The 141,471-nt window shown below is 46.8% G+C and overlaps 3 protein-coding genes, 1 long non-coding RNA gene and 3 other non-coding genes across 16 annotated transcripts; 5 read left to right on the plus strand and 2 right to left on the minus strand.

The window, feature by feature from the left end:
- Positions 1–18,012: 18,012 nt before the first annotated feature.
- DDX27 (DEAD-box helicase 27) lies at positions 18,013–44,140 on the plus strand. The gene is made up of 21 exons (XM_033186695.1): positions 18,013–18,260; positions 21,105–21,251; positions 22,666–22,725; positions 22,979–23,144; positions 24,944–24,990; positions 25,111–25,197; positions 26,111–26,216; positions 28,807–28,980; positions 30,273–30,423; positions 33,408–33,507; positions 33,676–33,817; positions 35,053–35,206; positions 35,890–36,034; positions 36,140–36,317; positions 39,049–39,155; positions 39,336–39,438; positions 42,266–42,360; positions 42,456–42,579; positions 42,969–43,056; positions 43,698–43,772; positions 43,895–44,140. The coding sequence occupies exons 1-21, from the start codon at positions 18,168–18,170 to the stop codon at positions 43,911–43,913; spliced, it is 2,361 nt and encodes a 786-aa protein (XP_033042586.1). The 5' UTR covers positions 18,013–18,167; the 3' UTR covers positions 43,914–44,140.
- A 1,800-nt stretch (positions 44,141–45,940) lies between these two features.
- Positions 45,941–82,038, minus strand: ZNFX1 (zinc finger NFX1-type containing 1). Of its 4 annotated transcripts, none has more exons than XM_033186693.1 (15): positions 81,853–82,038; positions 80,334–80,452; positions 79,641–79,741; positions 73,514–75,322; positions 68,804–68,935; positions 67,404–67,552; positions 65,796–65,945; positions 62,970–63,084; positions 59,498–59,745; positions 56,407–56,546; positions 55,102–55,256; positions 54,272–54,417; positions 53,315–53,425; positions 51,833–51,928; positions 47,291–49,735 (listed from the first exon to the last, which is right to left on the minus strand). In XM_033186693.1, exons 3-15 carry the CDS (start codon positions 79,699–79,701, stop codon positions 47,291–47,293), a joined length of 5,757 nt encoding a protein of 1,918 aa, XP_033042584.1. In that variant the 5' UTR covers positions 79,702–79,741; positions 80,334–80,452; positions 81,853–82,038. The 4 variants fall into 4 exon arrangements, with proteins under 4 accessions (XP_033042581.1, XP_033042584.1, XP_033042582.1 ...); XM_033186691.1 differs by having other exon boundaries at positions 79,641–79,749; XM_033186690.1 differs by lacking the exon at positions 80,334–80,452 and having other exon boundaries at positions 45,941–49,735; positions 79,641–79,749; positions 81,853–81,980.
- A 28-nt stretch (positions 82,039–82,066) lies between these two features.
- On the plus strand, positions 82,067–109,054 carry LOC117068896. 7 transcript variants are annotated; one of them, XR_004431282.1, is made up of 6 exons: positions 82,469–82,568; positions 82,935–83,039; positions 84,260–84,345; positions 84,677–84,725; positions 108,658–108,862; positions 108,952–109,054. It is a non-coding gene; the product is annotated as an uncharacterized LOC117068896 (long non-coding RNA). The 7 variants fall into 7 exon arrangements; XR_004431277.1 differs by lacking the exons at positions 82,469–82,568; positions 108,658–108,862; positions 108,952–109,054 and adding exons at positions 82,067–82,227; positions 92,034–92,244; XR_004431278.1 differs by lacking the exons at positions 108,658–108,862; positions 108,952–109,054 and adding an exon at positions 92,034–92,244.
- Positions 82,770–82,860, plus strand: LOC117069158. Its single transcript, XR_004431408.1, has one exon. It is a non-coding gene; the product is annotated as a small nucleolar SNORD12/SNORD106 (small nucleolar RNA).
- On the plus strand, positions 84,094–84,184 carry LOC117069156. The gene has a single exon (XR_004431406.1). It is a non-coding gene; the product is annotated as a small nucleolar SNORD12/SNORD106 (small nucleolar RNA).
- On the plus strand, positions 84,460–84,549 carry LOC117069157. Its single transcript, XR_004431407.1, has one exon. It is a non-coding gene; the product is annotated as a small nucleolar SNORD12/SNORD106 (small nucleolar RNA).
- On the minus strand, positions 107,267–109,226 carry LOC117068895 (heterogeneous nuclear ribonucleoprotein H-like). The gene is made up of 2 exons (XM_033186696.1): positions 107,863–109,226; positions 107,267–107,812 (listed from the first exon to the last, which is right to left on the minus strand). Exons 1-2 carry the CDS (start codon positions 109,159–109,161, stop codon positions 107,693–107,695), a joined length of 1,419 nt encoding a protein of 472 aa, XP_033042587.1. The 5' UTR covers positions 109,162–109,226; the 3' UTR covers positions 107,267–107,692.
- Between the last annotated feature and the right edge of the window lie 32,245 nt (positions 109,227–141,471).

Genomic DNA, 141,471 nt, shown 5'->3' on the forward strand with positions numbered 1-141,471 from the left:
CAAGTGATCCTCCTGCCTCAGCCTCCTAAGTAGCTAGAACTACAGGAACGCACCACCACCCCTGGCTAATTTTATATATATTTTTTGTAGCGGTGAGGTCTCTCTATGTTGTTCAGGATAGTGTTGAACTCTTGGCCTCAAATGATCCTCCCTGCTCGGCCTCCCAAAATGTGAGATTAGAGAAATGAGCTGCTGTGTCTGGCACAGAAAAAAAAAAAAAAAAAAATGACTAATGCAACACCTTCCAGGGAATGGCATTACTCTTTCACATATTCACATACTGACCTGATATTTTCCATCAAATATTAGAAGGATGGCTCATGCTTAGGGACCAGGCAGACAGACATTGCATGAAGCAAGCACATTACATCACAGCTACAGCAGTTGAATGCCTAGATCAAAGAGCAGGGATGGTATTACTTAGATTAAATATCCTTCATACTTAAAAGAATAGTACAATCCAAGGCAAACAGAATAGACCCATGAAGAAAAAGCTTTTGGATGGCGTAGGCATGAACTAGGCTTCTGAAAGGGAGCAGCTGACTTGACAAGTTTTTGTTTTATAAGCCTTAGGAGAACACAAAAGGAAGTAACTACTGGTAGGTGAGCAAAGGAACATCCCTTGGTTTTCATCAGCACTTAGGAGAAAAGAGGGAGAACCATGACTCAGTTACTGTTATGATAATGGGTTGCCATAATGAGGAGCTCAGGTTTTGGTTTCAGATGAACTTGGGTTCAAATCCTGCATTGACCACTCATTGTTTTCTTTGGACAATTCCAAATGCTAATACATAATATTTATGGAGCATTAAGTATGTGTCTGGCACTGTTTTTGCTTTGTTTTGTTCTGTTTTGTTTTGTTTGTTTGTTTTGTAACAGGCATCTCGCTCTGTCGCCCAGGCTGGAGTACAGTGGCTTGATCATGGTTTATTTGCAGCCTTAATCTCCTGGGCTCAAGCCATCCTCTCACCTCAGCCTCCTGAGTAGCTGGAACTACAGGCACGAGCCACCACACCTGACTAATTTTTGTATTTTTGGTAGACACAGGGTTTTGCCATGTAGGCCAGACTGGTCTCAAACTTCGGGTCTTAATCCATCTTCCTGCATCAGCCTCCAGAATAGCTGGGACTACAGACATAAGCCACTGCAACTGGCTTAACACGAACCTTCTACATGATATGGCCATCAAAATAAAAATTAATATGATACTTTACTATCATCTAGTCTTTAGACTTCTTTCTTCTTATTATTATTTTATTATTATTATTATTTTTGAGATAGAGTCTCACTCTGTTGCCTAGGCTGGAGTGCAGTGGCGTGATCTTGGCTCACTTTAACCTCTGCCTCCTGGGTTCAAGCCATTCTCGTGTCTCAGTCTCCTGAGTAGCTGGGATTGCAGGCGCATGCCACCACACCTGACTAATTTTTGTATTTTTAGTAGAGACAGGGTTTTGCCATGTTGGCCAGGCTGGTCTTGAGCTCCTGACCTCAGGTGATCCACCCACTTCGGCCTCCCAAAGTGGTAGGATTACAGGCATAAGCCACCAAGCTTAGCCCTTTTTTTTTTTTTTAGATAGAAGTTCACTCTATAGTCCAGGCTGAAGTGCAGTGGCACAATCCAGGCTCACTGAAGACTCAACTTCACAGACTCAAGTAATTCTCCTACCTCAGCTTCCAAAGTAGTTGGGACTACAGGCATGTGCCACCATGCCCAGCTCTTTTGGGGGGCTGGTCTCAAACTCCTGGGCTCAGGTGATCATCCTGCCTCGGCCTCCCAAAATGCTAGAATTATAGGTATGAGTCACCCTGCCCAGCCAGAACATTTTCATCACCCCAAATACAAACATCATGCCCATGAAGAGTCACTCTGCTTTCTTCTCTCTCCCAAGCCCTTGGCAACCACTAATCCACTTTCTGCTTCTATATATTTGCCTCCTGTACATTTCACATAAACAGAATCATACAGTATGTCACTGGCTTCTTTCACTTAGCACAATGTTTTCAAGGTTCATTTTGTATGTAGCATGTGGCAACAGTACTTAATTCCTTTTTATTGCTAAATAATATTTCATCGTATGGCTATATATCACATTTTCGTTATCCACTTATCAATTGACGACATTAGGGTTGTTTCCACTTCTTGCCTATTATGAATTATGCTGCCATGAATATTCATGTACAAGATTTTGTGTGGAGATATATATATATATTTTTGGGTTTTTTTTTTGAGACTGGGTTTTACTCTGTCACCCAGGCACCCGGGCCCGGCCGGATTTTCATATGAAGTAGAAAGTATGGGTAGAGGCCAGGTCTGGTGGCTCACACCTGTAATCCAGGCACTTTGGGAGGCCGAGGCGGGAGGATCACCTGAGGTCAAAAGTTCAAAACCAGCTTGGTCAATAAGGTGAAACCCCTTTTCTACTAAAAACAAAACAAAACAAAACACAAAAATCAGCTGGACATGAAGCCACAGGCATGTAGTCCCAACTACTCAGGAGGCTGAGGCAGGAGAATCATTTGAACCTAGGAGACAGAGATTGCAGTGAGCCAAGACTGAGCCACTTCACTCTAGCCTAGTGAACAGAGTGAGACTCTGTCTCAAAAATAAAATAAAATAGGCCAGGCATGGTGGTTCATGCCTGTAATCCCAGCACTTTGTAGGGGCTGAGACAGGCAGATCACGAGGTCAGGAGTTCAAGACCAGCCTGGCCAAGATGGTGAAATCTTGTCTTTACAAAAAATTCAAAAATTAGCCGAGCACAATGGTGGGCACCCGTAATTTCAGCTACTCGGGAGGCTGAGGCAGAGAATATCTTGAACCCAGGAGTCAGAGGTTGCAGTGAGCTGAGATCGAGCCACTGCACTCCAGCCTGGGCAACAGAGTGAGACTCTGTCTTAAAAAATAAAACACAAGGCCGGGCGCAGTGGCTCAAGCCTGTAATCCCAGCACTTTGGGAGGCCGAGACGGGTGGATCACAAGGTCAGGAGATCGAGACAATCCTGGCAAACACGGTGAAACCCCGTCTCTACTAAAAAATACAAAAAACTAGCCGGGCGAGGTGGCGGGCGCCTGTAGCCCCAGCTACTCGGGAGGCTGAGGCAGGAGAATGGCGGGAACCCAGGAGGCGGAGCTTGCAGTGAGCTGAGATCCGGCCACTGCACTCCAGCCTGGGCGACAGAGCCAGACTCCATCTCAAAAAAAAAATAAAAATAAAAAAAAAAAAAAAACACAAAATAAATAAAGTAGGTGTCCTATTTCAATTTTTTTTTTTTTTTTTTTTTTTTGCACATAGATTTCCAGTTTTCCCAACACCATTTGTTGAAAAGACTGCTCTTTCCCTGTTGAATGGCCTTGGAACCCTTGTTGAAAATCAGTTGACCATATATATATATGAAGGTTAATGTCGGTACTCTCTTTTCTGTTTCATGAGTCTATATGTCCCTTTTATGCCAGTACCACACTATTTTGATCATGATATCTTTGTGGTATGTTGTGAAATCAGGAAATATGAGACCTCCAATTTTGTTCCTTCTTTTTCAAGATTATTTTGTTTGTTTGGGGTTCCCTTGAATTTTAGCGTAAATTTTAGGATGGATTTTTTTTATTTCTAGAAAAAAGAAGTCATTGGAATTTTGAGAGAAATTGCATTGAATCTGTAGATCTCTTTGGTAGTATATATATATAGTATATATATATAGTGTGTATATATATATATATAGTGTGTATATATATATATATATATATAGTGTGTGTATATATATATATATATTTTTTTTTTTTTTTTCCCCAAATACCCAGACTTCCAGGAGAGGGTAATATAGACATCTTAACAATATTAATTGCTCCAACCCATGAACATGAGATGTTTTTCTGTTTATTTATGTCTTTTAAAATTTCTTTCAAAGGCAGGTGGGTGTGGTGGCTCACGCCATAATCCCAGCACTTTGGGAGGCTGAGCTGGGGCGGATCACTTGAGGTCAGGAGTTCGAGACCAGCCTGGCCAACATGGTGAAACCCATCTCTACTAAAAATACAAAAATTAGCAGGACGTGCTCGCTTGATCCAGGAGGTGGAGGTTACAGTGAGCTGAGATCGTGCCACTGCACTCTAGCCTGGGCAAAAGAGAGACCCTGTCTTAAAAAAAAAGAAAAAAAGAAAAAATCATTTCATGAACATTTTGTAATTTTTATTATACAACTCTCTTTCTTTCTTGGTTACATTTAGTCCTAAGTATTTTATTCTTTTTCATGCTATTATAAATGGAATTCCCTTTTCAGGTTGTTCATTGTTAGTGTACAAAAATGCAGCTGATATATGTGTGTTCATTTGGTATCCTGCAACTTTACTAAATTCATTTATTAGTTCTAACAGGTAGGGGTTTTTTTGGTGGAATCTTAGGGTTTTCTACATATCTAATCATGTGATCTGTGAATAGAGATAATTTTATTTTCTCTTTTTTTTTTTTTTGAGACAGGTTCTCACTCTGTTGCTCAGGCTAGAGTGCAGTAGCACAATCATGACTCAATGCAGCCTCAACCTACTGGGTTCAAGTATCCTCCTGCCTCAGCCTCCTGAGTAGCTGGGAGTACAGGTGCTCATCACCACATCCAACTAATTTTTAATTTTTTGTGGAGATGGGGTCTCACTATGTTACTCAGGCTGGTCTCAAACTCCTGAGCTCAAGTGATCCTCCTGCCTAGGCCTCCAAAATTACTGGGATTGCAGGCATGAGCCACCATGCCTGGGCTAGTTTTACTTCTTTCTTTCCAATCTTAATGTCTTTTCTTTCTTATTTCTCTTTCTCTTTCCTTTCTTTCTTTTTTCTTTTCTTTTCTTTTTTTTTTTTTGGACGGAGTCTCTCTCTGTCACCACCCAGGCTAGAGTGCAAGAGTGCAGTGGTGCGATCTCGGCTCCCTGCAACCCCCGCCTCCCAGGTTCAAGCAATTCTCCTACCTCAGCCTCCCAAGTAGTTGGGACTACAGGCATGCGCCACCACACCCAGCTAATTTTTTGTATTTTTAGTACAGACGGGGTTTCACCGTGTTAGCCAGGATGGTCTCGATTTCCTGACCTCATGATCCACCTGTTTCGGCCTCCCAAAGTGCTGGGATTACAGGCATGAGCCACCACGCCCGGCTCTCTTTTCTTTTCTTTTTTTTGAGACAGAGTTTCTCTCTGTCACCCAGGCTGGAGTGCAGTGGCACGATCTCGGCTCACTGCAACCTCCACCTCCTGGGTTCAAGCAAGTCTTGTGCCTCAGCCTCCAGAGTAGCTGGGATTACAGATGTGCACCACCACGCACGGCTATTTTTCGTAAAGACCAGGTTTCACCATATTGGCCAGGCTGGTCTCGAACTCCTGGCCTCATGTGATCCACCCACCTTGGCCTCCCAAAGTGCTGAGATTACAGGAGTGAGCCACTGTGCCTGGCCTTAGTTCTCTTTCATGCCTAATTGCTCTGGCTACGACTTCCAGTACTGTATTGAAGAGCAGTAGCAAAAGCAAATATCTTTGTTTTGTTCCTGATCTTAGATTTCCTCTAAGGATTTCTTCGAAGGATCTTAGATTTAGAGGAAATCTAAGATCAGGAACAAGACACGGTTTTGGTTTTGTTTTATTTGTTTTGCATATCCCATCATACTTGGAGCACTTCCTTGCTTTCTGGCTCAACAAGATGTTCCAGAATAATCATGTACTTTTCCTGTCCCAACGCTGGAATTAGTCATTTCTCCAAGTGACTCTGGTTCCTGCTAGTGTAGAATGGTATTTTAAAAGGCAAGATCTAGATGCCAGACAGGTTCATTGCTACTGGGAGTCACTATTTCCAGATCCTCTAAGTAAACATGCCTTCAGTGATATGCTAGATAAGCTAGGCAGTGATGTGCTGATAAATGTAATTTATCAGGGAAATGGGCAGGGGGAATTTGTAGTGTTTGGTAATGTTTGCTGATTTCTATGGTATAAATACTTGCATCACGGTTAACTCAGACTACCAACATGGCGTCACTGAACATGACATTGGGGAGACACTCCGATGATGACTCTCTTAAGCAGTATGATCTGATTCCAGCACATCAGTGAATGTATTACACACACACACACGCACACAGACACATATTCACACATATGCATTTGCATCTACACTTATTTCCCGATATACTGAAAGCCATAAGTGAGCGGCAATACATCTGATCCCTACCTAACACCACAAAGTGCTTCCAGTTTTCTCCTTTTCATATCTTTTTTTTTTTTTTTTTTTTTTTTTGAGACGGAGTCTCGCTCTGCCGCCCAGGCTAGAGTGCAGTGGCCGGATCTCGGCTCACTGCAAGCTCCGCCTCCCGGGTTTACGCCATTCTCCTGCCTCAGTCTCCCAAGTAGCTGGGACTACAGGCGCCCGCCACCTCGCCCGGCTAGTTTTTTGTATTTTTTTAGTAGAGACGGGGTTTCACCTTGTTAGCCAGGATGGTCTTGATCTCCTGACCTCGTGATCCTCCCGTCTCGGCCTCCCAAAGTGCTGGGATTACAGGCTTGAGCCACCGCGCCCGGCCTTCATATCTTTTTTAAAAAAGTTTTATTTTATTTTATTTATTTATTTTTTTGAGACGGAGTCTCACTCTGTCTCCCGGGCTGGAGCGCAGTGGCCGGATCTCAGCTCACTGCAAGCTCCGCTTCCCGGGTTCACACCATTCTGCCTCAGCCTCCCGAGTAGCTGGGACTACAGGCGCCCGCCACCTCGCCCGGCTAGTTTTTTGTATTTTTAGTAGAGACGGGGTTTCACAGTGTTAGCCAGGATGGTCTCGATCTCCTGACCTCGTGATCCGCCCGTCTCGGCCTCCCAAAGTGCTGGATTACAGGCTTGAGCCACCGTGCCCGGCCAAAAAAAAAAAAGTTTTATTTTATTATCTTTATTTTAAATTTGATTTACTTATTTATTTATTATTTTCTGAGACGGAGTCTCACTCAGTCATCAGGTTACAGTGCAATGGTGTGATCTCAGCTCACTGCAACCTCCGCCTCCCAGTCAAGCGATTCTCCTGCCACTGCCCCAGCCTCCTGAGTAGCTGGCATTACAGGCGCGTACCATCATGCCCGGCTAATTTTTTGTATTTTTAGTAGAGACAGGGTTTCACCGTGTTAGCCAGGATAGTCTCGATCTCCTGACTCTGTGATTTACCCGCCTTAGCCTCCCAAAGTGCTGGGATTATAGGCACGAGCCACCGCGCCCGCCTCCTTTTAAATTTTTTAAAGAGACAGGCCGTTAGTTCAGTGGCTCAGTCATACCTGTTGCCCAGGCTGGAGTGCAGTGGCGTAATCATAGCTAACTGTAGCCTCAACTTGCTGGTCTCAAGTGATCCTCCTACCTCAGCCTCCTAAGTAGCTAGGACTACAGGCACATGCAACCACACCTGTCTAGCGTGTGTGTGTGTGTGTGTAGATGGGATCTCACTGTGTTGCCCAGGCTGGTCTCAAACTCCTGGTCTCAAGTGATCCTCCTGCTTTGGCCTCCCAAAGTGCTGGGATTAGAGGTATGAGCCACTGTGGTAGGCCTATAGTAAACTTTTCTTAATAAAAAGCCTCCTCCTTGTAGAAAAATTTGAAAATAAAGATAAATTTAATAGAGAAAACAAAATTTCCTTTTATTTAAAAACTTTTAGTACACAAATAATGAATGTTGATTAGAACAAAATTTTAAAATGTGGAATAGTTGGCTGGGCGCAGTGACTCACGCCTGTAATCCCAGCACTTTGGGAGGCCTAGCTGGGCAGATCAATTGAGGTCAGGAGTTGGAGACCAGCCTGGCCAACATGGTGAAATCCCGTCTCTACTAAAAATACAAAAATTAGCCAGCTTGTAATAACAGCTACTCAGGAGGCTGAGGCATAAGAATTGATTGAATTCAGGAGGCAGAGGTTGCAATAAGTCAAGATCACACCACTGCCCTCCAGCCTGGTGACAGAGTGAGACTCCATCTCAAAAAAAAAAAAAAAAAGAAAAGAAAAAAAGATATTACCTTGCCAGGTGCAGTGGCTCATGCCTGTAATCCCAGCACTTTGGGAGGCAGAGGCAGGCCGATCACCTGAGGTCAGGAGTTTAATACCAGCCTTGCCAACATGGTGAAACCCTGTTTCTACTAAAAATACAAAAAATTAGCTGGGCATGGTGGTGCACACCTGCAATCCCAGTTACTCGGGAGGCTGAGGCAGGTGAATAGCTTCAACCCAGGAGGTGGAGGTTGCAGTCAGCTGAGATTGTGCCACTGCATTCCAGCCTGGGCAACAGAGCTAGACTCCATCACAAAACAAAACCAAACAAAAAGAAGGGCTGGGCATGGTGGCTCACGCCTGTAATCCCAGCACTTTGGGAGGCCAAGGCGGATGGATTACCTGAGGGCAGGGACTGGAGACTATCCTGGCCAACATGTCAAAACCCCATCTCTGCTAAAAATACAAAAATTAGCTGGGCGTGGTGGCGGGTGCCTGTAATCCCAGCTACTAGGGAGGCTGAGGCAGGAGAATTGCTTGAACCCAGGGCGTGGAGGTTACAGTGAGCCCAGATCGAGCCACTGCACTCCAGTCTGGGTGACAGAGAAAAACTCTTTCTCAAAAAAAAAAAAAGAAAAGAAAAGAATAAGAAAATAAACCAAAGACAACAACAACAACAAAACAAAATATTACCTCTAATATCACAACCAGAGATAAGTTCTATTAACATTTTATGGTATATCCAAGCAGACTTTTATATGAATATTTCATTGCTGGAAAAATGGCATTATGCTGCACATATTGTTCTGTTACTTTATGTTTTCATCGAACAGTATGTTGCAAATATATTTACAAGTCAATAAATACACTTTTACAATACCACTGTCAGCCGCTGAGTGTATTTTATTGTATCTAGTCTTTCTTTTCTTTTTTTTTAAGTGAAGTCAAGTTTACTAAGAAAGTAAATGAACAGGCCGTGCGTGGTGGCTTACTCCTATACCCCAGGAGTGCAGTGGCACAATCTTGGCTCACTGCAACCTCTGCCTCCCAGGTTCAAGGGATTCTCCTGCCTCAGCCTCCCAAGTAGCTGGGATTACAGGGGCATGCCACCACGTCCATCTATTTGTTGTATTTTTAGTAGAGACAGGGTTTCACCATGTTGGTCAGGCTCATCTCGAACTCCTAATCTCGTGATCCACCCACCTCGACCTCCCAAAGTGCTGGGATTATAGACATGAGCCACCGCGCCTGGCCTGCTAATTTTTTTTATTTTTATTTTTTGTGGAGATGGGATCTGACTATGTTGTCTAGGCTGCTCTCAAACTCCTGGGCTCAAGTGATCCTCCTGCCTTGGCTTCCTGCAGTGCTGGGATGACATGTGTGAGACACTCCACAAGGTCAACAATGCCTTTTAAGGGTGAAGAATTGTTAATCAGGTGAATTTGCCCTGTTTATTTCTATAAAACAAATTATGTGAAGCTTAGTGGCTTCAAATAAACATTTTAATACTATTATCATGATTTTGAGACAGGGTCTCACTCTGTCACCCAGGCTGGAATGCAGTGGTGCTACCATAGCTCACTGTAGCCTTGACCTCCCGGGCTGAAGTGATCCTCACACTTCAACTCCCAAGTAGCTAGGACCATAGGCAGGTACCACCACACCTGGCTAATTTATCTGTTTATTTTGTGTAGAGATGGGGTCTCACCATCTTGCCTAGGCTGGTCTAGCACTCCTTGGCTCGAGCTATTTACCCACCTCAGCTTTCCAAAGTGTTGGGATTAGAGGCATGAGTCACCACACCGTAAAATAAACATTTTAAAATAAAACAAATACTTATCATCTGTTTCTGTGGGTGAGGAATTCAGAAACAGTGGAGCTGCGTGCAGGATTCTATTCAGTGTCTCTCATGAGGTTGTGGCTAAGATGGCGGCGGGGCTGCAGTCATCTGAAGGTGTGACTGGGGCTGAGGGATTCCCTTTCAAGGTGGCTTCCTCATGAGGCTGTTAACAGAGGCCTCAGTTTCCTGCTGGCTGTCAGCAGGGGGCCCCAATTCCTCATTACATAGGCCTCTCGTACGTTGTTTGAGTGTCCTCAAGACAAGGCAGCTAACTTCTCCCAGAGCATGTGATTCAAGAAAGAGAGCAAGGTAAAAGCCAGTTTTTTATGATCTACCCACAGAATTCAAACTCTGCCATATTCTTTAGAAGCAAGTCACTAAGTACAGCAAACACTCAAGAAAAGAATTAAGCTCTACCTGTTTTATTTTATTTTATATTTTATTTTGAGACAGTGTCTTGCTCAGTTGCCCAGGCTGAAGTACAGGGACATTATTATAGGTCACTGCAGCCTTGACCTCCTGGGATCAAGTGATCTTCACACATCCGCCTGCTGAGTAGCTGGGACCACAGGTGCAAGCCACCAAGCTCAGTTAATTTTCTTTTTTTTTTTTTTTTTTGAGATGGAGTCTTGCTCTGTCACCCAGGCTGGAGTGCAATGGCACAATCTCAGCTCACTGCAACCTCCGCTTCCCAGGTTCAAGAGATTCTCTTGTCTCGGCCTCCCAAGCAGCTGGGATTACAGATGTGCACCACCACACCTGGCTAATTTTGGTATTTTTAGTAGAGATGGGGTTTCACCATGTTGGCTAGCCTGGTCTCGAACTCCTGACCTCAGGTGATCCGCTCGCCTCGGCCTCCCAAAGTGCTGGGATTACAGGCCTGAGCCACCGTACCCGGCTTCAGCTATTTTTTTCTTTTGAGGTGGAGTCTCGCTCTGTCTCCCAGGCTGGAGTGCAGTGGCGCAATCTCAGCTCACTGCAAGCTCCGCTTCCCAGGTTCACGCCATTCTCCTGCCTCAGCCTCTCGAGTAGCTGGGACTACAGGTGCCCACCACAGCGCTTGGCTAATTTTTTGAAGTTTTTAGTAGAGACAGGGTTTCACCGTGTTAGCCAGGATGGATCAGCTAATTTTTTTGTATTTCTTGTAGAGACGGATTTTGCCATGTTTCCCAGGCTTGTCTCAAACTGCTGGGCTCAAGCGATTCTCCCTCTTTGGTCTCCGAAAGTGCTCAGATTACAAGCATGAGTCAACGTACCCGGGCTTAAGTTCCACCCCTTGAAGGGAGAATATCAAATAATCTGCAGACATATTATAATATGTCTTGCATAATATGTCTTACATAATATGTCTTGCATAATAGGGCCAGGTGCGGTGGCTCACACCTGTAATCCCAGCACTTTGAGAGGCTGAGACCGGAGGATCACCTGAGGTCAGGAGTTCGAGACCAGCCTGGCCAACGTGGCAAAACCACATTTCCACTAAAAATACAAAATTTAGCCGGGCGTAGTAGTGGGCGCCTGTAGTCCCAGCTACTTGGGAGACTGAAGCAGGAGAATTGCTTGAACCCAGGAGGCGGAGGTTGCAGTCAGCCAGGGTTGCACCACTGCACTCCAGCCTGGGCAACAGAGTAAGACTCTGTCTTAAAAAATTAAAAAGAAATAAAACTAAGTAGTTTAGAGAAAGGATCCTATGTGGAAGGAGCTCAGATCTCCAAAGAGATGGTGGTGGTATCTCAGCCCAGAGGTTCCCATGGGGCTGGGACCCAAACCTTGGAGAAGGAGGCGCTGCTCAGTTGTTGCTGGTGCTCTCCCTGGGTACAGAAAACCTGGTTCTGTGAGCGTTAAAAAGAAAAACAAACAAAATCCCCCCGCGCTGCCAACTGGAATGAATCGCTGCTTCCAGGGAGAAGTGCTGCTGGAGTGACACAGAAATGCGAAATAGAACAAGACCAAGTTTCTACTTCCTACTCCAGCGCTCTGTTGTCTCTCACACGCGCCCCCTGCTGGCAGATCCTAACAAGGAACTTGATGGCAAAGTACAAACATGGTTCCCGGAGTCTCGCCCCAGGCACATGAGCCAGGTATAGAAGGGTTAGTTTGCGTGGCTCCAGTGGCGCAATCGGTTAGCGCGCGGTACTTATAAGAAGGGTTAGTTTGAAGCTGACAGTACCTTAATAACGGGCACAGCTTATTAATTTGAAAACTGTTAGCTGAGGCCGGGAGCGGTGGCTCAAGCCTGTAATGCCAGCACTTTGGGAGGCCGAGACGGGCGGATCACGAGGTCAGGAGATCGAGACCATCCTGGCTAACACGGTGAAACCCCGTCTCTACTAAAAAATACAAAAAACTAGCCGGGCGAGGTGGCGGGCGCCTGTAGTCCCAGCTACTCGGGAGGCTGAGGCAGGAGAATGGCGTAAACCCGGGAGGCGGAGCTTGCAGTGAGCTGAGATCCGGCCACTGTACTCCAGCCCAGGCGATAGAGCGAGAGACTCCGTCTCAAAAAAAAAAAAAAAAAAAAAAAAAAGAAAACTATTAGATGAAACTACACAAAGAACAAAGAACAAAAACTTGTGTTCCCCAATACCATTTTGCATCCTTTGTATCCAGAGTTTTCTTTAGCTGTTGTATATCCTTCCCAACAGTGTCCTTATTTTATAAATAAGCAAACAGGAACAGAAAAACTAGGAAGTTACCCAAGGCCACACAGTAAGGAGCAGAAGCAGATTTGAATCAAGGCTGTGTGACTCCAAAGCCCATCTTTTTTTTTTTTCCTTTTAAAATATATATATATATTTTTAGCCCAGGAGTAGTGGCTCATGCCTGTAATCCCAGCTACTCAGGAGGCTGAGGCAGGAGAGTCAATTGAACCCCGGAGGTGGAGGCTGCAGTGAGCTGAGATTGTGCCACTGCACTCTCACCTTGGCGACAGAGTAAGACTCTGTCTCAAAAAAAATTAAATACATAAAATAAAATAATTTTTTTTTTTTTGAGACGGAGTTTCGTTCTTGTGCCCAGACTGGAGTGCAGTGGTGTGATCCGAGCTCACCACAACTTCTGCCTCCTGGGTTCAAGCGATTCTCCAGTCTCAGCCTCCCGAGTAGCTGGGATTACAGGCACACACCACCATGCCCAGCTAATTTTTTGTATTTTTAGTACAAACAGAGTTTCACCATGTTGGTCAGGCTGGTCTTAAACTCCTGACCTCAGGTGATCCACCTGCCTCGGCCTCCCAAAGTGCTGGGATTACAGGCGCGAGTCACCGTGCCCAGCTGGCAATATATTTTTTTAATTCACATTTTCCATGACTCTTACAAAGCCCAAGCTTTTAACCACTATGCTATAGTTCCTATGTACATAAATCATAGCTCCTATTTTATGGACATATCTTTCTGCAACTCCTTTTTCACTCATAATCATGTTTTTGAGATCTATCCATGTTGATATCTATATTTTTAGTTCTATCATGTAAACTGCTACTCACATTCTAATATTAACCACATTTTATTTATCTACTCTCCTATTAGTGGACATTAGATTTATTTATTTAGAAACATGGTCTCATTCTGTTGTCCAGGCTGGAGTGCAATGGTGCGATCATAGCTCACTGCAGTCTTGAACTTCTGGGCTCAAGCTTCATAGAATTCTCCTGTCTCAGCCTCCTGAGTAGCTGGGACTACGGACATGAGCCACCATGTCTGGCTGATTTTTTTTTTTTTTTTTTTTAAGTGATGAGGTCTGACTATGTTGCCTGGACTGTTTTCAAACTTCTGGCCTCAAGTGATCCTCCCACCTCAGGATGAAAATGTTTTTAAATTATACTGTGATGATGACTGCACAACTCTGAATACACTAAAATCATGAAACTGTCCACTTTAAATCACTGAACTGTATGATATATAATTATATCCCAATAAAGCTTTTGAAAAATCATTTGAGATGGAGTCTCTATCTGTTACCCAGGCTAGAGTACAGTGGCACAATCTCAGCTCATGGCAACCTCTGCCTCTCAGATTCTAGCGATTCTCCCACCTCAGCCTCCTGAGTAGCTGGGCACCTGCCACCACCAATTTTTGTATTTTTAGAAGAGATGGGGTTTTATCATGTTGGCCAGGCTGGTCTCAACCTCCTGACCTCAAGTGATCTGCCCCCCTTGGGCTCCCAAAGTGCTGGGGTAACAGGCGTGAGCCACTGTGCCCAGCCTAAAGCTTTTTTTTTTTTTTTTTTTTTTTTTTTTTAGTAAACCTTTTATTAGCATACAGTGAGGCTGATGCATTGGAATGGAGTAGGCGTAGCAAGCTGATAAGGACGGAATTGTTTCTCCCTAAAATTCACACATTGAAGTCCTAACTCCCAGCACCTCCGACTTTAACCATATGTGGAGATAGAGCTTTTAAAAAGGTAAGTAAATTAAAATGAGGTCATTAATGGAGTGCTAAGCCAATATGGCTGCTGTCTTGATAAGAAGAACTTAGGGGCCGGGCTCGGTGGCTCAAGCCTGTAATCCCAGCACTTTGGGAGGCCGAGATGGGTGGATCACGAGGTCAGGAGATCGAGACCATCCTGGCTAACACAGTGAAACTCCGTCTCTACTAAAAAATACAAAAAAAAAAAAAAAAAAAAAAACTAGCCGGGCGAGGTGGCAGGTGCCTGTAGTCCCAGCTACTCGGGAGGCTGAGGCAGGAGAATGGCGTAAACCCGGGAGGCGGAGCTTGCAGTGAGCCAAGATCCGGCCACTGCACTCCAGCCTGGGCGACAGAGCGAGACTCCGTCTCAAAAAAAAAAAAAAAAGAAGAACTTATGGTTTGGTGAGGTGGCTCACACCTGTAATCCTAGGACTTCAAGAGGCTGAGATGGGAGGACCTCTTGAGCCCCAGAGTTCGAGAGTAGCTTGGGCAACATAGCAAGACTCCTATCTCTACAAAAAACTTAAAAAAAATTAGCTAGGCATGATGTCGTGCACCGATAGTCCCAGCTGCTCAGGAGGATGAGATGGGAGGATTGCTTAAATCTCGGAGATTGAGGCTGCAGTGAGCTGTGATTGTGCCACTGCATTCCAGCCTGGGTGGCAGAGCAAGACCCTGTTACACACACACACACACACACACACACACACAAAATAAAATAAAATAAAAAAGAACTTAGGTCTTATGCACATAGAGAACACCAAGTGAAGACGTAGAGGGAAGATGGCCATCTCCAAGTGGAGGGGGAGCCCTAAGAAAACCAACCCTGCTGACACCTTGATCTCAGACTTCTAGACTATCGAACTGTGAGAAAATACATGTCTATTGTTTAAGCTACCCGAACAAACTAAAATGTTTCTAGGGCCCGCAGGAAGCATAAATGTGTGAAGAGTGTGGTGCTCCCAGGGTGCAGAGAGATCTAGCATGAGAGGATGAGCTGAGGGTGTGGATTCTACTTAAAGCAGCAGGTTCTCAACAGTGATAATCAGGAGACAATTTAGGTTATCACAATGGGTGAGAGGGGTGCCTCTGGCATTTAGTGGGTGCAGGCCAGGGATGCTGCCTACCATCCTACCATGCACAGGGCAGCCCCCACAGCCAAGATGGAGAAATTCCTGATTTAAAGGAATTAAAATTGTTTTGATGTCCCTGATTCTACATTGGTCTTTGATGTTGTGATCCTTAAACTAGGTTTTAAATAAAGGAGTGGTTGGATCTCATTTGCATTTTATTTTTTTTTGTATTTTGTATTTTAGCAGTTTTTTTTTTTTTTTTTTTTTTTTTTTGAGACGGAGTCTCGCTCTGTCGCCAAGCTGGAGTGCAGTGGCCGGATCTCAGCTCACTGCAAGCTCCGCCTCCCGGGTTCACGCCATTCTCCTGCCTCAGCCTCCCGAGTAGCTGGGACTACAGGCGCCCGCCACCTCGCCCAGCTAGTTTTTTGTACTTTTTAGTAGAGACAGGGTTTCACCATGTTAGTCAGGATGGTCTCGATCTCCTGACCTTGTGATCCGCCCACCTCGGCCTCCCAAAGTGCTGGGATTACAGGCTTGAGCCACCGCACCCGGCCAGCAGTTTTTTTTGTACTTAGTAGAGATGGGGTTTCACCATGTTGCCCAAGCTCATCTCAAACTCCTGAGCTCAGACAATTCTCCTACCTTCGCCTCCTTAAGTGCTAGGATTACAGGCATGAGCCACCACACTTTTTGCATTTTAAAGAATTTGTTCTGGCTGCTTCGAGAAGAAAGTGGAGGGGATAAGTCTAGAAGACCTGTGTGGTAGTTACTGGCCCATCGAGAAAGGAAGGATGGCAGTGAGGGTGGTGGGGAGGTCTCCATTTATTGAATACAACACATATTCATTTATTCTTTATTTTTTGAAATAAAGGGTCTCGCTCTGTCACCCAGGTTGGAGGGCAGTGGCGCAATCATAGCTCACTGCAGCCTTGACCTGGGCTCAGGGGATCCACCTGCTTCAGCCTCCTGAGGAGCTGGGACTACAGGTGTGTGCCACCATGCCGAACCATGCCCAACCATGCTCTGTCACCAGGCTGGAGTGCAGTGGCACAATCTTGGCTCACTGCAACTTCCAACTCCCTGGTTAAAGCGATTCTCCTGTCTCAGCCTCCCAGAAGCTGGGATTACAGGCACGTGCCACCATGCCCAGCTAGTTTTTGTATTTTTAGTACAGACGGGGTTTCACCATATTGGCCAGGATGGTCTTGATCTCTTGACCCTGTGATCCACCTGCCTTGGCCTCCCAAAGTGTTGGGATTACAGGCATGAGCCATCGAACCCAGCCAACATTTTTTTAATTAAAAAAAATAGGCCGGGCGCGGTGGCTCAAGCCTGTAATCCCAGCACTTTGGGAGGCCGAGATGGGCGGATCACGAGGTCAGGAGATCAAGACCATCCTGGCTAACACGGTGAAACCCCGTCTCTACTAAAAATACAAAAACTAGCCGGGCGAGGTGGCGGGCGCCTGTAGTCCCAGCTACTCGGGAGGCTGAGGCAGGAGAATGGCGTAAACCCGGAGGCGGAGCTTGCAGTGAGCTGAGATCTGGCCACTGCACTCCAGTCCGGGCGACAGAGCGAGACTCCGCCTCAAAAAAAAAAAAAAAAAAAAAAAAATATATATATATATATACACACACACACACACACACACACATATATATATATATATATGAGATGAGGTCTTGCCATGTTGCCCAGGGTTGTCTGGAACTCCTGAGCACAAGCCATGCAGCCACGTGGCCTCCTAAAGTGCTGTGACTAAAGGTGTGAGCCACCTTGCCTGGTCTTGATTTTTATTTTCTTCTGAGATTTTTTTTCCCCCTATAATAAACATTAATTTTCATTAAAAAGTTTCAGGCTGGGCGCAGTGGCTCATACCTGTAATCCCAGCAGTTTGGGAGGCTGAGGCAGGAGGATTGCTTGAGCCCAGGAGTTCGACATCAGCCTGGACAACATGGTGAAACTCCGCCAGGCATGGTGGTGGCGCCCGTACTTTCAGCTACTCAGAAGGCTGAGGCAGGAGGATCGCTTAAGCCCGGGAAGTCGGGGTTGCAGTGAGCCATGATCTCCACTGCACTCCAGCCTGGGCGACAGAGCCAAACCCTGTCTCAAAAAAAAAAAAAAGAAAAAAAAGGAAAAAAAATTACTTAGAACTTTACCACCCAGAAACAATCACAGCTAACTGCTTATTGTATTTTGTTCTGCTTTTTGTATTTTCTTCTACAGTTTTTTAATATAAATATCCACATCTAGAGTTTATAAATGCAACTTTTTTTTTTTTTTTGAGACGGAGTCTCGCTCTGTCGCCCAAGCTGGAGTGCAGTGGCCAGATCTCAGCTCACTGCAAGCTCCGCCTCCCGGGTTCACGCCATTCTCGTGCCTCAGCCTCCCGAGTAGCTGGGACTACAGGCGCCCGCCACCTCGCCCGGCTAGTTTTTTGTACTTTTTAGTACAGACGGGGTTTCACTGTGTTAGCCAGGATGGTCTCGATCTCCTGACCTCGTGATCCGCCCGTCTCGGCCTCCCAAAGTGCTGGGATTACAGGCTTGAGCCACCGCGCCCGGCCCATAAATGCAACTCTTTAGACTCTCTCACCCCTTGCACCCTCCTCAAACATTCCCACCATTTTGAGGCCGGAGACCGTGGAATTTGCTTACCTAAAAAAGCCCCGCCCCTTGATGTCGTCATACGAAACTGCGCCCCAGATTGCCGCATGCGCACTCTTAAGAGATAGAAACGGGGAGAGGGGCAGGGGCTCTCGAACGGAAGTGACGCATGGTACATGCGCAATGACGACGAGGAGGTTGCGAAAAGTCAAGTGCTGGTCCGCACGCTGTGCTCGCTTCCGGAAGTGGCTTCTGCGACAACATGCTTACGGACCTCGGCTTAATCGGGACCATAGGCGAGGATGACGAGGTGCCGGTGGAGCCGGAGTCTGACTCCGGTGACGAGGAAGAAGAGGTATGAGGACGGTTCTGGTCTTTGGGTTTCCTTGACTGCTTTTCCCCGCGATTCCTCAGGTCCCTGTCCCCGAATCCTCATCATCGCCTGCCAGCCCGGGAAGTTTCCCTAAAAGGATCTCGCCGGGACCCCAAGATCTTCCTCAGTTTTCCCGCGACTAGGTTTTCTCTACGTACGCCTGCTTCTTTGGCCGTGTCGTTCCCTGTCTCCTTGCTGAACTCAGTATCCATTCACTGAATTGATATTTAACCACGCCCTGTGTAAGAGACATGCAGGTCTCTTACACCTTTTAAGAGGTGAAGTCAGCCCTGGTTCCTGCTCAAGGAGCTGTGGTTAGCTGTCCATTCATATGTTCATCGAGCCAGTGTTTATTGCATACTTATGTGTGCTAGACCTAGTGTTAAGCGTTGGGGACGTAGCAATGAACAAGGTGAGTGCCACTCTCCTGAAGCGTATGGTGGTGTGGGGGCTTGCAGATATTAAGCAGTATGGCAATTAAAGAGGGATCGGTGTTCTGAAAAGGATGCTTGCCCTTCAAACATTCAGCCCAGATGTTGTCCCCTCTGCAGTCTCATCTGTCCGTTTGATACATTTATTCAGATGTCCCACGGCCTCTACAAATGCAACTCCTCCAGAGTTGAACTTGTGTTCGCTTTCATCCTGTTCGCTTCTCAAGCCAGCAACCTTAGAGTTATTCTTGACAGTTTTTTCTTCCTCAGAACCGCCAGTGCTCTGCAAGCTAGCTCATGAATCTCTCTTAAGCTTCTTCCGCCTCTCTCCATTCACACTGTACCCACCTTAGCTCCGGCCACTGCTGTCTCATGCCTGCACACCAGCACACCACCAGTCCAAACGTACTTCATCTTCATCTCTTTATCTTGAGCACTTCCAGTGTATTCTTCGCTTAGCAGCAGAAGGATCTCTTTGTGATACAGTCACTTTAGAGACCTCCCTTGCTTAAAACTCTCCAACCTGCTGGTAGTCTGAAGGTGAGTCAACCTGAAGGTGAGTCTGACAGTGATGGACAGTTCCAGACCTTGGACTATTAAGATTGGACTGTGGGTTTCAGAGCCCCAGGCCTGTCCACTCTGCGAAGACTCCTCAGGCAGCGTGTGGGTCCCGCACACTGCCCCCATTTCCCTGATGTCCCCTGTGGGCGCCGGTGGCCGCCCAGGCCTACTGGCTGCAGCCCCCTCTTGGCCAGGCCTGGGCTCAGCCTGCGGCGTGGGAGGTCATGGGCCAGTCCCCCAGGAGCCGGGCCCCTGCACAGGCACACAGTGCCTGATCACACCCATGATGCGGGGCTGGCCTCCAACCCTACGGGCTGCGCCGGGCACCAACTCAGTGTTTGGTGTTTGTCTGTGTTTGTTTTTCAAGAAGTGATTCAAGTTGCTTAAAAAAAACAAAACCAAAAAACACCTCTCCAGGCTGCTTTCACGTGGCTTTCAAGGTCCTTCACGGTCTTGTCCTTTCCACCTTGACTTTCATCTCTCACAGCTCTCCTCTTCACTTCATGACCAACACTCCAGTCTCATTCACTTCGTTTTTTTTTTTTTTTTTGAGACAGTTTTGCTCGATTGCCTAGGGTGGAGTGCAGTGGCGCTATCTCTGCTCACTGCAGCCTCCACCTCCCAGGTTCAGGCAATCCTCCTGCCTCAGCCTCCCTAGTAGCTGGGACTACAGGCATGCGCCATCACTCCCGGCTAATTTTTTGTATTTTTAGTAGAGACGGGGTTTCACCATGTAGGCCAAGCTGGTCTCAAACTCCTGACCTCAGCTGATCCTCCTGCGTTGGCCTCCCAAAGTGCTGGGATAACAGTTGTGAGCCACCTTGCCCGGCCCAATACATTGTTATTAACTGTAGTCACCATGCTGTGTATTGGATCCCCAGAACTTGTACGTTGCAGAACTGAAGAGTGTGTACCCTGTGACCAACATCTCTCCATTTCCACCACACCCGAGCCCTTGGCAACCGCCATTCTACTCTCTGTTTCTATGAATTTGACTTTTTTTGATTCCGTATGCATCTTGTAATGAGAAATGCAGTGTTTTGTATATGTTCATTGGGATGAAGCTTTTTAATTGTGCTGTTCAAATTTTCTATAGACTTGCTCGTTTTTGGTCTGCTTGATCTATCAGTTGCTGAGAGAGGTGTGACCCTCATTTCTTTCTTCCTTTCTATTTTTTTTTTTCTTGAGACTGTGTCTTGCTCTGTCATCCAGGCTGGAGTGCAGTGGTGCAATCTTGGCTCACCACAACCTCTGCCTCCTAGGCTCAAGCAATTCTCCTGCCTCAGCCTCCTGAGTAGCTGGGATTACTGGCATGCGCTACCACACCCAGCTAATTTTTCTGTATTATTATTTTTTTTTTTGAGATGGAGTCTTACTCTGTTGCTCAGGCAGGAGTGCAATGGTATAGTCTTGGCTCACTGCACCCTCTGCCTCCCGTGTTCAAGCAATTCTCCTGCCTCAGACTCCCGAGTAGCTGGGACTACCGGTGCGTGCCACCACACCCAGCTAATTTTTGTATTTTTAGTAGAGACGGGGTTTCACCATATTGGCCAGGCTGGTCTTGAGCTCCTGACCTCGTGATCCGTCCACCTCGGCCTCCCAAAGTGTTGGCATTACAGGCGTGAGCCACCATGCCTGTCTTTTTTGTATTTTTAGTAGAGACTGCGTTTCATCATGTTGGTCAGGCTGGTCTTGAACTCCTGACCTCAAATGATCCACATGCCTTGGCTTCTTAATGTGTTGGGATTACAGGTATGAGCCACTGTGCCTGTCCCCTTCTTCCTATTGTTTTTTATCTCAGCCCCAAAGTCACACTGTCTCTTACTCTTCCCAGGGGCCTATTGTGCTGGGCAGACGACAAAAAGCCTTGGGGAAGAACCGCAGTGCTGATTTCAATCCTGACTTCATTTTCACTGAGAAGGAAGGGACTTACGATGGCAGCTGGGCCCTGACTGATGTCATGAGCCAACTCAAGAAGAAGGTGAGTCTGACAGTGATGGACAGTTCCAGACCTTGGACTATTAAGATTGGACTGTGGGTTTCAGGGCCTAGTCCTGACCTGACTGACCATCAGTTTACATTCAGCAGATACTAGAACTCCTTTGAAAATAACTGGTTAAAAAAAAAAAAAGAAAGTATCTGGTATACTTTTGATGAGATCACAAATGACTCACTGTCTTTTTTTTTTTTTTTGAGTTTTTTGAGTTTTGTTTTTTTTTTGAGAGAGGTGTTACCCTCATTTCTTTCTTCCTTTCTATTTTTTTTTTTCTTGAGACTGTGTCTTGCTCTGTCATCCAGGCTGGAGTGCAGTGGTGCAATCTTGGCTAACCACAACCTCTGCCTCCTAGGCTCAAGCAATTCTCCTGCCTCAGCCTCCTGAGAAGCTGGGATTACTGGCATGCGCTACCACACCCAGCTAATTTTTCTGTATTATTATTATTTTTTTTGAGATGGAGTCTTACTCTGTTGCTTGACTAATACCAAACGAAGTATGAGCACTTGCCAGGTGTCTCCTGTGGTGTCACTGTGCAGTGTCCCTGCCTACACAGCACAGCCAAAGCTACCACAGATGTCATTGTCATCTGCTTGTTTGCCAAGATCCCATGCCTTTCCGTGAATCTGGTTAAACTAGAAGATGCATCCAAGTTATTTACCATTTCATGTGCACCAGAGAGAAAGATTGCCTGTCCAGAACAGTGTAATCCAGGCTTTGCTGGTCCTTATTCTGATTGAAATAAACCAGCATTGCCTTTTCTTTTTTTTGAGACAGAGTCTCTCTCCGTTTCCCAGGCTGGAGTGTAATATCTCGGCTCACTGCAACCTCTGCCTCCTGGGTTTAAGTGATTCTTGTGCCTTAGCCTCCTGAGTCACTGGGATTACAGGTGCCCACCACCGCGCCCAGCTAATTTTTTGTGTTTTCTTTTTTTTTTTGAGATGGAGTCTCACTCTGTCACCCAGGCTGGAGTGCAATGGTACGATCTTGGCTCACTGTAACCTCTGCTTCCTGGGTTCAAGCGATTCTCCTGCCTCAGCCTCCTAAGTAGCTGGGATTACAGGCATGCACCACCATGCCCAGCTAATTTTGTATTTTTAGTAGAGATGGGGTTTCTCCATGTTGGTCAGGCTCGTCTTGAACTCCCGACCTCAGGTGATCTGCCTGCCTCAGCCTCCCAAAGTGCTGGGATTACAGGCGTGAGCCACTGCGCTCAGCCTTACCAGCATTGCCTTTTCAAGATCATCTGGAGAGGATTTTAAAATTTTTGTATATACAATATGTATATATATTTTCAGAGAATGCCAACATTTTTTCTTTTTCAAATTAATTATGAGGAATTTGTTCTCTTATTTGATGTTTCTATGAAAATTTCTTTTCACCTCTTTATTTTTATCTGCAGAGGATAGCCACTACATTAGATGAGAAGATTGAGAAAGTTCGAAAGAAAAGGAAAACAGAGGTGAGAGGAAAAGTGGCTATTTCTCGTTGTTATGCCCCACACTTTACTCTCACCGCGACCGCAGCATCTCTCTGGAAGCCCTTACAGAGTGGGGCATGACGGGGGCAGGCGCGCTCTTCTGTGCATTTGCTGTGCATCTGTACTGAGAGTCCCCACAGCCATCTGTTCAGGCCGGAGAGCTTCCTGTTGCTCTTCTTAGGTTCTGGATTTGTAGAAGTTTGTCATCACCCTCGCTTTAATTTTTTTTTCCCAGGTTAAAGAAGCCAAGTCTGGGAATTTGGAGAAGGAGAAAGAAACAAAGGAGGGCTCTGAACCAAAAGAGCAGGAAGACCTTCAAGGGAATGACGAGGAAGGCTCAGAAGATGAAGCCTCAGAGACCGACTACTCATCAGCTGATGAGCACATCCTCACCAAAGCAGGTAGACGTTACGGCGGAGGTGTCAGCAACGGGGACAGGAGATCAGAAGACATCCTCCTTTACTTTGTAGGGTTTCCTCCACTCTTCTGCACAGTTTAAGATGTTCTGCCTACTACATTGAACTCTATTGAACTTCTTTCTGTTTTTTTTTTTTTTTTTGAGACGGAGTCTTGCTCTGTCGCCCAGGCTGGAATGCAGTGGCCGGATCTCAGCTCACTGCAAGTTCCACCTCCCAGGTTTATGCCATTCTCCTGCCTCAGCCTCCCAAGTAGCTGGGACTACAGGCGCCCGCCACCTCGCCCGGCTAGTTTTTTGTATTTTTAGTAGAGACGGGGTTTCACTGTGTTAGCCAGGATGGTCTCGATCTCCTGACCTCGTGATCCGCCTGTCTCGGCCTCCCAAAGTGCTGGGATTACAGGCTTGAGCCACCGCGCCCGGCCTTTTTTTTTTTTTTTTTTTTAAGAGATGTTGTCTGGGCACGGTGGCTTATGCCTGTAACCCCAGCACTTTGGGAGTCCGAGATGGGTGTATCGCTTGAAGCCAGGAGTTTGAGACCAGCCTGGGCAACATGGTAAAACCCCGTCTCTGCTAAAAATACAAAAATTAGCTTGGTGTGGTGGCATGGACCTGTAATCCCAGCCACTCAGGTGGCTGAGGCATGAGAATCACTTGAACCTGGGAGGTGGAGGTTTCAGTGAGCCGAGATTGTCCCATTGTACTTAAGTCTGGGCCACAGAAAGAGACCCTGTCTCAAAAAACAAAACAAAACAAAATGAAAGAGATGTGGTCTCACTCCATCCACAGGCTGGAGTGCAGTGGTGCCATCATACCTCACTGGAAGGCTTGAACTCACTGGCTCAAGTGATCCTCCTGCCTTAGCTTCCCAAGTAGTTGGGCCTACAGGTGCATGCCCCTGCGCCTGGCTAATTTTTTTTTCATACGAATGGGGTCTTGCTTTGTTGTTCAGGCTAGTCTCAAACTTCTAGGCTCAAGCAGTCCTCCCGCCTCGATCTCCAAAAGTGCTGGGATTACAGGTGTGACGAGCCACTGTGCCCGCTGAATCCTTTCTTTTAGGTTCTCTTTTCTGTTGGGATTTTGTTTGGGTTGTTGTGCTTTGTAGGTAGTTTACTCTTTTCCCAGTTAGCCCCGTGCGGCTGCTGGCTGCCTCTGTGATACAAACTCATTTGGGGTGACATACTCAGATGGGTCCAGCCACACAGTGGGTGCTCAGTATGTTTTTTTTTTTTTTTTTCTTTGAGATGGAATCTCACTCTGTCACCCAGGCTGGAGTGCAGTGGTATAATTTCGGCTCACTGCAACCTCTGCCTCCCGGGTGCAAGCAATTCTCCTGTCTTAGCCTCCCAAGTAGCTGGGACTACAGGCACCTGGCTAATTTTTAGTAGAGATGAGGTTTCACCATATTGGTCAGGCTGGTCCTGAACTCCTGACCTCAGGTGATCCATCTGCCTCGGCCTCTCAAAGTGCTGGGATTTTAGGCGTGAGCCACCGCTTCTGCCCTCAATAAGTATTTCTTGCAGAAATGTGTGCTAAAGCATCCTAATACAGTGTAGTGGTCGAGAGCCTGGTCTCTGGACCAGAGTCACTGGGTTAGCTTTCTCTCTGACCTTAGGCAAGTTACTTCACCATGCTGCCACAAAGTGTCCTCATCTGTGAAATGAAGTTGATGATGGTCACCCCTCAGAGGCTGATGTGTGGTATTGGCACTTAGGACAGTGTCCAGCAGAATGCAAGTGTTTTGTAAGTCTGAGCCATGGTCATCAGCTAAGTTTTTCTCCATAGATACACTCAAAGTAAAGGATCGGAAGAAGAAGAAGAAGAAAGGACAGGTGAGCTCGGGGCTGCAAGACAGTGTGCAGCTCGCTGGCAATCCGAAAGGAGTTTAAGGTCATTTGGGTTTCTTGGCCCTTTTGTTGAATTCTCATCTCTCTTTTGGTTTTCTGGCGTAGGAAGCAGGAGGATTTTTTGAAGATGCATCTCAGTACGATGAAAACCTCTCATTCCAGGACATGAACCTTTCCCGCCCTCTTCTAAAGGTAGCAGCTTCTTGTAAAAAATTTTCTTTGCAGAAGCAGGGTCTTGCTATGTTGCCCAGGCTGGTCTCAAATTCCTGGCATCAAGCAATCCTCTTGCCTCAACCTCCCAGAGTGCTGGGGTTTGAGCCACTGCGCCTGGCCAGTAGTGGCTTATTTGGCAACCATGGAATTATTGCAGCCACCCCTAACTGGACTTTCTGCGTATCTCTTTGCCTTCCTCAACTCTCTTGTCCACACAGTTGCCGGAGAACTCTCTTAAGCAATGAGTTCCATCATGTCCCTCTTCTTCTGTAAGTCCTTCAGTACTTCATAGTCTCACTTGGCTTAAAAGCCCAAGTCCTTATATTGACCTACAAGGCTCTGCCCCTTCTGGCCCTCTCTGATGACACCTCTGCATTCATTCTGCTCTGGCCACACTGGCCTCCTTGCTGGCCCTCAAACAGGTCAGGCCTCCTCTTCCTCAGGACCTTTGTACTTGCTCTTCCCTCTGCCTGGAAGCCTCTTCCAGAAATCTTTTGGGGTGCTCTCTAGCTTCCTTCAGGGTTCAACTCAGTATCCCTTGCTCAGTGACACCTTCCCTGGCAGCCCTACTGTGAATAGCACTCCCCGGCTGCCCCTCTGACCGCTGCATTGTTTTCCGCAGCGTATCTCCATATGACATGTGTTTGGTTTTGGTCTGTTTCTACCAGACTGTAAGTTTCCTGAGGGCAGGGTTTTTTATTTCTTTTATGTACTGCTGTGTCCTCAGTGTCTGGAACACCACCTCACACGTAGCAGGCGCTCAGTGAATGTTTATGGAATGAATGATTGGTGGGGATTGGTGTGGTCCCCACTTGTCTGGAAACCTGCCCTGTTTTCGTCGTGCTGAGACTTCCCCTGCTCAACCCTGTCTGACTCAGTCTTTTTTCCTCAGGCCATTACAGCCATGGGCTTCAAGCAGCCCACCCCGATCCAGAAGGCGTGCATACCTGTGGGTCTATTGGGGAAGGACATCTGTGCCTGTGCAGCCACTGGGACAGGTGAGAAGGATAGGGACCCGGGGTAGGCGGAAGGGTGTGACAGCCAGGGCTGGGCTCTAGGTTGACTTACCAAAAGGCTGGTTTGCTAAATAAATACTCTTGGTTTTTTGAACTATTTTGTTTTTATTTTTTATTTCGTAGAGATAGGGGTCTCACTTTGTTGTCCAGGCTGGTCTCGAATTCCTAGGTTCAGGTTCAAGTGATCGATCTTCCCATCTTGGCTTCCCAAAGTGCTGGGATTACAGGCATGAGCCACCGTGCCTGGCCATAAAATTTTTTTTAACACAAAAAAGATATACTGGTGCAATTGAGAGAGTAAAGGACTTTTAAATTTTTAAGGATTTTATTTTGAAGTATTTGTAGATCAATGGCAAGTTGCAAAAATAGTGTATAGGGTCTCTCGAATCCTTCATCAGTGGTGACATCCCACATAACTGTAGGACAAAATCAAAACCAGAAAATTGACACTGATACAACAGTGTTTCGTAGACTGCAGAGCTTATTCAGTTTACTGAAGGATTTTTTTTTTTTTTGAGACGGAGTCTCGCTCGGCCGCCCAGGCTGGAGTGCAGTGGCCGGATCTCAGCTCACTGCAAGCTCCGCCTCCTGGGTTTACGCCATTCTTCTGCCTCAGCCTCCCAAGTAGCTGGGGCTACAGGCGCCCGCCACGTCGCCCGGCTAGTTTTTTGTGTTTTTTAGTAGAGACGGGGTTTCACCGTGTTAGCCAGGATGGTCTCGATCTCCTGACCTCGTGATCCGCCTGTCTCGGCCTCCCAAAGTGCTGGGATTACAGGCTTGAGCCACCGCGCCCAGCCTACTGAAGGATTAAGTTTTTGTTTTGAAATGGAGTCTCACTCTGTCACCCAGGCTGGAGTGCAGTAGCACAATCTTGACTCACTGCAACCTCCACCTCCTGTGTTGAAGTGATTCTCCTGCCTCAGCCTCCCTAGTAGCTGGGTTTACAGGTGCCTGCCACCACACCTGGCTGATTTTTGTATTTTTAGTAGAGACAGGGTTTCACCGTGTTGGCCAGGCTGGTCTCGAATTCCTGACCTCAAGTGATATACCCGCCTCAGCCTCTCAGAGTGCTGGGATTACAGGTGTGAGCCACCGTGCCTGGCCTACTGAAGGATTAATTTTGTAAGATAAACAGTGCATGAGAGGATGTCCGGTCTAGTAATGGGCCACAAATTTCAAAGGGTCTGGGGAAGGTCATTTTCATTTAATCCTCTTGTGGTATCCTTGATCTCTGTGACCATGGTTTCCTGGCCCTGTCATGTCAGAGGAGTAAAGTTTTTTATTTTGAGACAGAGTCTTGCTCTGTCGCCCAGGCTGGAGTGCAGTGGTGCAGTCTCGGCTCACTGCAACTCTACCTCCCGGGTTCAAGCGATTCTTCTACCTCAGCCTCCTGAGGAGCTGGGATTACAGGTACACACCACCATGTCCAGCTAATTTTTGTATTCTTAGTAGAGATGGAGTTTTACTATCTTGGCCAGGCTGGTCTCGAATTCCTGACCTCAAGTGATATACCCGCCTCAGCCTCTCAGAGTGCTGGGATTACAGGCTCCTGCCAGCATGCCCGGCTAAGTTTTTTGTATTTTTAGTAGAGACAGGGTTTCACCGTGTTGGCCAGGCTGGTCTTGAACTCCTGACCTCGTGATCCACCTGCCTCGGCCTCCCAAAGTGCTGGGATTACAGGCGCCCACCACTACGCCTGGCTAATTATTATGTATTAGTAGAGATGGGATTTCACCATACTGGCCAGGCTGTTCTCGAACTCCTGACCTCAGGTATTCCGCCTGCCTCGGCGTCCCAAAGTGCTGGGATTACAGGCGCCCACCACTACGCCTGGCTAATTATTATGTATTTAGTAGAGATGGGATTTCACCATACTGGCCAGGCTGTTCTCGAACTCCTGACCTCAGGTGATTTGCCTGCCTCGGCCTCACAAAGTGCTGGGATTACAGGCTCCTGCCAGCATGCCCGGCTAAGTTTTTTGTATTTTTAGTAGAATTGGGGCTTCACCATGTTGGCAGGCTGGTCTTGAACTCCTGACCTCAGGTATTCCGCCTGCCTCGGCGTCCCAAAGTGCTGGGATTACGTATGTGAGCCTGACCATGTGATTTGAAAGCAGAAAAAGTATTCTGTGAAAAATAAGTTCCTGGCCGGGCGCGGTGGCTCAAGCCTGTAATCCCAGCACTTTGGGAGGCCGAGACGGGCGGATCACGAGGTCAGGAGATCGAGACCATCCTGGCTAACATGGTGAAACCCCGTCTCTACTAAAAAATACAAAAAACTAGCCGGGCGACATGGCGGGCGCCTGTAGTCCCAGCTGCTTGGGAGGCTGAGGCAGGAGAATGGCGTAAACCCAGGAGGCGGAGCTTGCAGTGAGCTGAGATCCGGCCACTGCACTCCAGCCTGGGCGGCAGAGCGAGACTCCGTCTCAAAAAAAAAAAAAAAAAAAAAAAAAGAAAAATAAGTTCCTTTATTTCCCCCGACCAGACGTAGTTTTTCTGTGCTCTGGTGAAAACCTAACGCTGGAGGGAACTGAACGTCTTCTCATTTGCTTCCTTGCTGCCCTTCCCTCCAGGTAAAACTGCCGCCTTTGCCCTGCCTGTCTTGGAGCGTCTAATTTACAAACCCCGCCAGGCTCCAGTCACCCGCGTGCTGGTGCTGGTGCCCACCCGAGAGCTGGGCATCCAGGTGCACTCTGTCACCAGACAGCTGGCCCAGTTCTGCAACATCACCACCTGCCTGGCTGTGGGTGAGTTTCTGGCCAAGGGCTGCCAGCCCCTGAGAGACTGTGGTGGGGTGGAGGATGGATGTGCCCTGCCATCTGTTGGTGTTGGTGCCAGGTGCCAGGATAGGCCTTTGTGTTGATTGAATTCACTTAAAAATATGTTTTTTTTCTTTTTTTTTTGACACTGAGTCTTGCTCTGTTGCCCAGGCTGGAGTGCAGTGGCGCGATCTGGGCTCACTGCAAGCTCCTCTTCCCAGTTGACACCATTCTCCTGCCCCAGCCTCCCAAGTAGCTGGGACTATAGGCGCCCGCCACCATGCCCAGCTAATGTTTTGTATTTTTAATAGAGATGGGGTTTCACCGTGTTAGCCAGGATGGTCTCGATCTCCTGACCTCGTGATCCGCCTGCCTTTGTCTCCCAAAGTACTGGGATTACAGGCGTGAGCCGCTGTGCCCAGTCGACGTGTTTTCATAGTGCTTTAGGCAGGTGGGATTTGATTGAGACTTAACCAACCTTGACAAATGAAACCTGACAACTATGAACATTTTTTTGTTGGTACTGACCAAATTTGGGATATAATTTCTGCTTTGTGAGAATAATAAATCAAATATTTTGGACAGCGTTTTTCCAATGAAGTTATATGATAGTGTTATCTAGCTTGCATTTTGTCCTCCTTGTGCAATTGGAAGTCAGAAGTGATCTTTGTCTTCCTGTAACAGACACTTCATCACTTTCCACAGCTGCTTCTCTTAGTCCTTGCATGTTTCAGCATTCTCTCTTTTTTTTTTTTTTGTGAGGAAGTCTCACTCTGTTGCCCAGGCAGGAATGCAACGGCGTGATCTCAGCTCACTGCAACCTCTGCCTCCTGGATTCAAGCGATTCTCCCACCGCTTTCAAGTAGCTGGGATTATACGTGTGCACCACCACGCCCAACTACTTTATGTATTTTTAATAGAGATGGGGTTTCGCCATGTTGGGTGGGCTGGTCTCGAATTCCTGACCCCAGGTGATCCACCTGCCTTGGCCTCCCAAAGTGCTGGGATTACAGGTGTGAGCCACCGTGCCCGGCCCATGCATTCTCTTCTGAAGTGCTTTTGTGTCATCATCATTGTTGATTTTGGCACTTAGCACAATTTTAATAACATGATCTGTCTTTCCCAGTGTGTTGGGAAACCTGTGTGCTTGGGCCTTTGTTAGTCTTACTCTCTCAGTGGTTTCCTCTGCATCTGGCCTGAGGCTTGGTGAGCGGCTGGGGCTCAGTCAACACCCATGAGCAGCTGACCCGGCCGCCTGATGGGGCTCTTCCTCTTTGCAGGCGGCTTGGACGTGAAGTCTCAGGAAGCAGCTCTTCGGGCAGCGCCTGACATCCTCATCGCCACCCCAGGCCGGCTCATCGATCACCTCCACAACTGCCCTTCCTTCCACCTGAGCAGCATCGAGGTGCTCATCCTGGACGAGGCTGACAGGTGCTCCTCCCAGCGTGGGCCCCAGGGCACTGTGGGGCTCCAAGGCCCACAACCAGGATGTGGACCTGCCACACTGCGTTGTTCTTTGCGGCTCTGGGCCATGGCCTTTGGTGTGCGATACCAGATCAGCCACTGATGCTGGGGCCTCTGTCCAGCCTTAGCCTGTGTTTTTAAAATCTTTCTCTCTCTATTATGGTGGTTAAGTGATAAGGCCAGTCAAATGTTGGCCCTGCCACTTCCTAAGGGAGATTTGGAAACATTTAGATTTTCAGAACAAAATCTTTTCTCGTTTGTAAATGGGAGATAAGGACATATGCTCATCACAGTGTTGAGGAGCTGAGGAGGGAGGAAGAGGAAGTGCCAGCGTGGCTCCCACAGGGCCTCTGTGACTGCAACGGGGACTCCCTCTCCCCGCACCCTGCCCCCAGTTCTCTGTTGCTCTCTTAGGTGTGCCGTGTGCTGTCTGCTCACCTCTTTGCTCTGGGACTGAACAGAAGGAACTCTTCCTGAACTCTGGACTGAGGCTGGAGGTGGGGCAGGGGAAGGAGTTCTCAAACAGCCCCAGGGCATGCTAAGGTTACAGGCCCTTAAACCGCTTCTGATTCTGACACCCCTCCCTGAATCTTCACCAGCTTGGGGAATGGCAGCTCCATCCTTCCAGCTGTTCTGAATTCTCTGCGTGTTCTCCTGGTTTCACACCCCACAGCCCACCTGTCGGCACAGACTGTCCACACGCCCCCACTTTGTGTCTTCTGTGTTTGCCGTTTCCTCAGCCTGGAGCCTTTCCTGCCCCTTCAGGTTTCTGTTCCAGTTGTCACCTTGTTAGTGGGGCCTTTGCTGGCCTCCCTGTGATGGTCCTGCCCTAACTTGCTCCTCCTATCCTGCCTGCATTGTCACTGAGGGTTCATGGAGTGCCATGTCTCCCCTGTCTCCCTAGGATACAGTATTCAGGAAGGGGCTACAGGCATAGGGGCGTGTCTAGTATATAGCAGGCACTCAGTAAATACTTGTTGAATAACCGATTGGCTGACTCCCCCAGAACAAAAGACCCATTCCTGAGGCCTAAAGGATGAAAAGGAGATCATTTTAAGTCAAGGGGACGTGATCTGGTTTAGGTTTTAAAGGGGGAGGGAAAATATTCAAGTATGTATCTCAAAAGACCAAAAAAAGCAGATGAGGTAGTTGAGATTTGGAAGATCAGAAGATAGCTCTGTGTGATACCTGGACCTAGACTGTAGCCTGCACTGGGAGAGAAGTGCTGTAAGGGGTTGGGCTTGCTGAAAATATGGAATCCAAGGAATCTCACAGATTACTATTATATATAAAGAGAAAAAGGATCCTTTACAGTGGAGCAATCTGGCAGACACTATAGGCAGTGACCAACCTCACATCCCCAGTTCTGGAACAAACTGGCCGTCAGTGTCTCGTGATGGAGCATGAATACAGGGCACAGCTGTACCCAGCAGTTCTGTCCTGAGAATTTCTCTGAATCCAGTTACTGGGAAATAATTAGATGAATCCAAAGTGCGAGAAGGATGAGGGGCCTTTTCGTTCTTTTTTTTTTTTTGAGTCAGGGTCTTGCTTTGTCACCCAGGCTGGAGTGCCATGGTGCGAACACTAGCTCAGTGCAGCCTCTACTTCCTAGACTCAGGTGATCCTCCCACCTCAGTCCCCGCACATAGCTGGGATTACAGGCACACGCCACCATGCCTGGCTTATTTTAAATTAAATAAATAGAGACGGGGTCTCGCTGTGTTGTCCAGGCTGGTCTTGAACTCCTGGGCTTAAGTGACCCTCCCGCCTCAGCCTCCCAAAGTTTTGGGATTATAGGCATGAGCCACCTTGCCTGGCCCCAGCTCATTTTTGTATATTTTGTGGAGACAGGGTTTTGCCATGCTGCCCAGGCGGAAGGGGCTTTTCTAGATGCAGGAAGACTAGAGACGTGGCAGCCAGTTGCAAGGCAGGAACTTTGGTTTTTGTACTAAAACAAAAGGTAACTATAAAATAACACTTGGCAGGCCGGACGCGGTGGCTCAAGCCTGTAATCCCAGCACTTTGGGAGGCCGAGACGGGCGGATCACAAGGTCAGGAGATCGAGACCATTCTGGCTCACCCGGTGAAACTCTGTCTCTACTAAAAAAAAAAAATACAAAAAACTAGCCGGGCGAGGTGGCAGGCGCCTGTAGTTCCAGCTACTCGGGAGGCTGAGGCAGGAGAATGGCGTAAACCCAAAAGGCAGAGCTTGCAGTGAGCTGAGATCCGGCCACTGCACTCCAGTTTGGGCGACAAAGCGAGACTCCGTCTCTAAAAAATAAAATAAAATAAAATAACACTTGGCCTGGCACGGTGGCTCATGCCTGTAACTTCAGCACTTTGGGAGGCTGAGGCAGGCGGATCACCTGAGGTTGGGAGTTTGAGACCAGCCTGACCAACATAGAGAAACCCCATCTCTACTAAAAATACAAAATTAGCTGGGCGTGGTGGTGCATACCTGTAACCCCTGCTATTCAGGAGGCTGAGGCAGGAGAATCGCTTGAACCTGGGAGGCGGAGGTTGCGGTGAGCCAAGATCGCGCCATTGCACTACAGCCTGGGCAACAAGAGTGAAACTCCGTCTCAAAAAAAAAAGACACTTGGAGGCAGCTGAAGGAATGTGAATGTGGCCTGTACTTTAGATATTCACCCACTTGAAAGTCTTGGGCGTGTTGATGAAGTTGTGTTTCTGTAAGAGAAGGCCCTAGTCCTTAGGAGTTGTGTGCTGAAATATTTGGGGTAAGGTGTTATGACATCTGTGACTGACTTGCCACAAAAAGACAAAGCAAATGTGGCAAAATGATAATTCTTGGTGAAAAGATAAAATAATAAAATAGATGAGTCCTAAATGTAACCAGTGACAACAAACAGCAGCCGGTATGCAATCCTGTGTCCCTCACTGTGACCGAAGAGCACTCTCCCCGGTTCTGACATGTCTTTCTCTGCTCCCAGGATGCTGGATGAGTACTTTGAGGAGCAGATGAAGGAGATCATCCGAATGTGTTCCCACCACCGCCAGACCATGCTCTTCTCAGCCACCATGACAGACAAGGTGGGCCGAGGGACTTGGACTTCTCTGTGGCGGGTGGCGGGTGTGCACAGAGGGGGCCGTGCAGAGGACCCTGACTGGAGTTGAGGGGGTTTGCCTGGGGTGAGCATTGCTGCCTCTTTCCCCACTACCCGGTTGCCAGCTGAGCAAACCCGGCTTTGTGCTTGGCAGGTGAAAGATCTGGCTTCTGTCTCTTTGAAGAATCCTGTCCGGATATTTGTGAACAGCAACACGGATGTGGCTCCCTTCCTGCGGCAGGAGTTCATCCGGATCCGGCCTAATCGGGAAGGAGACCGGGAAGCCATCGTGGCAGGTGGCAGCTGGCAGCTGAGGGCGAGCCTGGGCAGGGTGGGCTGGTCAGCTTCCTTGAGCTCGTGGTGTCCATGCCGAAGTGTTTGGTTTTTCCCCGGCGCCTCTGCCGTCCAGTCTTCCCCAGCGCAGAGGCTGCACTGCACTAACGATGATCCGCTGCCTCACTTCTCCACGGGTCCTTCCTCCCTTTGCCTTATCGCCTCACCAATCCTCTCTGTGTCCTGCTCAACTCCCAACCACTTGGCATCAGCTGTGGTTGTACCCATCAGTCCAGACCACTGTTCTCTGTCGCCTGGATCGTTGTACAGCCTCTTGCTCGAGCTCCCCGCTTCCACTTGGCCCTTTGTGACTGCATTGCAGAGCATTTATGATGATTGCTTGCAGAACACATTTGTACTTGTTACATCCTTATTTGAACACCCTGCGGTGGCTTCCATTGATTTTAGACTAAAATCCAAATGTCTTAGTGAGTCTTTTAGGACTCTTCGGGCCTGGCCCTGGCCTGCCCGGAGTCCCCAGCCATGTAGGCTTGCTTATGGCTCCAGCCACATTCGCCTGCTTGCACTTTCTTTTTTTCCTTTGAGGCAGAGTCTTGCTCTGTCGCCCAGGCTGGAGTACAACGGCACGATCTTGGCTCAATGCAGCCTTTGCCTCCTGGGTTCAAACGAGTCTCGTGCCTCAGCCTCCTGAGTAGCTGGGATTACAGGCACTCGCCACCACTTCTGGCTAATTTTTGTATTTTTAGTAGAGACAGGGTTTTACCATGTTTGCCAGGCTGGTCTTGCACTCCTGGCCTCAAGTGGTCTGTCCTCCTTGGTCTCCTAAAGTGCTGGGATTACAGGCGTGAGCCACTACATCCGGCCGCCTGCTTGCACTTCTCACTATAAGCTCGTTCCTGCCTCTGGGCCTTCATGTTTGCCATTTCCTCTGTCTAGAATCTTCCCCTGGATCTTCCCATGGATCATCTGCCTTATCATTCAACCTAATGTCACCTCTTTATAGAGGCCAGCCCTTAGCTGCTTCCCCTTCCTCCCTGCACTCTCTCTTACAACATTTTTCACCCCCCCCAGGGATTGGTTTCTCTGTATCCACCCTGGAATTTGAGTTCCACAGGACAGGGACAGTGCCTGTCTATCCAGTGCCAGGCACAGTGACCATACTTTGTGGATGAGGAGGGGGTACATGTTGAATAAAAGCCTAGAAACATCTGCCAGCTCAGTCCTCTCTTCCTGCCAGCCTTGTTGACGAGGACCTTCCCTGACCATGTGATGCTGTTCACGCAGACCAAGAAGCAGGCCCACCGCATGCACATCCTCCTGGGGCTCATGGGACTGCAGGTGGGCGAGCTCCATGGCAACTTGTCACAGACGCAGCGGCTGGAGGCCCTCCGGTAACATTTGGGGTGGGGACTCAGGCTCCCACCATCCTTCTGGGGCGGAGCAGATAGAGGGAAGAAGAGGACCCTGAGCATTCTGTCAGAGCATTAGCAGGGGACACATAGGATGATCTTGGCCTTGAACATTTTAACCTAACCACTGTGAGGTCATGTCTTAGATGCATGTAGAACATAGTCAGAGATGACCCTCATGCCCTTGGGTGCTTGTCCCTAGCATGGGAGCTGTTGTGTGGGGCGACAGAGGAAGCCAGCTTGGAAAGGCAGCACATGGTCTCTTCTCTGAAGCTTTCTGAGAGTGGTGAACATTCCTGGGTCTGATTGAACAAGATTTAGAGTCAAAGTCAGCAGCCATTACTTGAGCATCTACTTTGCCAGGCACTGTGCTGTGTGCTTTCCATGTGATTTCTTGGTTAATCCTCAGAGAATGGCATCAAGGTGGTTGGCAAGGAGGAACCCTTTAGAACTCTCCACCTAACGCTGTTCATCAGAGGGTGCTGAGAGGTGTTTGGGAAAGATAGGCTGATTTAAACTGAGACAATTGCCCATGCTGTTAGCAGACACAGAACTATGCTTGCTCTGTATGATGGGTTGTTGAAGGGTGGGTGTAAATATCCCATGTGCTCACATTTAGAATCTATCTCCATTTTAATGCCCTGCTCTGTCCTCTGCTGGCTCAGGCTCTTGTGGAGCATTATTAGGGGAGGGTGTCTGGATGAACAGCTGTTTGTGACTGTTTCTAGGCGTTTTAAGGATGAACAGATTGACATCCTCGTGGCCACTGATGTGGCAGCCCGTGGACTTGATATTGAGGGGGTCAAAACGGTGAGCAGACCCTATCTTCCTCGGACTTTTGGTGGAAGTCTTTTTGCCTCTTCGCACCCCCCTTCCCTTGCCAGGCCTGACTGATGTTCATTTTTGACCTTTTAGGTAATCAACTTCACTATGCCTAATACTATCAAACATTACGTCCACCGGGTGGGGCGAACAGCACGTGCTGGCAGGGCTGGGCGCTCAGTGTCTCTGGTGGGAGAAGATGAGCGGAAGATGCTGAAGGAGATTGTAAAAGCGGCCAAGGCGCCTGTGAAGGCCAGGATCCTTCCCCAAGGTGAGCAGGCAGCCCTGCGGCAGTGCGGAAGGGCTTGCGTGGGTGGGGCAAGGGCACAGTGCAAGGGCTTTGCAGTTCAGAGCCAGGTTTGAATTCCAGCCCTGCTGCTTCCTTGCTGAGTGACCATGTACAGGTTTTGCCTCACCTCTCTGAGCTTGCCTCCTGTGTGTAGAAGGCAATTATGACAGAAACACAGTGCCCCATTTAGGTGGAAAATTAGGAAGAGAAGGTCGCTTGGGGCAAAATTCTCACTAATCTCCTCTTTCTCTTACTATTGGTGGGGGGAAGAGAGAGATCAGTACTCATTCTGTTTAGGTCCTTTCATTGCTTTTGTTCCTCTGATCTGTAGGGGTCCTATAAAGCACAACCTCTTTAAAGTCTTTTTTAGTTTTGTTTTGTTCTTGAATTCCTAGGCTGAAGCAATCCACCCACCTTCTGCCTCCCAAAGTGCTGGGATTACAGTAATGAGCCACCATGCCCAGCCTTAAAAATGTTTAAAGTTATAAAAAAAATACATATTTAGTCTGAGCATGGTAGCTCTTGCCTTTGTAACCCAAAGTAACCCAGCACTTTGGGAGGCCAAGGCAGGAGGATTGCTAGAGGCCAGGAGTTCAAGACCAACCTAAGCAATGTAGTGAGATGCCTGTCCCAAAAAAAAAAAAAACATTAGCTGGGCGTGGTGGTGTGTGCCTGTAGTCCCAGCTATTCAGGAGGCTGAGGCAGGAGGATCGCTGAAATCCAGGAGGTTGAGGCTGCAGTGAGCTATGATTGCGCCACTGCACTACAGCCTGGGCAAAAGTGCAAGACCCTGTCTCTAAAAAATGAAATAAAAAGTACATATTGATTGTTGGAAATTAGTAAATAAAAAAACAAAAATGTAATTCTGTGTCAAAGAGCTCACCACTGGTAGCATTTAGGTGTATGTCCTTTCAAACCATTTTTCCTTTCTTAAATGTCCCTTTTCTTTTTTCTTTTTTTTTTTTTTTTTGAGACGGAGTCTTGCTCTGCCGCCCAGGCTGGAGTGCAGTGGCCGGCTCTCAGCTCACTGCAAGCTCCGCCTCCCGGGTTGACGCCATTCTCCTGTCTCAGCCTCCCGAGTAGCTGGGACTACAGGCGCCCGCCTCGTCACCCGGCTGGTTTTTTGTATTTTTTACTAGAGACGGGGTTTCACCGTATTAGCCAGAATGGTCTCGATCTCCTGACCTCGTGATCCGCCCGTCTCGGCCTCCCAAAGTGCTGGGATTACAGGCTTGAGCCACCGCGCCCGGCTATTTTTTTCATTTTCATTGTCTTCATTTAATCAGTGACTAGTTATTGAGTCCTGCTGTGGGCCTAGTGCTATTTATTATGTTCTAGGTGCTGGGGATACAGCAGGGAACAAAGCAGAGCTATTGTTCTGGTGGGAGAAAGAGACAATAAATAAGCTAACAGTAGATGTGATTGAGAACAACAGGAAGAGAGTGCCTCATTAAGCTGTTAAGGAAAGACCTCTGCACAGCTGGCATTGGAGCTGAGTCCTGGATGATCGGAATGAGGCAGCCAGGAGAGGTCTGAGGGCAAAGTGCTGAGCTGAGAGAACAAAGGGCAAAGGCTGTGAGGTAGGAACGAGCTTAATGTGTGAGAACAAGAGAAAGGTCAGGAGGCTCAGGCGTGGTGAGCAGGGACACACAGAAGATCAGAGCAGTAGGCAAGGGCCCCCCCGGGTAGTTTGGGGGATATGAAACAGAGAAGGCACACATTACCAACACCATTTCCTATGTCAGTAAATGCACAGCTAAATTATTTTCATTATATTAGTAGTCACCTAATACTATTATTTTTGAGATGGAGTCTTGCTCTATCACCAGGCTGGAGTGCAGTGGTACTATCTCGGCTCATTGCAACCTCCGCGTCTCGGGTTCAAGCAATTCTCCTGCCTCAGCCTCCCAAGTAGCTGGGACTACAGGAGTGTGCCACGATGCCCAGCTAATTTTATATTTTTAGTGGAGACGGGGTTTCACCATGTTGTCCAGGATGGTCTCAATCTCTTGACCTTGTGATCCACCTGCCTTGGCCTCCCAAAGTGCTGGGATTACAGGCTTGAGCCACCGCCTTATTTTTTTTTATTTTAAGATAAGGTCTTGCTTTGTTGCCCAGGTACAGTGGTGCGATCATAGCTTACTGTTGCCTGGAACTCCTGAGTTCAAGCAGTTCTTCTCCTCAGCCTTCTGAGTAGGTGGGACTACAGGTACGTGCCACCATGATGGCTAAGTTTTTCTTTTTAGATGGAGTCTTACTCTGTCGCCCAGGATGGAGTGTAGTGGTGTCGTCTTGGCTCACTGCCACCTCCGCCTCGTGGGTTCAAGCAGTTCTCCTGCCTCAGTCTTCTGAGTAGTAGCTGGGATTACAGGTGTGTGCCCCCACACCCAGCTGATTTTTGTATTTTTAATAGAGACCGGGTTTCACGGTGTTGGCCAAGCTGGTCTTGAACTCCTCACCTCAGATGATCCACCTGCCTTGGACTCCCAAAGCGTGCGATTACAGGCGGGAGCCACTGAGCCACTGTGCCTGGTGTTTTTTTTTTTTTTTTTTTTTTGGTAGAGAGACAGTCTGGCCATGTTGCCCGGGCTGGCCTCAACTTGGGCTCAAGCAGTCCTCCCACCTCAATCTCCCAGAGTGCCGGGTTACAGTTGTGAGCCACCATGCCAGGCCTACCCTTATTTTTAAATCCTTTTTATTTTCTCCTGTTGAGATGTCATCCTCAAATTCCGGGACAAGATTGAGAAAATGGAGAAAGATGTGTATGCAGTTCTGCAGCTAGAGGCGGAGGAGAAAGAGATGCAGCAGTCGGAAGCCCAGGTGAGGCTGTGAGGTGGGATCTTGTTCACGAGGCTGCTCAGTGAGCAAGCTGCTGCATCCCTGCCAGTGCTGCCCTTCTGAAATGTTTCTCCCATCAGAGCCACAGGCATTTGTAGGCCGTGGCTTCCTGTGTTAGTAGATACAGGTTTCACAGCAGGCATCCTTGTGTTATCTCTACAGATCAATACAGCAAAGCGGCTCCTGGAGAAGGGGAAGGAGGCAGTGGTCCAAGAGCCCGAGAGGAACTGGTTCCAGACCAAAGAAGAGAGGAAGAAGGAGAAAAGTAAGTCAGGGAGGTTCTGCAGCAATCTCAATACAGAATTACCCCACAGGACTCAGCAGTTCCTTTCCTAGTTCTATACTGTAAAGCAGCGGTCCCCAACTTTTTCGGCACCAAGGACCAGTATTGTGGAGGACAGTGTTTCCACATTTGGCATGTTGGGGGGTGCATTAGATTCTCATAAGGAGCACACACCCTAGATCCCTCGCATGCGCACTTCACAATAGCGTTCATGCTCCTATGAGAATCCAATGCTGCTGCTGATCTGACAGGAGGCTGAGTGCAGGTGGCAATGCTTGGTTGCCCAACGCTCACCTCCTGCTGTGCAGCCTGGTTCCTAATAGGCCATGGACTGGAACCGGTACGTCAGCCTGGGGATTGGAGACCACTGTCGTAAAGGACTGTAAACAGGGACTCAAACAGATACTTAGAGGCCAGTGTTCTTTGAAGTACTGTTCATAATAGCAAAAAGGTGGAAGCAAACTATGTCCATCAACAAGTGAATGGATAAACAAAATTTGGGATGTGTGTATATATACACACAATGGAATATTATTCAGCCATGAAGTTCTGATACATTCCATAAGGATGAACCTTGAAAATATTAAGCTGAATGAAATGATCCAGACACAAAGGGACAGATACTGTCTGATTCCACTTACCTGAGGTACCTAGCTGGGCAAATTCACAGAGATAGAAGTAGATTATAGATTACTTGGGGCTAGGGGAAGGAGGGTAATAGGAAATTATTAGTGGTTGTAGAGCTTCTGTTTTCGATGATGGCAGTGAGTAGCCTCCTGGTAGGAGTTTTGGAAACAGTTAGTGGTGATGGTTGTACAATGTTGTGAATTTAAGTAATGCCACTGAATTGTATACTTAAGATTGGGTAAAATGGCAACCTTTGTTTTATATATGTATATATAACCACAATAAAAATAATTTTTAAAATTTATTAAATTATTTTAAATATCAGGAGATATTTAATATAGATTTCCTCTCCATCTTCCTTTAAAAAAGACCCAAAACACTTATAAGCTCATATTGTTCTATGTCTTGCCTTTTCACTTAATTTTGAAGCTTAGAGATATGTTTTATATAGGCCCACACATGGCTGCCCTTTTTGTTTTTTGTTTTGAGACGGAGTCCTGCTCTATCACCCAGGCTGGAGTGCAGTGGCACAATCTCGGCTCACTGCAAGCTCCGCCTCCTGGGTTCACCCCATTCTCCTGCCTCAGCCTCCCAAGTAGGTGGGACTACAGGTGCCCGCCACCACACCCGGCTAATTTTTTGTATTTTTTTTTTTTTTTTTTGAGACGGAGTCGCTCGCAGTCGCCCAGGCTGGAGTGCAGTGGCCGGATCTCAGCTCACTGCAAGCTCCGCCTCCCGGGTTTACGCTATTCTCCTGCCTCAGCCTCCCGAGTAGCTGGGACTACAGGCGCCCGCCAACTCGCCCGGCTAGTTTTTTGTATTTTTTAGTAGAGACGGGGTTTCGCCGTGTTAGCCAGGATGGTCTCGATCTCCTGACCTCGCGATCCATCCGTCTCGGCCTCCCAAAGTGCTGGGCTTACAGGCTTGAGCCACTGCGCCTGGCCCCCTATTAGTTTTTTTGAGGCCTCCCAAAGTGCTGGGATTATAGGCGTGAGCCGCCATGCCGGGCTCCCTGTTGTTTTTTTTTTTAATGGCTTCACGTTCCTCCATCATATGAGTAGATTGTTGAGGGACACTGAGGTTGTTTACATCATTTGCCATCCAGCCTGGGCAACATGGCAAAACCCCATCTCTACTAAAAATAAAAAAATTAGCCAGACGTAGTGACACATGCCTGTAGTCCAACTACTTGAGAGGCTGAGGTAGGAGGATCATCTGAGCCTAGGCAGGTCAAAGTTGCAGTGAGCTAAAATTCTGCCACTGCACTGCAGCCTGGGCAGCTGAATGAGACCCCGTCTCAAAAGAAACCACCATCACCAACAACAGAAAACCCAAAAAACAATCATTTGTTATTATAAACAAGTGATGTAGTGAATAACCTTGTACATATGCCCTTTTACAATTAAGCAAGTATATATTTGCCTTGCAGGGTTCATTCCTAAAAGTGGAATAGTGGGTCAGAGGATATTTGTATTTCTAGTTATGTTAGAGGTTGCATAATTACCCTCCTAGAGGGTATACCAGCAATTTTAGAAATACTGTCTGTATTTGATGGGACAAAAAAGGGTGTTTATAAGTTAAATTTCTGATAAAAATAGTTATAACTGTATTGGTGGGTAAAGTAGTGTAAGTGACCTAAATCTTCATCTTTCATAGCAGGAGGTTTGTAATGAGTATCTTAAATGGATTGAGAAATAGTCAGAAAAGCATGTTATTAGCGAGATGGAGGTAGTCAGTGGAAGAAGTGCCTGTGGCTTTTTTTTTTTTTTTTTTTTTGAGGCAGGGTCTTGCTCTGTTGCTCAGGCTGGAGTGCAGTGGCGCGATCTCAGCTCCCTGCAGCTTCCTCCTCCCAGGTTCAAGCAATTCTGTCACCCCAGTCTCCTGAGTAGCTGGTATTACAGGTGTACCACCATGCCCGACTAATTTTTGTATTTTTAGTAGAGTCAGGGTTTCACTATGTTGACCAGGCTGGTCTCAAACTCCTGACCTCAGGTGATCCACCCACCTCAGCCTCCCAAAGTGTTGGGACTACAGGCATAAGCCACTGCACCCGGCCAAGAAGTGCTTGCCACTTTTCATTTTAATCTGCTAACTTACCAATTTAAAACATGTGCACTTCTTATCATAAGCTTAAAAAAAGATAAAATCATCCCTGAAATCTTATGCTTTCTTCTCATCCCAGTTGCCAAAGCTCTGCAGGAATTTGACTTGGCCTTAAGAGGAAAGAAGAAAAGGAAGAAGTTTATGAAGGATGCCAAAAAAAAGGGGGAGATGACAGTGAGTGGCCTCCCTTTTGGAGTTTGGACCCACTTGGTGGGGTGGGTCGGAGTGGCCTGGTGTGTTCCGCACTCACACCTCCCCCCTCCCCCTAGGCAGAGGAAAGGTCCCAGTTTGAAATCCTCAAGGCGCAGATGTTTGCTGAACGGCTAGCGAAGAGGAATCGCAGAGCCAAGCGGGCCCGAGCCATGCCCGAGGAGGAGCCAGTGAGAGGTCCTGGTAGGTGAATGGGGAGCCCCAAGGAGCTTGTAGGAAGGTTTTCCCTGAAACCTGTGCTTTGGGTCAGGGAGAAAATCTGAGGGATGACGACGATAGCCCACATTATTTGAGTAATTAGTATGTACCAACGTGTACAGCTATCCCGCCATTGGTGTAAGGGGTGCAGTGACCTTGTGGTTGGTGAGAACTAGGATTTGAAAGCCAGCTTTTCTGACTCTGGGGCCTAAGGCCTTACCAGCTGCTACTTGGAGGATCTGGTGAGGACAGAATGAAGATAGTCTTTGGATGCCAGAGCATCCACTGAACTTGGAATCATTACCTTGAACTTAAGGGGATTTAGGAGCTTGGGCCAAAGACAACCATATGTAACCCATTCTCTCTGTGCACAGCCAAGAAGCAAAAGCAGGGGAAGAAATCTGTATTTGATGAAGAACTCACCAACACAAGCAAGAAGGCCCTGAAACAGTATCGAGCTGGGTAGGATTTTAAGTCATCATGGAGCCCTTGGTATTCTAATGGAAGCTATGAGTCTTCTCCCTTCTTCCCCATTCCCAGTTTTTGCATACCTATACTATGCTTTATACTATGTAAATTCAAGGGTACCTGTCTGTTCTTCACCCCCCCACCCCTCTCAGGGCCATCTGAGGATCCCAAGATGAGACCAGGAGAGGGCTGTTCAGTTAGCACTGTTCCTGCCTTGGAGGAGAAATAGTACATTGTTGGGTTCAGAAATGGAGCTTTCTTTCAGGGGAGTGATAACTCTTTCATCTCAAGTTCCATCCTACAGAACCCCAAACAGAGTCCTGGCTTGCTCTTAGGCGTATGTTGTCGCACGTCACTTTCCCCAGCCCAAGGTTGGGATAGGGGCAGACTAAGCTTCCCGAGTAGTTGTATATACCTAAGAAGGGCCTCTTTCAACCTTGTTTTAAAGTTGGGCCCTGACTTCCAGAAACACATGTTATCAGGTGGAAACACATAAAGGCTTAGAACTTAGGGCCTGAAAATGATGCATCCCAGAGATGCTGCTGCTTCATGTAGGAGCTGGGTAGGTGGGGGTGAGACAACACCCATTTGTTCAACAGCTTGCTCATTTCAGCATCTCATCTTCTCTTTCACAGCCCTTCTTTTGAAGAAAGGAAACAGTTGGGCTTGCCCCACCAGAGACGAGGAGGAAACTTTAAATCTAAATCCAGGTGATACTGGCTGTTTTGGAGGGGCATAGGTTATGGCTGTTTGGGATTAGAGATAAAAACCTTTCATGGAAAAGGAGCTTCTCCATCCTCATTCTGGTCTTAACTCTCTGATTTTCTTACAGATACAAGAGGAGGAAGTAGCTGTTGTGGTCTGAAGAAATTCATGGGGGCAGCCCTTAAATCCCTTCCCTGTGGGAAGTCATCCTGGCTGGTCTTTTCTCCATTTGTTCAAAAAACAAAAAAAAAAGTTTGGTGTGGTGGTATGGTATGTAGCTATTTTCCTAAGCATGTCTGTCAATCTCCTTTCTTGCTAATTAGCTTTCACACAATGACTATATTAAATGGAAGTATTTTGGAAGAGAAACCAATCCAAGTGTATATCTTATTACTATCTCGTCCTCGATGGCAAAGTGGGCCCACAGTCTACTAGCTTGGTATCACCATATACCATTGGAATGCACAATCTTTATGCTTGTAGAGGAACTGGGTATGGAGTGAGGAAATTCTTGGTAGAAGTTCTCTTCTAGCCTGGGGAACATAGCGAGACCCTGTATCTTAAAAAAAAAAAAAAAGTTCTCTTCTGTTGATATTCTAGAACTAAGAGCTAAATGATAGCTGAAGATAGCTAAATGATAACTCTTAGTTCTAAAACATCAACAGAAGAGAACTTTAGCATGAATGCCAACCATGCACCACATATTCTGTGTGCTGAGTAGAATCCAATCAACTCGCTGCACTCCTATGAGGCAGGCAGTGATTATCTTCATTTTCCAATAAACAGAGGCTTGGAAATACTAACTTTCCAGAGTTGCACAGCTAGGAATTCAGGTTTTCAACCAACATCTACTTGAACCCACACCCTACCTCTTGCTGCTGTACTGTGGAAATGCTGCTGGAGAAATGGAAGCCCAAAAAGGACAGAAGCAGTCTTGACACTGTAAATTAGTTACTTGCTGCAAAAACCAGAGACTCTTGTCCCCTAGGCTGGAGTGCAATGACACAATCTTGGCTCATTGCAACCTCCACCTCCTGGGTTCAAGTGAGTCTCCTGCCTCAGCCTCCGAATACCTGTGATTACAGGCGTCTGCTACCACGCCTGGCTAATTTTTGTATTTTTAGGAGAGAGAGGGTTTCACCATGTTGGCCAGGCTGGTCTTGAACTTCTGACCTCAGGTGATTCACCCACCTCGGCCTCCCAAAGTGCTGGGATTACAGGCATGAGCCACCGTACCTGGTCAAAAACCAGTTTTGATCCTGTAAGAATGTCGGTTCTCATCCTTTTCTGACTCAGAATGAGATGAAAGCTGTAGGGCCCCACCTGGGAAAACTGTATAGCTTGTTATAATTTCAGGGAGTACTTAACCACCCTACCCCCAGCTTAAAAATTATAAGTTATCCAGTAGCACATACCCTAGATACTAAAGAGTGTGTTCAAAACTATTCATTCGGGCTGCACCTAAGTCACCAACAGAGGGTCCAATTCAGAAAATGATGGCACAACTGTGTGAGAGAGTACAGTTCAGACTACTGTCTTACTGGATTTTACAGAAAGTAGGTTATTAAGCTAAAAAAGCCAAGTGCAGAACTGTGTACTTTTTCTTTTCCTTTTTTTGAACCTTTTTTCTCACTCTTGCCCAGGCTGGAGTACAGTGGCTTCACTGCTCACTGCAACCTCGACCTCCCCAGGCTCAGGTGATCCTTCCACCTCAGCCTTTGGAGTAGCTAGGACCACAGGTGTGAGCAAGCACAACTGGCTTATTTTTGTATTTTTTTTTGTGGAGATGGTTTTGCCATGTTGCCCAGGCTGGTCTTGAACTCCTGGGCTCAGGCGATCTGCCCACTGTGGCCTCCCAAAGTGCTGAGATTACAGATGGGAGCCACCATGCCTGGCCTAAGGGATATGTATTACATGTGCATAAGCTCTCTCTGGGAGGACTCAGGAAGTGCAGGGTTTGCCTCTGGGGAAGGAAACTTCAAGTATAACCCTTTGTACAGGTTGAAAAATGTTCTTTTTACCATGGGTAAAAATGATTCATTGACCAGGTAAATAAAAATCCTGTATCACAAAAACAAAATCACAGCCTCATTGTGGACAGTGCCTGCCTTGTCCCTGTCTTCACTGTCTTTGGCTGAGTTGCTTCTGAAAATTGAGGATACACATGGACCACTGATTTTCTCAATCATCGTTTTTAATTGGCTTTATAAGCTAAAGTGCATAGTAAAGACAAAAAAAGGAAATGCATACATAGGAAAGGGACACTTAGAAAGGACCTGAGATACCTAAATGTCTGTTCTAAGGAACACTGGAAGGAGGGAATGCAGATGCAGGCAGCAGGCCTGGGTCTGGCTTCTGGCCTGGGTTTGGAGCCTGCAGAAGCTGCTGGCATGCTAGCCCTACCCAGGCAAAAGCTCCAAGAGGGAGTGTTGGGATGAAGGATCACACTTGGGATAGGTGCTGCTGGTACCAAATGTGACTTTAGCTCCTCAGGGCCCAGGGGTAACCAGCAGTGCCACCAAACCTGTCAGACAGCAGGTAAAGAAATTTCCACCATCCCAAAGTGCAGGTTACAGGAAAGGGGTCACTCCTTAATGACGACCTGGCCCATCTTATGCAGCATGTGGGCTGTCCCATCTTCCCCACTCTCGGTGACTATGTAACTGGGTCAGGGTGAGTTGGTGCAGTCTTTGTCTTATTACATGCCTCCATCTCCTGGAGGCAGGGTGCCCAAGGAGGGCAGGAGGGGTTCTTGTGCTCCTTTTAAGAGATAAGCAGTTCATAAACAACTCTGGGCCTCTGTTTATTATGAGAGTTAGTTTGCAAATTAGGGCCTGGCAATTAGAATCAGTCTGCATCAGTGAGCTCATACTCTGTTCCTGGGGAACACTATAGAATAAACATTTGACCAAGTAAAGACTCAGAGATACCACTAGGTGGCCCTAGGTGGAAGCCCCAAACATGTTCCAGGGGTCTGTCCACTAATTTGCAGGAGAGAAGAGGTGAGATTTGTTAACTTTGCTCTCAGTTCTGGAGATAAAGTGCTTACTCTAGCGCAGGGATAAATCTAGAAACAAATGTGGGCGAGCCCTAAAAGTGGATCCTTAAAATAGGTGCTAAGACTAAAAAGGATTTTTTTTTGTTTTGTTTTTGAGACAGAGTCTTGCTCTTGTCGCCCAGACTAGAGTGCAATGGCATGATCTCAGCTCACTGCAACCTCCGCCTCCCGGGGCTAAGCAATTCTCCTGCCTCATTCAACCTCCCAAGTAGCTGGGATTACAGGCGCCCGCCACAACGCCCAGCTAATTTTTGCATTTTTAGTAGAGACGGGGTTTCACCATGTTGGTCAGGCTGGTCTCGAACTCCTGACCTCGTGATCCGCCTGCCTCGGCCTCCCAAAGTGCTGGGATTACAGGCGTAAGCCACCGCGCCTGGCCTAAAAAAACAAACTTCAGTTCCTTCATAAGGGAGCTGGACCCAGTCATTCAGTGGCAAGGGCAAAAGGCAGTGGTATACCATCTTGCTACACCATTCTCTGGATCTCCTCAAAGTTCATCAGGTTGTTGGCCGTGTCAGACCAGGCAGCATGCTGGGCTCCATCCATTTCAGAAGCAAGCTGGTTGCTTCTTTCCAGAGTATGATTTGTGCCACCAATCACTTCCTTACAGTCAGGACACGTGCCCCTCTCCATGGCTCCCCCACAATCGCCAATCACATAGATATGGCCATTGCGGCACTTGAACCAGTGACCACGAGGATAACCTATGGCGCTGACAATCTGCACTCGCTCTTCCTCTGAGATGCCCAGGCCAGAGCAGGGAAGGGTGGCTTTCAGAGCTTCCATCTTTTCCTGCACAAGTTGTTCATCCTCTTGGGTGAACTTACATGTTTTCTCGAGGATATTCTGGACACTATAGACCTCTACTGCTATGCTATCTTTCACCTTCTTCTCTGCTATCCTGTAGCGGGTCAGAAGGTTCACCAGGTACGTGAGCCTCTGGATTTCACTTCGGAGGTCACTTAGTTCCTGGCTAGTGAAGCTCAAGCGCTTCTTGGCCAGCCACGCATGGACCTGGTCTAGTCGAGTCCTCACTCTTTTCTGTTCTAAGACATGCATCTTTTTCAGGGAATCCCACAGGCTGGCCAGGTGGTCATAGAAGCTGATGTAATTCTCAACCAGACCCAGGTCCTTCACTGACAGATTTTTCTGGGCCAGCTTCTCCTTTATCATCAGGAAGTCTTCAGGAAGCAGCTGGTGGAGGAGGCTCTTCCTCTCCAGCAGGGCCTTAAGCCGGTCCTGGCTGGTTGCTATTTCCCCTGCTGAACCCTGGATCTTTTCCTTGATGATTTCAATCTCTTCTAGCCGCTGTTTTATGCTAGTTCCATACCTCAGGTTTTTGCGGATGGGCACCTGGCAGACAGGGCAGACTTTCAACCTGATGGCGACTTCATCATCCTTCTGTTCATTCATGTAGCGGTCCAGGGCTTGCACCTCAAAGATATGGCTGCAGTCTTCTAGCTGCACAAAGCGGGCATCCGGCTCATCCTCAAAGCCAAAGAATATTTGAGTGACCTCATCCATGTGGCAGATACGGCATTTCTTGGGGCATGGCTCCCCACAGAGACCAATGCAGGGGTGGCCACAAACTAGCAGCTTAGTACAAGGCACATAGCATGGGGGTCGGTTGCAGGGCTCAGAGCAGAGTTTGGTGCACTGGTAGTGCTGGCAGCGCCAGACACAGGGTTCCACACAGGGGCTACACAGCTCCCCACATTTCTTCTTGCACTGGCTGTGGACACAGCGGTTCTGACAGGTCCGTTGGCAGGGTGGGCACTCACCAGTGCATGGTTCCTGGCACTTGTGTGAGCAGATAAGCAGGCGCTTGCAGGGCTGCTGACAGTGTTCATGGAAACGCCCTTCGAAGCAGCTGTGGCAGGAGCCTGGGCAAGGATGCCCACAGTCCAAGATAGTGCCACACTTTGTGGTACACTTGACTGGCAGACCACCATACATGAGGTCTTCCACATGACCACATTTTACCTGCTGACTGTGCCCACACTTGAGTTTTACGGTGACCATTTCTGAACACAACTGCACACAGTCCTCACCACATGGGTGGCTGCATCTGTGCCCACATCTCAGAGACTTGGAGCAAGGCTCCTGGCAGCAGAAATCTGACTCAGGCACGGAACAAGGGACCATTTGTTCATGGCCGCACCGAGGAATGGTTTTGGGCACCTTCACCTGACAAGGCTGACACTCCTGGAAGCAAACAAGGGGACACCGGTGCCCATCCTGACAGGTGACCTTCTGGCATGGCTTCATGCACTGGAACTCCGTGTGTGAAGAGTCATAAGGGTGGCAGGCACGGGTGCAGACATGCCCGCAGCCCAGGCGGAACTCACAGGGCAGGCTGCAGCCTCCTTCGGGTACTTTTTGGAAGTCAGAAGCTTTGGATACTAAGGTGTGGGTATCAGGGTGGTTCTGGCAGCAGAGCCGGAGCATGGGGCCTATTTGATGGTTCTCTCGAAGTGTATGAATGATCTTGCTCCATAGGGGCACCTTGGCCAGCATCTGCATGTTTCCGATGCAGTACATTCCCTTCTTGGCTCGGGACAAGGCCACACAGATGCGGTTGGATATCTGCAGAAAACCCACCTTGCCTTCTTGGTTGCTCCGCACTAGGGAGAGGAGGATGATGTCATTCTCTTCCCCTTGGTATTTGTCCACAACATGGACCCTGACACCAGCAAATGTCTTGGCAGGCATCAGTTTGCGCAGGCAGAAGAGCTGCCCAGTATAGGTAGTGAGGATGGTGATCTGGGAAGGCAGGTATTCCTGGCACAGGAAGTACTTGCACAGCTCTACCACAAAGTGAGCCTCGTGCTGGTTCTGATGGCTTTTGCCCTCTTGGATTTCCTGTTCAGGAAAGCTGTGTTCTACAAAGAAAAGGTTGGAAGACACCCCCTGACAGGGAAAAGAAGTGACATGTTAAAAGGTTCACTCATGGCACATGTTTTTTTCTTCCTCTCTTTACATGCACTGGCCACTGACTGCTCCAGAGAGAGATCTTGGAAGGCTTTTTGTACCCTCAACATCACTATCTTTAGTTAGTCACTGTGTGCTTTGGGGCCACAGCAAGTTATGAAAATAAAAGATTATGTCTCTTTCAGTTTTCAAGGTACTTGTTTGATGTTAATATTTAAAACAGCTGGCTGGGTACAGTGGCTCATGCCTATAATCCCAGCATTTTGAGAGGCCGAGGTGGGTGGACCACCTGAGGTCAGGAGTTTGAGACCAGCCTGGCCCACATGGCGAAACCCCGTCCCTACTAAAAATATAAAAATTAGCTGGGCGTGGCAGTGGGCGCCTATAATCCCAGGTATTCAGGAGGCTGAGACGAGAGAATAGTTTGAACCCAGGATGCAGAGACTGCAGTGAGCTGAGATCATGCCACTGCACTCCAGCCTGGGTGACAGAGTGAGACTCCATCTCAAAAAAAAAAAAAAAAAAAAACAGCCATCCACAACCCAACCATTATAGCTGAGAGAACAAGCAGTGCTGTGATGATGACAGAGCAGCTAACTTACTGAGCACTCCACTGTGCTGACTGCTTTATATACATTACCTCCTTCCATACAGTAATGGGATATGGCAGGAGCCATTATTCTTATTGTCCAGAAGAACCCGATACTCAGAATTTATTTATTTTTAATATAGAAACAGTCTTGCTATGTTCCCCAGCCTGGTTTTGAACTCTTGGCCTCAGCTGACAATTTTTTTTTTTTTTTGGAGACAGAGTTTCACTCTTGTTGCGTAGGCTGGAGTATAATGGCATGGTCTTGGCTCACCGCAACCTCCACCTCCCAGGTTCAAGCGATCCTCTTGCCTCAGCCTCCCAAGTAGTTGGGATTACAGGCACCCACCACCATGCCCAGTTAATTTTTGTATTTTTAGTAGAGACAGGGTTTCACCATGTTGGCCAGGCTAGTCTCAAACTCCTGACCTCAGGTGATCTGCCCATCTTGGCCTCCCAAAGTACTGGGATTATAGGCATGAGCCACCACACTCAGCCAGGCACACGCCACCACACCGAGCTAATTTTTATATTTTTAGTAGAGACGGGGTTTCACCATGTTGGCCAGGATGGTCTCGATCTCTTGACCTCATGATTCGCCCGCCTTGGCCTCACAAAGTTCTGGGATTACAGGCATTAGCCACCGCGCCTGGCCAGAATTCTTATATAACTTCCTTAAGGTTACATGGCTACTAACAGGCAGAGTTGGGATGAAAAAACCCTGGTCTGTATTTCAATTTCCTCCCAGTAACCAGCTTTTAAAAAGCTGGCTCTACTCCCTTCTGAAAGGCTTTCTTTTTGAGAGGGAGTCTCTCTCTGCTGCCCAGCCTGGAGTGCAGTGGTGTGGCACAATCTCAGCTCACTGCAACCTCCACTTTGCGGGTTCAAGCAATTCTCCTGCCTCAGTCTTCTGAGTAGCTGGGATTACAAGTGCTTGCCACCATGCCCGGCTAATTTTTGTATTTTAGTGGAGACAGGGTTTCACCACGTTAGTTAGGCTGGTCCTGAACTCCTGACCTCAAGTGATCTGCCCACCTCGGCCTCCCAAAGTGCTGGGATTACAGGTGTGAGCCACCACACCCAGCTGCTGAAAAGCTTTTTCATCTTGAGAAAATTATAGCCTTTTTAGGTTGCTGACACCATCTAAGAAAGATCTGGTAAGAGAGACTCACCTGGCCGGGCGCAGTGGCTCAAGCCTGTAATCTCAGCACTTTGGGAGGCCGAGACGGGTGGATCACGAGGTCAGGAGATCGAGACCATCCTGGCTAACACGGTGAAACCCCGTCTCTACTAAAAAATACAAAAAACTAGCCGGGCGAGGTGGCGGGTGCCTGTAGTCCCAGCTACTTGGGAGGCTGAGGCAGGAGAATGGCGGGAACCCGGGAGGCGGAGCTTGCAGTGAGCTGAGATCTGGCCACTGCACTCCAGCCTGGGCAACAGAGCGAGACTCCGTCTCAAAAAAAAAAAAAAAAAAAAGAGAGACTCACCTTAATCTTCTCATAGTTAAGAACAGACGGATGATTCTCCAGATCCTGGTAAATGTGGGGGGTCAAAAGGCGGGCAATTTCAGGGCACATACGGTGCTGAAAAAACACATGCATGTCATTAGAAACATGGGCAGAGCACACACGGACAATTTCTTTAAAGATGTGGTTGCTGTTAGAAAATTTAGGGAGGGCCAGTTGTGATGGCTCATATCTGTAATCCCATCACTTTGGGAGGCCAAGGCAGGAGGATCACTTGCACTCAGGAGTTCGAGACCAGCCTGGCAACACAGTGAGCCCTTATCTCTATTTTTCTTTTTTTTTTTGAGACGGAGTCTCACTCTGTCGTGGCCCAGGCTGAAGCGCAGTGGCCGGATCTCAGCTCACTGCAAGCTCCGCCTCCTGGGTTCACGCCATTCTCCTGCCTCAGCCTCCCGAGCAGCTGGGACTACAGGCGCCTGCCACCTCGCCCAGCTAGTTTTTTGTATTTTTTTTAGTAGAGACGGGGTTTCACCGTGTTAGCCAGGATGGTCTCGATCTCTTGACCTCGTGATCTGCCCGTCTTGGCCTCCCAAAGTGCTGGGATTACAGGTTTGAGCCACCATGCCCGGCCATATTTTTCTTTTTTGAGACGTGTCACCAAGGCTGGGGTGCAGTGGCACAATCTCAGCTCACTGCAACCTCTGCCTCCCAGGTTCTAGTGATTCTCCTGCCTCAGCCTTCCAAAAGTAGCTGGGACTACAGGCATGAGGCACAACGCCTGGCTAATTTTTTGTATTTTTAGCAGAGACAGTGTTTCGCCACGTTGGCCAGGCTGGTCACGAACTCCTGACCTCAGGTGATTCTGCCACCTTGGCCTCCCAAAGTGCTGGGATTACAGGCGTAAGCCACCACACCTGGCCTCTATTTTTCTTTTTTTTTGGAGACGGAATCTCACTCTATCACCAGGCTGCAGTGCAGTGGCATGATCTCGGCTCACTGCAACCTCTGCCTCCCGGGTTTAAGCGATTCTCCTGCCTCAGCCTCCCAAGTAGCTGGGATTACAGGCGCCCACCACCACGCCACGCTAATTTTTGTATTTTTAGTAGAGACAGGGTTTCATCATGTTGGCCAGGCTGATCTTGAATGCCTGACCTCATGATCGACCCGCCTCGGCCTCCCAAAGTGCTAGGATTACAGGTGTGAGCCACCGCACCTGGCCTCTATTTTTCTTAAAAAAAAAAAAAGAAAGAAAATCTAGAGATACAGAGATTATCATTTGAAAAAAATAGTAAGGAAAAGGCATAACATAAACAGATCCTTTGTCCAACAAAAACTCAACACAGGGTGATCTTGTGGTGTTTTAAAACAGAAAATGTGAGGTTGACAGAGTCATTTCAGTATTACATTATTTTTATTTATATGAGACCTCTTTTGCGGGCAACTGGCAGCTTCCCAGGAGCTTTCTCCCGAGCATTTGGTAATAACAGAGGCCCAGCTTCTCACCTGGTAGTTCAGACGGACAAAGGGAATGTTTACTTTCACTAGCCGTTCAAAAAGGGACACCTCAAGGTTGAAGTTCTTGGCCAGATCATACACGTTGGCACTGGGGCGCAGCTGAGAAGAGAAACATGGCTGAAGATTCTCTACTGATAAAGTCATTTAACCATCCATACTTCCATCCATCCAACCAACCATCAAATGTTTTTCAAGTGCTATGTGCCAGGCACTCTTCTAGATACTCCCAGTTTAAGGATTAATAATGACAAGGGTTAAAGATTAGTAGAACTAAAGGTGGTATGACAGAGTGCCCCATGGTGGGTTTTTTCTAGCTAGGCCTCTGAACAGTGACATCTGAGTAGACACTAGCATGGCAGAGGTTGCCAGTTCTTCATTCATTTGAAAAGCAAGATCCATAATGGGGAGCGGAAAGGACACAGTGGGACACCATGAGCAAATGGGATGAAGTCAGAGAAATAAGCTGAAACCTGATCATACAAGCCTTTGTGGGCCACTTTAAGAAGCCTGATTTTTATACAAGTGCAATGGGAAACCACTGGAGGGTTTTTAGCTGGAAAGTGATATTATCTATCTACCTTTTTTTTCTTTTTCTTTTTTTTTTTTTAAATTCACTTTGGCTCCTTTATGTAGAGTGCATTAGAGGGTAGCAAAAATGGAAGCAGGGAGACCGAGGAGCATGCTATTATAATACAGTCCACTCAAGAGACCATGGTGGACTAGGTAAATAGCAGAGGGAATGGATGAAATAAATGATGTTGCCACTAAAATATACCCCAAATCTAACAGCACCTGCTCTTAGATTGAATGTGGGAGGTGAAGGCAAGAGGAATCACAAAAAGCTAATAATACGCTTGAGGACTGTTGAAGCAGAGGCCAGGGTCTTCCTTTATGATCTCACCCCCACAGACAGCCAGCCCATCTCCTAGGGGGCTCCTGTTTTACCTGCTGGTGATCCCCAATCAGAATGAGGTGCTGGCAAGCTTTGCTCAATGTGGCAATGGTATGGGCCTCAAGGACTTCCGCAGCTTCTTCAACTATGACAATCCTCGGCTCCACCTTCTGTAGGATCTGGCGGTATTTGGCAGCACCTCAAGTGAGGAAAGAAGAGAAAGGCTCCTTTGGGCTGAGGCACAGGACCCACAGGGCCACTGAGCCTCTGGGAATCCGCTTTTGTATCTTCCCTGAACCTGGATCAGCGACAAGTAGTCCTTATAGCGTTCTGGGTGGTCTCCAGAACATTAAAGCCGTGTTGGTCACTGTTGGAGTTTCAAACCCAGCAGGAGAAAGTGAGTGAATTTCTTTTCTTTTCTTTTGTTTTTTGAGAGAAAGTCTCATTCTGTCACCCAGGCTGGAATGCACAGTGGTGCGATCTCAGCTCACTGCAACCTCCGCCTCCCAGGTTCAAGTGATTCTTGTGCCCCAGCCTCCCTAGTAGCTAAGATTACAGGTGCCCACCACTACGCCCGGCCAATTTTTGTATTTTTAGTAGAGATGAGATTTCACCATGATGACCAGGCTGATTGCAAACTCATGACCTCAGGTGATCCACCTGCCTTGGCCTCCCAAAGTGCTGGGATTACAGGCATGAGACACTGCGCCTGGCGAAAGTGAGTGAATTTCACCAAAAGTTCTCAAAATATGGGTGCTTTCAGTAGCTTTTCATGTTATTTTCCTCTAACTTACCAAAGAAGCTCCTCTTTACCTGTCCTTAGATAATCTGGCACCAGAAGTGAACTTAGATGCAACAGGTAAATTTCTCCACAGTTTCTCACCTGTGGTTGTCATTCCTACAACCTGGGCATCTTTAAGAATGTGCAGGTCTTCCTGGAGTCTCAGCTCAGCCATTCTCTCTGCTGATGTGCGGTACTGGCGTTCATAGCTGAGGATCTTCCGGCGGGTGTCAGCCTGGTACAACTGTAGCCAGAGCCTGGAGAATGGGAAGAACCAAGGAAAGAAAGCCACAAGCTCTCTGAGAAGGTGAAAGAACCCCCTTCAGTGTGCCCAGTGTATGAAGTGAACCTTGGACCTTTGGAGCATAGTGACAAACAGATATATTCAGGGACCCAAGAATCCAAAATGCCCAACAGAAAGATGTCCAGAGTGGTCAGGAGCTAAGGAAAGGGGTGAGATAAAGAACAAAGGCTAACTATGGGAAGAGAATAAGAGACTTTAAAAACTTTGGGAAGAGGCCGGGCGCGGTGGCTCAAGCCTGTAATTCCAGCACTTTGGGAGGCCGAGACGGGTGGATCACGAGGTCAGGAGATCGAGACCATCCTGGCTAACACGGTGAAACCCCGTCTCTACTAAAAAATACAAAAAACTAGCTGGGCGAGGTGGCGGGCGCCTGTAGTCCCAGCTACACGGGAGGCTGAGGCAGGAGAATGGTGTAAACCTGGGAGGCGGAGCTTGCTGTGAGCTGAGATCTGGCCACTGCACTCCAGCCCAGGCGACAGAGCAAGACTCCGTCTCAAACAAATAAACAAAAAACTTTGGGACGAATTTCTCATAAATTCTCCCAGCTGCGGCATCCCTGCCTAATTTTTCTCCCCTCCTCTAATTCACCATAGAGTGTTTATTTTATTAGTAAAAGTGATGATGTCACTAATTGCTGTAAAACTTTCCAATGGCTGTCTACTACTCTTTTTTTTTTTTTTTCCCCTGTAGAGATGAGGTCTCACTATGTTGCCCAGGCTGGTCTTGTACCCTGGGCCTCAAGTGATTCTCTAGCCTCAGCCTCCCAAAGTAATGAGATTACAGGTATGAGTCACTGTGCCTGTTACCTCTCTGTTCTTTTCTGAGTTTTTATACCCATTTGTAACTTTTTATTTATGGAATTATGTGATTAATTTGTTACTCTGGATAGACTCCATAGGCTCCGTGAAGGTAATAATTAATTTGTTACCCTGGATAGACTCCATAAGCTCCATGAAGGTAGAGCAAAGCGTCTATTCTATCCCATGGCTGTATCCCTATCACTCAGCTCAGTGGTTCGTTGAAGGTCTTGGAGGTGAAGAATGTTCCAGGAACAGAACTTCCTGGGGAAATTACATGGGTTGGCTGGATGTGGAACACAGTACCTATAAAGCTGCCAGCGAGAACTGAGGTCCAGCTGCCAAACATCCTCGATCTCATCGGCCTCGGCTGCAGTCATGGTGTTCAGTTTGCGAAGCTCATCCTTCACTCTTTTTTTCATTTTCTTTTTCTGGTTGCGCTGGGTCTGCAGACATCAATACCAGGCAGGGTACTGTCTGAGCAGAGGCAGGCTTGGTTTTAAGCCCAAGGCAGGGGCCACAGCACAAGAAAAAGGGCTGGCATCCCTGATTAATGTCAAGTGTCTTACATTCTCCCAACAGCTCTTCCACTGTAGAGTGGCTAAACAAGGACTCTGGAGCCAGTCTGCCTGACTTCAAAGCCCTACTCTACCTCTTACTAGGTTGTGGAACCTAAGGTAAATGACCTACCCTCTGTGTCCCTCAGTATCACCTTCTATAAAATGGGAATAATAATAGTATCTCTTTATAGGATTGTTGGCTTGTCAGGAGTAAATACATGGAAAGCATTTATACTACTGCTAGCACTAGTTATCATTAAACATCTTTGACCATAGCCTGTTTCTTGTTCCTAAAATGTATGCCATGAAAGTCATGGGGGTGGTCTTTTCTTGTTGAATGCTACACAACCAGTGCCCAGCAACTGGTGCTTCACACAGGACTTGGCACAGTGCCTGCTAAAATGGTCCTACTGCCATCGTATCAACACAGTACCTTTAACAAGTGGGTGGAAAGCAGTTTATGAGAAAGTGCTCTCTTCTGGCTGTCACTGAGTCTGAGGCTATGAGCCTTTAGAAGGACTCGTAAGTCAGACAGATGTCACTAAATAAAGATCTCCCTGCTGCTTCAAAACGAAACAAATCAACCTTTCCTGATGCCTCCTGGGAGAGATGCTGAATCCATGCTTTTAAGAATTGAGATCATGACTCTGCTCACCACATATAGTGATACTGAACTGAACTAGGAGATCAGGTGCAAACCCAGCACTCAGGTGAAAACAGCATCCAAAGTTGCCCTTGAAAGTTCTCAAATCATTGGTAAGGTTTACAAATTCTTTTTTTTTTTTTTTTTTTTTTTTTGAGACGGAGTCTCCCTCTGTCTCCCGGGCTGGAGTGCAGTGGCCGGATCTCACTGCAAGCTCCGCCTCCCGGGTTCCTGCCATTCTCCTGCCTCAGCCTCCGGAGTAGCTGGGACTACAGGCGCCACCACCTCACCCAGCTAGTTTTTTGTATTTTTTAGTAGAGTTGGGGTTTCACCGTGTTAGCCAGGATGGTCTCGATCTCCTGACCTCATGATCCGCCTGTCTCGGCCTCCCAAAGTGCTGGGATTAAAGGCTTGAGCCACCGCGCCTGGCCTAAGGTTTACAAATTCTTATTTTGAGTATCTAACCCTCGATCATCGTAGTTACGCATGGTAAATAGTGAGGACTACTAGGCTCCACCAAAAGGAGCAGAGGGAAAGCTACATGAAGACACCTGGGCATTCATACAATTCTGGCTTTAAGAGAAGTGTCAAATTCCAGGGTGAATGAAGGAGGAATATTCCATCCAGCCTGGAGGTCTCATTTCATTGCTTACTTTAATCCTCTAAAATCTTAGTTCATGTTTACAGACTCATTTGAAATGAGAAGACAACACTCCTGAAGGCATTAAGTGCTGAGACCGTGTTTGACCTGACTCATATGTGCTACATTCTTCCATAAGTTCTACAAAAGCACTTGGTTACCTGCTTCCTGTCTTTCTAAGCTGGCATTTCTTGCCAGAGGCCCTCTGAAGAACTGTAGTATTTATATCCATGGGAATTAGTACACCCATCTTATACCAGGGTAGGCTGTAATACGGGTACTTAGTTAATTGCAATGATGAAGTGAATATACTGTATCAGAAGTGGGGGAAAACAAATTGTCAGAACACTCTCAGGCCTGTTTCAACCCAAGGAAGTGAGTTTACCTGCCACTCTCCCATAGCTTGCTCCTGTCCAGCTGCTGTCCCAGGGCCACAATGGTCTAGCCTCATGGCCAGAAGCATTTTAGCCAACTCCTGGTCTGCTCCACTCTCTTCCTTCCTCCGTCGCTGGGGCCTCACCACCTCTTCCTCCTCAATCACCCGGTCTGCTTGAATCAGGTCAGCTTCCTCTGCGATCTCAATCAGCGAACTCTCCTCCTCCCCTTCTTCTTCCTCATCCCCTTCTGCCTGGGCTAAGAGAGAGAAACAGATACAGATGAAAACTCTTTTTTTTTTTTTTGAGACGAAGTCTCGCTCTGTTGCCCAGGATGGAGTGCGGTGGTGCGATCTTGGCTCACTGCAACCTCAGCCTCCTGGGTTCAAGTGATTCTCTGGCCTCAGCCTCCCGAGTAGCTGGGATTACAGGCACCCAGCACCATGCCTGGCTAATTTTTGTATTTTTTAGTAGAGATGGGGTTTCACCATGTTGGCCAGGCTGGTCTCGAACTCCTGACCTCGTGATCTGCCTGCCTCAGCTTCCCAAAGTGCTGGATTAAAGGCTTGAGCCACCGCGCCTGGCCTAAGGTTTACAAATTCTTATTTTGAGTATCTAACCCTCGATCATCGTAGTTACGCATGGTAAATAGTGAGGACTACTAGGCTCCACCAAAAGGAGCAGAGGGAAAGCTACATGAAGACACCTGGGCATTCATACAATTCTGGCTTTAAGAGAAGTGTCAAATTCCAGGGTGAATGAAGGAGGAATATTCCATCCAGCCTGGAGGTCTCATTTCATTGCTTACTTTAATCCTCTAAAATCTTAGTTCATGTTTACAGACTCATTTGAAATGAGAAGACAACACTCCTGAAGGCATTAAGTGCTGAGACCGTGTTTGACCTGACTCATATGTGCTACATTCTTCCACAAGTTCTACAAAAGCACTTGGTTACCTGCTTCCTGTCTTTCTAAGCTGGCATTTCTTGCCAGAGGCCCTCTGAAGAACTGTAGTATTTATATCCATGGGAATTAGTACACCCATCTTATACCAGGGTAGGCTGTAATACGGGTACTTAGTTAATTGCAATGATGAAGTGAATATACTGTATCAGAAGTGGGGGAAAACAAATTGTCAGAACACTCTCAGGCCTGTTTCAACCCAAGGAAGTGAGTTTACCTGCCACTCTCCCATAGCTTGCTCCTGTCCAGCTGCTGTCCCAGGGCCACAATGGTCTAGCCTCATGGCCAGAAGCATTTTAGCCAACTCCTGGTCTGCTCCACTCTCTTCCTTCCTCCGTCGCTGGGGCCTCACCACCTCTTCCTCCTCAATCACCCGGTCTGCTTGAATCAGGTCAGCTTCCTCTGCGATCTCAATCAGCGAACTCTCCTCCTCCCCTTCTTCTTCCTCATCCCCTTCTGCCTGGGCTAAGAGAGAGAAACAGATACAGATGAAAACTCTTTTTTTTTTTTTTTGAGACGAAGTCTCGCTCTGTTGCCCAGGATGGAGTGCGGTGGTGCGATCTTGGCTCACTGCAACCTCAGCCTCCTGGGTTCAAGTGATTCTCTGGCCTCAGCCTCCCGAGTAGCTGGGATTACAGGCACCCAGCACCATGCCTGGCTAATTTTTGTATTTTTAGTAGAGATGGGGTTTCACCATGTTGGCCAGGCTGGTCTCGAACTCCTGACCTCGTGATCTGCCTGCCTCAGCTTCCCAAAGTGCTGGGATTACAGGCGTGAGCCACTGTGCCTGGCCAGAGACAGAAACTCTTGAAGCTAAGGGACAGAAGAGGGCACCTACACGAGCTCAGATGCATGAAGACATTATCAAGGGTTTATGTGATTTTTTTTTTTTTTGAGATGGAGTTTCACTCTTGTGGCCCAGGATGGAGTGCAATGGCACAATCTTGGCTCACCACAACCTCTGCCTCCCGGGTTCAAGTGATTCTCCTGCCTCAGCCTCCCGAGTAGTTGGGATTACAGGCATGCATGACCATGCCCAGCTAATTCTGAATTTTCAGTAGAGACAGGGTTTCTCCATGTTGGTCAGGCTGGTCTCAAACTCCCGACCTCAGGTGATCTGCCTGCCTTGGCCTCCCAAAGTGCTGGGATTACAGGCGTGAGCCACTGCACCGGGTCCTGTGTGATTATTTTTGAGACAAGAAACTAGAAGGAATGAGAGGAGAGTTAGGAAAGGCTTAGGTCTCCTTATATACTTTTTGTTACATGTTTTACATTTTAAAAAATCATATGAACGTATGCCTTTTAAAGAAAGGTTTTGGCTGTGCGTGGGGCTTATGCCTGCATCCCAGCACTCTAGGAGGCTGAGGCGGGTGGATCACCTGACGTCAGGAGTTTGAGACCAGCCTGGCCAACATGGTGAAACCCTCTCTCAGCTGGGTGCGGTGGCTCATGCCTGTAATCCCAGCACTTTGGGAGGCCAAGTCAGGCGGATCACGAGGTCAGGAGATCAAGACCATCCTGGCCAACATGGTGAAACCCTGTCTCAGCTGGGTGCGGTGGCTCATGCCTGTAATCCCAGCACTTTGGGAGGCCAAGTCGGGCGGATCACGAGGTCAGGAGATCAAGACCATCCTGGCTAACACAGTGAAACCCTGTCTCTACTAAAAGCACAAAAAAAAATTAGCCGGGCGTGGTGACAGGCGCCTGTAGTCCCAGCTACTAGGGAGGCTGAGGCAGGAGAATGGCGTGAACCTGGAGGTGGCGGAGCTTGCAGTGAGTGGAGATTGTGCCACTGCACTCCAGCCTGGGCGACAGAGGGAGACTCCGTCTCAAAAAAAAAAAAAAAGAAAGAAAGAAACTCTGTCTCTACTAAAAATAAAAAATTAGCCAGGTATGGTGGTGTATGCCTGTAGTTCCAGCTACTTGGGATGCTGAGGCAGGAGAATCACTTGAATCCAGGAGGTGGAAGTTGCAGTGAGCTGAGATCATGCCATTGTGCTCCAGCCTGGGCAACAGAGCAAGACTCCATCTCAAAAATAAATAAATAAGGCTGGGCGCAGTGGCTCATGCCTGTAATCCCAGCACTTTGGGAGGCCGAGGCAGGCAGATCACCTGAGGTGAGAGCTCAAGACCAGCCTGGCCAACAGGGGGAACCCCATCTTTACTAAAAATATAAAATAAGCTGGGCATGGTTGAGTGCCTGTAATCCCAGCTACTTGGGAGGCTGAGGTAGGAGAATTGCTTGAACCTGGGAGGCAGAGGGTGCAGTGAGCCAAGATCACGCCATTGCACTCCAGCCTGGGGGACAGAGTGAGACTGTGAGACTTAGTCTCAAAAAAAAAAAAAATAAATAAATAAAAATAAAATAAAATAAATAAATACAAAATAAATAAATAAAGGTTTTACTTATACCAAATACATATACAATGGAGGGCATTCAATGTAAATACGTAATATAAAGGATAATAAAAATATATAAAATGAATACCCACGTACCCTCCACCCAATTTAAGTAGAAAACTGCCAAATTTTTTGAAGACCTTTGTGAGTCTTCCTAACCTGAATTTTATATTACTCATTTCCTTTCTAAAAGATAATAATGTTACCACATTTATACTGTATCTAACACACTGTCTAGTATATATGTTTCCATAACTTGTCTTTTTTTTTTTTTTTTTTTAAGACCATGTCTGTCACTCAGGCTGTAGTACAGCATTGCAGTCATGGCTCACTGCAGCCTCAACCTCCTGAGCTCAAGCCATCCCCTCGCCTCAGCCACGTGTGTAGCTGGGACTACAGGCACGCACCACCACAACCAGCTATTTTTTGTTTTTGCTTTTTTTGGTAAAGACAGGGTCTCATTATGTTCCCAGGCTGGTCTCCAACTTCTGGGCTCAAATGATCCTCCTGCCTTGCACTCACAAAGTGCTGGGATTACAGGCATGGGCCACCATGCCCGGCTAACTTGCCTTTTTCATTCAGCATGTTTTTGAGATTCACATGTGTTACTGTATATGCTGTGATTTGTTCCTTTTCACTGTTGTACAGTATTTCATTATCTGAGTTGACTTAATTGATCCATCCATTGAAGAAATGTTGATGAACATTTGAGTTCTGATTTTCCGGTATGATAAAGTGGTTATATAAATTTAAATATCCCCAGCAGCAGTGCACAGAGTTTCCACTGCTTCAAATTCTCATCAACATAGGGTTATATCAAACTTTAATTGTTGCCAAACTGGTGCATATGTAATAGTATCTCATTGTGGTTTTAATTCCTCTAGTTTTTAGTGAGTACTTTTTATATATCTATTGAACAGTAAGATTTCCTATTTTGTGATGTGCCTGTTAAAAGTCTTTTATCTCATTAACTGGGCGTGGTGGCACATGCCTGTAATCCCAGCTACTTGGGAGGCTGAGGCAGGAGAGGAGAATCACTTGAACCCAGGAGGCGGAGATTGCGGTGAGCTGAGATCGCGCCATTGCCCTTCAGTCTGAGCAACAAGAGTGAAACTCCATCTCAAAAAAAAAAAAAGTATTTTCTCTTTTCCTTATATTAAGCTATTTGTCTTTCTCTGACTGACTCATCGCTCTTTATTTATTCTGGGAATTATTTGTAAGTCTCCCTGTTCTGGTATTTACTATATTCTACCTTAAGATTTGATTCTAGTAAGACATGCCCTTCTTACCTGTCTTCTCAGGTCCTGCTGGAGAAACACTTTGGGTGAAAGAACCGACACCAAGACCTAGCCACTCCAGCATCATGGAATGCTTCCAGTGCTGGAGGCACAGCCATTCACTATCCTAAGGAAGGAAGAATGATCATTTGTGAGGATTCTATGACAACCAATGTGAAGACAGGGTCTCCTCAAAGAATCAAAAGCAGATCGGGGCATGGTAGCTCATGCCTATAATCCCAGCAATTTGGAAGGCCAAGGCAGGCGGATTGCCTGAGCCCAGAAATTCAAGACCAGCCTGGGCAATACGGTGAGACCCCATGTCTTAAAAAAAAAAAAAAAAAAAAGACTGGGCGTGGTGGCTTGCGCCTGTAATCCCAACACTTTGGGAGGCTGAGGCAAGGCAGATCACCTGAGGTCAGGAGTTCGAGACCAGCCTGGCCAACTTGGTGAAACCCCGTTTCTATTAAAAATACAAAATTAGGCTGGGTGCGGTAGCTCACGCCTATAATCCCAGCACTTTGGGAGGCCAAGGCGGGCGGATCACAAGGTCAGGAGATTGAGACCACGGTGAAACCCCATCTGTACTAAAAATACAAAAGAAAAATTAGCTGGGCGTGGTGGCGGGCACCTGTAGTCCCAGCTACTCAGGAGGCTGAGGCAGGAGAATGGCGTGAACCCGGGAGGCAGAGCTTGCAGTGAGCCGAGATCAGCCACTGCACTTCAGCCTGAGGGACAGAGCGAGACTCTCTCAAAAAAAAAAAAAAAAAAAAAAAATACAAAAATTAGCCAGGCATAGTGGTGCATGCCTGTAGTCTCAGCTACTCAGGAGTTTGAGGCAGGAGAACTGCTTGAACCCGGGAGGCAAGAGGTTGCAGTGAGTGGAGATTGTGCCACTACACTCCGGCTTGGGTGACAAAGCAAGACTCTCTTAAAAAAGCTGGGTGTGATGGCATGTGCATATAATCCCAGTTACTCAGGAGGCTGAGGTGGGAGGACTGCTTGAGCCCAGGAGGCCCAGGCTGCAATGAGCTATGATTATGCCACTGCCCTCCAGCCTGGGCTCAAGACCCTATCTCAAAAGAAAAAAGAATCAAAAGTAATTCCCTTAAAGTTTATAGGCTGTACTATTCACAACAGCAAAGACATCTAATCAACCTAAATGCCCATCAATAAAGGACTGGATAAAGAAAACGTGGTACACATACACCATGGAATACTATGCAGCCATAAAAAAAGAATGAGATCATGTCCTTTACAAGGACATGAATGGAGTTTGAGGGCATTATCTTTAGCAAACTAACACAAGAACAGAAAACCAAATACTGCATGTTCTCACTTATAAGTGGGAGTTCCATGATGAGAACACATGGTCACGTAGAGGGGATCAACACACTGGGGCCTATCGAAGGGTGGAGGGTGGGAGGAGGGAGAGGAGCAGGAAGAATAACTGATGAGTACTAGGCTTAATATCTAGGTGACGTACAACAAACTGCCATGACACAAGTTTACCTATGTAACAAACCTGCACATGTACCACTGAATGTAAGTTTAAAAAAAATTTAAAAAGAAACATTATATCGTTTAAAAAAAAAAAAAAAACAGTTCATAGGCTGCAAACTGGCATCTCCTTGGGCAACTGGAACATTTAACATGACTTGCATAGAATTTTAAAAATCAAAGGGCTGGGCACGGTGGCTCATGCCTATAATCCCAGCACTTTGGAAGGCCGAGGTGGGTGGGTCACCTGAGGTCAGGAGTTCAAGACCAGCCTGGCCAACGTGGTGAAACCTAGTCTCTACAAAAATTAGCCAGGCATGACGACAGGTGCCTGTAATCCTAGCTACTCAAGAGGCCGAGGCAAGAGAATCACTTGAAACCAGGAGGCGGAGGTTGTAGTGAGTCAAGATCGTGCCATTGCACTCCAGCCTGGGGTGAGAGAGTGAGACTCTGTCTCAAAAAAAAAAAAAAAAAAAGGAATTTAAAAAATTTTCCAGCCTATTTTGACAAAATCAGGAGCTATGGCAACAAATGGCTGGAGCTGGGTTGCTACCACATCTCTTCCAGTTTGCCACAGTCCTCTCCGCTTCTTAATATTTCAAATCTAGATTGTTTCACTTATTTGTAAGACCTGAATGACCTCTGTAAGCTTTTGGATTTGTAATCCTTTAAATCAGCAACCTAATGATAATAAAGCTACCATTTCACTGGGTTCCTGGCCCGCCACTTTACAGAGACTGTCTCAGTTATTTCTTACAATATCTTTTGAAGGCAGGCATTATCATCCATGTTTGATTGCTGAGGATCACATGAGCCCAAGTCACATCGTCAGTCTGCATGACTATATCTATCAACTCCCAAGTTCTCTATCTGTGCTAGTTTGCCTCTGGTTATGATTTTGTTCATCTAACAAACACATAGTACAGTTACTAAATTAATAAGTTTACAAATACTACCTTGCTCATCTAAATAACAATCCTGTAAGAACAAATATCTGTAAGAAATTGCCTTTTTGCAAATTAATATTACAGATATTGGCAATTTCATATGGTTCAACTTAATGCTTATTATTATCCCCATTTTATAAAAGAGGAAACAGCTACAGGAAATTAAGTAACTTGTCCAGAGCCAAGCCCAGATTAAAACCCAGCAGGCTGGTTCCAGAGTTTTGTTCCTGACCAGCATATTCAGCTGCCTCTCATCACAAAAGGTAACTTTGCACATTGTGGCAGCATCAGATTATCAAACAGCTAAAGTTTTGGACTGATGATTCTCCTGGAGGCTACCTCAAAGTACTGAGGCCAGAGACATATTTGTGTCCCCCAGGATGACCCCTACCTGCGCTGGTCCATTCATGAGACTTTCCCAGTGCTGAGGTGAGATGTACTTCTGCAGGTACTGTTCCCGTAGGACACCGCGCATGGTGCACTCCAGGGTCTTGGCTCCTTCATGAAGCTCTTGCTCTGACTCCTTCATCTGTGTCATGATCTGCCAAGAACAGAGGGAAAGAAATGATGAGGAAATATCATCATCTCCCAAACTCAGTCCTCACCTTGAGGGAAAACAAAGGTAAGACAGGAACAGTACGGAGGGAGAATAAATAGACTAGTCAACAAACCAGTTTCCCAGGGCACATTATTGTGGTCTTGAAACCAAAGAACTAGTATCGGCCGGGCGTGGTGGCTCATGCCTGTAATCCCAGCACTTTGGGAGGCTGAGGCAGGTGGATCACTTGCGGTCTGGAGTTCAAGACCAGCCTGGCCAACATGGCAAAACACTGTCTCTACTAAAAATGCAAAAATTAGCCGGGCGTGGTGGTGAGCACCTGTAATCCCAGTTACCTGGGAGGCTGAGGCACAAGAATTGCTTGAACCCGGGAGGCAGACGTTGCAGTGAGCTGAGATGGTGCCACTGCACTCCAGCCTAGGTGACAGAGTGAGACTCCATCTCAAAAAAAAAAAAAAAAAAAAAATCAAAATCTCTGAAAGATTCCTACCAATCAGTAAAAAAAGAAAAAAAGGAATGCAGGTTGAATATCCCTTATCCAAAATTCTTGGGACTAGAAGTGTTTCAGATGTTGGAATATTTGCGTTTATACTTACTGGTTGAGCATCCCAAATCTGGAAATCCAAAATGTGAAATAATGTTGGGCAGGGTGCAGTGGCTCACACCTGTAATCCCAGCACTTTGGGAGGCTGAGACGGGCAGATCACCTGACATCAGGAGTTCGAGACCAAGCTGGCCAACATGGTGAAATCCTGTCTCTACTAAAAATACAAAAATCAGACAGGTGTGATGGCAGATGCCTGTAATCCCAGCTACTCAGGAGGCTGAGGCAAGAGAATGACTTGAACCTAGGAGATGGAGGTTGCAGTGAGCCGAGATTGTGCCACTGCACTCCAGCCTGGGCAACTGGGCAAGATCCTGTCTCAAAAAAAAAAAAAAAGAAAAAAGAAAAAAGAAATAATGTTGGCACTCAGAAAGTTTTGGATTTTGGATTTTCTAATTTGAGATTCTCAACCTACACAACAGAAAAACAAACAGGCCAAGAATACTGTGGCAGAGACTTCAAGCCTCACAATATCTGTTCTCTCTCTTTTCCTTAGTAATAAGAATCCAGATTTTGATTGGGCACATTGCCGCCCAGCTAAAAGATAACATTTCTTGGTCAGTTGGCTCTACATAGAGGTGCTGTGGGTGGTACGGGGGAAGGAGCCTTAAGGGAGGGTAGGGATGGGCAGTGTGTCCTTGTCTTTTCTCCATCTTGGACTGTGAAGGCAAAGGTCATACCAAAGGATTAGCAGAATACAATGCTGAAAGGAACCGGGGTCCGCCAGAGCTCTGAAGAGCCTCTACATCTACCCTGGGCTGCCTACGCAGAAAGCCACTGCTATCTTGTTTAGGTCCCTCTTGAACTACCTCAGATATTTCAGAGCTGGGACTTACACTCATGTAGGCCCTTCGGAGGTGCATGGGGAGGTTGCGGCGGAATTCCCGCTTGTTCCTCAGCTCCCTTAGGGTGAACTGCTTCAGGATTTCACTGTTGCTCCTTCCACCCACCCGCACAATGCTGGTCTTCTGACACTTGTAGATGCCTGTGGAGCAAAGTAGAGCATGGCAGGGTTGAAAGGAGCTATGCTAGGTTCTCTCAGGTGAGAGCTGTGTGTATTTGGGATCTAGTCTGGTTCCTAAGAGAACACACTTGTGCTTAAAGGAAATTTACCCCATTAATGAGTGAGAAGGTCCCTGAGAAGATGTGACCTGCAGAGCAGTAAAGTATCGTGCTTAAAGAGTACAAGTTCTGCAATCATACAACTAGGGATCTAACTCTTAGCTCTACCACTTATTGCTGTGTAACCTGGGGCAAGTTACTCGAGTCTCAGTTTCTCTGTGATTTAGAGATGGCAACATCTCCTATATAGGGCTACAGTCTGGATAAATGAAAGAAAATCTTTAAAGCTCCTAGCTAGGGCCCAGCACAAAGCAAGCACCCAGGAGATGTTACATATTTTTCACTCTGCAGATTTACTTATTGTTCATATGTTCTAGGCATATGCCAAGTTCTGAAGATACAGCAGTAGAAACACAGGCCCAGTTTCTGATTTGTTATCATTTCTTTGTCTCTGGCAGGAAGTTACTCATTAAATAATCAATACAACAGCAATAAATGTAGTGAGTACTGGTAGCAGGGGACATTACCTAGTCTGGGTGGCGTAGGGATCTATTCTTAAGAATCTAATATTTAAACTCAGACTCTAAGAATAAAGATTTATCTAGGTGAAAGGGCAGTATAGAAGAATGAAAAATACAGGAAAAGCATATTCATTCATCCATTAATGTTATTTAGTATTTTTTGAGTGCCTAATATGTGCCAGGATATGTGAACACAGCAAGAAAAGGACCAATCCTCATCTAGGGTAGAGATACATAAAATAGATTATAAAAAAATAAAAAATGCAAAAGAGACTTCACTTTGGGGCTACAGAAAAAGTCCACCTGAGAAGAGAGATTTAAAGTGGGACTAGAAGAATGAGTAGGGCCAGCCAGGTTGAATAAGCTCCAGATGGAGAGGGAAAAACTATTCCAGGCAGGAGGATGGCATGGGCCAATGGAGGACGTAGAGGCTTTCAAGGAACCGAAGATAACCAGTGTTGCTGGAGTTAGGGAGAACAAGGTTAAGAAGTAGGAGCTGTGGTTCACAGTCCAGCTGGGATAGATCACAAACAGCCATGTAAGTGATGATAAGGACTGTCAACTTTGTTCAAAGAGCAATAGAAAGCTACTGGTTTGCTGATGGTTCAATCATCAACATCCTGATAGACAGCAAATTTGCCTATAAATATTACCTTCCAGAAACTGGTCCAAAGCATGATTAGTATAACACACAACCAAGATGGGGAACTTCTGGAGGCTAATTTGCCAAACAGACTCGTTGGTTAGGAGGGCCTGAACAATTTTTAGACCCACATAGGTTTTGCCTAGAAAATAAGGAAAAAGGAATTTAACAATTTAGACATTTTCTAAATAAAGTAATTAATTACTTAGAGCAAAATCTTGTTTTTTAAATTGAATACATTAAGATAATTTAAAATCTAAGAAGCACACATGGTATATTGTGAAAAGTCCCTCTTGTACTCTGTCACCCAGTTCTCTGGGTGGAAGCAACCACTGTTATCAGTTTCTTTTGTAGCTTTACAGTGATAGTATATCCATGTATATACAAACAAATACAAATGTATATTCTTTTTCTAGCCTTCCCCATTTCTCCTTAAAATATTAAGAGTAACAGACTATTTTCACCATTCTACATCTTGATTTTTTTTCACGTAATGTACCTTTTTTTTTTTTTCTGAGACAGAGTCTCGCTCTGTCGCCCAGGCGCAGTGGCCGGACCTCAGCTCACTACAAGCTCCGCTTCCCGGGTTTACGCCATTCTCCTGCCTCAGCCTCCCAAGTAGCTGGGACTACAGGCGCCCGCCACCTCATCCAGCTAGTTTTTTGTATTTTCTAGTAGAGACAGGGTTTCACCGTGTTAGCCAGGATGGTCTCGATCTCCTGACCTTGTGATCCGCCTGTCTCGGCCTCCCAAAGTGCTGGGATTACAGGATTGAGCCACTGTGACCGACCACTTAACGTATCTTGAAAAAGGTCGTTTTCTATCAATACATAGGAGAATCTCATCCCGTCCCCCATTTTCTTTTTACAGCTGTAAGGTAGTTTTAGTCAGTTTTCTATTGATGACATATATGTTGTTTCCAATCTTGTAGCAAATTCTTTAGAAATACTTTTTATAGGCCGGGCGCGGTGGCTCAAGCCTGTAATTCCAGCACTTTGGGAGGCCGAGGTGGGCGGATCACAAGGTCAGGAGATCGAGACCATCCTGGCTAACACGGTGAAACCCCGTCTCTACTAAAAAGTACAAAAAACTAGCCGGCGAGGTGGCGGGCACCTGTAGTCCCAGCTACTCGGGAGGCTGAGGCAGGAGAATGGCGTGAACCCAGGAGGCAGAGCTTGCAGTGAGCTGAGATCTGGCCAGTGCACTCCAGCTTGGGTGACAGAGCGAGACTCCGTGTCAAAAAAAAAAAAAAAAAAAATACTTTTTTATATACATGGTAGATTTGCTTTTGTGATGGGAGGGGAAAACTTGTAGAAATCAACATTGGAATGAGTTAATGAGTTACAGGCTCATTAGTAAATAGCCATTCATTAATTAATTAGACTAAAAACTGCTGCATTCTTTTTTTTGAGATGGAGTTTCACTCTTGTTGCCCAGGTTGGAGTGCAATGGTGTGATCTTGGCTCACCACAACCTCTGCCTCCCGGGCTCAAGCAATTCTCCTGCCTCAGCCTTCCAAGTAGCTGGGACTACAGGCGTGTGCCACCATGCCCACCTAATTTTTGTATTTTTAGTAGAGACAGGGTTTCACCATGTTGGCCAGGATGGTCTTGATCTCTTGACCCTGTGATCTGCCCGCCTCGGCCTCCCAAAGTGCTAGGATCACAGGCGTGAGCCACCATGCCTGGCCTGCTACATTCTTACATTGTGTCAGGCTGGTAAGGTAGACACTGTCCTCAAAAATCTCAAAGTTGAGGAAGGGAATGATATAAGATAATCAAAGATTTCAATATAGCAGGATAAGTAACAATTTCTTCCTTCTTTTTTAAGGCCCTATGTTGCCCAGACTGGAGTGCAGGGGCTATGTGTACTACAGCCTGAACACCTGTCTTCAAGGGATCCTTCCACCTCAGCCTCACAAGTACTTGGTACTACAGGTACTCGTCAAGACACTCAGCTTTGTTACATCAAGTTTTTTTTGTTTTTTTTTAAATCATGAGTTGTCATTACTTTATTAGTGTTTTTTTAAAAGACTTTTTCCTGTTTGGGTTTTTTTTTTTTTTTTTGTACATCCTTTTGGAGAGTAATTTAGCAGTAGCTATTTTAACTGTTAATGTAAATTCCCACTTCTAATAATAGTTATAACCCGAGAGTAGAATTAGAGAGTGGCACATGGGGAGAAGGGTATAAGAAGGTATAGTTCCATGAGAAGTACAATGTGGCAGATAGGAGCCAGAATTCTACATCTAGACTGCCTGAATTCAATTCCTAAACTTGTCACTTAACATCTGTGTGAGCTTCAGTACATACTTCCCACCTCTTAAGAGGTTATTTAACCCTTCTTTGCCTTAGCTGTTTTCATCTGTATAATTTTTTTTTTTTTTTGAGATGGAGTCTTGCTGTCGCCCAGGCTGGAGTGCAGTGTGGCGCAATCTTGGCTCACTGCAAGCTCCGCCTTCCGGGTTCACGCCATTCTCCTGCCTCAGGCTCCCGAGTAGCTGGGACTACAGGCGCCCGCCACCTCGCACAGCTAATTTTTTATATTTTTAGTAGAGATGGGGTTTCACTGTGTTAGCCAGGATGGTCTCGATCTCCTGACCTTGTGATCCACCTGCCTCGGCATCCCTAAGTGCTGGGATTACAGGCGTGAGCACCGCACCCGGCCAACTGTATAATGGTTTTAGTAATGGTTTCTATTTCACAAGGTTGTGAGGATGCAATTAGTTAACATATGTAAAGCAAGTAAAATGTTGCTTCACACATAGTGCTATTATATATCTGATACTATTTACTTTAAAAGAATATAAAATTGAACCAATTATATAAAGCAGAGATCACACATCTCACTACATTTGACCTCTAGCAGTCTTGTATCTATTACTATGCATGACGATGGGTTCCTATTGGAAAATCCCTATAACCAGCTACTTTATAAACAACTTTTATGCCCATTTCGGGAGGAATGTTATTAACTAGACATTCTATTGCAACAAAACCAAAAATTGACAAGTGGTACCTAATTAAAGAGCTTCTGCACAGCAAAAGAAACTATCAACAGAATAAACAGACAACCTACAGAATGAGAGAAAATATTTGCAAACTCTGCATCCATCTAAGGTCTAATATCTGGAATTAAACAACCTCATTAAAAAATGAGCAAAGGACATGAACAGACACTTCTCAAAAGAAGACATATACATGGCCAACGAGCATAAGAAAAAATTGCTCAACATCAACATCATTAATTATTAGAGAAATGCAAATCAAAACCACAATGAGATACCATCTCACACTAGTCAGAATGGCTATTATAAAAAGTCAAAAAATAGGCCGGGCGCGGTGGCTCAAGCCTGTAATCCCAGCACTTTGGGAGGCCGAGACGGGCGGATCATGAGGTCAGGAGATCGAGACCATCCTGGCTAACACGGTGAAACCCCGTCTCTACTAAAAATACAAAAAACTAGCCGGGCGAGGTGGCGGGCGCCTGTAGTCCCAGCTACTTGGGAGGCTGAGGCAGGAGAATGGCGTAAACCCAGGAGGCGGAGCTTGCAGTGAGCTGAGATCCGGCCACTGCACTCCAGTGCGGGCGACAGAGCGAGACTCCGCCTAAAAAAAAAAAAAAAAAAAAAAAAGTCAAAAAATAACAGATGCTGGAGAGGTTGCAGAGAAAAGGGAAAGTTTATACACTGCTGGTGGGAATGTACATTAGTGCAGCCACTGTGGAAAGCAGTTTGGAGATTTCTCAAGCGACTTAAAACAGAAATGCCATTTGACGTAACAGTTTCAATATTGGGTATATAACGGGAAGGAATATAAATCATTCTCCCATAAAGACACATGCATATGCATGTTCATCATAGCACTATTCACAATAGCAAAGATACGGACTCACCTAGATGCCCAACAATGGTGGACTGATTAAAGAAAATGTGGCATATATACACCATGAATACTATGCAGCTATGAAAAAGAACAAAATCATGTCCTTTGCAGCAAAGTGGATGGAGTTGGAGGCCATTATCCTAAGCAAATTAATTAAGGAACACAAAACTAAATACCACATGTTCTCACTCACAAGTGGGAGCTAAACATTGAGTACACATGGACACAAAGAAGGCAACAGACACCCGGGCCTACTTCAGGGTAGAATGGGAGGAGGGTGAGGATCTAAAAACTACCTATCAAGAGCTGAGCGCAGTGGCTCACACCTGTAATCCCAGCACTTTGGGAGACCAAGGTGGGTGGATTACCTGAGGTCAGGAGTTCAAGATCAGCCTGGCTAACATGGTGAAACCTCATCTCTACTAAAAATACAAAATTAGCTGGGCGTGGTGGCGCACGCCTGTAATCCCAGCTGCTCAGGAGGCTGAGGCAGGAGAACTGCTTGAACCCAGGAGGCGGAGGTTGCAGTGAGCCGGAATCGTGCCACTGCACTCCAGCCTGGGTGATAGAGTGAGACTCTGTCTCCAAAAACAACAACAAAAAACTACCTATCAGGTACTATACTCATTACCTGGATGACAAAATAATCTGTACACCAAACCTCTGCAACACACAATTTACACATGTAACAAACCTGCACGGGTGCCCCTAAACCTAAAATAAAAGTTGGAAAATAAATAAGTAAATAAGAAGACATTCTAGAAATCTAGAGTCAAGGCTCTGTCCCTTGCTTATCTTACAAAGCAGACCTTATGTACTCTGAAACATTTTGTCTTACCTGTTCCAGGAGGTCCTTGAATAATAGCCAGTTCCCTTGTGAGAGCAAACTGCAAGGCTTCCATCTGGGAGTCATCCAGCTTCAGGGCTTCTTTCGAGGGCCACTGGCTAGGATCTAAGACATTAATTCTGGGATGTCTCAAGCCCTCGACCTTTCTTAGAAATTCCCCAGTGGCTGAGGGATTCTCTATTAAGGGGGTAAAGTCATATCTGCCCCCCATTAGCAAGTACCTTGGCTCCTTCACATGAGAGTCACACTCCACGATATTCCTCTGGAAAGGGACATCTTCTTCCTGGACCTCCTGGAGTCCTTCCAGGACATGCCTGTAAGCCTCAAAGTATGCAGTTGTCTCCACCATGAGGAAAGAGTCAGAGGGCTGGACCTCTGCTAGCAGCTGTTGGCTCTGCTCATTGAAGCAGAGCTGGACAATTCCTCGACAGAGATCTTCCTGCTCCCTGTTAGATACGGTGGCAAAAAGAAATGTCTCAAAGTTGTCCTTGGACATGCATACCAAAGACCCATAGAGCAATCGTTTGGAATTCTGCCAGCGAACAAACTTCAGTGGTTTTGTGTCAAACTGCACCTTGTAGACTATGCCTGATGATGAACACATGGGGGTGATAATCCTGGTGTCAAAGTAGATTCGGATGTCATCAAACTTTCTCTTTCTCAGGCCCTGGTCTTCAAAGCTTTGGAGAAGTTCCAAAATGCCTTCCCGTAAAGGTCTGACGAAATCTTCTCGCAGGAGCCGGAAATGGGTATCTAGATAGATAGCAGTGCTGTCATATTTTCCAGAAACGATATTGGGGCGAAGGAAGGGCCTCTCATCCAAGTGCACTTCATTGTAGGTAGGGTAAATGGGCATGGTTCGGTAGCTCTCAACATGGTCTTCTGCCTCAGGCTGCACTAGAGTGTAGGTATCCACTCTCAAAGTGCCCTCTCGCCTCTTTTCCTGCAGATGTTCAATGATAGTCTGTACCTTTTCCAGGTTCTTCTCTGTCTCCTCTTCTATGTCAACACCAGAGGCTCTCAGAGCATTAAGAGAGGTTGGTAGGAGGGAGACCAGCATGGAAGTTTCCTGCACAGAGCTGGCAGGGAAGACACTTACAAGGTCCTGGAGAAGGGAGATGATGTTGCTTATGTGCTCTGGATACTGGTTTCGGATGTCAGGGATGGGTTCAGTGATCATCCCTACCACATAAGCAGGCAGGCAGACTTTGAGAAATTTGGAGTTTTTCAATATGCCCAGTACGTGGAGAACACTCTGACGATCCATTTTGGAGCTGCAAGCCTTCCGAAGAACCTGGCAGATGAGCTCAAGGAAGTTAGATTTCATGGAAGAATGAGAAAGGAGCTCTTTCAGCCCTAAACTTGTGGCAAGTGTGATGACCACCTCAGAAGGGTCTTTTTGCAGAAGACTTTCTAAGAACTTGTAGCCCAGTTTCTTCGCCTGCTGTGGCTGTTCTGTAGGCTTCTGGTGGGGAGTCCGCCACTGCTGGAAGTTGTCATTGGACCATGGTGGTCTGCGGTTCCTACACTCCTGGTTGCCATTTCTCCACCTGGTGTCATTCTCCTGATCATGTCTTTGGTCTCTAGCTTCTTCACTGGCATGCCCCTCCTGGTTCCTTCTTCCTTGATGTGGGTTCCTGCCCATGGCCCTAAATCTCTCTTCCCTCTGCCAGTAAGCAGCAGGATGGTTGTTGGCCCTAGGAGGCCTTCCAGGATGGCTGACTCCTCCTCGGAGAGCACTGGCTGGTGGGTTACTGGCCTGATTTCTAGCTCTTGGTGGTAACTCTCCAACCATAGGGCCTAAACACAATGAAATACTGAGTAACCACAAGAACCAAGTTCTGTTGGAAACCCAACAGAACAACAACGAACATGTTTTCATTTTCCAAAATAACTAAAGAGCTCAGGTTTTATATGATGAGAAAAATGGTTTCTACCAAGTCATATGATAAATGAAAGATAATTATTGTTGCTGTAGAAGTTAGGAAAATATTATTTTTCCAAAAGATGCAAAAAGGAAAAGGAATAAACATTTGTTGAGTATCTGATACGTGTTAGAAAATAAATACATAGGCCGGGTGCGGTGGCTCACGCCTGTAATCCCAGCACTTTGGGAGGCTGACACGGGCGGATCACGAGGTCAGGGGATCGAGACCATCCTGGCTAACATGGTGAAACCCCGTCTCTACTGAAAATACAAAAAAATTAGCTGGGCGTGGTGGCAGGCGCTTGTAGTCCCAGCTACTTGGGAGGCTGAGGCAGGAGAACAGCGTGAACCTGGGAGGCGGAGCTTGCAGTGAGCTAAGACTGCGTCACTGCACTCCAGCCTCGGTGACAGAGCAAGACTGCGCCTCAAAAAAAAAAAAAAAAGGTGGCCGGGCGCGGTGGCTCAAGCCTGTAATCCCAGCACTTTGGGAGGCCGAGACGGGCGGATCACGAGGTCAGGAGATCGAGACCATCCTGGCTAACACGGTGAAACCCCGTCTCTACTAAAAATACAAAAAAACTAGCCGGGCGAGGTGGCGGGCGCCTGTAGTCCCAGCTACTCGGGAGGCTGAGGCAGGAGAATGGCGGGAACCCGGGAGGCGGAGCTTGCAGTGAGCTGAGATCTGGCCACTGCACTCCAGTCCGGGCGACAGAGCGAGACTCCGCCTCAAAAAAAAAAGGAAAATAAATACATACAGTATGTCTCATTGCTTCTAATCTCATCCCAGTACCAAATAACACTCAGAACATGAGTTTAAAGGCTAAACTGACTTGGTTCAAACCTTGGCCTGGCCACTTCCTTACTATATAACCTTGGCCAAGTTGTATAATTTCTCTAAGTCTTAGTTTCTGAGTTTTTTTTTTTTTTTTTAGACGGAGTCTTGCTCTGTCTCCCAGACTGGAGTGCAGTGGCGTGATCTCAGCTCACTGCAACTCTGCCTCCCAGGTTCAAGCGATTCTCCTGCCTCGGCTCCCGAGTAGCTGGGATTACAGACGTCTGCCACCACGCCCGGCTAATTTTTGTATTTTTAGTAGAGATGGGGTTTCACCATCTTGGCCAGGCTGGTCTTGAACTCCTGACATTGTGATCCACCCACCTCAGCCTCCCAAAGTGCTGGAAGTGCTGGGATTACAGGCATAAGCCACCATGCCTGGCCGGGTTTTTATAAAGATTAAATGTTTATAAAGTGCTTAGTATAGTACTGAACACATTAAAAACTCTCAATAAATGTTAGTTATTACTAGTAGCAGTAATTGGGAATATTCTATTGATTCTAAGGGGGCCACTGGTTCTACCACTAAACAATTATCACAGCCAACAGAGACATCAAGTGAAATAATATTACAAAGGGAAGTACTACCTGAATGCTGTCCAGCATCAGCAAATGCACTTTGAATGGGAAAGAGAAAGGTGGGGTTTCCTTTACTAAGATGTTTTTGAGCTAACAGACTGTGAAAGAAACTGAAAAATGAAACTTAAGTTTTCCTTCTTTCTGCAGCATGAACTTCACCCTCATAGTACTTACCAATGATCAACCCTTATACAGGAAGCCCAGCATACCCAAGTCCAGTTTTTTTCACTTTCCCTTTTGCTAAAACTGATTCGGGGGCTGACCTAACTTAGCAGAATGACATGGAGATTTTAAAAACAAATAAAATATGACTGTATACAATGATTTGATTTAAAAGTTATAAAAGCTTCAAATGCATGTTATATTTGAGATGATTATACCATTTCCTGACATCAGATACTAAATCCATTTATGTACACTTTCCCTTGCTTTGCATTTTGTAGAGAATTTTTTTTTTAATTTTTTTTTTTTTTTTTTGACAGGGAGCCTGGCTCTGTCACCCAGGCTGGAGTCCAGTGGCACGATCTCGGCTCACTACAACCTCTGCCTCCCAGGTTTACACCATTCTCCTACCTCAGCCTCCCAAGTAGCTGGGACTACAGGCACCTGCCACCATGCCCAGCTAATCTTTTGTATTTTTAGTGGAGATTGGGTTTCACCGTGTTAGCCTGGATGGTCTCAATCTCCAAACCTCGTGATCCGCCTGCCTTGGCCTCCCAAAGTGCTGGGATTACAGGTGTGAGCCACCGTGCCTGGCTGAGATTTTAATGTGACAACATAAAGGAATATTCAGTAAAATATAAATGATCTACAACTGAACTCTAAATTTTTACAATTGTTACTTACATATTTACTTTTCAAACTACCCCTAAAATCAGAAGAAAGTACTACTTTTAATATTTTTATCTGATTAGAAGACTCTATGTCGTGGAAGAATGGAAAATCGTATCATTTATTCTTTCAGCATTCATGGCTGGGTGTAGTGGCTCATGCCTGTAATCCCAGCACTTTGGGAGGCTAACACAGGCAGATAGCTTGAGCTCAGGAGTTTCAGACCTGCGCAACATGGAGAAACCCCGTCTCTACTAAAAACATAAAAATGAGCCACACGTGATGGTGCATGCCTGTGGTCCCAGCTATTTGGGAGGCTGAGGTGGGATGATTGCTTGAGCCCAGGAGGTCGGGGCTGCAGTAAGCCAAGATTGTACCCATGGCAATCCAGCTTGGGCAACAGAGCAAGACCCTGTCTCAAAACAAAAAAACAAACCATTCACATAGCTCATAAGAGCCCATAGTTCTTCCTTACTTGTTGCACAACTAAAATTCTTTGGAAAACACATTGCAAACTTCTGGAAAAACAGGAATCCATTTGGTTGTTCAGTTTTAGAAAGTGCTGAGCAAGCAGAATAATTCCTTTAGTAGAGTGATGCTCTTGGAACTAATTTAGTTTTGGTGACTAGGATTCATGATCTGCACTATCCAATACAAAGCCATTAGCCACATGTGGCCGCTACGTTTGTAAAATGTAACTACTTTGAATTAAGACGTGTAAAACATACACAAGATTTTGAAGGCTAGTACCAAAGACTGTTAAGCATCACATTAAAAATTTTTATGTTGATAGTATCTTAAAATGAGTATTTGAGGGAAATAAATATATGTGAATGATTAAAGTATGATAATAAACTATAATCAATTATTATAATCAAATGTTAATATTTTGGTTATACTGGGTTAAATAAGACATTATTAAATTACTAAATTTTATTAAATTGTCATCAAATTTAAAAAATAAATTTCAAGGCCGGGCGCGGTGGCTCACGCCTGTAATGCTAGTACTTTGGGAGGCCGAGGCGGGTGGATCACCTGAGGTTAGGAGTTTGAGACCATCCTGGTCCAACATGGTGAAACCCTGTCTCTACTAAAAATACAAAAATTAGCTGGACGTGGTGGCAGGCGCCTATAATCCCAGCTACTCAGGAGGCTGAGGCAGGAAAATCGCTTAAACCTGGGAGGTGGAGGTTGTAGTGAGCCGAAATCGTGCCACGGCACTCCAGCCTGGGCAACAGAGCAAGACTCCATCTCAAAATAAATAAATAAATAAATTTCATCTGTTTCTTCTTACGTTTTAAAATGATGTTTCTAGAAAATAAAAAATTATGCTCTTGGCTTACATTGTTTCTATCGGATGCTGCTCTACACCAAACATTATTTCCCTTTCTGAAACTCTATCACTGTTTTTGTTAAAGTGAACTGCATCCATTCATCAGCTCTCTTAGGAAAAGCGGAGGGTTGGCTGTTTTTCAGAGTAATTCATGCCATAATTAAGAAATAAGTCATTCTTTTTTTTTTGAGACAAGGTCTCTTTCTGTCACCCAAGCTGGAGTGCAGGGGCCAGATCACAGTCCAGAGCAACCTCTGCCCTCTGCACCCACTCCTTCCTGAGGTTCAAGGGATCCTCCCACTTCAGCCTCCCCAGTAGCCTAAGTAGCTGGGACTAAAGGCACGCAGCACCGCGCGGCTAATTTTTATATGTTTTGTAGAGAAAGGCTATTACCATGTTGCCCAGGCTGGTCTCAATCTCCTGGGCTCAAACAATCTTCCTGCCTTAGGCTCCCAAAGTGCTAGGATTATAGACTTTAGCCACTGCATCCAGCCATAGTCATTCTTTACTTTAGAGATGTAGACAATCTTAGGTAGGCCTGCTCATTCATAGAGAGCCTGATTTCCTTTTCTTATTACTAGAATTTCCTTCTCATTAGGTAGGAAACCTTGTTTACCTCTGTGGTTGGTATGGGAATTCCTGGGCCTGGCATCCAGATGAGGTCTTCTCTCCTCCATGTCTGAGTCACCTGAATTCCTCCACGTTACTTTCTGTTATCTGGAAAACTGTACATGTTGAGTTATCAGTGTCCTCGAAACACAGCATCTAGCAGGAAAAACCCCCACATCATCAAGCCAGTCCTTCTGCCTTTGTTAACATTTTAATGATTTGTTAACTAAGGGTTAAATACAGATTTTAATCTAGAGCACAAGTGCTGAACTCTATAAATGCCCAATTATGATATAAAATATTAAATTCACAATTTAGCTGATTTCAAGAAATAGAATTCCCCTTTCTTTTACCCTTGCACTTTCTTGGGGTAGAGGGAATGTCATCAATTCCCATTCAAAACTGCTGTTTGGTTTATGCCTTTAGCCAAGTTACTTAATCAGTTGCTAGGTTTCATTTTCCTTTCCTAAGCAGACAGTATTGTTGCCAGGTCAAAAAGGAGTACATTTTTTGTTAATCCAAAATCATGTAATCACTACCCTATCTGGCATTTACAAATCCGCCACTTACATAGTACCCAAATAGCTTGCAGTACCCTATAGTTTATAAATAATGAGTGAGCAGTTATCCCCTTAGCCTCTTTGGAATGCAGCCAAATGATTAAGCTCTCCGCTCTACTGAATCAAGAGAAAGAAATTACATGTTTCAATAACCAGGAGGCTTGGCAACTGCGAGGTGCTGTTTCCTCAGGACCAACTGGAAATCTGATATTCTTTCTTCCTCCTCATTCTTCTACCTTGATGATTTTTGACACTGGTCCTATAAGAGGAAGAGGAAGCCCCTTTAAGGGAGATTCTCAACCCAACTCATACACATTGTGTGGGCTGGGTCTAAGGAAAGAGTGGGTGACTCAGAGTCCTCAGCAAAGGGATTTTTGAGACGGTCTTCACCGAGTTTTAAAATATTCATACTTGGAAACTGTGACTACATTTGGCATTATATGAGGGGCAGCTTTTATCCTCATCTGAAAAAGGAGTCTCTTTTCTTCCCCATGGGAATATCTCTGGTGAGTCCCCTCCCTCATCTTATCAAACCCAGCCCTCCTGGCGCAGGCTCAGTATTTAGAGTTTGTTTGTTTATTTTCAATTCTCCGAGGGGAAAATTCCTTCTTCCTCTTGTTGAAAAATGCTAAAATAGAAACTCCAGAAAATTTAAAGAAACGGAAGAAAAAAAGAAATGTTAAAAAGAAAAGGCAAGGAAAGGAAGGGAGGAGCAGATATGAACAGGAAATGCTGGGATCGAAAACAGACTGAAGTGTTTTTTTGGGGGGTGAATCAAGGACTAAAGGGCACGAAGAAGAAAATCAGTGATGATCAAGCTGGCCTGGGGTCAGAATGAGAGGGGCTGGTCATCACCCTCCTGGGACGCAGGAGGCTGAGGCCGGAGGCAGAGCTGGGTCTGGGGAAAGTCTCCAGGCTCCTGGGGAATCCCACTGTTCCTAATGGAAATGTTATGGGGTCAGGGAGCGCCAAGGCTGTGAGGTGGCAGGGTTATGGGGGCCTCCCGGAAAGGGTGGCAGGGAGCAGCTGGGGGTTCTTGCTGAGGACGGAGGTGGGGGGCAGGGAGCAGGCTGAAGGGGGTGCCGAGGTGCTCTGTAGAAGAGGGGGATTGATGAGGTGACAGGTGGTGAGGCCGGAGGAATGAGGGGGGTGCGAGTGGCAGAAGGGAGGGCACAGACAGGGGTGGGGGTAGAGGAGATCGAGGTGTTGAGGGCAGAAGCGGTGATGGTGTCGGGGGTGCTGGGGAGAGCGACGGGCCAGCTGAGAGGGGATGAGGACACTAAAGAGAGTACAGGGGAGCCGAAGGGGCGACGGGGCGCTGAGATGGGCCAGGGGCTGAGTGGGTGACGGGGCGCTGAGTGGGTGATGGAGGTCTGGGTCTGAGGGGGCGACGGGGCGCTGAGAGGCGCTCTGAGTGGGTGCTGAAGCCCCCCGGGGGCTAAGGAGGTGACAAGGCTCTGAGTGGGTGACGGGGGTCTGGGGGTTGAGGGGGCGACGGGCGCTGAGGGGCCAGGGGCTCTGAGCGGGTGACGGGGGCGCTGGGGGCTCGAGAGGGTGACAGGTCTTCTAGGCAGAGGCAGTGGCGGGGCGGCGCGGGCGCCGGGGGTCGCGGCGGGGCAAGGAAGAGGCAGGAGCAGGGGCAGTTGTGGGGCCACTCACCCGGCTCCGGCGCGTCCTTTCACTGCCGCCGGCGAGTGCTGGGGCTTCGGCCCAGGCAGGTCGGGGGCCCCGCCCGGCGCCGCGCACTTTCGGTTTCCGTTCCCCGCAGACCCTGGGCGGAGCCGGGCGGGCGGCCCAGAGGAGGAAAAGGAGGAGGCGGGGGCCCCGGGTAGAGAGCGCGACGGCCTGGCCCAGGCACGGCCGGCGCCTCCGCCCTCGAGGAGGGCGTCACCTCAGCTCCCCCGGGCGACGGAGCCGGCGGGCTCAGGCGGGCGCGGCGGAGGGGAGCGGACCGCAGGGGAAGGGATGACTGCGCCCAAGGCCTTTGCGGGCCTCAGCCGGCCCCAGAGGAAGGGGGACCCGTCGAGCGGTTTGGTGCGTGTGAAGCGCGACATGGCGGGGAAGCGGACGAGCCCGGGTGGCCCAGCATGTACAGGGAAGGGGGCGGGGCTAGATGCGGCCTTGACAACTACTAGAGCGCCTTGGGCTGTGCGTCTCGAGACTACATTTCCCAGGGGGGCCCGCGCGGAGCGGGCGGAAAAGAGACCGCCTCGGATCCAGTGCGCAGGTGCGAGAGCCATATTTGGTTATATAAGGGAGGTTTAGGCGAGCGTTCGTTCTTTCGCGTCGCCGGCGCTTGTGGTGTCGTCGTTGTACTGGTTACAGCCAGGCTTCATACGCTATTGTCCTGCCCGTGAGTTCCCGTTTTGTGTGTGGTGAGTGGAAACTCTATGTTCTTCGTTGGAGACCCCTGGTCCTCCCTTCCCTTCTTTGTGCCGTCGTCTCCGCGGCCAGCCCTGATCTCCCTCTCGTGGCTTCTCCAGCTCTGATCCCAAACAGGCCTTAAGGGCTTGGGAGAAATGAGTTTATAGAGCTGGAAAAGCCAGTGCTTTCTGCACGGGCCTGAGAGGCCCTTGGCTGGTGTAAATGATGACTTTTCACTTTTTTCCCCATCAGATCGACAATGCTGACGTCTTACATTTTGCCAGTTAGTTCTGATACATCGGCCTCTGAAGGCTCGGCCTTGTTCATTTTTGACTGTGGGAAGATGGCGGTTGACGCCTTTTTTTGTTGGTTCACAGGTTAGAGCAGCCAACGGGTATAGAATGGATTTTGGAGGAGGCAGTCACCACTGGGCCTACAAGGAAGCCACGTGCAGACATCTACAACCTTCGATCTCCTGACGAGTAAGACTTTGTCTCCTATGGACCTACTGTAGAAAACACGTGCTTTGAGAAGCTTTAGCTTCCTGGGAAAACGTGGGATTTAATAAAGCAGTTTTTATCCAGTACCTGTTAGGTATTTAAAGTGTTCTGACGGCCGGGCGCTGTGGCTCACCCCTGTAATCCCAGCACTTGGGGAGGCTGAGGCAGGTGGGTCACCTGAGGTCAAGATTTCGAGACCAGCCTGGCCAACATGTTGAAACCCCGTCTCTATTAAAAATACAGAAATTAGCTGAGCGTGGTGGTGGGCCCTTGTAATCCCAGCAACTCGGAAAGCTGAGGCAGGAGAGTTGCCTGAACCCGGGCGGCGGAGGTTGTAGTGAGCTGAGATTGCGCTGGGCAACAGAGTCAGTCCGTCTCAAAAAAAAAAAAAAATGTTCTGAATGTTTTATTCTCACAACTTAACTATTGGACCTAGGTTTCTGGTGAAGAAACAGGTTTAAGAGAAATGCCTAAAGTAATGCCACTTAAACATCTTTTTGGATTCCATTCTTCCTGTGTGTTGGGCACTTAAATTTCCAAGTGGAGGGATGATTTATTGACATATTTTGGAAAGCCAAATGTCTTTTTCTGTTGAACTAGCCCCTCAAACCAGTGCCCGACTACATAACTGATGTTTTTGCTGGAGTCCAGGAGTGAGGCATTTATAAAGTCTGGGCTTCATGGGAACACACGTGAAGCTTATTGTTCCAGATTGTTCTTTTGTCAGGTAACTTGTGGTAATGTGTTAAAATGCAACCTCTTGGCACTCGTTCACTTCCCAACTCAGTAAATGCAGACTACTTCCTCAACTCTTCCAGCCACACTGGCTTCTATCATGGGCCTATATACTCAAATAGAGTGTAAGCACCGAAGACAGGGGTGTTTGTTTTGTCTACTAAATTATTTCCAGCTACAGGATACAACACAGTAGTGCTTAAACCCTGAATGCAGATTTGCAGGTACCAAGCATACCAACTAAATCTTACTACTTACTACTCATGGCTTTCAGATCTTACTCCTCACTCAAGAACTTCCTGCTGGCATATATGATGACTTAGCTTTTTTCCCCGACAGATCGACCATGTTGATCTAACTTTTCTAAGCCAGTTTCTGTCTGATATGCCAGCTTGAGTAGCTTCTTTGTCCCATCTCCCCTGGGCATCTAGCTGATGGGAGCTCATTTTCTGTTTTTTTCACTTCAGGTTTATTGTTGGCCAAAACCAGGCTTTGATTAAACCAGGATGAATGCGGGTGTTGAGAATAGAATATATATATACATATAAAACCGGTAAGTGGTGCCAACATGTCTTCCTTGTCTGAGTAGACATAGGCTCTATGGGGGGGGGTGGTAGCTGCTTTTCAGTGTGGGTTTGTCACCTTACTTCTGTACGACTCAAATGTGGCCTTTGCAGCTGATGATACAGCTTCTTTCCCCATCAGATCGACCCTGTTGATCTCTACACTATTGGCCAGTTTTGTCTGATGCATTGGCCCCAGTAATAACTCATATCTTTGTTTTCTGCTTATCTTTATCAGAGACTATTGCTTGTTCATGGGAATTGGGCTTCTCTTTTTTCCAGCAGTCAGATGGCTTATTTTGATCTGTTAACTTTCTATAGGTTGGGAGCCACATGTACCAGTGTGTTGATCTTGGCTTGATTCAGTCAGGTGAGGTTTCTGCTTTCTAGCTGTCAAACCCCACAGCAAAATTTGTCCAACTGGGCCTAACCTCAGGACCCATTTCCAAGTTGGGTGTAAAACTGGGAGAATAAGTCATTAGGACTGACATTGGCCTTTTGGTATGAATAGGTCTTTGTTGGAAATAAGAGCTTGGAGTTGCAAAGAAAACGAGCACTGGAACACAAGATTTCTCAGCAAGGCAAATTTACTTCTGCTGGAGGGTGTTACTCACATTCCTGGCAAGAGCACACGAACAAAACAAAAGAGAGGCATTTTTTATCCCTAATGCAAGTAGTCCCTGCTTCTGTGTTCTATCCCCATTGGCTGGAGTCTACTGCACAATCTAAACTAGTCCCGATTGGCTATTTTAAACAGGAGGGGTGTGGGTTACAGCTGTGGGAAGGGCAGGAAACTTGTTTACAGAGCGGGTTGCTAGGAGTGAGGGGGACTTTTCCAAATGAGGAACAGGATACAGGTTGGGATTGGCCAGAGAAGTTGTTTATAGAACGGGTAACTAGGAGCAGGCAGGTATGAGGAAGTTGACCTTAAGAATAAGGAAGAAACCCGTTATATCTAACAATTTCCCCCTTTTGATTTTTGTAATTCTTTCTCTTGAGACACTTTTTTAGCATGTCTTTGTTCCTCTTGGTCCTCAAATTAGAAACTTACCTGAATAAGGCGAGGAAGGATTGAGGAAGATTTTGGTGAGAGCTGTTCAAATAAGCTTTTGTATTAATCCTGAGGTACAGGGTATGATACAGCCTCCTGCAAGAATGAGCTGATGGCAAGAGAGGTGATGATTGAGGACCTAAATCTTTTCCATTTGCCGAACCATTTTTCCGTTAAATTCGTGAAGGAGTCGTTTATTCCAGAATTTTTAGCTAGCTTATTGGGTAAAGTACTAAGTCCTTGTGCCTTTATTATGGTTCCATCAGGAGCAGTATTATTAGGGATAAAAGTACAACACTGGGTTCCAATCATGACACAAACTACACCTTTCTCTGCATGTCTAATGCTATTGTGTTTTCCTGGGCCATTTGACTGGTGGGCCCTAATTGTTCAGCTATTCCCTTAATAGCATCCCTAGTATAATTAATGAATCGTTGCTGGCTTACTTTTTTTTTTTTCTTTTGAGTTAGAGTCTCACCGTCATCCAGGCTGGAGTGCAATGGTGCAATCTCGGTTCACTGCAACCTCTACCTCCCGGGTTCAAGCTACTCTCCTTCCTCAGCCTCCTGAGTAGCTGGGCTACAGGCATGTGCCATCACGCCCAGCTAATTTTTATATTTTTAGTAGACATGGGTTGTCGCTATGTTGGTCAGGCTGGTCTCGAACTCCTGACCTCGTGATACACCGCCTCAGCTTCCTAAAGTGCTGGGATTACAGGTGTGTGCCACTGCTCCCGGCCCAATCTATTTTTATTTAGAGTTGGCCACCAGAACAACATGGCTTCAAACCTTGCAGCTATTTGATTTAGGGCCTTAAATTTATCTGGCACTACTCGTGGGACTCCAGTGGCATCTATATAAACATGAGAGTCACGAGGGACATCCATTGTTTTACGATGTTTTGTTTTTATGTTTTATGTTTTCTGGTTGAAATGACAGGGTGAAAGGGAGGGAGTAGCCAATTGGATTAGAGCACAAGTGCCACTCCAAGTTACTTGGCATAGTATTCAGTAATGGTCCACCACAATACCACCATACATCTGCTGGGGGATGAATAAGGGACGACTGATTGGTAAGCTCCTGGAAGGGCTTAAGCTCACTGCATCTCGTTAGGTCTCCAAGGAATGCCAGGTTCTCCCTCTGTGAGAGAGACAGGTAAAATTGGCATTGGCTGGATGACCCTGGCTGACCCTTGCTGACGTGCAGGGTGTCGGACTTCAGGGAACAGCAGCGAGTTTGGCATAGCTTATTGCCCCAGGCTGTGGGGTCTTGGAAGAGAGCTACCGTGCAACTCATGCCTCATCGGCTGGAGGACCATCTGAGTGGAAAGGAAACATCTGGGACTTTGGTTTACCATGTGCATAAGCGTAACAATCGCTTTGTTTAGAGAGCGGATGGAATATTTAATCCATTTCACCCAGGCATTTGCATCTCAGTACCCTGTTACAGTTGGTAGAGTTTGCTTTAGATCTTTAACCTCTACAATGGTCACTTTGGTTTTGTCATTGGGTGTTTGTTTAGAAGAAGGGGATGAAGGGAATGGGGGAGCAATGAAGCGCATTTTGAAAGGTCTCATGGGGTCTATCCCTAATGTTGCAGCTCCCATGCAAGGGTCGTGTGAGGATTTAGAATTTATCTTGGAACAGCAGATATGCTTTTCTGAGGAGGCCAGCTGCCTCTGGTTTTGGAGATCCCCACAGGGTATGACAAGACAGGCATCAAACGTGATTGAGGTGAGCTTGATCTAGTTACATTAATGATAAGGTGGCTGACGGTAGAGAGAGGAAAGAAGAAAAGGCAGTATAAGAGGGTTAAAGTTTGCTTAGCTTTAGGTTGGTAGAAATTGGTCCTGGAACAATAGCCCATGACTCTGAAGATGGCGATGCTCTTTTTTTTTTTTTTTTTTGAGACGGAGTCTCGCTCTGTCGCCCAGGCTGGAGTGCAGTGGCCGGATCTCAGCTCACTGCAAGCTCCGCCTCCCGGGTTTACACCATTCTCCTGCCTCAGCCTCCCGAGTAGCTGGGACTACAGGCGCCCGCCACCACGCCCGGCTAGTTTTTTGTAGTTTTTAGTAGAGACGGGGTTTCACCGTGTTAGCCAGGATGGTCTCGATCTCCTGACCTCGTGATCTGCCCGTCTCGGCCTCCCAAAGTGCTGGGATTACAGGCTTGAGCCACCGCGCCCGGCCGGCGATGCTCTTTTGACTCAGGTATGACGGGTCCACCCCTTTTCGGCGGTTCGGGCTGCTGTTTCTGTTGTTAGGAGTACTAGATATGGTCCTTTCCAAGCTGGCTCAAGTTTTCCCTCCTTCCAGCTTTTGATGATGTGATCTCCAGGCTGGTATTGATGTACCAAGAACTGTAAGGGTGGCGTCTGTGCTAAAAGACCTTTAGTTCTGAGGGAAGAGAAAGTGGAAGATAAACCAAGTATATAATTTGATCCTTTGTTTCAAAGGTAGGAATGTCAGTAGTAGAGTGTAGATAAGGCAGTCCACATAACATCTCATAGAGAGGCCAATATCTTTCCGAGGGGCAGTCCTGATTTAATTAGGTGTATCTGTAAACCCTTGGGGTAGGACTCTGCATTGGTACTGCTGCTTCCATCCAGAATGAGGATTTTTCCCACTTAAAAGTATGTGTCTTGTCTTCAGCCAAGGGGCATGCCCAGAAGGCATCTTTTAAATCTATTACTCTGAACCTTTCTGCTGAGGATGGTGTAAGGATTGGGGACAACAGGGTGGGTAGTCTGGACTGTTTGGTTGATATCCCAGAGATCTTGTACTGGTTGACCTGTCTGATTTCTTTACAGGTAATATTGGGGTGTTATGGGGGACATACAGGGTTCAGGGAGTCGGTGCTGAATGAGACCTTCAACTCCAGGCTTTAAGCCTATTCTGCCCTCTAGGGGAATGGGATATTGTTGCCTTTTTATTACTATTTCCCCTGGGGTCTTTACCTTTACATGGATTGGAGTGACTTGAAATCTTCTCTGATTTTTTTTTTTTGAGCTGGAGTCTCGCTCTGTTACCTGAGCTGGAGTGCAATGGTGTCATCTTAAGCTCGCTGCAACCTCTGCCTTCTGGGTTCAAGCAATTCTCCTGCCTCAGCCTCCTGAGTAGCTGGGATTACAGGCGCCTGCCACTGCGCCCAGCTAATTTTTGTATTTTTAGTAGAGATGGAGTTTCACCATATTGGCCAGGCTGGTCTCAAACTCTTGACCTCATGATCTGTCCATCTTGGACTCCCAGGTGCTGGTATTTCAAGCGTGAGCCAGCATGCCCATCCTCCCTGATTTCTTTTTGCTACCCATACATCAGGATAAATGTATTTTTCTTCTGTGGTGGTAAGTAGATTTAATGAGGTGAGAAATCTCTCTGGGCCAACATGTAAGCCTATACCTAGTTTTAGCATTAAGTCTCTTCCTAATAAGTTAGTTCCAGCCTCAGGGACTAACAGGAATTTAACATGGGCTGATCGAGTTTTGTATTTGACCTCTGTCTTTTTAAGATTTTTGCTTTAAATCTTTCTCCTTTTATCCCTGAGATAGAAAGTTCTTCTGAAGAATAGGTGATAGATGGGAGGGAACAGGAGCGAGTTGCAGCTGAATCTGTTAAAAAGGTTGTAAGTTCACATTTGGGTCCCACCTCTAAATTTATCAAGGACTCTTGGTGGGACGCAAGGTAAAAGAGACAGAGCCCCTGACCTCCCTGTTCTTCCTCAAAGGCCATCAGTGGAATGGTATTTTTTCTCTTTTTCCCATTTGGGGCATTTTGAAGTGACCTACTCTTCCACATTTGAAACATTTGTTTTCCGCTCTTCCCTGTCCTGCACTGTGACTTCCAGGTTTTATTCCCTTACTCCTTGTATAGAATTTGGTTGCTGGTGGCCTAGAGGGTTTGTAAGTTTTACTTCCTTGTGTCTCCTGTTGCAGAGCTCCCTGTCATAAGGTAGACAGCATGATTTTTGCCTTTTGTTTCTGCTGTTCTTCGTCCCTATTTACATGCTTCTCTAAGAAGTTTGTCTCTGGGACGATCTTTCCAATTCTCTATCTTTTGTAGTTTTTTTAGGGATGTCTGGTCAAATCTTAGTAGCAAAATGAAGCTTTAGCATCCCTTGCCCCAGTGGGTCTTCCATTTCTAAACTTGCATATTTTGTCATCTGTTCTTTCAGTCTATTTAGGAATTCCATGGGTCCTTCATCCATCCCTTGTATGTTGAATGCTCAGGAAATATTCTCAGTCCAGGATACTGACTCCCAAACTCCCCTAACTATCATATCCCTAAGGTCTCTCATTTTCTCGGTGAGCTGTGTTGTTATTCCACTGGGATTTTGGGCTGGGAATTTTTGCTCTGCAGCAGGAACGTTTTGACCAGTAGGGTGTTCATGTTCCCAGACTACCATAGCAACCCTACGGATCATAGTTCTTCTAAGAAAGAAATGCCTGAAATGGACATAATCTTGGCCCAAGCATACAATTGGTGTCCTAAAAATTGATCAATTTGATCTGCTACCTCATAATGGTCATCTTAACAAGGGCTTGAGTGTTTTTTTAGATTTGGGAGTTCTGAGCTGGTTAAGGGGGCATTTATGACGCTGATGCCTTCTCTCCAAGGGGCACTTCCCTCAAGGGGGAAGAGTGTTGGGGCCGATTGGCTATGTTAAACAGGAGGGGTGTGGGTTACAGCGGTGGGAAGAGCAGTTTACAGAGCTGGTTGCTAGGAGTGAGGGGACTTTTCCAAATAAGGAACAGATGCGGGTTACAGGTTGGAATTGGTGGGAGAAATGTTTACAGAATGGGTAATTAGGAGTGGGAAGGTATGAGGAAGTTGACCAAAGAACAAGGAAGAGAAACCCATCATACCTAACAGTCTTGTAATAAAGGATGACAAAGTGATTGAACATTGGATGGAGCTAATTTTCCTTGGCCAATGCACTTAGATAAGGCGCTCCAAGTTGTATTTAAGTTGGGAGTCAATTTACTTAATTCTTGTGAGGTTCAGGTGTAAGATTCCTCATACTACTGCCATGAGCCACCCTAGCTCCTTGTTACATGGGCCTGTTAACATGGCAGCTTTGTCAATGAGCAAACCCAGGAGAGAGAGACATAGCAGAGACAGATGTTTGAAGTCTACACCTTCCACCCCCCCCCCTTTTTTTTTTTTTTTGAGACGGAGTCTCGCTCTGTCACCCAGGCTGGAGTGCAGTGGCCGGATCTTGGCTCACTGCAAGCTCCGTCTCCCGGGTTAACGCCATTCTCCTGCCTCAGCCTCCCCAGTAGCTGGGACTACAGGCATCCGCCACTTCGCCCGGCTAGTTTTTTTGTATTTTTTAGTCGAGACAGGGTTTCACTGGGTTAGCCAGGATGGTCTCGATCTCCTGACCTCGTGATCATCTCCTGACCTCGTGATCCGCCCGTCTCGGCCTCCCAAAGTGCTGGGATTACAGGCTTGAGCCACCGCGCCCGGCCCCACCCCCTTTAAAAAGAAAGTAACACCACTCCTTTTCTGTGTCCCTTGGGGACACTGCCTCCATGTCTGGTCACAGGGCTGGAATTTACAGCAGATAAGCAGACTGTGGTCTGAGACATGATTGTATGCTTTCCTTCTGCTGACCTTTACAATCACTCAATAAATTGCAGTAACACAGGGAAGTTCTTTTACCAAATACCTATGTTGCAAAGCTTGCCATCATAGATGAGGAGTGGCTCGTGATAATTCTCCAACTTTTACATAAAAAAACCAAAACCTCAAAAAGAAATTGTAGTTCATGTCAGTTAGTGATGATTCATCTTAGAAGTATTTTGTTTATGGATGTATGAATGTGCATAGTTCCCTAAAGTCCAACATTCATGTAATAACACTTCTTGCATGTAAAATGACCCTCTAAGATGTTAAATAGATCCTAAGCCTGGTATAATTTTATTAAAGTATCCTTATTTACCCCTAAAATGTCTTTAGTACACATTACTTTTGGGTTGTCTCTTGAATGAACATAAAGGTATCCAATTTCTTCTTTTAAGAAAATGGGGTCTCTCCAGCACCCAGGCTGGAGTGCAGTGGTGCAGTCATGGCATACTGCGTCCTTGATCCTCCTGCCTCAGCCTCCCAAGTAGCTGGGACTAAAGGCACACACTGCCATGCCTGGCTAATGTTTAACTTTTTTGTAGAGTTGCAGCCTTGCTACATTTACCCAGGCTGGAGTGTAGTAGCTATTCACCGGCATGATTGCTTGAAACTCAAGGCCTCAAGAGAAACTCCCACCTCAATATCCTCCGTACAGCCACACACCCTACTGCTCAGCTTCTCATCCTTTAAAAGATTTTTACTGGTAGTGTCCTCATTCTGGGTTTCTGTCTTCTGTGTTTACTGAGACATGAAGTCATTTTTAGATGAAGGTTAAACGTTTTGCCAACACAAGTACAATATGGGATTCAATAAAAGTACAGAATTAAAGTTGTCTTATTAGAGACTGGGAAGTTTCCCTGCTCCTTTTATCGGTACTTGGCTGTACCGATAAAAGGGATGGGCTTGGAGTGACCAGGTCTTAGTCACATACGTATTTTCATACTCTAAACAAGAAGCACTATAGACCAGAATGGAGCATTGATTGTAATCCATCTTCTTTCTTAGAAATTGGCGATGGAATACGAGAGGAGTCCTCTGGAAGGAAAATAACAGACCCTGTGCTTTCATGAAAGTGAAGATCTGGCTGAACCAGTTCCACAAGGTTATTGTATACATAGCCTGGGTTTAAAAGGCTGTGCCCACTTTGAAGAATGTCACTGTTAGACTTTGCTGAAATTTCTAACTACCTACCTGGATAAAGAAAATAAAATCTTTTTTTTTTTTGAGACGGAGTCTCGCTCTGTCACCCAAGCTGGAGTGCACTGGCCAGATCTCAGCTCACTGCAAGCTCTGCCTCCCGGGTTCACGCCATTCTCCTGCCTCAGCCTCCCGAGTAGCTGGGACTACAGGCGCCTGCCACCTCGCCCGGCTAGTTTTTTGTATTTTTTTAGTAGAGACGGGGTTTTCACCGTGTTAGCCAGGATGGTCTCGATCTCCTGACCTTGTGATCCGCCCGCCGCAGCCTCCCAAAGTGCTGGGATTACAGGCTTGAGCCACTGCGCCCGGCCGAAAATAAAATCTTTTAAATCAAAATGCTGTTTGTTTGGCCATTGGAATAACCATTGAACAGGAATAACAAGTAGTAGCTGGGTATTTGCAGTTTCATTTGGTTTTAGTTTTTTGAGGGGACAATCACCCTAGTGGGCAGTTGGTTTCTGTGGGCAAAGCATGGCTTTCCACAGGTGTTAAGTGCCTCGTGATTGGCTTCTGCATTGGAAACCTAAGAATAAGCAAGCACACTTGGGCCAGAATTCAAACTCCAGGGGCAGAGAAGCAGAGGGTCAATACAAAGGTATCTCACTTGTATGCTTACACCTGTGCAAGATTGTGTATGTTAAATCGTGGGTATTGGGCCTTAATGGTTGCACAAGATGAGTAAGGATGATTTGGGCTATGGTATTTGTGTTTATAAACTTCATAGAAAATTGCAAATATAGGCTGTATCGTTTATCAATATGTGATTTTTTTAAATTTAAAATAATACACACTGAATAATTTTTAAGTATCTTAAAATATCAGCTCAAAGATGGGACCTCTAAATTTTTTTTTATTTTTTTTTTTGAGGCGGAGTCTCGCTCTGTCTACCAGGCTGGAGTGCAGTGGAGCGATCTCGACTCACTGCAAGCTCTTCCTCCCGGGTTCACACCATTCTCCTTCCTCAGCCTCCTGAGTAGCTGGGACTACAGGTGCCTGCCACCACACCTGGCTAGTTTTTTTGTATTTTTAGTAGAGATGGGGTTTCACTGTGTTAGCCAGGATGGTCTCCATCTCCTGACCTTGTGATCTGCCCACCTCGGCCTCCCAAACTGCTGGGATTACAGGCGTGAGCCACTGCGCCTGGCCTGGGACCTCTAGATTTCTAAAATGGCTCCTGGTATTGACTCAGAATCCTCCCCCTTGACTAGGCTGGACCTAGTGTAACTTCTGAGTCTTACTAGCTCTTTTTCTTATTCTCCTTAGCTTGCTCACCTTTTTTTTTTTTTTTTTTTTTTTTTTTGAGATCTCAGCTCACTACAACCTCTGCCCCCTGGGTTTAAGCAAATTCTCCTGCTTCACCCTCCCGAGTAGCTTGGATTACCACGCCTGGCTAATTTTTACATAGTAGAGGGGGTTCACCATTTTGGCCAGGCTGGTCTTGAACTCCTGCAGGCCTCTGCCTCCCAAAGTGTTGGGATTACAGGCATGAGCCACCACGCCTGATAAGCTGCCATGTTGGGAGAGGCCAATGTAGCAATCAACTGAGGGTGAACCATTAGTGTGGGAGGAGTAATCCAACAACCACGTGAGTTTGTAAGTACACGTGGTTGTTGGATTACTTTCTATAGCAGAGGCTTGGTGACTGCCACCCCAGCAGACTTCTCAGAGATGCTTGTGAGAAACCCTGAGACAGGACCCACCCAGATTGTACGTGGATTTCTGACCTATGGGAAATGTACTTCAAGCCACTAGGTTTTGAGATAACTTGCTACAAAGCAGTAAATTCACAACTCTGTAATGCCCACTCTAAAGGTCCTGACATGGGCGTCTCCATTACCTTAGTCATTACCTAAGTCATTTCCATTACCTAAGTCTACTTCAGTTTCTCTGCACAGCATTTGAAGCGTTCGTGTCTGGCCCCAATCTGCATTTTCAGACTTAACATGCATTTGACTTAACATGTTCAAAACTAAATGCCTGATGCTTCACTCCCCTATCCCCATTCCCTGCAAGTCTGTGCTTCCTATAATCTTCCCTTCTCAGGTATTGGCAGCACCAGCAGTCCAGTTGGTCAGGAGCTGTGGAATCAACCTCATGTACCATGTGAATCCCTCAGCAAATCCTATTGGTTCTACCTTCAAAATACATCTGAAACCCACCCCCCTTAGCATCTTCATTGCTACCACCTTGGTACAGACCATCAAACAAGCTTGGAATACCGGTCTCTACTTCAACCTTTGCTCCTTACAGTCAATTCAGTTGGAACCAGAGCGATCTGTGAAAACCTGAATTAGGTATGGAGCTCTTTGCTCAGAAGCCTCCAGTGTCTCCCCACCTCACACAGTAAAAGCCAAAGTCCATCAGGGCCTACATGACCTTCCCCTTCCCTTAACCTCCCAACTTCATCTCTTCCCTTTCAGTCTTAGCCACGTGGGCCCCCTGACTTCTCCATTCCTTTAGGATTATTCCAACCTCAGTATTTTTGCACTTGTTTTTCCCTCTGCCTGGAGTGACCAGCCCTAGACCTGCAGAGCTTTGCGTGGCTGTCTGCCTTGTGTCTTTCAGGTATTCGCTCAGATATCCCCTCTGGGGAACCAGTCATCTTCCCTATCACTTTCTATTCCCTTATCTTGTTTTTTATTTTTTTAAATAGAGACTCTATGTTGCTCAGGCTGGTTTCAAACTCCTGGGCTCAAGGGATCCTCCCTATTTGGCTTCCGAAAGTGCTAGAATTACAGGCATGAGCCACCATGCCTGGCCATGTTTTTACCTACTGCCTAACACGTACTGCCTATGCGTATGCTATATACATGCATGTGTATATATGTATATCTGTATATATAGTGTGTCAAACGGCTGGTAAGTGGCAGAGCATGCATTTGATTCTGTCAGTCTGGCTCTTGTATTTCTGGGATTTTTGTAGACGGAGTCTTGCTCTGTCCCCCAGGCTGGAGTGCAGTCTCGGCTCCCTGCAACCTTCACCTCTTGTGTTCACGTGATTCTCCTGTTTCAGCCTCCTGAGCAGCTGGGATTACAGATGCCCACACAGTGTGTCTTGATTTTTGTATTTTTAGTAGAGGTGGGTTTTCACCATGTTGGCTGGGCTGGTCTCGAGCTCCTGTCCTCAAGTGATCCACCTGCCTAGGCCTCCCAAAGTGCTGGGATTACAGGAGTGACCCACTGTGCCTGGCCTGGCACTTGTATTTGTAACCCTTGGCTTAATTGCAGCATGTTACTTAAATGCAGTCTAATGGATACAGGAAGGAGATAATTTCTGGCTCTTAAAAGCTCAAATGCTTTTGCTAGATTTCTGTGTTGATGAGATACCACTGGGGTCAGAAATGGCCCCAAATACCTGCCAGCCAAGGGCCAGAGAACCTTCCTGGAGAACTCCAGCCACACCCGTAGTCTCAGCTTTGCTGTTGCTTTTCTGAGCTCCAAGGTGGTTGTAGGCCTCTAATGATCAAACCATTTGCAACCCGTCTCTAGCTTTAGCTCCCACGAGTCCCACCAAACATTTGATCCTTCAGTCTCGTTCTACCTCTTTGTCTTCTTGACTGAGGAGTCCTTTCCTTCTATAAGCTTCAGTTTCCTCATCTGTGAAATGAGGTTTATTGGGGGCTTGCCACGTGCTGATACTGTGCTATTACCTTATTTAATCTATACCCCAACTCTGTTATTACCCTATTTTATAGATAGGAAAACAGGCTCAGGGAGGTTTGGTGAGTTCATCATATAACTTGAAGGTGGTTCTTGGAAGCTGGGATGTGAACCAGTACTATCCTAGGCCCCTCAGTTGCAAGGGCCTTTACTTAAGACCCTCACCAACTGCATGGGTAAAAGCACAAGCATGGCCAGGCGCAGTGGCTCATGCCCATAATCCCAGCACTTTGGGAGCCCAAGGCGGGCAGATCACGAGGTCAAGAGATCGAGACCATCCTGGCCAACATGGTGAAAACCCGTCTCTACTAAAAATACAAAAATTAGCTGGGCATGGTAGCATGCACCTGTAGTCCCAGCTACTTGGGAGGTTGAGGCAGGGGAATCACTTGAACCCTGAAGGTGGAGGTTACAGTGAGCCGAGATTGCACCACTGCATTCCAGCCTGACAACAGAGTGAGACTCCATCTCAAAACAAAAACAAACAAACAAAAAAACCCATACAAGCATTTCTGGGAAGCTGTGGGAAAAAATAAGAGATTCACAATGTCTTCCAGAATTTTGGCTGAGAGGTGGTGGTATTACATCCCCTGTACCTCACTATACATTTTCTGGGAACAGAGCAGTTTTACAGATGGTTTGGAGCTTGGGCTTATTCCCAGCTCCTGGCAGACAGCAGTACATTCCCCAAATCTCCTGTCTATAAAGTGGGTATAACATGTCTTTCCTCCTAGAGTTACTGTGAGGATCAAATGAGACAATGTGTCCTCTAAATGCTTGGCCACAGGGTTAGGTCAGTAATAGTCATCTTCATCAGAGTGAAAAGGAATAAACTAGTGATTGTGCAACAACTTGGATGAACCCTGGAGATGTGATGCTGAGTGAGGGAAGCCAGCCTCAAATCTCAAATGGTCACATGATGTGTGATTCCATTTATTTGACGTTCTGGAAAAGACAAAGGTATGATGATGGGGAAGAGGTGTTGGCAACCCAGACGGTGTTGCCAGAAGTGAGGATGGGTGGCGGATATGGATGTGAAGGGATCGCACAAGGAAGTCTTTGGGGTATCATGATTGTGGTAGTGGTTACGTGAATGTGTACATGTGTTAAGACTCAGTACTGGGCCAGGCACGGTGGCTCACGCTTGTAATCCCAGCACTTGGGGAGGCCACCCCTAACTAAGATGGGTGGATCACCTGAGGTTAGGAATTTGAGACGACCCCGGCCAACACCGTGAAACCCCATCTCTACTAAAAATACAAAAATTAGCTGGGCATGATGGTGCCTGCCTATAATCCCAGCCACTTGGGAGGCTGAGGCAGGAGAATCGCTTGAACCTGGAAGGTGGAGGCTGCAGTGAGCTTAGATCGCACGATTTCACTCCAGCCTGGGCAATAGAGTGAGACTCTGTCTCAAAACAAAACAAAAACCCAGATTTATAGAACTGCACAGCAAAATAAAAAATAGTTTTATTGTATGGCAATTTTTTTATTATTTATTTTTGAGACAGGGTCTTGCTGTGTCACCCAGGCTGGAGTGCAGTGGTGCAACCACAGCTCACTGCAGCCTTGACCTTCCAGGCTCAAGCAATCCTTCTACCTTAGCCTCCTGAGTAGCTGGGACTACAGGTGTGTGCCACCACACTCAGCTAATTTTTAAATTTTGTAGATAGGGGTCTCACTATATTGCTGGAGTTGATCTCGAACTCCTGGCCTCAAGCAATCCTCCTGCCTCACCCTCCCAAAGTGCTTTTAAAAATGTTAACAAACATAGTCTCTGGAGCTAGACTTGGGTTCAAATCCTGGATTTGCTATGTATTAGCCATTGGCTCAATCTTCTTTTTCTTTTCTTAGATTTTGCCTGCCTGAGTTCCTCTAGTAGTGGCCACAATGGCCAGAGAAGATAGAGCAGGTCCCTCCCAGGACTTGCAACTCCAGCCTGTGTCTGCAGGGGGTGCTGTAGGGACTGATTTCTCCAGCCCATGGCACGAGGCCTTCATCTTGTGCCTGGAAAGAGGGAAGTCCAAGTCTGTCTGGCAGAGATGGTGCAGATGGGCAAGTTTTTCAGACACTGCAGCCAGCACTTCTGGGACCGCAGCAGTGGAGGCTGCAGAGGGCCAGTTCCCCAGGCGTGGGCTATTGACACTGTCACTTATAGACTCCTCATGCGATAAACAACCCCTAAACAGATTTATCCACAGTCTCTCCATCCTAACAAGTCAGTGATCAGTTTTCACTTTTCCACGTTCCCTTCTGTCTCCATTATGTTCCCATAGTGGGGCAGCTTCTACCTGCATGGTTGGAGCTTCCCATTTTTAAAGAGGCCAGAAATCCTTTAAAGTTCTTTAAAATGTTTGTAGCCTGTTCCAATTTTATAAACTGTGAAGACTGAGCAACACACATGCATGGGCCTCATATGGCCTGGAGGCCACCAGTTGGAGACCTCTGTAGCTTGTGTCCCTTTCGGCACCGTTCTTGTCATTCCTGAGCTGGGATGCCAGCTGAAACATAGGATGCTCAGTTAAATTTGAATTTCTTTCTTTTTTTTTTTTTTTTTCTTGAAATGGAGTCTCACTCTGTTGTCAGGCTGAAGTACAGTGGCATGATCTCAGCTCTCTGCAGCCTCTGCCTCCCTAGTTCAAGCAGTTCTCCTGCCTCAGCCTCCCGAGTAGCTGGGATTACAGGCACGCACCACCACGCCCAGCTAATTTTTGTATTTTTAGTAGAGACGGGGTTTCACCATGTTGGCCAGGATGGTCTTGATCTCCTAACCTCATGATCCACCTGCCTTGGCCTCCCAAAGTGCTAGGATTACAGGTGTGAACCACCACGCCTGGTTGATGGCATGCATTCTTTAAGATGCAGCCTCCATGGACCTTGTACCTTTCTCAGTAATGTCCATATTCTTTGCTGACTTGGGTTTTTCCTCCAAAATTGTCTGGGAGAAATTGAGGTTTGTGGAGTTTCCCAATGGCTAGTTTCCAAACTGGCTTCAAAGCCTGGGCTTGTAGAATTGGCAGGGTCTGCAGCCAGCTTAACCCATCCTTGGGTCACAGCCTCCCATGGTCCTGGTATTAATTCATCACAGATCTGTTTAGAAGGTGGCAGAAACAGACCGTCTTGGGCTTATTTATATCTGACTTTTTTTAAAAGACAGAAAAGGAGAAATCTGGATCCTTTCCCTTGTCAGCCTCCTTTAACTAAATGGTCTTTTGCTAAAATAGACTGGCCCTACTGTGTGGGTAGGAAGGGTTGAGATGGGAGTGGGCTGAGTGGGCAAGAACTTTTTTTTTTTGCCCTGATGTTAAAATGGCAGCATGTGCAGTCTTCTGCCTCTGCCCAGGTTGGCCTGATGTTTTCATAGGGAGAGAGACTGCTTGTTGAGTGTGGTGGTACTTATCATAGTATATGTTAGGCTGCCTGAAACATCCCTCGCTGTCGTACCTTTCAGCCAGCTCTAACGTACCTCTCTCAGCCTGATTTCTACCCACTTGAGTTATAATAACAATAACTGCCTTTTAAAAAATTTCCTGCTGGGCTTCATGCTAGGTACTTTCCATGTTTTATTTATTTTTATTTATTTTTTGAGGCAGAGTCTCACTCTGTCCCCCACGCTGGAGTCCAGTGGTGTGATCGCAGCTCACTGCAGCCTCAAACTCCAGGGCTCAAGCGAGCCTCCTGCCTCAGCCTCCTGAATAGGTGGGACTACAGGCGTTTGCTACCACACCCGGCTAATTTTTCTATTTTTTTTATAGACAGTGTCTCCCTTTGTTGCCCAGGCTGATCTCTCCTGGGCTCAAGCGATCCTCCTGCCTCAACCTCCCAAAGTATTGGGATTACTGGTGTGAGCCACCATGGTATGTTTTAAATAATTTATTCCTCACCTCAAGTGAGTGAGGTAATATCCCAGTTTTACAGATAAGGAAACAGATTGGGCAGGGGAAGTGACTTGCCTCAGATGCACAATAAATGACTCTGCCAGTGTCTTCCTTGGCGCCTCCAGATCCCCTTGTCACCCTTGTCCCCTCTGCTCCTCTCTGCTCCATGCTTCTGGAGCATGAACTGCATTAACAGCTCCTTGTCTGGTGGCCTCAAGGTTCCCTAGGAGGCAGAGAGGGTGAGGCTGAGATGTGTGTTCCCCTAAGGCACATGCCTCAGCCTGGTCGCCTCTGTCTAAGGCCACAGGCCCTCAAGTGCTTCCCCACCTGACTTTCCAGGCCCGGGTAACTGCTTCCTGCCTGCCCCGTCAGGTGTAGGGGGTGCAACACTAGCTTATGTGGTTTCCTTATATCCTGGGCACACCTTTGTTATTCTCAAATTACACTCTGCTTGAACTATTCTCTATCCAGCGGGTTGTGACTATCCAGAGGCGGAGCTGGGATTTGAACCCCAGGACTTCAAAATAAGCTCTGTGCAAATGGCCTCCCAGAGCTGCCTGCTGGTTTCTTCTGCCAGGCCCGGCTTCTCCATTCTGGCTTGGACCATGGTCTGCTGTCATTTCTACAACAATTGCAGGAAGTTGCCAAATGCATTTTCTGTGACTGCCAGGCTGATGACCCTGTCAAAAAAAAAAAAAAAAGCAATTTCTTCAATTAAAATTACAAAACAGAAAAAAAAAGATGTCACACTTGGGGGAAGCTGGGTGAAGTGTCCTTGATATTCTACATACTATTTTTGCAGTTCTCTGTGAATCAATGTTATTTCCAAATAAAATGTTAAAAAAACTTCATTACTAAATCAGAAAAAACAAACAACAACAACAAAAACCAGAGGAGAATATGTGGTGCACTACTGAGGGAAGTACAGAAGGATAAAAACAAGAAAATACTGACACAACTCAGACTCCACTGTTGAACCCTATTTTATTTTGTATACTTCTAGGTCTTTTTTTTTTTTTTTTTTTTAAAGAGCCTCAGCTCACTGCAACCTCTGCCTCCCGGGTTCAAGCGATTCTCCTGCTTCTGCCTCCTGAGTAGCTGGGATTACAGGTGCCCGCCACCACGCCTGGCTAATTTTTGTGTTTTTAGTAGAGATGGGGTTTCACCGTGTTGTCCAGGCTGGTCTTGAACTCCTGATTCAGGTGATTCGCCTGCCTCGGCCTCCCAAAGTGCTGGGATTACAGGTGTGAGCCACTGCGTCAGGCCACTTCTAGGTCTTTTTCTACATGTTTATATATACACTATATTTTTTACCAAAGTGGGATCGATCATACCATAATGCTGTTTTTTGTTTGTTTTTGTTTTTAAGACAGTCTCACTCTTGCCCAGGCTGGAATGCAGTGTTGTGATCTTGGCTCACGGCAACCTCTGCCTCCCAGGTTCAAGTGATTCTCCTGCCTCAGCCTCCCGAGTAGCTGGGGCTACAGGCGCCTGCCACGACGCCCAGCTAATTTTTTGTATTTTTAGTAGGGATAGGGTTTTGTTATGTTGGCCACACTGGTCTCGAACTCCCAACCTCAAGTGATCCACCTGCCTTGGCCTCCCATAGTGCTGGGATTACAGGTGTAAGCCACTGTGCCCGGCCTATAATGCTGCTTTGTAACCACTGTCAGTTAACCATCTCCATTTTTTCACATCAATAAATTTCCCATTTGTCCACAAAAGTCCTGTACAGCTGGCAGAGGGTATGTGTGACTGGAGGCCATTAGGTCCTTCAGGTTCTTCCAACCTAGCACCACCCTTTCTTCCCCTTTACCATAGGAGCTTGTCCTGGAGAACGTCTCACCTGGATTCATCTGAGTGTTGCCTTCTGGGGGTGACATTTCATTTGTTCCTCTGTATCCTGCATCCTCTGTAAATTGGAGAGTCATTCTAAAGTTTTGATAAGATCAAGTTAAGTATTTTGGCAAGAAAGCATCATAGATGATGATGCTGTGCACATCAGGTGACATCACATTTTATATTTAATGGACAAGTAAAAGTTGTATGTACGGTGTACAACACGATGTTTTGAAATATGTGTATGTTGTGGAATGGCTGACTCAGGCCAATTAAAATATGTATTACTTCACTTTTTTTTTTTTTTTTTAAAGAGGCAGAATTTTGCTCTTGTTGCCCAGGCTGGAGTACAGTGGCGCAATCTTAGCTCACTGCAACCTCCGTCTCCCAGGTTCAAGCGAGTCTCCTGCTTCAGCCTCCCAAGTAGCTGGGATTACAGACATCTGCCACCGTACCCGGCTAATTTTTTGTATTTAGTAGAGACGGGTTTCACCATTTTGCTCAGACTGGTCTCAAACTCCTGACTTCAGGTGATCTGCCAGCTTCGGCCTCTCAAAGTGCTGTGATTACAGGCATGATACTTCACATTTTTTTGTGATGAGAACACAAAATCTCTTGAGCAGTTTTTAAGTACACAGCGTATTCTTATTGACTATAGTCACCATGATGTACAATAGAGCTCTTGAAGTTATTCCTCCTGTTTAACTGGAATTTTGTACCCTTTGATCAATATCTCCTGAACACAGTTTTCTCTGCTTCTCTCCTATGACTTTGACTTTTATGTGTAGATGCCACATAGAAGTGATATCTTCCAGCCTGGGCAACAGAGTGAGATTCTGGTGTTTCTTTTTTTTCTTTTTTTGGAGACAGTCTCACTCTGTGGCCCAGGATGATCTCGGCTCACTGCAATTCTGCCTCCTGGGCTCAGGTGATCCTCCCACTTCAGCCTCCCAAGTAGCTGGGACTACAGGCATGCACCACTACGCCTGGCTAATTTTTGTATTTTTTTGTAGAGATTGGGTTTCGCCAGGTTGCCCAGGCTGATCTTGAACTGCTGGGTTCAAGCGATCTCCGCCTGCCTCGGCCTCCCAAAGTGCTGGGATTTTAGGCGTGAACCACCATGCTTGGCTGAGACTGTTTCTAAGACAATCTCACTCCGTTGCCCAGGCTGGAGTGCAGTGGCGTGATCTCGGCTCACTGCTGCCTCCGCCTCCCAGGTTCAAGTGATTCTGCTGCCTCAGCCTCATGAGCGTCTGGGACTACAAGTGCCCACCACCACACCCAGCTAATTTTTGTATTTTTAGTAGAGACGGGGTTTCGCCATGTTAGCCAGGCTGGTCTTCAACTCTCGACCTCAAGTGATCCACCTGCCTCGGCCTCCCAAAGTGTTAGGATTACAGGCGTGAGCCACCGTGTCCGATGTCACACAGAATTTTAAAAACACATTTTAAAAGTGTATTCAAGGGTTGACATGCAATAAAATTAGCAATTTGTACTGCTTTATCAAGGACATTCCTAAGTGAAACTGGCTGTCTTGTTACTGTGGGCTTGTAGAGGTGAAGAATACAGTGATTACTAATAGAATTAGGTGCCAGCACTTTGATTCATGCTAAGGAGCTAGCAGCTTTGTCCTCTCTTGTTTTTGTACCATTTAATGCAAATGTCACACAGGGAAATGTTAAAAGATAAAGTCTTACTATCATTATGAAAATTCTTTTGACCTTGCACCCCCCTGAAAGGATCTTAAACACCATACTTTAAGAACTACCAATCTGTTCTATAGACTTCATTCAAATGTTGCCAATTTTCCTACTAACATCATTGTTATGGTCTAAGATCTAACCCAAGAGCACATTTAAAAAAAAAATCAACTTTTACTTTGGATTCAGGGGGTACATGTGCAGGATTGTTACAAGGATATATTTCGTGGTGCTGAGGTTTGGGTATGAGCCTGTCATCCAGGTAGTGAGCAAGGTACCCAGTGGGGGGTTTTTCACCCCCTGCCCCGTCCCTCTCTTCCCCTCTTGTAGTCCCTGGTGTCTAATGTTTTTTTTTTTTTTTTTTTTTTTTGAGACGGAGTCTCGCTCTGTCACCAGGCTGGAGTGCTGTGGCCAGATCTCAGCTCACTGCAAGCTCTGCCTCCCGGGTTCACGCCATTCTCCTGTCTCAGCCTCCCGGGTAGCTGGCACTACAGGCGCCGCCACGTCGCCCGGCTAGTTTTTTGTAGTTTTTAGTAGAGACGGGGTTTCACCGTGTTAGCCAGGATGGTCTCGATCTCCTGACCTCGTGATCCGCCCGTCTCGGCCTCCCAAAGTGCTGGGATTACAGGCTTGAGCCACCGCGCCCGGCCTTAATGTTTCATCTGTATGTGTCCACGTGTACCTAATGTTTAGCTCCCATATATATGCGAAAACATATGGTATTTGCTTTTCTGTTTCTGTGGTAATTCGCTTATGATAGTGGCCTCCAGCTGCATCCATGTTGCTGCAAAGGGAATGATTTCCTTCTTATTTTTTTTTTTTTTGAGACGCAGTCTTGCTCTGTCACCAGGCTGGAGTGCAGTGGGGTGATCTCGGCTTACTGCAACCTCTGCTTCCCGGGTTCAAGCGATTCTCCTGCCTCAGCCTCCTGAGTAACTGGAATTACAGGGATGTGTCACCATACCCGGCTAATGTATTTTTAGTAGAGATGAACTTTCACCATGTTGGCCAGGCTGGTCTCAAACTTCTGGCCTCAAGTGATCCATCAACCTCAGCCTCCCAAAGTGCTGGGATTATAGGTGTGAGCCACTGTGCCTGGCCTATAAATCTCTTTAATGTCTGGGAAGCTGAAACACAAGAATTGCTTGAACCCGGGAGGCAGTGAGCTGAGATCACACCACCACACTACAGCCTGGGCAACAGAGTGAGACTCTGTCTCAGAGAGAGAGCGAGCCTAAGGAGAGAGGACATCTAAATAGAACATGTTTCGACATTAGCTCTTCATGCACACATATGTTCATCACAGCACTGTTCACAATAGCAAAGACATGGAATCAACCTAGGTGCCCATCAGCACTGGAATAAAGAAAATGTGGTACATATACACAACAGAATACTATACAGCCATGACAAACGAATGAAATCCCTGGGCACAGTGGCTCATGCCTGTAATCCCAGCACTCTGGGAGGCCAAGGTGGGTGGATCACCTGAGGTCAGGAGTTCCCAGCTACTTGGGAGGCTAAGGCAGGAGAATTGCTTGAACCCGAGAGGCAGAAGTTGCAGTGAGCTGAGATTGCACCACTGCACTCCAGCCTGGGCAACAAAGCAAGACGTTATCTCAAAAAAAAAAAAAAAAAAAGGATGGGAAAGAAAATTAAAATTACTAGAGGGTTATTTTGATTACAATATTCAGGAAAGGCCTCTCTGAGGATGTGACATGTGAGCCAAGATCTGAAGGATGTATAGGAGCTGGGCCCAAGAAAATCTGAAAGGGAAGAGCATTCTGGGAGCGGGGACAGAAAGTGCAAAGGCTCAGAGATGAGAATGAACTTGGCAACACTACACAGAATTGTGTCCAACATTCTTCTTCAGCTGCTGAAAAACTTGTTCATGATAAATTTGGGCCCCAGACACATACGACAGACATCAGTTAAACACTTATCAGAGCTGGACTCAAAGTAGAATAAAAATGTCAAACTCCAGACATTTCCATAAACACTCAGCATGTTTCATTTGCTTAGGAGGAATTTTCCTCATCTCTAAATCATGGGGCTCCAGTTTCTCAAACTCTCTGCCAGGAAGGGAAATTGAGCTGGAAAGTGAACCATCAGGGAAAGTTAAGCACCCGGCTCCACCCTGAGCTTTATCATTTATCAGTGGAGACAGCTAGACATTTGGCAGAAAACGGTGAAACTAAGATTTGCCTGTGTGTCTAATGGTTCCATATGCGTTTTGGGTTGGATGGCATCCAGAAGCAGCTGGGAAAATTCCAGTTGTATCAGGCATTCACCTCTTCTCTCTGACTGTGGCTAGCCACTCAGGAAGTCACATGGGTACCTTACTGCTCCCTGATTTAGCTCTGTCTTTAAAAAAAATTGTTTTTTTTTTTTTTTTTTTGAGATGGAGTCTTGCTCTTGTTGCACAGGCTGGAGTGCAATGGCGCCATCTCGGCTCACTGCAACCTCTGCCTCTCGGATTCAAGCAATTCTCCTGCCTTAGCCTCCCAAGTAGCTGGGATTACAGGCACCCACCACCATGCTCAGCTAATTTTTTGGTAAAGATGGAGTTTCACCACATTGGCCAGGCTGGTCTTGAACTCCTGACCCCTCAGGTGATCCACCCGCCTCGACTTCCCAAAGTGTTGGGATTACAGGCGTGAGCCACTGTGCCCAGCCAAAAAAATCTTTCTTAAGATATAAACACACACAAAAGGCAAAAGGAAAGCAACTTGAGGAAGTGGCTAGATCATCATATTGGACTTTACAGAATCTGGGTTCAAGGCCCATTTCACACACTAACTGACTCAGCCCTCTCATTTGAAAAATTTACACCAGTTTCTTACAAAGTGGCAGGTACTTTTTAGCTGTGTGACCTTAGGCAAATGAGTTCACACCTCTGAGCCTTGTCTTAACCTCTGAAAATGGGCATTAATAATGTTTATTTGTGGTAGACACTGATGGTTTCTACTCAACAGCTGTTTTCTCCTCTTGGGTCTTTGCTTCCTTCTCCCACGACAGAAGCAGATGAGGCCAGACCCTCACCTTCCCAACTTCCTCTGCAGCTGATGAGTGCAAGCTAGTTCTGGCCAATGAGATGCATGGAAAAATTGGCTAGGGAGCTTCTGTATGTAGTGCCTGTGATTTTTTGTTTTCATGTGGTTAATAATATGATTTCATGCTATTAGTAGATGGGGTCAGGCGTGATGGCTGATTCCTGTAACCCTAGCACTTTGAGAGGCCAAGGCAGGTGAATCACCTGAGGTCAGGAGTTCAAGACCACCCTGGGCAACATTGTGAAACCCTGTTTCTACTAAAAATACAAAAATTAGCGAAGCATGGTGGCACACACTTGTAACCCAGTGCTCAGGAGCTGAGGCAGGAGAATCGCTTGTGTCTTGGAGGTGGAGGTTGCAGTGACCTGAGATCAGGCCACTGCACTCCAGCCTGGGTGACAGAGTGAGACTCTGTCTCAAAAAAAAAAAAAAAAAAAAAAAGTACGTGGGGCTAAATTGAAAGGCCCAGAAAATCCAAAGCATGTGTGCTGCTGTATAAGTTGGAACAGTGCTTTTGGATGGTTCTCAGCTAAAATGCAGATTTTGGTTCAGTGGGTCTGTGGTGGAGCTTGAGAGATGTGCCTAAGGACGACCATTTAGGGTTGGCTGATCCACCATTTCAACAAGTTATTCAAGGGCCCAAGAGCTCTCCCACTTTTCTTTCTTTTTTTTTTTTTCAGTTTTTTAAAGGAGGATTTATTTGACAAGTTTCACTTAGCGCAATATACCTAAAAGGAAATCACAATACAATGATAGATTTAAATCAAGGCCTCAGAATTTCATACAAACACCAAGACCAAAATCCTAAAGTACTGGTATTTTCCCATTAACTTAAAAAAAAAAAAGAAAAGAATAAAAAGCTTAAACTTACGTGCCTTACAGGTTATTAAATGAAACTAGAATTAACGAACATGCCAAAATGTTTCACTTTTAATTGTAGACATAGCTCCTATATTGAGTTTTACAAAAAAATAAAAGCATGTCTTTCAACATGCATCCAAACAGTGTTCAATGTAACGTGGCAAAGGGCAACATTTAACATAATTCAACTGCTTTTACCTAAATACGCTTACTGCTTAAGTACATCCTACAACTAACTTGAGAAAAGCTGGAACTTAAGTTTAACAGTTATAGTTTACTCAGCTTCACTGTTACATCCTACATTGAGTATTGTATTAAAAAATACTGGGCCTTAAGTCTTCATAACAATCCTGATTTCCACTTAGAGTAAGCATAAATCACAAGCTTGTATTGCAGAAACTGTTAAACTGAAGTTTTTTTTCTTAAAAAAAAAAAAAAAAAAAAGTTGACCAAGAGTCAGTGATCAGGATAGATCAATTACATTCCCCAACCACCACTCATACTGGACATGCTAGACATCGCTCCCATTCCATTCACGCCCATAGATGCACGGCTTCCACTACTGTAGTAGCTGCTGTTCATTGCTTCTTGGTTACCTATGCAATGTTTGATTGAAAATCACTGGAGTTTTCCTGTAAAACTTGGTTGTATCCACTCATGCTGCTCTGGCCACCATAGCCGTCTCCATAACCACCACTCAGCTGCTGGCTGGCTGGACCACTGTAACTGGACTGGTTTGACAAGCCCATGCCTCCCATCATTTGGCTACCATAAGCACCACCGCTTGCTCCTGCTGTAGAATTCAAGAAGAGTTCTACATATCTGTGTTCATAAGCACCACCGCTTGCTCCTGCTGTAGAATTCAAGAAGACTTCTACATATCTGTGTTGCATATTTGCTTTGTCTTTTGACATAGTTGCCACGGCATCTTCATGAGTTGCAAACTCGACATCTGCTTCACCAGTTACTCTGCCATCAGGACCAATTTCAATGTGTACTCTCACAGGATTGAGTGGTGAAAAAAAATTATAAATGTCATTCTCAGTAGCTCTGTAAGGTAATCCACACATGTGTACACAGTGTCCTGTTGTGCTCTGGAAAGTAGAGCCACCATCCCCGTATCTGTGATCAGACATTCCTGAAAAACAGTAATTGAGGTCTCTTCCACATCTATCTGACCCAAATCCATAGCCATCATTATAGCCATTGTAATCATCATAGCCTCCATAGCCCCCACCATAAGCACCGCGCCTCATCCTCTTAAAGCCAGCTCCTCTGCCAATGCTGTTATACCCTCTGCCAACCCCAGGTCTGTCATAGCGACCTGGCTGCTGCATGGCCATAAGCTTTCCTGGTGGATCATAATGAGTTCTAACTTCAGCTCTACTGCTCTTAAAGATCTCAATATACCTGTGCCCTATTCTTTCCTTGTGTTTCTTTAGAGCCTTTTCAGCTATTTCCCGTGAAGCAAACTGCACGAAGGCCTCCCCTGTACCACTCCCCTGGAAGTCCACCGGCAATGTTATCCCATTTGGCACGATTTCCAACCGTGAGAAGCACTGAACAATGTCTTCCTTGCTACATCCAAAGGGAAGTTCTCTAAGCCATACAAAGCCATCATTGGCCATGTCAGGACTATTTGGACCAGTATGCTTCAACACCCAATCCATTTCAACGTTGTTTGACTTGAATACTTCAACATATCTGTGTCCCGTAGTTTCTCTGTCTTTTTTCAGGGCCAATTTTACTTCATCTTCTGATTCAAGTTCAACAAAAGCCTCGCCACTTGGTCCGCCTTCTCTGGTGTAGATGAAACGAATACCTTGAGCCCCATTTTGAATTTTGCAGTCAGAAAAAAACCTCTGCACTTCATCGGCCGAGCAAGACCAGGGCAAGCCCTGGACCTTCACCACGAATCCCTCTCCGCCTTCTGTGCCCAACATCATCGTCTCTTAGGCGGTCCCGCGTCCAAACAAACCAGAAATCCGACTTCTGCGTGGATAAGACGAAATGCGAGCTCTCCCACTTTTCTGCCTGCCATCCTGGATGGTTGGTGTGTTGTCCCCAGGCTTGTTGCCTGAAGGTTACAAGGTCAAGGACACAATGCCAGCGACCACACCCAGACATGACTGAACTTTCAAAGGAAGAGGAGCACGTACCCTTCCAGGCATCTCTCTGTCAGTGGGGAAATCTTTCCCAGGAGCCCCTTTGTCCAACCCCCATCACTCATCCCAGCCAATGGCTGCCGTGTGGCACAAGCCAGGAGTACCATTTTAATAGAGTCTCTGGGAGTGTTGCCCCAGAAGTCCCAGCAGCCTTCTCCTTACGTCTCATTAGCCAGATGTGTGTCATGTACTTCAAGCTTAAGCCAGTCATAGCTAGGGGAGTAGAATGACTGTGATTGGCTCAGGCCAGAAGTCTCAAACTGAAGTCCTGGGACCAGCTGCAACCTGCATCACATCGCCTGGGAAGCTTGTTAGAAATACATATTTTGGGCCGGGCGCAGTGGCTCACGCCTGTAATCCCAGCACTTTGGGAGGCCGAGGCGGGCAGATCACAAGGTCTGCAGTTCGATAGCAGCCAGGCCAACATAGTGAAACACCGTCTCTACTAAAAATACAAAAGTTAGCCAGGCATGGTGATGCATGCCTGTAGTCTCAGCTACTCGGGAGGCTAAGACAGGAGAATCGCTTGAACCTGGGAGGCGGAGGTTGTGGCGAGCCGAGATCATGTTACTGCACTCCAGCCTGGGCAACAGAGCGAGACTCTGTCTCAAAAAAAAAAAAAAAAAAAAAAAGAAAGAAAAAAAGAAATACATATTTTGGGGCTGCACCCCAGACCTACTGAATTAGAAAGTCTAGGGGTTGGGCCCAGCAATGGATTCTAACAAGGGCTCCAGATAATTGTGATACAAGCTAGAATCGGCCCTGGCTGTGCATTGAAATTATCCAGGGAACTCTTAAAGCTACTGCTACATAGACATCGGAATGGTGGTTACCTCTGCAGGCTGCACTGGAGTATAGACCCTGAAGTAGTGTGACCAACTTGTGGTTTGCTTGGGAGTTTCCTGGTTTTAGTACTGAAAGTCCTCTGTCCCGGAAAATCCCCTCAATCCTGGACAAATTGGGATGGTTTGTCACCTTACCTTGATGGAGCAAGAGGGAACTTTCTGGGGTGTTGGAAATGTTCTCTCCCATCATCTGGGTGGTGGTTGCATGTGTGTACGCGTGTGTAAAAAATATCAAGCTGAGCTGGGCACTGTGGCTCGAGCCTGTAATCCCAGCACTTTGGGAGGACAAGGCAGGAGGATTGTTTGAGCTCAGGAGTTTGAGATCAGCCTGCCTGGGCAACATGGCAAGACTCCCTCTGTACTAAAAATAAATTTTAAAAAACTTTAGCATTAACCAGACATGGTGATGTATGTCTGTAGTCCCTGCTGCTAGGGAGGCTGAGGCAGGAGGATTGTCTGAGCCCAGGAGGTCGAGGCTGCAGTGAGCTATGATCGCACCACTGTGCTTTAGCCTGGACAACAGAGTGAGACTGTCTAAAAAAAAAAAAAAAATCAAGCTATCCATTTAAAGTTTGTGCACCTTACACATGCTACTAAATGTACATCACAACTTAAAAAAATACTGATGTCCAGGTTATATTCCAGACTGATTAAGTCAAAATATCTAGCAGAAGATCTCGGGCACCGGCATCATGGAAAACTCTCCAGACATTTCTCACGTTCAGCCAGGTTTGTGAATGAGTATGATCAAATCTCCAGGGAGTTAAAGTGAAGGTTCTGATTCAGCAGGTCTGGATGGGCCTGAAATTGGCATTTCCACCACACTTCCAGGGGATGCTGATGCTGGACCATGCTCTAGGGAGCGAGGGCCAGGCCTGGTCAATGTCTACCTTCTTGGGCAGGCAGAGGGGCGCTCCCCTGAAACATCTTGGTGGTCTTAGTGAGGAAGGAAGGGGGACTAGCTGTGGGGTAGGCAACTCCCATGGCATTCAAAGAATTAAAGGTTAGGGTGAGATTAGAAGCTTATACCTGGGCAAACCGCACAAATGCAAAAGTTCAGACATCTGTTCCCAACTCCCTGCTGTGCCAGGAGGGCCACGTTTGCCTAGGTCGTGGCTCTCCTTCCTAGCCAGAGTCAGGCCTGAATACCCCAGTGTGGGCTTAGTTTGCTTCTCCTGAGGTTACCCAGGAACCTGCCTTTCCGGAAAAGCCAGTGCCATGTCCAGAGGTGCCCTCCTCCTCTGCCCTGCAGACACCGCAGAGACTGATAACAGGGCTACCAGCTGGTTTAATTACCCAGATGGGAAGCTGGCAGGCAGGAGCCTCACCTTGAGAGAGATTAATGACTCCATTATCTTCCTAGGCTATCATCCCGTGCGGGCCCCAGTCCGGAATGTAGATATAAGGTATAAATAAAGTCCTTCTGAGGGAGCACAGTTTTCATTGTCTTCAGATGGGAACTTGCCCCCAGAAACCCTTGACTCAAATCCAGGAAGTATCTTTGTTTGGCAGAATGACCTGGTCGGTTTCCGGATACGTGACAGGTCTCCTAAAGGCTGGGCTGAGGCTTGCGGGCAAAACCAGTATTGTTTTTTTCCTTAAACTCATAAGTAATACATGCCTGTTGTGAACAACTTAAAGTGACAGCTCTTGTCCCCTTTCCCACTCTTTGAAGGTAACTATTATACTTAACTCTTTGGTGTATAGTCTTCCAAATATATTTCTTTTTCTGTTTGTTTTCTTCTCCAGATAAAGTTTACCCCCAAACTTTATTGGGGTATAATTAAAGTACAGTACATGGCATATATATATACATATCTTTTTTTTTGAGATGGAGTCACTCTGTCACCCAGGCTGGAGTGCAGTGGCATAATCTTGGCTCACTGCAACCTTCGCCTCCTGGGTTCAAGTGATTCTCCTGACTCAGCCTCCTGAGTAGCTGGGATTACAGGCACCTGCCACCACTCCTGGCTAATCTTTGTATTTTTAGTAGAGACCGGGTTTCACCATGTTGGCCAGGCTGGTCTTGAACTACTGACCTGAAGTGATCAGCCCTCCTTGCCCTCCCAAAGTGTTGGGATTATAGGCCTTGAGACACTGTACCTGGATGGTGGCACATATTTAAAGTATATAACTTGATTGGTCTTTAAAACTTTTTTATTTTATTATTTGTAGAGATAACAGATCTTCCTTAATAAATAAAACAATCTTCCTTCCTCACTTTGTTGCCTAGGGCTGGTCTGGAACTCCCGGGCTCAAGCAGTCCTCCTGCCTTGGCCTCCCAAGGTGTTGGGATTATACACATGAACCTCCGAGCCCAGCCCCAATTTGATTACTGTTGACATAGACCCATTAAACCATCTCCCCAACTAGGGTAGAGCACATATCCATCACCCCCAAAAGTTTCCATGTGTCCCTTTGTGATTCCTTCCTCCCTGCATCCCCTCCACTACTGAACAACTTCTGTCACAATAAATTAGTTTGCATTTTCTAGATTTTATGTAAATGGAATCATGCAACATGCATATATATGCTTTTGCCTGGCTTCTTTCATTCAACATAATTATTTTGAGATTCATCTATGTTGTAGGAATCAATAATTTGTTGCTTTTTATTGCTGAGTATATCCCATGGTATGGATATATCACAATTTGTCTATCCATTCATCTGTGGATGGACTTTTTAAGTTGCTTCTAATTTATGGTGATTAAAAATAAGGCTGCTGTGAACATTAGTGTACAAATCTTTGTGTGGACAAATATTTTAGTTTCTCTTGGGCAGACACCTAGGAGTGGAATGACTGAGTCATGTCACATGGTAGGTACATTTCACTTTTCAAGAAACTACCGAACTGTTTTCCAAAGTGATTTATCTCATTTTGTGTTCCCACCAGCCCCGGCTGAGAGTTTTATGCACTCCACATCCTCACCAACCCTGTGATGATCACTCTTTCTAATGTTTGCCATTCTAATGAATGTGAAGTGGTATCTCATTATGATTTTAATATGCATTTCCCTAATGCCTAATGCTATTGAGTATCTTTTTATGTGCTTATTGGCCATTTGCGTGTATTATTTTGTGAAGTGTCTGTTGAAAATTTTGTTGCTTTTTCTTTTATTGGGCTGTTTTCTTATTGTTGAGTAGTAAGGGTTCTTTACATATGTTAAATGTCTAAAATGCTACATTTTAATATAGTGGTGTCCTCAAAGTGGGATTGATGAATTTTATCTAATTTTATCATGGTCAGGGGAGGAGTTGGGCTCTGGAAGCCCATCCATGGGGAAGGTGAAGTTCAACTCTAAGATTAAAAACTCTAGATAAAATTTTAAGTCCTGCTGTGGATGGCTGTTGTTTCTTTCTGCCCAGTATTTACACCTTTTCTGATAACAACTCACCCCAATGTTTTCCAGGGAGAATCATTCTTCCACCACTTTTAGTACCTGCGATTTGGGTGAAGCTGACCCTAAACCCTGGCTCCTGGGGAGGGGCATGACCTAGGCCTGGCCAATCAGCATTTTCATCTTCCTGGCTCCATAATGTGCAGGTAACCCAGATGGATCCAGTGGGATTCAACTTTAGCACTTTTGCTGGAGTGACTCTTTGTATTGGTCTCAGCTTTCTCCTCAGCCACCTCCTTCCTCAGCCACCTCCTCAGAGAAGCCCTCCCTGACTTGCGGAAGAGATGAGGCACCTCTGATGTGCTCACATAGCTCGCTGAGCTTTCATGCACAGCACTTATCACAGCTATTAACTAAATATTTGTGTGATTATCTGTGTAATATATTTCTGCCCTTCAGACTGCAAGCTCCATGAAACAGGGGGCTGCATCTGTTTTGTTCACTCTTGAGTCCCCAACATTGGTATAGCCTATCCGTATATTTTGAAGGTGAAGATGACAGGATTTGCTGAGGAATTGGATGCATGCTGGATGTGATAAAAATAGAAAGTTGAGACTTAATACATACTTATTGAGTGAATGTAGGAAGCTACATTTGTACATGAGAAAACTGAGGTCCAGAGAGGTGAAATGACTCTCCCCAAATCACACAGCAAGTCAGGAGCAGAGCTGGAATGTGAATTCAGGGCTGTCCAACTTCAGAGCTTGTGCTCTTCCTCACCATGCTAAATGCTTCCTTGCAAACTGAACATAACTTTTCCACAACAAACACAGCTTAGGCATGGCAAATATCTCTGAAATAAACTGTGTTAGTTATCTGTTGCTTCATAAAAATTACTTCCCAATCTTAGTGGCTTGAAACAACATTTATTAATTCATGATTTCTGTAGGTTGGGATCCAGGTGTGGCTTAGCTAGGTCCTCTGCTTTGGGGCCTCTCATAGGCCCAGTCCACTAAGTCCAATTATTGATTCCTACAACATAGATGAATCTCAAAATAATTATGTTGAATGAAAGAAGCCAGGCAAAAGCATATATATGCATGTTGCATGATTCCATTTACATAAAATCTAGAAAATGCAAACTAATTTATTGTGACAGAAGTTGTTCAGTAGTGGAGGGGATTAGTGGACTGAGCAGGCCCAGTCCAGCTGTTGGGTGGGGCTGCATTCTCATCTTAAGGCTTGACTGGGGAAGGATCTGCTTAGGGAAGGATTTGCTTCTAAGCTCTCTGTCTTTTTCGTTGGAGGGATTCCGTTCTAAGGGTTCTTGGTTGAGGTCCGTTCCTTGCCACATGGGCCTCTCCCTTGGGTAGCTCACAGCATGCCACCTGGTTTTATCAAAGGAGTGAGTGAGTGGGGAAAAAGTGAGCAGAAAGGAAGTCCTCATGGTATCTTGTAGCCTCATCATGGAAGTGACATCCCATCATGTTTGCCTTATTCTATTCATTGGAAGTGAGTCACTAGGTCCAGCCCATACTTCAGGGAAAGAAATTACATAAGTGAAAACAAGGGTGTGAACGCCCAGGTCAGTGGGAGTCATCTGAGAAGTCTGCCTACCATTTAAACTAAGTCTCTTTCTCATGTAGCTTAACTTCTGGTCAGGGGAAGTGCACAAAAAGCAAACAAATAAATAAAAACATAACACGTTAGATGATGCTAAAATGCAGAAAATCATGCAGAGGAGGTTACACAGGGCTGGGGGCAGGAGAAGACTAAGCATTCTTACTTTATATCAGGTGGTCTGCAGAGACCTCGGTGAGAGGGAGACATCTGAATAGAGAGCTGAAGGAAATGAAACAACAAGCCAAGAGGATACGGGAAAGAGCATTCCAGCAGCAAGAACAGCAAGAGCAAAGGCCCTGGGGCACAAACCTGCCTGAAGTGTTCTAAGAACAGCCAAGGTCAGTGTGGCTCCAGTGATGACAGCAAGAGAGACAGTACCAAGTCACGGAGTTAGAGAGATAACAGGGCAGCTGGGCATCGTGACTCACACCTGTAATCCCACCACTTTGGGAGGCCGAGGTCAAGAGTTCAAGACCAGCTTGGCCAACATGGTGAAACCTGATCTCTACTGAAAATACAAAAATTAGCCGGGTGTGGTGGCAGGTGCCTGTAGTCCCAGCTACTCGGGAGGCTGACGCATGAGAATTGCTTGAACCCAAAAGGAGGAGATTACATTGAGTTGAGATCACACCACTACACTCCAGCCTGAGTGACACAGAGAGACTTTGTCTCAAAAAAAGGAAAAAAGTGATAACAGGGCGTCGGGTCATGTAGGTCCTTGCAGTCCCACTGAATGAGATGAGAAAACATTAGAGGTTTCTGAGCACAGAAGGGACATGATCTGACTTAAGTTTAATAAAATCCCTGGCTGCCGGTTGGAGGACAGACCTTGGGAGACAAAGGTGGAAGAAAACAAATTATGAAGTTTTTTTTTTTTTTTTACCTGGTTCAAGTGAGCCATGATGGATATTTGAAGAATTTGCTAAGGGTGGCAACACAGAGGAATCCAGGCCAACTCCAAGATATTCGACCTGAGCAACTGGAAAGATAGAGCTGCTAGTAGCTGATTTGGGGAAACTTTGTAAGGAGAACGTTGACTGAGAGCGAAGGATGAAAGGCCCCTTTATTTCATTTCGTTTTATTTCATTTCATTTTATTTTATTTTACTTTATTTGTGTGTGTGTGTGTGTTTTGTTTTTTTTTGAGACAGGGTCTTGCTCTGTCACCCAGTCTGGAGTGTGGTGGCGCTATCATGGTTCACTGCAGCCTTGACCTCCCAGGCTCAAGAGATCCACCTACCTTAGCCTCCAGAGTAGTTGGGACTATAGATGCATGCCACCATGCCTGGTTAATTTTTTAATTTGTTTGTAGAGGCAGGATCTCCGTATGTTGCCCAGGCAGGTCCCAAACTTTTGGCTTGAAGTGATCCTCCCATTTTGGCCTCCCAAAGTGCTGGGATTGCAGGCGTGAGCCACCACGCCTGGCTGAAAGGTGGCTTTGGAGCTGCCAAACATCAAGGCCCTGTGAGATATCCAAGCAGAGATGCCAGGTTGGCAGTTGGAGACTAGAATCTAGACTTCAGGGGAGAAGTCCAGGCTGGGGATGTAAATTCAGAAGTTGTCAGCTTATTAATGTTTAGAGCCATGAGTCTGGATGAAATGAGAGAGAGAGAAGAGGCCCAAGCCTGAGCTGTGGGCACTTGATTAATTCAAAGCCACAAGATGAGGAAGAACCACCTGAAGAGGCTAAGAAGTTGTGGACAGTGAGGTAGGAAGAGAACTAAGAGAAGAAAGTGCTGAATGACAAGCAGCATCATGGTAGCTGGCCGTGGGAAATGGCCCGCCAAGAACTGCACACTCCAGTTCACACTCTTGCTTGGCCCCAGCCACATTCCTCTGGGTTGGCACCATGGAACCAATAAAAAGCAGCAGAAGTGACAGCCTGGCTTCTGAGGCCAGGTCACAGGAAACCTCACAATTTCTACCTTAGGGTTTTTGAATGCTGCTCTGGGGTGAGCCAGTTGCCATCAAAGAAATCTGACTACTCTGAGCCACCATGATGTGAGGAAGCCCAAGCTAACCGTGTGGGAAGCCCAGTATGGAGGGAAAAGATGGCCAGCCAGGGCTGTGGTTGTTCCAGCCCTCTTAGCTGAGGCACCAGCCACGAGAGGGAAGAATTTGTTTTAGACATCCAGTCCAATCAAACCTTGCAATGACTTTGGCTACAGCTGCACCAGCATAAGAAACCCCAAGGGAGAAACCCACAGGACCAGGAGAGATAGTGACACACTGTTGTTTTAAGGCTCTACATTCTGGAGTGGCTCATTCCACAGCAGTAGATAATGGAGACAGGAGTTCATTGCAAAGGGAGACTGACCAGTCCCCTGCCCCAACAGAGCACAGCCCTCTTCACCCAGACCCATGGAGAGGTGGCTGAGCAGACCTCAGCTGGGCAGCCCTCTACACTCTGAAGGCTCCCCCTTTACTGCCTTAGTGGGGAGAAGAATAATTTTCTCTTTGTGCCCAGAAAGCTGGCAACTGCCAAGTGCCCTGCTGTCCCCAGGGCCCTTACAAAAGGACTGCAGGGGAGATTTTTCTGAGAACTGGGTCACTGGTTACTTAGATGCTTCAAACCTGGCAGAACAGAGAAACATCAGATAAAGGAGACTGGGAACTTCATAGGAAGCCACTGGTCCTTGTCATGGGGACACACCATGGTTGGCAGTGGCTGCCTACCCTCTCTGGACCCTTATGTCATAGGGACCTCCTCTCTTCTAGAGAGCTCTCTCTTTCTTTGTAAATGTTTGCAAATCTTTCTTGGTAAACATTTTGGAAGATGCACATTAATCAGGCTGGGCACAATGGCTCAAGCCTTTAATCCCAGCACTTTAGGAGGCCAAGGCAGGCAGATCACTTGAGGTCAGGAGTTCAAGACCAGCCTGGCCAACATGGTGAAACCCCATCTCTACTAAAAATACAAAAATTAGCGGGGCATGGTAGTGGGCACCTGTAATCCCAAGTACTCAGGAGGGTGAGGCAGGAGACTCACTTGAACCCGGGAGGCAGAGGTTGCAGTGAGCTGAGATTACACCACTGCACTCCAGCCTGGGTGACGGAGACTCCGTGCCCCCAACCCCCACCAAAAAAAGTACCTATTAATTGTTATGTGTATGTGTGTATGTGTGTATGTGTGTGTGTGTGTGTGTGTATATATATATATATATATATATGTATAAAAGTGTTCCTGGCCAGGTGCAATGGCTCACATCTGTAATCCCAGCACTCTGGGAGTCCGAGGTGGGCAGATCACATGAGGCCAAGAGTTCGAAACCAGCCTGGCAAACATGGTGAAACCCCGTCTCTACAAAAAATACAAAAATTAGCTGGATGTGGTGGCACATGCCTGCAGTCCCAGCTACTCGAGAGGCTGAAGTGGGAGGATCACCTGAGCCTAGGAGGTCCAGACTGCAGTGAGCTATGATTGTGCCACTACACTCCAGCCTGAGTGACAGAGTGAGACCCTGTCTCAAACAAAACAAAATGAAACAAAACAAAACAAAACAAAACACTCCTTGTTCAGTTCTCCAGAGGCAATTGCTTAACATTTCTTTCACATTTATTGGAATAGGTAATACAAGGCATATGCTAAAAATTTCAAAAGGTACAAAAAAGGTAAAGAGATTAAGTCCCCCTCCTTCCATCTCGCCACCCAGCTCCTCTCCCTAAAGCCAACCACTTTTACCAGTGTATTACATCTCCTTCCAGAGATATGCTATGCATATGTCAGCATATAATATAAATAGCATTAAAAAAATAAAACAGAAAGAACTGGGAATGGTGGCTCATGCCTGTAATCCCAGCACTTTGGGAGGCTGAGGTGGGTGGATCACCTGAGGTCAGGAGTTCAAGACCAGCCTGACCTACATGGTGAAGCCCTTGTCTCTACTAAAAATACAAAATTAGCTACTAAAAATACAAAATTAGCCGGATGTGGTGGCTCATGCCTGTAATCCCACTTTCTTGGGAGGCTGAGGCAGGAGAATTGCTTGAACTTAGGAGGCGGAGGTTGCAGTGAGTTGAGGTTATGCCATTGCACTCCAGCCTGGGCAACAAGAGGGAAACACTGTCTCAAAAACAACCACAAAAACAACAATAACAACCACCACCACCACCACCAACCCAGAAAGGGCAACTTGCTACAAATATTGTTCTGCACCTTGCTTTTCCACTTAACAATATATTTTGGAGGTCTTCCCTATCAGTCGGTAAATAACTGCTTTATTATTTTAGGGGACTGCACAATATTCCACTGTAGGGATGGACCATAATTCATGTAACCAGCCCCTACTGAGGGACATTGAGGTTGATGCCAACCTTTTGATATTACAGTGAAACAGCAAATAATCTTGTACTCATGTTTTCTTGCACATGTATGCCTCTCAGTAAAGATTCTTGAATCAAAAGATGTGTGCTTTTGTTGTTTTAAAAAATATTATTTACTCATTTATTTTTGAGACAGGGTCTCGCTCTGTCACCCAGGCTGGATTGCAGTGGCACGATCATGACTTGACTTCCCAGGCTGAAGTGATCCTCCCATCTCAGCCTCCTGAGTAGCTGGAACCACAGGTGTGTGCCACCCTGCCTGGCTAATATTTCAATTTTATTTTTAGTAGAGACAGGGTCTTCCTATGTTGCCCAGGTTGGTCTCAAACGTCTGGGCTCAAGCAATCCTCCTGCCTCAGCTTCCCAAAGTACTGGGATTATAGGCTGTGCTTTTGTGATTTTAATAGGTATTGACAAAATGAGACTACACTGATGTTCTTGTTTGCAGACTTCATACTTAAGTGCCCCTTTCTCTACACCTTCCCCAATTCTATCCGAATAAAAATCAACATTTTTAAATCTCTGCTGTAGAATTGGTAAGAAATATATTTCTGTACTTTTACTTTTGAAATATATTGTTAGAAGGTTGAGCATCTTCATATGCTTAATTGTCATGGCAACCACTTCTAGCCTTTGTAGCGATTTTTTCTAGTTGTTTATTTCCAGAGAGCTAAGTAATGCTTGAATGTAGCCATTCATTGATTTATCAGCTTTAGACGTTATTTACTGATTTTTGCTCCAATACGTGAGGATATAGCTCACTTACAGTGTCATCCTTGCACCTCCCCTATCTTTCTACCCTTCCTTCCTTCTCTCTTTTTTATTTTCATTTTTATTTTTTGAGACAGAGTCTCGCTTGTTGCCCAGGCTAGAGTACAGTGGCGCAATCTTGGTTCACTGCAACCTCCACCTTCCAGGTTTAAGCAATTCTCCTACCACAGCCTCCCAGGTAGTTGGGATTACAGGCGCCTGCTGCCACGCCCAGCTAATTGTTGTATTTTTAGTAGAGATGGGGTTTCACCACATTGGTCAGGCTGGTCTTGAACTCCTGACCTCAGGTGATGCACCTGCCTTGGCCTCCAAAAGTGCTGGGATTACAGGCGTGAGCCACCTTGCCTGGTCTCTTCTCTATATTTATGAAAAATTTTGCTGGTTTTCCATGTATGGTAGTGATATATTTTTTTCCTTTCCTTTCCTTTTCCTTTTCTTCTTTTTTTTTCTTTTTTTTTTTTTGGAGATGGAGTCTCACTCTGTCACCTAGGTTGGAGTACAGTGGTGCAATCTCGGCTCACTGCAAGCTCTGCCTCCTGGGTTCACACCATTCACCTGCCTCAGTCTCCCAAGTAGCTGGGACTACAGGCACCCGCCACCACGCCGGCTAATTTTTTATATTTTTAGTGGAGATGGGGTTTCACCATGTTAGCCAGGATGGTCTCGATCTCCTGACCTTGTGATCTGCCCGTCTCAGCCTCCCAAAGTGCTGGGATTACAGGTGTGAACCACCGCGCCTGGCCCCATTTCCTTTTCTTATTAAAATAGACTTTATTTTTTAGAGAAGTTTTAGGTTCACAGCAAAATTGAACAGAAAGTACAGAGTTCTCATATATTCCCTGCTCCCCCCGCCCCTCAGTTTTTCCCACTATCGAGGTCCTACACCAGTGGTACATTTGTTACAATCGATGAACCTGCACTGATACATCCTTACCATCCAAAGCTCATAGTTTGCCTTAGGGTTCACTCTTGGTGCTGCACATTCTATGGGTTTGGACAAATGTACAATAACATGTATCCATCATTATAGCATCACTCAGAATAGTTTCACTGCTCTAAAAATCCTCTGTGCTCCACCTATTCATCCCTCCCTCCAGCCTAACCCCAGGAAACTGCTGATAATTTTACTGTCTTCATGGTTTTGCTTTTTCCAGAATGTCGTATAGTTGGAATCACAGAGTATGTAGTCTTTTTCAGATTGTCTTCTTTCAGTTTAATTCACTTGAGTTTCTTCCATGTCTTTTTGTGGCTTGATAGCTTATTTTTTTTTTTTTTTAGTGCTGAATAATATTCCATTGCCTGGATTTCCCACAGTATATTTATCCATTCATCTCCTGAAGGACACCTTGGTTGCTCCCAAGTTTGGGGAATCATTAATAAAGCTGCTAGGAACATCTGTGTGCGGGTCTTTGTATGGAAATACATTTTCAGCTCATTTGGGTAAACACCAAGGAGCATGAATATTGGATTATACGGTAAGAGTACATTTCATTTTGTAAGAAACTGCCAAACTGTCTCTCACAATGGCTATACCATTATGTTTTCCTACCAGCGATGAATAAGAGTTCCTGTTGCTCCATGTCCTCACCAGCATTTAGGATTTTAATCCTTTGAATAGACATGTAGTGGTATCTCATTAGTATTTTCATTTGCAATCTCCTAATGACCTGTGATGTTGAGCATCGTTTCATATGTTTATTTGCCATCTGTATATCTTCTTTGGTTGAGGTATCTGCTTAGTTCTTTTGTCTTTTTTTTTTTTTTTTTTTTTTGAGACAGAGTTTTGCTCTTGTTGCCCAGGCTGGAGTGCAATGGTGCAATCTTGGCTCACTGCTACCTCCCCCTCCTGGGTTCAAGCGATTCTGCTGCCTCAGGCTCCTGAATAGCTGGGATTACAGGCACCCGCCACCACACCCGGCTAAAATTTTGTATTTTCGGTAGAGATGTGGTTTCACCATGTTGGTCAGGCTGGTCTCGACCTCCTGACCTCAGGTGATCCACATGCCTCGGCCTCCCAAACTGCTAGGATTACAGACGTGAGCCATGTTGCCTGGCCTCGTTTGCCTATTTTTTAAATGAGGTCTTTTGTCTTCTTGTTATTGAGTTCTAAAAGTTCTTTGTCTATTTTGGACAGCAGTTCTTTATCAGGCGTGTCTTTTACAAATAATTTTTCCCAGTCTGTGGGTTTGGTAGGTTTTTCTTCTCATTCTCTTGAGTGATGTGGCAATAAAAATGAAATAAAATAAAAAAAATAAAAACGGCACTTTTTAAACTTTAAGTTTAAAAAGCAAGTCTATTTAAAGAGAAACACCCAGGAAACAATAGCCAAGGTGGTAGAATATGGTGAAAAATGAAAGGGCACCCAAGAGACCCAGGTTTGGGCAATACTGATAACACATACAGCCTGGTTCCCTGGCAATTATTATGGTGGTTACTACTATTTTAATAACATTAGCAGTTACTGTTGGTATTTTTGCTATTACAATTAATGGCATAGGGGCTGTATCCCCACCGTCTTCCTGGAACCTGGAGGCAATGAGGAGCTCTGCAAAGTTTTTGAGGTTATTATGACCATATCTTGGTATTTCACCACCACAAAGAGCTGCGCAAAGTTTGGACGGTACGAATGGGAGTGCATATCAGTTCCGTGACAGGTGGGAGGTGGGTCCGAGGAGGGGTCGGGTCTGGGAGCCTCCGCCCCCAACTCAAGGCAGACTGCACAGGATCTGTCCCTGTTGGGGTCCCGGTACCCAGCTTGAGCCCGATCATGGGCCTGCGTGGCGTGACGCGGATCCTGTCCCTGTCGCTCGTCCTGGACGAGGTGGCCACGGGGGTCTAGAAGCGGGGGCCATTGGGCGTGCTCTTGCCCTGGCAGGGCTGCGCCGCGCTGGGTCGCTGCTGTCCTGGCCGTGACCCGATGTGCGTCGCCCGCGGGGCCCCGCGCTACTTCTGCCACCAAGCGTGCCGCGCGGCGCGGGACTGCTGCGCAGACTACACGCGGGTCTGCCCGGGGAAGGGCAAGGCACCAGCGGAACGCTCAGAGAGGAGGGGAGCTGGGGAGGGGGACGCGCGGAGGAAGGGAGCCTAGCAACTAGGGGGCTCTGGGCTTGGAGGGGGCACACAGGCCGAGGGCGGGGCGCTTGGGGACTGGAAAGGTGCGCCGCGGGGCAGGCGGGACGTGCAGGGGGTCGCGCGGGCAAGGAGGGACGCAGACGCTCAGGACCTAAAGGGGAAGCACGGGCTGTGGAGCTGCGAGTCGGGAAAGACGCGCAGGCTATGAACCTGGGTGCGCTCATCTCGGGGGACCTGAAGGAGAGGGACTCGTGCAGAGTTGAGCGGTGTTTTGGAGGAGGGGCGCAAGGACTGCGCACAGGGCTTGAAGGGCGACAGGAAGGTGGGGGATTCGGCCCAGGTGCAGGATGCAGCGGGTGGAAGGGAAGTGAGCACAAGAGACGCAGGCAGGAAGGAGAGAGCCTGGTGCGAGGGAGGAATGGGTCGGGGGTCATGAAGCTTGGAGGGCTTCGAGGCGGCGGAGGCGCTTGGGTTGAGGTAGGGTGCCAGATTTCGCAAATCAAAATATAGCATACCCAGTTAAACTCGAATTTCAGACAAACAAATCTTTCTAGAGAAAAATATGTCCTAAATATTGCATAGGATATACTTACACTAAAAAAATTATTGGTTGTTTTTCTGAAATTGAAATCTATCTCGGAGTCCTGTATTTTATCTGAGAGCCCTAGGTGGGGGATGGGCTTGGGGCCAGAGAGCTGCGAGGGAGGAGGGGTTGCAAGCTTCTTTCGGGCGGAGGGGTCACAAGGCGAATGGAGAAGTTGACAAGGCGAATGGAGAAACCAAGAAAAGGGCTGACGCTTGGAGAACAAGGATGGAAGGACGCTCAAAGCAAAGGCGGAATGGGCTGAGTGATTCCAAAACTAGTGTGCCCAAGCTGGTTAGGACTCGGGCAGAGGGATCCAGAAGCCGAGGGCCCTGATAGGTACGCAGGTGAAGTCCCTCTGCGGTCCGCGTGCTGGGCGTGGCCACCGGACTAGTCCAAGCATTCTTGGTAAAGGCCTCTCCGGAGTGGTACCTACAGCGCTCTATTAGGGGCTATTTTAGTTGAATCATCAGTGGGAAGGACGCTGCCTCCCCCCCCCGCCCGCCCCACCCCCTTCTTCTAGAGATAGAGTCTTGCTCCGGTTCTCATGGGCCCAGTTTGGATTAAATGGGATCATTGCTGGCCCAATCAATCACTGAGCCTAGGGAGAAGGAATATATCAATTGCCCATGTCGGGGTCACCTGCCTCATACCAGGAACGGGAGGGTGAGATCAGCCCTGTCCAAACCATGTGAATTGAGAGCAGGCAGTGTTGGTTTCTCAAGAGAAAACTGAGGTGGTGTTCCCAGAAGATGGGGGAAAGGAGGCTGGGAGGGTACTACTCAGCTGTGGGAGACCACGTGCTTTGGGAAACTTTGGGTACAGTGTGCCGAGACATTGAATAGGAGGAGGGCGCGGTAAATGACTGTGGATGAGTTGCAGGAAAATGTAGATGTTTAGCCGCTGAGCTTGTGGGGGTCTCCATCTATGATCCACTATCAAAAAAGATCTTTCCTGAACCTCCTCAGTAGGAGATGAGAACCACTGAGGGATTTCAGGGGACAGGCCAGAACTGTATTCTAGAAAATCCTTTTGGTAGACAATAAAGAGGGCAGATGGTAAGGAGGCTGGGCAGTGAGGTTCAGAGGAGAAAGTGGCGTTTGGATAATGCAGAAAGACATTCCTTGGCTGGGCACCATGGCTCATGCCAGCATTTTGAGAGGCTGAGGAGGGTGGATCACAAGATCAGGAGTTCGAGACCAGCCTGGCCAACATAGTGAAACCCTGTCTCTACTAAAAATACAAAAATTAGCTGGGTGTGGTGTCACGTGCCTATAGTCCCAGCTACTCAGGAGGCTGAGGCAGGAAGATCGTTTTAACCAGGGAGGCGGAATTTGCAGGGAGCCCAGATGGCGCCACTGCACTCCAACCTGGGCGACAGAGCGACACTCCATCTTTAAAAAAAAAAAAGATGTTCCTTCATGAGCCTGGGCCTGTAAGGATGGGGTGCAGCGATTCTAAGGGGTCTGTGGGAAATGTGGCCTGGCCATGGCAGGTTCAGCTGGCGTGATGTTATCTGGGTATCCAGGACTCAGTGAACAGCCTTACCACCGCCCTCCACCTTTCTGTAAGGCTGGGAAGCTAGAATTTCTCCTTTAGTCAGGAAAAGCGGGCCAGGCTTTGCTTTGAGGAACACTGCTATCTGGTGGTGCTTTTTTGCAATGTCAGCCTGTGGTTGTATTTCCTTTGTTGTTGCTAAGGCAAGATTTGCTCACTCAGTGTTCAGTGGCACATCACTTCCTGAGTTGCTGTGTGCCAGGCCCTGTGCTTGGTGATGGGACACAGCAGGGAACATGACAAATGAGGACCCCATTGCTGTGGAGCTGACACCCTAGTGGAGGAGGCAGGCACGGCACAAATAACCACAGATGTACTGAGTTTGTGATCCTGGGCCTATGCGAGGGGTGATGATGGTTCTCTCTTGTGTGTGTGCTGCCAGCGAGATGGGTAGAACATGTGCAGGGTGGTGTCTGCCTAATTTTCTGCAAAATCTCTCACCTGCCTGGCAGGCAGGGCAGGAGATTGTGGTGGACTTTGGGGATCCCCCTTGGTCCGGCTGTCCAGCTAGTGCCTGAATCTGGTCTGCAGTCTTCCTGCCAGGGTTTTTAGTCACTTTTTGAACACTTCCAGTGACACAAAACTCATTCTTCTAGTAGCTTCTTCTACTGTAGATAATCTTTTCTCTCCTGGGAAACTGCAGGAGCCATCATGCTTCTACCCTCACCCCCACCCAGAGAGATGGGCAGTCATCCTTTTGAAACCTTTGGCGTCACCACATCACACCTCTGCTCAGAACTCGACAACGGCTTTTCATCATGCCTACAATAAAATCTGAACTCCTTACAACAGTCCCCAAGGCCCTATATGCTATCTCTCTCCCTCCCTCTCTGATGGCACTTCCTACCACTTTCCCTCTGGCTTGTTTTCCTGCAGCTACACTGGCCTCCTCACTGTCCCTCCAATATCCTACCTTTACCCTGCCTCAGCGACTTTGCACTGCCTGTTTTGTGCCCAGAATACTTTCCCCGAGATTCCTATACAGCTCCCTTCATCACTTCCTTGGGGTCTCTGTTCAGATGTCCTCTGTCTTGGAGGAGTTCCTTGACTCCTACCTAAAATAGTTTCTTGTTACCCCACCCTTGGCACTCTTTCTTTTTTTCCCTGCCTCTCCCCCAACCTTGCCACTCTTAACCTGCTGTTTTTTCTCAGAGCACCCATCACTAGTTGAAATTACATGGTTATGTGTTACTGTTTATTGTTTGTTTCCCCCACTGAATGTCAGCTCCTCCAGGGCAGGGCTGTACCTGCTTTGCTCATCTGTGTTCCCAGCACCCAGCCCAGTGATCTGCATACAGTAGGTCCTACATTGTTGTTGAATGAATGCATAAAGACCGTTGAATTGGACATTTACAATATGGCCAGTGCTTTGCATTCACCATTGCAGCAAACCCGAGACTGTGGTTCAAATCCAGGTTTGTCTGACTCTACATCCTTGACTCGACTTAGGGATTCTGCCTCTTAAGCCCCAGTGGCCTCATCCCTGAGCTGGGTTTGACAATAGTGCAAACACATTAGGAGTTGGGGTCCTGGCAAGTGACAGATGGTACCCCCAGAAAGGTATAATAGAAAACAAAGGCTCTATTCACAGAGGTGGGGGCAGCAGTACAGGACAGGAGGAAATGGTATTATTGGAGCCTGTGAGGGTAGGATCCGCAGCCGAGGGCCCCATTCCCCAAAAAGGGGGACAAGAAACACCTTGAGTGCACTCTCCTCCTGCCCTCTGCCCCTCTCATCCCCGCTGGTGTTCCCCACTGGTTCAACCCTACTGGCAGCCAGGGAGAGGCTGGGAGATGCATAGGCTTGCTGAGGGCTGAGTATGAATAGGGAGTACAGAGCTTCAGGAGACTGTTGTGAGAATTAAATGAAGTCACATATGCGACTTGCTTGGTTTAGCACCCAAAGCACAATGAATGGGGTTATTAGATGGATGAGGAAAGCACTTGGTCATTCTTAGGTTGTCACACTGGATTTCTCCCCTCCCTCCTCCTTCTTGCCCTCCCTCTTTCTGTTTCCTTTCTTCTCTCATTTACCTTCCTTTCTTTCTTTTTCCTTCCTTCCTTCTGAGCATTTAAACTCTGCTAAGATGGGCAGATTGAAGGATTCTTTGCTCCAAGAAAAAAGTTTAAACCTTTGAGATTTACGCAAAGAATATGTGACTTCTTCACATGCCAGAGGCACTGCTGTTTGTCTTCAGCACAATAACGCCATTCCTTCATCAAGGATGTGCACGATTTTTTTCCCCCTTCACATTTTCACGTTGCTGAATTAGGACATGTCTCACAACTGGGAGTGCTTTTCCTGAAGACAGACCTCATCTTTCTTGTTAAACTCTGTGTCTCCAGCATCCAAGACAGTTCTGGGCTCGCTGCAGATGCTTGCTAAATATTTGGGGAATGAGTGAATTAATTCTGAGAGTGGTAGCCGCCTTGCATGTGCAGCAAATGTGTGTGTGCCGTTGACAAAACCTGCTGGCACATCCGTAGAAAGTCTCTCGCTGGGGAAGTGCCCAGATTCCGTTTCTGCCAGACTGCCTTTCCCTGTCTGATTTGCTCCAGTCCTGAGCTGGGACTGTGGACTTGGAATGAAGAAGCATCAGTCCCAGGGGCGACATCATTAGAAATACTGCCTGTGGTAGACAGGTGAATCACCTCAAGGATGGGGGAACCCAGCACGTTCCTTTTGTGGTGATGAAATATTTCAGACATACACCATCAATGTAGAGAGATAATACAACAAACCCTCGGGAAAAGCTAAGAAACAAACCTTGACAATTGCCACTGGAGTGTCTGTTTCCCTCCTGCAGTCACCTTCTTTCCCACTCTCCCCAGAGATAATCACAATGCAGAATTTGACATTTAAAATTCCCATGCGTGTGTGTGTGTGTGTGTGTTTATGTACATAAATATACATCGTACATTCTTTTTTTTTTTTTTTGCCACAGAATCTTGATCTGTCACCCAGGCTGGAGTGCAGTGGCGCAATCTCGGCTCCCTGCAACCTCCACCTCCCAGGCTCAAGTGATCCTTCTCCCTCACTCTCCCTAGTAGCTGGGACTACAGGCACGCACCACCATGCCTGGCTAGTTTTTGTATTTTTCTTTTTTGGTAGAGATGGGATTTCACCATGTTGCCCAGGCTGGTCTCAAACTCCTGGGCTCAAGCAATCCTCCTGCCTTGGCCTTCCGAAGTCCTGGGATTACAGGCGTGAGTGATGGCGCCTGGCTACAGGACGTTCTTGTGATTCACAGTAGTTATGTTCTGTAAAGTTGCCACAAAGACTGAATTAACCAATACCGAATTAACCAGTGGCCCTTAGGGGAAATATGTACACACATATCTCACTTAGATTATACTTTTTTTTTTGAGATGGAGTCTCGCTCTGTCGCCCGGGCTGGAGTGCAGTGGTGCGATCTCAGCTCACTGCAAGCTCCGCCCCCCCGGGTTCACACCATTCTCCTGCCTCAGCCTCCCGAGTAGCTGGGACTACAGGCGCCCGCCACCTCGCCTGGCTAGTTTTTTGTATTTTTTTTTTTTTTTAGTAGAGACGGGGTTTCACCGGGTTAGCCAGGATGGTCTCGATCTCCTGACCTCGTGATCCGCCCGTCTCGGCCTCCCAAAGTGCTGGGATTACAGGCTTGAGCCACCGCGCCCGGCCTAGATTATACTTTAGATCCTAAAAACAACTCATTCTGGTCAATTCCGTTTTCTTCATTTTACAAAAGAGTGTTAGGAAGTGTTAAGAGACTCACCTGAGGCTGCCTCCCTAACAGGTGCTGGAGTTGGGATTCAAACCCCATCCAGCTGGCCCAGGGCTGGAGCTTCTTGTGCTACATAGACCTGTCTCTACTGTCTCTGTCCTCTGATAACATCCATATGAGGCTGGAACAAGAAGACAGAGTGGGGCCCTGTTTGACTTCAGCTTGGAATCTGCACATTGAGTAACTCAAATTTTTCACTCATCTTCGCTTGTCCGTGAGTAACTACAAATGTGCTGCAAGTATTGATTTTAGGGTTAAAAATAATTTTAGCAAATAAGCAAAGTAGCAAATACAGAATCTGTAAATCATGAGGACTGGCTGCATGTATATGTATTTACTATACCTGTATGAATGCCTAAATACTTTCTAGTACCCTTTTGCAGGTTTTAAAAACTGTATATAGGCTGGGCGCGGTGGCTCACACCTGTAATCCCAGCACTGTGGGAGGCCGAGGTGGGTGGATCACTTGAGGTCAGGAGTTTGAGATCAGTCTGGCCAACATGGAGAAACCCTTTCTCTACTAAAAATAAAAAAAAATTAGCCGGGCATGGTGGTGGGTGCCTGTAATCCCAGCTACTAAGGAGGCTGAGGCAGGAGAATCGCTTGAACCCTGGAGGCGGAGGTAGCAGTGAGCCGAGATCACACCACTGCACTTCAGCCTGCCATACAGCGAGACATCATCTCAAACAAACAAACATACAAACAAACAAACAAAGACTGTATATAAAAAGCATCACATTAGACATGTGAATCCTTTTGCAAGTAATTTATTTCCCCTTCAGGTTACTGATAGTGCAGCTGTGGCTCATTTTCACTGACGTAGAGGAATAATTAGTGTTTATTAAACACCTGCTATGTGCCAGGAGCAAATGCTTTATATTTCACATTTGGTTGAACCCTTAAGGCCACCCTGTTAGATACTATTCTTATTCCCATTTGACAAAAGAAGAAATTGAGGCATCAGTTGCCTTAAGTGCTTAGGAAATGTTTATCGAAGGAATGAATGAAGTGATCATCAATAGGATGATTGGATAAAGGTGGAATTCTAAGTTTAGGTGGACATATGAACAGTTGCCATAGGGAAACTTTCAAGGAAGGCATAGACTGAGGTTTGCGAGAGTTCTAGCACTTGGTGTGGTGTTTTGGGGGTTCAGATTGTAGGGAAGGTGGAGAAGACTTGGATGCTGGCTAGCTAAACCCCACAGAGGTCTCCCTTGAAGACACCACCTTCTCTTCCAGCGGTCTCCTGTACTGTGGCACAGTGGAGTGGCTGGAGTCGCTGTGTGAAGCCCTGCCAGATCTCCTACCGTGTACACCAGAGGCATGTCCTGCAGGAGCCGAGGAATGGGGGTGTCCCCTGTCCCCCGCTGGAAGAGTGGGCTGGCTGTGTGGAGTACTGGAGCCACCAGGGAGTGGAGTGCCAGCAGTCCTTGCGTGAGTGGGGGTGGGCCCCGGGGTAGCTGTCAGTGGGAACAGTCAGGCTGGACTGCAGGGCCCTCCATGAGTTTCTGGGTGGGATCTGAGTTTGGAGTGGGGCTTTGCCGTCCTTTGCCCTGATCGCCCTTCTCGTCTTGTGAATGAGTTCAGAAGCTCTGAATTCCATTGGGCTTCTCAGTCTTCTTTCTGAACCTCTCCCTGTGTGAATCAATCAGGACTTTGGATGCGGGTGATAGGAGACCCAACTTAACCTGAACTGAGCAAAACCATGTGGCTCCTGTAACTAAAATTCCAGGGGCTGCATTCAGGCATGGCTGGATCCAGGAGCTCAAGCAATGTTGCCAGGAATCTCTCTCCATGTCTCAGCTCTGTTTTCCTCTCAGTTGGCCTCGTTCTCAGGCAGGCTTTTCCCTGTAATGGTCTTTGACAACTTCAGGCTTCCCTCTAACCAGCCTAGCAGCTGAAGAGAAGGCCTCTTTTTTCATAGTTCCAGCAAAATATCCTAGGATGAAGTCTCATGGCTTGACCCAGGTCCTATGTCCACTGCTGAACCAATCAGTGTGGTCAGGGAGATGGCATACTCTGACTGCCAAGCCTGGGGCACGTGCTGCCTTTGAAGCTGCAAGGGTAATTCAGCCTCATCTGAATGAGAGTAGAGAGGGGTGTTCTCAAAGGACAATTGTGGAGAATGGCTGCCAGGCAGGCAAAGCAACAGATGCCTGCTACATTGTTCACCCTGGTCAAGGTCGCTACAAAAAACAGGTCGTGATTTTTGTCGCTACAAAAAATGGTGATGCCCATTTTATAGCTGAAGACATTGACCAAGAGAATGAAAGTGGTTTTCCTAAGGGGTAGAAGACAAGCAATGGGGCTAAAATGTCCCCTTCCAATCTCTCCCCATGCTATAGCCTGATGGGGAGGGAAGGCTATTCTGAAACACAGATCCCACCATGGCGTCACTCTCCTGCTTTAAATCCTTCAGTAGCTGCCCATTGTCCTCTGGTTAAAGCCCAAACTCCTCATTGGGCATATAAATTCCATGTGGGCTGGCTGTTGCCTTCTGAGACCGGGTTTCCTTGCTCCTTCTGCCTGTGTTTTAAAGGATCAGGCTGGGTGTGGTGGTGAGCACACCTGCAGTCCCAGCTACTTGGGAAGCTGAGGCAGGAGGATCACTTGAGCCCAGAAGTTTGAAGTTGTAGTGAACTGATTGCACCACAAGACCCTATCTCTAGAAATCAACCAATCAATCAATCAATCAATCAAAGGTTGTTCTGACTGTTATGTGGACAGCAGACTGAGAGGGGTCAGAGGGAATCAGGGAACCTAGGGAAGAGGTGGCTGCAATGGGGGTTGAGCTTTGCCAACGGCTCGACGGGTAGGTAACCGGGGCAGAGGGACCAGAGGCTCAGGGTCGGGAAGCTTGCGATGTCTCCGTGGGTCAGCTTTTTGAGTGTGGAGTTTACTAGGAGAAGGTGGGAGCTGGGATGGCTTTGCTTGGAGAGAAGCAAGACCTGGTTCTCTGGTCTTGCTCTGTTGCCCAGGTTGGAGTGCAGTGATGTGATCATGGCTCCCTGCAGCCTTGATCTCCTGGGCTTGGGTGATCCTCCCCTTTCAGCCTCCCAGGTAGCTGAGACTACAGGTACATGCCATCATATCTGGCTAATTTTTGCAGGATGAGGTTTCACCACGTTCCCCAGGCTGGTCTCGAATTTCTGGGCTCTAACAATCCTCCTGACTCAGCCTCCCAAAGTGCTGGGATCACAGGCACGAGACATTGCCCCTGGCTAACTAACTCTTTTATCTACTCTTTTAAAAAAATCATTCACTTATTCATTCAGCAAGTCATTCATTCAAAAAGAATTTTTGAGACCACTATACACCAGGCCCTGGAGTCTCAGAGATGACTATGATCCTGCTTCCAGCACTATAAAGGACACTGGGAGGGATCATCTAACCAGTTCAAAGATCATACAGTCTCCTTAGGGCTGTCTTGTAAGTGACTTGAATACCAGAGGTACCAAGCTCAGTGTCCCTGTGACGCCATAGCCTGGGATACGGTCCGTCCTAACTCTGTTTTCTCCTTGACCCACCATCCCTGCTTTGATAACCACAGGCAGCCATGGGAAAGAGCGGGAAAAGGGAGATATTCCCAAGAAACAGGCAACAGCAGGGTAAGTGAAGACCGGTGAAGCTAAAGTCAAACTAAATTTGTGAACATGTTTCCTTGAACTAAATTTCTTTTTCTTTTTATTTGGGAGATGGAGCCTGCTCTGTTGCCTAGGCTGGAGCTCAGTGGTGTGATCTCAGCTCACTGCAACCCCTGTCTCCCGGATTCAAGCCATTCTTGTGCCTCAGCCTCCTGAGTAGTTGGGATTACAGGCACACACCACCCTGACCAGCTAATTTTTGTATTTTTAGTAGAGACGGGGTTTCACCGTCTTGGCCAGACTGGTTTCGAACTCCTGACCTCAGGTGATCTGCCTGCCTCAGCCTCCCAAAGTGCTGGGATTACAGGCGTGAGCCACCGTGCCTGGCCCTAAATTTCATTTATCATGTCTTTCTCTTACTTTGGCAACATCCATATCTCCCCGTTTCTCACCCTGTTATACCTGCAAGCTCATTAACATGGATTTTAAAGTCCCCAATAATTGGTCTCCATTCAACTTCATTCATTCATTCATTCAACTTTGATTGAGTGCCTACTATGTGACAGGTACTGTGCTAGGCCTTGGGTTATGACAAGGAACAAAAAAGACAGAAATACTTGGTCCTCATTGAGTGGACAGTCTAGTGGGAGGAGAGAGACAAAAAACAAATAAATAACATGTTGGAGCCTAAGTGCCATGGAGAAGATAAAACAGGGAAGGGTATGGGGGTGCCTTGAGAAGGTAACATTTGGACTAAGATCTGGAGGAGGAGATCTGGGGGAAGAGTGTGCTTGGAAGAGGGAAACAGCAAGTGTAAAAGTCCTGGGGCAGGGCATGTCTAGTGTGTTCAAGGATCAGCAAGAAGGCGGGTATAGTTGGCATGCGGGGAAAGAGTAGGAAATGAGGTTGGAAAGATAACGGGGTAGGAGGTAGATCCTGTGGGGCCTGTAGGCTGTGGTGAGGAGCTGGGCACTTTCTCATATGAAGTGGGAGTCATGGTAGGGTTTTTAGGAGAGGAGTGACGTGATCTGACTTAAGTCTTTGCAGGATCCCTTGGGATCCTACTTGGAGAATGGATAGAGGAGAGGCAAGCGGGTAACTCGGGAGACCAATGAGGAGGCAATTGCAGTGGTCCAGGCAAGGGAAGGAGGTGGTTTGGACCAGGGTGGTTTCGGCGTACTTTGTGAAGGATGGATTGTGGGACTGGCGACAGATCAGCATGTTGGCAGGATCGTAGAGCTGAGGTCAAACTTCCAGGACAGTGCCTGGCACATGATAGGTACTCAGTAAATAACAGTTGAAAGAATAAGGTCTGAACTAAGTCAGCGGCAATGGAGATGGACAGGAGAACTAACAGAGTTAGGATTCTTTTGATGGCAAGTGACAGAAACTTAGCTCAGACTGCGGCAAGTGAAAAGGAGAAGTATTGGTTTAGATAACTGGGAGGGAAGTTCTGAAATAACATTACTTCAAGCAGGGCTGGGGCCAATGGTGCGTGTAAGGCCGTCAGGGCTGGCTCTCGTCCCCTCTCTTTCTGTCACCCACTCTGTGGGTTGGCTTTATTCTCAAGCAGGCTCTTTCCCTGGAGTGGTCAAGATGGGCAGCTTGCAGAGATCATGGGGATAAGCAGCCCTACAGCCTCCCAGATCAGTAACCCCAAAGGTATCCTCTTGGAAGTCTCAGTGGATCATATCTGGAGGAGACCCCGATTGGGCTAGCTTGGATCCCGGGCCCATCCCTGAACCAGTCGTCATGGCCAGGAAGATGGGGAACTCTGGTCGGTCAGCTCCAATCATGTACCCACCTTAGTGGCAGCTACAGGAGCCACGGCCAGGCCGGCTGAATGATGGCCTCTCCAATACCATAGGGCGAGGGCAAGAAATTTCCAAACAAACTGCCAAAAGGGGAAGATAAATTGTATGGGGAAGACGCAATTTCTAGTTATCACAGACTGCTGGTAGGGGTCAGATTCCCAAGTGGATACAGGGGCAGATCAGAGAGGAAGGGACTGGGCTTTGGAAGGGAAGAGGATGGGTTTTGGGCTGCACCTGGAAGAAAACCGTGGACTCCTCTGGCCACCAGGGGGCAGCAGCTTCACACAGAGTCATTCACGAGTCCTTGACACGCGGCATCTCCTCCAGCAGGGGGTGCTATTTACTGCTCCTTGTAGAAAAAGTTGGGCAGAAGCAACATTTTGGCAAATTTTGGGTCTTATTTCAGATACCCTTGAATGGGGAGCTTCCCTTTTGAATAATTCTCATTGCAAATCTTTTTTTTCTTTTTTTTTTCGAGACCGATTCTCATTTTGTTGGCCAGGCTGGAGTGCAGTGGCGCCATCTCAGCTCACTGCAACCTCTGCCTCCTGGGTTCAAGCCTTAGCCTCAAAAGTTGCTGGGACCACAGGCGTGAGCCACCACACCTGGCTAATTTTTGTATTTTTAGTAGAGACAGGGTTTCATCAAGTTGGCCACTGCGGTGAGCCACCACACCTGACCTTTTTCCTCCGCCCCTCTTTTTTTTTTTTTTTTGAGGCAAATCTATCTATCTTTCTTTCTTTCTTTCTTTCTTTCTTTCTTTCTTTCTTTCTTTCTTTCTTTTCTTTCTTTCTTTCTTTCTTTCTTTCTTCTCTCTCTCTCTCTCTCTCTCTCTTTCTTTTCTTTCTGGCAAATCTTTTTAATAAAATAGTATCTTTTGAAAAAGCGCACAGTGCGCGGTGGCTCATGCCTGTAATCCCAGCACTTTGGGAGGCTGAGGCAGGTGGATCACCTGAGGTTGGGAGTTCGAGACCAGCCTGACTAACATGGAGAAACCCCGTCCCTACTAAAAATACAAAATTAGCTAGGCGTGGTGGTGCATTCCTGTAATCGCAGCTACTCAGGAGGCTGAGGAGAATTGCTTGAACCAGGGAGATGGAGTTTGCTGCAGTGAACTGAGATCGCGCCATTGCACTCCAGCCTGGGCAACACCAGCAAAACTCCATCTCAAAAAAAAAGAAAAAAAAAAAAAGTAACACAGTGGAGTGCTTAAGAGTGTCCATTTAGGCTTAGGCTTAGTTTCAGCAGAGATGGTTCCATTTTAGGTCCCATGGCTTATTAGCTATGTGAACTAGGGTGAGTTGTCTCTCTGATCTTCAGTTTCCTAATCTGTAAACTAGGGGAAACACCTGCCTTGCAGGGATTCCATATTCCATCGGCCCCAGTGACTTATTTAACATTTTAAAAATTGAACTGGATATAATTCTAGGAGTTGGACCCAACAGTAAACAAAACAAGTGAACATTCCTGGCATTGTGGAGCCAGCGTTCTAATGGGGAAAACAGATGAAAAATAAAACATTCAGTCTTTTGGATAAAATGCTTAGAATAGGGCCTGCCTGGTACTTGGTAAACCCTCAATAATGTTAACTTGAAAAGCAGAATCTGAATCTTGTTGTATGCAACCTGTTGAGGCCAATTGGGTTGCACAAAAGGTTCCTGTATCAGGGAGAAATTGTACCATCCTGGGCCTAAGATAGAACTGGGTGCACAATAGGTGCTTCATAAATGCTCATGGGCACTTGGGGTGGTATCTCCCTGTGTGGCTGCAGGTACTGTGTCCAGTTCCAGTTGGGGTCCATTCCAGGGAGCTGCCGGCAGGCAGTGGACCAGGTATCTGACCCAGGGCCACACGGTCTGTGTGAAGTGTGAATGGCCTACCCAGGACACCAGGAGCCGGCGCTGCTATGGGGACGGCAGTGGGGCCAAAGGGTGAGCGACAGGACTTGAGCATGGGCAGGTGTGGCTGTAGAGCCCAGGGCATCTCTGCTGCCTGAGATAGCACCCCGGGAGAGAGATGCTACTCCCTGGCCAGGGCGGGGGCCAGTAGGGTCCCAATCCCAGGGTCCAAAGAGACCAGCCAGTTAGGAGCCGTACTCCTGCCACTTTCGGTGCTGTAAACTTGGGAAGAGACCAGCCAGTTAGGAGCCGCGCTCCTGCCACTTTCTCTGCTGTAAACTTGGGCAAATCTCATCACCCCTTGGATAACTAAGTGCTTCATCTGAAGACACAGATAATGAGAGGACTTCCCCTTTGGGCAGGGGTGGGGGCTGAGTGAGATTGTGCAAGGTGAGAACCTAGGACAGTTTCTGACATCCAGAAAGTATCCAAGAAAAGGGAGCTTGCGTGGTCATTGAACCCTCACGAGTCCCTTAAAGGCCACATTTCATTACTCTCATTTTATAGATGGGCAAACCAACTCAGAGAGGTAGTGTAACTTCGTCAAGGTCACACAGCAGGCTTTGGCCCACATTTGGCTTACATTACCCCTCCAGACTGCCTCCCGTGGGGTCAGGATATCTTGGAAAGCGCTTCACACATACTAATTGTAATACTGGCTTACATTGGTTGAGCACTTCCTGTGAGCTGAGAAGTATTCCAAGCTCTTTATATTCTTTCCTTCATTCAGTGTTGAGCGTGTGCTAGGCACTGTTCCGGGCACTGGGGATTCTGCAGTGAACGAAACAACTGTGGTCCCTTCCCTTATGCAGACAGTAAGGTCCCTTCCCTTCTGCTGGGAGGAGGCAGACATTAGGCAAGTAAATCTGTAATTTGTCAGATGGGAGATGAATGTTAGGAGAGAAAGCAGAGTGAGGATGATGTCCTGGGGTTTGTTAATTTTTTTTTCTTTTCTGAGTCTCGCCCTGTTGCCCAGGCTGAAGTGCGGTGATGTAATCTCAGCTCACTGCAGCCTCAACCTCCTGGGCTCAGGTGATCCTCTCACCTCAGCCTCTAGGTGGGACTACAGAATGCGCCACCATGCTTGGTTAATTTTTGTATTTTTTGTAGAGACAGGGTTTCACCATCTTGCCTAGGCTGGTCTTGAACACCTTGGCTCAAGTGATCTGCCCGCCTCAGCCTCCCGAAATGCTGGGATTATGGGTGTGTGCCACTGTGCCCGGCCATTCTTTTTAAAAGCCCGATCAAGGAGGGTAACAGAAAGGAGGTGGTATTTGGACAGACACCTGAAGGAAATGAAGGAGGGGCCATGTGGATCTCTGGAGGAACAGCTTTCCAAGCAGAGGGACGGCGAGTGCAAAAGCCCTGAAGTGGAGCGTGCCTGCTGCACTGAGGAGCAAGAGAGGCCATTAGGGCAGGAGCAGAGTTAGTGAGGGAGAGCGTGGAAGGAGGTGAAGTCACACTAACACACAGTATGCCAACGAACAAGGGATGCAAGAATCTAACATGGAGACTTTTAGGATCTCTGCTTTCCAGATGAGTTGACTGAGATACAAAGAGGTGCCCAAGGTCACACATGTAGCAAATGGCAGAAATGAGATTTGACCCTGAACTGCTCAGACCCCCAAGCCAAGCTCTAAAATCTGGTGTGACTGTTTCTTACTGAACATGCTTTTCCAGTGCAGGGATTATTACACTGTTGGAACGTGAGCTCTCTCTGAGGTCTGAACAGGGAGTTCTACCATTTCCAAGGGTGTTAATTTCCTTCTTTCAAAAATTAAGCAGCCCTGCTCACTGTAAACTTAGAACAGGGAATGCCGAGGCCAGTTAGGGTGTCAGGGACAGACGCATCTAGACAGGAGGCATCGGATCATACAGATCTGGGTTCAGATTCCACCTCTGGCCCTGATTGGCTGTGTGACTCTGGGCAAGCCCTGCACGTGACCCTGACAGTCACCACCACATACTACTGTGGGGAGGATCCTGAGCTCTTTGTACAGCACCTGACCCCCACTGGTGGGAGCTGCTGTCATTATGTCTAATCTGTAGAATAGATATAATAAGATCTATTTTGTGAAAATGAGATGTAATGGATGTGATGAACCTGGCACATAGTAGGTGCCCAGTAAATACATGTCCAACAATATTATCACACTATAGGGTGGCCCTTCCTGCCAGCTTCCCTTCCAACCTCCCTCCCACTTAACTGTCCTAGACCTGAGATTCCACTGTTAGAGATTCATTCTTTGGGATAGGCGGTCACTTTTTAGAGCCTCAGTTTATCCATCAGTTTTTGGAAACCCTTTCTAGCCTTAAGACTCTGATTAATCCCAAATTTCTCTTTTTGGACACAAATACACTGGGATCTGAAACATGGCACTTTGGCAAGGCTGAGATGTGGGTCCCAGGGGCCACAGTCCCCACCAGGAATGGGAAAGGACAGAAAGGAGAGCCAAGGCAGTGTCCGAGACAGGCATCTCTCCACACTCCCCACCTGGGATCAGGCTGGCAGGGCAGGTGATGGAAGGTCTGATGGGGGCATGAGCTCACCAGGAGGGACTGGCAGAGCAGGGAGATCCAAGAGAGGAGAGGCATGAGCCGTCAGCCGAATTCTTTCCACGGGCAGCTGTGAGAACGGGCGTGCCAAGGGCATGGGCCTGGAGAGGGATTAGCCTGTCAGTCGGGAATTTTTGAGGGTTTATTTAGCTTGAGAAGTATCCCTGAGTTTGGGTCAAGCATAAGGAACACCTGCCATGAGCCAGTCACCTACTGCATGCTGGGCACCAAGCAGGTGCTTAACACGTGTGTTCACAGTTAGGCCTTAGGAGCCCTTTTAGACAAGGGACATGAACTCCATTTTATATAATGATGATGGCAATAATAATAGTAACTTTAAATGCTATCATTTGTAAAACACCTATCATCTGCTAGGTATTGGGCTTAGAAGCTTAAAACGGTGCCTGGCACCATGTGGGAGGTGCTCAATCAGTGTTTTTTTTTTGATGGGAGTCTTGCTCTGTCACCCAGGCTGGAGTGCAGTGGCATGATCTCGACACACTGCAACCTCCACCTCCTGGGTTCAAGCCATCCTCCTACCTCAGCCTCCCAAGTAGCTGGGACTACAGGTGCATGCCACCATGCCGGGCTAATTTTTGTTTTTTGTTTTTTTTGAGACGGAGTTGCTCTGTCACCCAGGCTGGAGTGCAGTGGCTGGATCTCAGCTCACTGCAAGCTCCTCCTCCCGGGTTTACGCCTTTCTCCTGCCTCAGCCTCCCGAGTAGCTGGGACCACAGGCGCCCGCCACCTTGCATGGCTGTTTTTTTTTTTTTTTTTGTATTTTTAAGTAGAGACGGGGTTTCACCGGGTTAGCCAGGATGGTCTTGATCTCCTGACCTCATGATCCACCCGTCTCGGCCTCCCAAAGTGCTGGGATTACAGGCTTGAGCCATTGTGCCCGGCCCAATTTTTGTATTTTTTGTAGAGACATGGTTTTCCCATGTTGCCCAGGCTGGTCTGGAATTCCTGGGCTCAAGCAATCCGCCTGCCTTGGCTTCCCAAAGTGTGGGGATTACAGGTGTGAGCCGCTGCGCCAGGCCCAGTGTTTGTCATTATTGATATTATTTTGCATTTTTTTAAAGATTCAGATTGTACTTACAGAAAATTGGCTTAAAAATATATTAACAGGTTCACAAATGTTTGCGAAGGTCACACACCTAGGTAGACACTGCCCAGGCAAGGAACAGAGCCTGACCAGTCCCCTAGCCCTGCGCACGGCCCCTCCCTCAGTCCCTCTCCCCATAAAGGAGGCCTCTGCCCTGACTTCTCTGGTGATCCATTGTGCGACATCCTTTCCGGCTTTAGGAACGCGACGTGGAGCCCTAAACACTGTCGTTCCGTTTCATTTAGTTTTGTTTTGTTTCTTTCCAACTTTACATCAATGAAACCACTCAGGATGTGCTCTTTGGAATTCGACTGCCTTTGTTCCACATGAGGTTTCCGAGGTTCATCCACGTGGTTGCACTTGCAGCATTAACTGGTTGGTTCTTGTTGCTGAAATAGCTATTATTATTATTATTATATTATTATTATTTTGAGACAGAATCTGGCTCTGTTGCCTAGGTTGGAGTACAATGGCATGAACTCAGCTCACTGCAACCTCCACCTCCCAGGTTCAAGAGATTCTTATGCCTTAGCCTCCTGAGTAGCTGGGATTACAGGCAAGTACCACCACGCCCAGCTAATTTTTGTATTTTTAGTAGAGGTGAGGTTTCACTGTGTTGGCCAGGATGGTCTTGAACTCCTGACCTGAAGCAATCTATCCACTCAGCCTCCCAAAGTGCTGGGATTACAGGCATGAGCCACCACGCCCAGCCGGTTAGCTATTATGATTATCATTTTTATTTTCTTTGCATACAACATCTCAGATGACCTCCCCACCAACACCTCAGCGGGGGCAAAGATTATTGATATCTCTGTCTTCCACTGAGGAGAGAGAGGCTCCTACGAACCAGGTCCCAAATCCCACCTGATTCCAGAGCCTGTGCTATTAGCCACTCCACAGTGTGGCCTCTCAACAGAGGAGGAAAAGGGGACACAGAGCAGTTAAGCAACTTGCCCAGGCTTGCCCAGCAGGGATGTGATCGAGCCACCTCCCCAGACCCTCAGAGCTGACTCTGGAATGCCCTTGTGGCCTCTGAGGGTCACTGGTTCTGTGGCCATCCCCAGTGTGACTTATGAGGGCCCAGTACCCATACGCTTTTAGGGCCCACAAAAACATTTTAATTTTAATTTCTTTTAAAACCAGAAGAAAGAAACTGATGATATAATCATAATCATAATCATATTAGTGGATCACAAATCCAACCTGGATTTTGCTCATCTTTATACAGTGCAGTCACAAGCTAGAGGAAGGGTCCCTGAAAGC

The sequence above is a fragment of the Trachypithecus francoisi genome, unplaced genomic scaffold (genome assembly GCF_009764315.1).
Source record: "Trachypithecus francoisi isolate TF-2019V2 unplaced genomic scaffold, Tfra_2.0 Lachesis_group21, whole genome shotgun sequence".
NCBI lineage: Eukaryota > Metazoa > Chordata > Mammalia > Primates > Cercopithecidae > Trachypithecus > Trachypithecus francoisi.

Excerpts from the sequence above, each read along its gene's own strand:
- DDX27 (XM_033186695.1), top strand. The coding sequence starts at position 18,168 with ATGCTTACGGACCTCGGCTTAATCGGGACCATAGGCGAGGATGACGAG. Across the intron at positions 18,261-21,104 it reads CCGGTGACGAGGAAGAAGAG|GGGCCTATTGTGCTGGGCAG; the intron begins GTATGAGGACGG and ends TACTCTTCCCAG. Across the intron at positions 21,252-22,665 it reads TGAGCCAACTCAAGAAGAAG|AGGATAGCCACTACATTAGA; the intron begins GTGAGTCTGACA and ends TTTTATCTGCAG.
- ZNFX1 (XM_033186690.1), bottom strand. The coding sequence starts at position 79,701 with ATGGAGGAGAGAAGACCTCATCTGGATGCCAGGCCCAGGAATTCCCAT. Across the intron at positions 55,257-56,406 it reads TCTCGCTGGCAGCTTTATAG|GCTCTGGCTACAGTTGTACC; the intron begins GTACTGTGTTCC and ends CCCATTCTCCAG. Across the intron at positions 54,418-55,101 it reads TGTAGGAATGACAACCACAG|GTGCTGCCAAATACCGCCAG; the intron begins GTGAGAAACTGT and ends TCCTCACTTGAG.
- LOC117068895 (XM_033186696.1), bottom strand. The coding sequence starts at position 109,161 with ATGATGTTGGGCACAGAAGGCGGAGAGGGATTCGTGGTGAAGGTCCAG. Across the intron at positions 107,813-107,862 it reads AGAGCAGCATGAGTGGATAC|GGTAACCAAGAAGCAATGAA; the intron begins AACCAAGTTTTA and ends AAACATTGCATA.